Below are 144,179 nucleotides of genomic sequence, written 5' to 3'. Positions count from 1 at the left end.
AAAACCCAAGACCCAAGAAACCTCTTAGCCTCAGTACTCATGGCGTGTATAAATAACCAAGAACATGAAAATGTTGGCATCTTCTTTTCCTCCTTCCTTCCTTCTTTTTCTTGATCAGATTTTCTTTTCCGATTAGGGTTTCCATTGCAGGTCGAGTCGAAGGAGGAGATCATCATGGCACTTTGGGAGAGAAGACTGTTTGAAGGATTCCTTTCTGGGCATAATGAAACAGCCTTAGATCCGTGGCCTAAAGATTCAAAAGAAAGATGGTGATAAGAGGCAATGACGCCTCTAGGCAAGTCTAATTCTTGGCTTTGAATTACCTTCCCCTTTTTTGCTTTTCTTTTTTTTCCTTTTTTTTCCTTTTTTTCTATGTTTGGTTTCTAAGAAAATGGAAGAAAGTAAAAAATAATAAAACATATGTGGCATCTTAACTCCGGATGAGATTCCAAGGTATCATTTCTTCAAGTTGTTGTGTCTTTTGGGCGACCAAACTAATTTTCTCTTCCTCTTCTTCAGTGATTTTGTATGCTTAAACACTGTAAGAATGACCATTAATCATTTCAGAACATTAATCTTTGTTTTTGTTTCCTATCCCATCTAGTTTTACGATATTTTATTTAATAATATTGTAGACATCTCCCAGGCTCAGCTTGGTTTTTGTCCTTCAATCGCCCTCTATTACTTTGTGTGTTTGTACCTGTTTATCTTTCGTTGCTAGCATAAAAATTGTGTCCTTACAGAATTAATGGACTTTATATAAAGCTTAAAACATAAGTTATGTGAATAGGTTATGAAAATGCTAGCTAGCTAGGGTTCATCACAAAGGAACAAGGCTTCAATCAAAGAACACAGGAAGGAATAATTATAGCTCATGGTTGATTATTGTAGCTCGACATTATTGGCTTGGACCATATTGTGCTTCCATAATTTAAATTGCCAAACATTAGCTGTCCTTCATGATTGTCATCCTGGCCACCCCAAGGAGGAATTACAGTTACATTGGAAATGTCAAAGCATTAGTGACATGCCTCACACAACTGTGGAGCCTGTGTATTGAGGGAGATAATAGTCTTAATTATACTGAATGCAAAAACAGGAATAAGTAAAATAACTGCCAAAGTTTCAAGTGAAGCTATGGAACACACATGATCATGTCAAATACCTTGTTCTTTAACTTATGAGAATGTACATGTTGAGGTAGATTTCACTTACCTTAGTGTTTGGTGAGCGAGCACATGGATCCATAGACTATTTTTTATCCCACACCTACTATGAGACATTCGCCTTGTTCGGTTTCATCTAGTCGCATCTTGTCTTGTAAAGTTCGATTTACTCTCATGAATTGTTAAAAAATAATATAAATAATATTTTGGCACCTCACCTAATAGTTTAAGTTTTTAGATTGAAATAGTTCTTTAACATAGTATCAGAGTCTTGATGACCAAGCGGTTACAAGTTTGAATCTCACCACCCTATCTATTTGATAAAAATTAAACATAAAGTAGTATGAGTATTTACAAGTTTCAAGATCAAATGGCTCACTTAAAGGGACGAGTTAGAAAATAATATAAATCATATCTTGGAAACTCACATAATAACTTAAACTTTTAAGTTGAAATAGTTTTTTAACACAAACAAATCATGAAAATCACAATCTTAATAATAATCAATCTCACCCATGATCCATTCCAAAAGGAAAAAAAAAAAAAAGGAGTATGAGTGAGAGGCAATGTCTTGTGCATGCAGAACTTAGATTGAAGGAGAGGCGGAATTGGTTCCAAATACATGGGAAATAAGATAATGTATAAAAACTACTCTAGAATATGACAACTTCCAGGAACTGTAGACGTTACAATATCAAGTAAATGAAGGTATCAGAAATGCATATTCCCAAGTTTGTATAATACTAAAAAAAACAGCCTCAGATACTGTCCAGTCCATGTCCTTGTGGACTCAAACTAAGAGGAGGAAGCTAATTTCAAGATTTAATTAGCTTCCATAGTATTATCAACTTTGCTCGTGTTTAGACAAAATATTATTTTCCATCTTTTCACAACCTTAAACTCAAACAATGATTCTCTCATAGGTGGCTATGTGTCTTGATATCGAAGGTATCCATGTCCCTTCCATGAACTATATAAATTTCAACGAAAAAAGCTATGTTAGAAATAATAGAGCTTGTCGTGAAGCATACAGCCTTTTAGGATAAGGATGATGATTCACTAATGTCCCACCTTTATAATCTGCTTTTACTTTTTAATTATTAAATATTTTAGGGTTAGTCGCCATGTGTCTTGATTATTGGAAAATGACAAGCAATAACTAAAAAGAAAAAGTCAGAGTAAGTCTACATCTACTATCGAAAAAAGTAAGTCTATATCAATTAGAATTTCTCTATTGCTAATGACTCATCAAGAACTAGAGAGTAAAAGTTAATAAAATCATTGACAATGGTGGGTTAGTTCAATGACAATTCACTAAGATTGAAGAAGATCTCAATCATCAAATGAGAAAATTCAATGCTAGAAAACCTTCCAATATCAATCAACATCTTGTAATTGCCTTGTTTTAACTTTGTAATCTAGGTCTCATTTGTTTGTTAAAAATAGTTTTTTAAAAAATAAATTATTATTTGATGTTTAGCAGTATTATAAAAAATGAATTAAAAAACAGTTTTTAATGTTTGGTTATGCCATAAAAAAGAGCTGAAAAATAACTTATTAATTTTTAAAAAAAATTATTGATAGAATGAGAACCAAATCTGATAGAAGAAAAAGTTAAAGGAGTATGAAATAAAAAAAAAACAATTTCACAAATTACTTCAAATAAAACAAATAAAAATAAAAAAGTATTTAATCATTTGAACATTTTTTAAGTCTCGGAAAGTGTTTTTTGGAGAATATATTTTTCTTCTTTTAAGACCATATTTTTCTTCCAGAGAAAAATATTTTCTCTTCAACTAATTTTTTTTTAAAGTTACCAAATATTAAAAAGTGGAGAAAATTGTTTTTAAAAAAAGTGTTTTCCCGCAAAAACAAAATAAAAGGGGGTGCTAGTGGCAAAGTTGATATCATATTCATATTTCTATGATGGACAGAATCAAAAAGTTTGGTACATGTGTTGGTGGTTCAAAAGATTCAGATTTCTTTTTTTAAAAAAAAAAAGTTTCCCTTTAAATGCCTATTACTGTACAAAGCCAAGAGGCAAACAAGCACATAAAGAGGGCATCATATAACAATAGCAAGTGGTGGGTGGACCAATGACAAGTTGTGTATATGTTCACAACATAAAATAACTTATATATATATATATATATATATATATATATATATATATATATATATATATATATATATATAGTAATTAAGATAAATTATTAAAAACAACACTATCAAGAAGAAGGCAACTAGAAAAAAGTTTATAATAAAAAAAGAAAATAAAAGTTAAACATGCCTATTAAAAAACAACAAAATATTAAATACGGTGAAAAGTAAGAATGTAATTGCGAGATCAATTTATATAGCTTGTTCATCGAATAAGAGTTTGTTTCGAGTTCTTCAGATACTTTAAAAAAATACCAACACGGAGGGAAAATATAACTTATATTAATCTAATTCATGCAAGAAAATGACTCTTTCTATGGGCACGAACAGATTAAAGATCAATCTATGTGCAAATTAGGGATTCCGTACAAGAGTCAACCAAAGTTAAAACCACTGCCATAACCATCGATTATGGATGTTGCATGACCATAGCCATAATCATCAATTTTCTTTTCAAGTTTGACAAGAACTTTAATGATTAAAATATGATAATAACAAAAAGGTTGCGTGAAAAATATCAGTTTCAGTCGCCATTATCATCCTATTGCGCATCAACTTGATAGGATTTGGGCAGGTGGATCGACCTTTCTGATCTTAATTTGCTATGGAAAAGATGGATAGATAGCCATTGAGAAGATGTTTCTGACGAAGCTTAACTCCATTTAGAGTGGGTTTTACAGTGTGGTTGCGGATACTTTTCAAATAATTTTTCGTGTTAAAATGCATGCCAATGATATTTTTTTATTTTTTAAAAATCATTTTTGACATCAGCACATCAAAACGATCCAAAACGTACAAATCATATTAAATTTTAATATAAAAAAAAATTAAATTTTTTGGGAACGCAGCCACAGCCGCGTTCCCAAACGTTCTCTTAGCAATGACTATGATTCACGAGACTCGATCCTAGGTTTTTTTGCAAGTTTTTGATGAATCACTAGAAAAATAAAGACCCAATAGCATAAATAAAATAAAATAAAATAAAGAAATTTAGTTTCAAAACTTTGATTTTTTTTGCATGGATTTTAAAGATGATTAAAATTGAATTTGAAATTAGTAATTGGATTCTAAAAGTTGTGGAGATGATTTTAGATAAAAATAGTGTTGGGAAGCTGACTCTTCAACAACTATATAATCATTGTCTTGGATAATATATTTTTCAACTTGTTTTTTTATTTTTTGTTATGGATTCTTGGCTTAAGCAAGCCTTTTCTTTTAAAAGATATAAATAAAGGAAAAAACCAAAACAAACAAGCATATTAATTCAAATTCAAGAAAAGTTTCCTCAAATGAATTACAAGTATTAAAACTTGGAAGGTTTCTTTTCACCATCTCTCTTTTCAATGTATGGAACCTCTCTAGGAATGAGCTTTGTAATGGCTTCCTGGTATTCTTATTTGCCAACTTCTTTAGGGAATTTCTCTTAGTTTGGCATGCAAGCACTCGCAGATTTCTTCCCATCATAAGAGAGAAGGTACCAGAAATGTGGTTTTCTATAAATTTTACCTTATTTATTTTTATGATTTTTGCTGCCTTTTCTCGTCAAATGCTCATTATACTTTTCAATTTCATTAATAATTCAGTACACATATGAAGAATACAGGCATGGTTCCTGACGATATTTTAAACTTATACTCAATCCACATGCGATTTATGTAAAAAAAAAAAAAAAAATTCATTTAACAATGCGTTGATAATTCACCACATCATCATATTCTTTATGATATCAGTCTTACATCAAAGAAAAAAACAACATAAAAGGGAACGTAACTCAACTAATCAGGTTTTGAGTTTGTTCCCCAATGATCACGAGTTCAAGTCCTCTCAGGGCCACTAGAGACTTACATGGTCGTTAACTTCAGGGCTCGTAAGATTAATCAAGGTGCTCACAAATTGGCCCGAATACCTACATTAATAATTAAAAAAAACAGAGAAGGGAGGACACACATTGTTGTCTAGTCAATTGGTTGTGCCTTTAATTAAGGGTGTTTATTTTTGTGGTTGTTTCTGCTTTTGAAGCAAATAACAGAAAATACATGTTTGGTAAAATATGAAATGTTGTTTACTATTTATAAGTCCTAGTTAATTTTGCGTTGAAAATGCAGGTGAATTAAAAGCAACTCCAAACTGCTTCACGTGAACTGTGCAAGTGAATTAATTCACTTTACACTGTTCGCTTTTGTAAAGCGAACGGTGTAGAGTGAATTCTAATTCACTTGCACATTTCACGTGAAGCACTGTTCGCTTTACAAAAGCGAACAGTGCAGAGTGAATTACAACTCACTCTGCAGTGTTCGCTTTACAAAAGCGAACAGTGTAAAGTGAATTAATTCACTTGCACAGTTCACGTGAATAGTGGATAACATCTCCACTATTCATGGTCGGACCAGGTCCGGTCCGAACCTAAATGTATTGGACTGGGTCTGACCCAGTAAAAAAATTTTAATTTTTTTATTTTTAATTGTGTTTTATTCAAAAAACTAGTGTTTAACATTATTCAATGACACTACATAAATTAGAAGGAGATCGCATGATGGCGTAGCATTTTGCAGAATTTAATCGTAATTCCACTTTTGTTCCTGATGATATTTTATCTAAATTTTTTGCATGCTCAAAAAACCATGAAAATTGTAATCCTTGTCCGATGAATTTCGTACATGATAGAATTGTAGATAGTTAAATGGAACAATAAAAAATATTTTATATAAAGTATTATTTATTTCAAGATGTAATAGCAGTAGTTAAATATATAATATTTAAATTAAAAATCATCAATATATATATATATATATATATATATATATATATATATATATATATCTTTTTTAGTTATTTTATAATCTCAATTTGAAAAGCATTCTTAACCAAACACATTAAACTACTTTTTGTTCAACCTTAATTTCAACCACAATTTTAACTAAACATATATAAATACAAAACCAACCTCAACCAAAAGTACTTTATATAAAATAATTTTTTTCAAACCACAACCACAAAAGTTATCACAATATCAAAAAAAAAAAAAAAAAAGATTAGATGACTTCTTCTGTGCTGTCACAAGTAGGCAAGCCTAGTTCATATGCTAGACGCCAATCAATTTTTTCGTCTTTTCTCACTTCAATCCCTGATTCAACAACAATTCTCCAATTGATGGCGGAACGCAAATATCTGCACAGTAAAAATAATTATTTTTAATGATTACTCTCACACCATATATCTACATCTTCACTTTCCATGAGACAATTTCATATAATCAATGTATATAAATACCTCATGTTATAAAATAACAACAAAACAGAACACAATACAATGCCACACACAGCAATATTCACAATTACACCCTTATATGTTTTTATTTTTTTTGTTATACATTATTTTTCTTTTACTTAAATATCAAAGAATCTCCTTTAATATGGGACTTGTTTCGTTGAAGTTTGTGAACCACATGCCCGGTCTACAAAGACTATAGTTCAATTTACGTTCATTCTAACGGCTAGTCAAAAGACTTAAAATCCCATTCAAAGTCAGCTAGACCAGGCAGATTTAATTTGAACCTGTGCGTTGAACTTGTTAGATTTACAGAAATTGACAAGAGAGGAAAGGTTGAAGATATGATACTCTGTTCCAATCATTACAACAAAAGCATAAAAAAATAGCATCAACAGTTATGGAAGCAGTAAATCTTCCCTATCAGCATAAATAATAACCATCTTATTTTGTGCACAAGTAATACCTTGTTAGCAAGCGTGTAAAGACCGACATCTGCATTATATAAAGTAGAGAGTGGCTCCATATCAGGTAGAGGCCTAGTTTTCAATACTTCCTGGGGTAAATGAGGTTGGAAAACATGTGCAGTCGGAAAGTCTTCGTAATATGAATTGAGAAATCCCTGATCTCCTGTTATTGGGAAAAAATTATGACAGTGAGTGTCAGAAAGTAATAGATTAATGAAAATATCCGTATAGAATGAAAAAATAGGACAAAGAATTATGGTAAAGGTAATAAAATTAATGATATGTATTCACAGTCGCATATGTTAGGCCTCTTAAGAGGTATTGTTCCACTAGAATTACATCCTGTATTTTATCCTTTTAAAAGTCATTTCTAGAAAAAAGATGTGCATTTTATTCTTATAAGCAACCAAGATCTCCATCTCCTAGCTGTTATGAGATTGATGACATCATCATAGCCTTCTAGACAAGGGGCTTAGGTAGTCACACATCACTGATGTTCCCATAGGCAGCGTCAATGTTGATGTGTACCCACACCTACACATGGCAGGCCCTCCAAGAGATATTATCCCACTAGAACCACATAATGGTTTTGTCCTTTTAAAGGGCGCCTCATGGAAAGAGATGTATCTTTTGTACTTATAAGTGATTAAGGTTCTCGTCTCTTGACCGAAGAGAGATTGATGGGCCCATCATAGCCTCCAAGGCGAGGGATTTGGGTAGTTACTCGTGGTTAACGTATTTACAGACGACACCAATGATTATGTGTGTTCACACCCATATATGATAGGCTTCTCAAGATGTATTGTCTCACTAACATGGTGTGTTTTTTTCTTTTTAAGAAGCATCTCTTAAAGAGAAATATCTTTTGTATTTATAAACGATTAAGATACTTGTCTCCTAGTTGACGTGAGATTGGTGTTTATACTAAACAGATAACTTTCTAGGAGTAGCCAAATGTGAGGTTATGGATAATTACTTTTAAGTTAAAATTCTCTTAATTCTTTTATAAATATTTTAAATTTTAAGATTATTTTTTGTTATTTGATATTATATTTGTATTGTATAATTTAAAGTTAATTTATAATAATAATAATAATAATAATAGAGTACTACATTGGTCAAAATGGTGAAAAACAAAAGAAATGCAAGGCTCTGAAATACCAGGAACACCATCGGCTAACAGTGAACTCAGAGGACGACAACGACAACAACAGAACACAATCATTTTTCACTCTGACATGGATTATTGAATAGACAGACACGACAATTCCTCAAGGCTGAAATTGGACATAAGTGTACAGGTTATGAGAACAGCCTCTTGACACTGCTACTGCCGCTTTCCATAAGCTTTTTGCCAATCTTGTACGTTGCATAAGCATCAATGGTTGCAGACTCAATCTGTTCAGGGCAAAGAGTATGATCAAACCAATTTGACCATAAAACATTGAGAGGTTTTGAGTCAGCTTTTAGTGAAGCTATTCTGTAAGCCAATTCCCTTGCACTATAAGCAGCGAATCGAGGTTGGTCATATATTTTAGCAGCCAGTTCACTCAACTCCACCGCATTCCGAACCACCAGACCGTCAACACATCTTAGCCTTTGAAGATCTTCCTTGATATGAACTCCTACAAACATAATGTCCTTAATCGAGAGAAAGCGTTTTAGAGATGGCGAGATATGATTAGGAGAGAGCCTTATTAGGACGCAGCCAAGTTTGGTGCAGAAAGTCAACACAGCAATGTGATGTTCTACTCTCCTAGGAAGGTGCTCTGACTTGTCAGACTGAGAATGATTCTCGGTGTTTCTGCCAGAAGTGCTTCCTGATCTGCTAGCAGAAGTCCCTTTGAAGCCCCACTCGATGTCAAACCCAACAACCATGTCACCAATTTTAATCATGTCCTGCAATAATATATAGAGGCAAAGATGCGAATCATCATCCGATACCACCTCTGTCACCAGTGTAGCACCATCGTTCATTGTAAGCTGAGGTCCACGAAGTGTTTCCATTGTTGCATACACTGAGTGAACGCCGAGTGAACTTCTATCGGGTGTATGATTACACCGATTCCGATTTTAATGCTGTAACACGAAATAGAAACCGAGGTGAGGGCATGATCAGAAGATGATTAATTATGCAAGAACAGCAAATCAATGAGGATATCTACTGGCTCTTAGCAATTCAGCTTTGTCTTATCTACTGTACTCATAGCATTTCGGCATTATCATATCAATCTGCAGTTGATGCAACCATAGGATATTCAAAAAAAAATAATCAGAACAATCATGTTCGACAGTAGCAACTAGCAATGAAACACGAAATGAATCATATTCTGACCCAGAAAGCAGCCTTACACAAATTTCATTTACAGCAAAGAATTACAGAAACTTTACCAGATAAATTAGAAAAGAAACGAAAAAAAAATCATAAAGATACTTATCTATCATAGTAACGATTCGCAGGACAATCTCATGAAGAAAAAATAATGTACATTAACTGAGAAGATGTTGCAGAAACAAGTACTCCACAATTCCTGCATACTAGATTTTAAGATTTTGAAGTTTTGATATTATAGATTCTGAAAGATTAGTTGCATAAGAAATGTTGTCCTTGAACAGAATACAAGATGTAATAGTCATAACAGGTGAAAAAATAAAATCTATCTGTCGAAACACCTTCCTGGAGGCTCAAAACTTGATGTTAGGAGTGCAGATGAACGTCATCAAGCAATTTTATCAGTGCATAAAATGTATCCTAAGATAATCATACAAGACTCCAAACATAAAGACTAATGCCAAAGGAAAAGTGCAGAGGAGAAAATCCGAAACAATGTGCTATCAGGATCAAGAACAAATAACCTCATCAACCCACTTCGATTCATAAAATAAAGGCAGGGCATCATATCAGAAGGAAAGGAAAAATAATCATATATCAAATATTAAATACAAGAACTCTTAATGCCAATCTGTTTCAGAGCCAAAATTTCCTAGAAAACTTGTTTGAACGTCCATTTACGTACAGAAAAAAGTTGAAATGAAATCAAAGACACATTAAGGTGGGAGAAGGAAACAGCCAAATGTGAATTCATAAAAATTAGAGGCTTCTCTTTCATGTTCTGACGCAAAATTTCTCAGAAAATGCCCCCATTGCTACGACAAAAGACATGGAGAGGAAAAAAAAAAAACTCTCAAGCAAATCATACAAGAATTTCAAATCCAAAACAAATGGTTTTTAGATATAATAACAAAACCATAACCATATTTCCCTACCTATTCTTTAAAGCATTACTAATTTAGAGAGTCCGAAAGAGGGAGAGAGGAATAAGAACTTACATTGAAGCTATGCAGCATTTTCTACCAGTATCAACAATGACAAAGGAGAGGGTACCTTAAATTCATACCTCGAAAAAAACAGGCATGCAAACTCATGCCTTAAATTTAGGTACTACTGCTATTTTAGGATAGGATGGTCAACATGGATTGATCAAGATAACTGAGAATCTTAAGGTTTATCCCTAACCATCAATTTTTCCGAGAAACTTGTCATTTTTGCCAGACACCAAAGAATCTAGCAGAACCATGCATACCGACCATATCATAATGTACTGAAAGGATTGACTAACCACAGCTCATCAGACATGCTGATTGTTACTCCTAATAGAGAGAAAACCCATCTCTTAATCGCCGGTAAAGTTCACGATTGTTTCTCCAACCTTATATGCAAGTCTAATATTTTAATATGATCAAAGCGACATTCTTTATGTCAACATGACCATATAAAGCCATGGCTGGCTAAGAACCTTAGCTTGCCAATTCACTTAGCTCCATTGGGATCTCATCACAAGTGATCCATAGTCATTTCAAGCTTTTCAATTTTAAATGAACCACGACAAAAATAGCATCTTTGAAAGTGTAGGAAAGCACAAGGAAAAGAGTTTCACATGAGAAAGAGTTGAATATTAATCTGCAATCTTAAAAGAATACAGTGTATAAGGTTTTACAGATAGATTATCTTTAACCTTCTCCTCTACGTTAGCTATTTTAAAACTAAAGGATAACATCACAATGTTAACAACCAAATTAGTTATCCCGAAATATCAGCAAGAAATTTCATTTTTGAATTCAATCTCCAACACGCCCCCTCAACCGAATGGGTAGGTCTTGAACATGAAGGTTATCCTGCAGTAGCTGAAAACAAATGGCTGACAGTGGCTTATTTAATAAATCTGCAAACTAATCCCTAGAAGATAGAAAGGAGACCTGAAGTTGTTTTACTAAAACTTGATCCCTAACATAGTGAGAATCAATTTTACTATGTTTAGTTCTGGCATAGAAATTGGATTAAAGAACAAGTAAGTAGCTCCAATATTATCACACCATAGTTTTGGACTGGTTACTAAGGGAAGCTGCAGATCGTGGAGAATGGATTGGAGCCAACGTTTTTCAGCCGCTGTATTTGAGAGGGATTTATACTTTGATTCAGTACTGCTATAAGCAACAGTTTGTTGCTGTTTGCAGCTCCAACTGGTTAGATTGGTTCCATGAAAAATACAATAGCCCCCAACACTACTTTTATCATCTCTGTCACCAGCCCAATCAGCATCACTGAACCCCTGAAAAGAGTGATCTGATGTGCTTATAAAATGAACGCCATAGCTCACTGTGGATTTTAAGTATCAAAGGATGCATTTGACAGCTTGCCAATGATTGTCCTTGGGTTGATGCATGAATTTGCTAACACGGTGAACCACGAAAGCAATATCTGGACGAGTGAATCCTTAGTAATGTAATGCACCAATAGTGCTGCGATCGATAGAGTTGAGGATCTGAAAGTCAGAGCTATCAAACTTAGATAGAATACAAGTGGTACTCATGGGAGTTGAACAAGGCCTGGCTTCATGTATGTGAACCTATTGTAACAGGTCAGCTACATATTTTCTTTGCGTCAAAAACATATCATGTCCATCAACCAAGGCTTCTACACCAAGAAAATAGGATAGAGTTCCTAAATCCTTAACTAGAAAGACAGCACCAAGTTGTTGAATAGACTCATCAATTTCAATGGAGTTAGTCGCACCAAGTTGCTGAATAAACTTATCAATTTCAATAGAGTTAGTCCCGGAGATGATTATATCATCAACATATATAAGGATGAAATTAGAGAAAATAGCAGTGTAAAGGGTGAATAAGAAGAAATCTGCCTTTGAACCAACAAAGCCCATCTGCTGTAAAATGTCTATCAGCCTAGAAAATCAGGCTCTAGGAGCCTATTTCAGGGCCATATAAGCTCTTCTTCAATCGGCAGATATGATTGGAAAAGTCAAGAGATAAATGTATCCTTAATTAGGGCTGTTGCATGTAAACTTCCTCTTGTAGGAGACTATGTAGAAAGGCATTTTGGATGTCAATCTGCCTAATGCTTCATTGTCATGTGATGGCTAAAGATAGTAATAAATGTATAGTTCTTGTCTTAACTGACTAAAGGTTTATGTGTAGTCCACACCATGTTGCTGATGATATCCCTTAGCCACCAGTCATGCTTTAAAACGCTCAACACGACCATCTGCATGTCTCTTTATGTGAAACACCCGTTTGTTGCCTACTAGATTATAACTAGGCTTAGGAGGTACAAGATCCCATGTACCATTTTTGACAAGAACATTAAATTCAATGTCCATGGTTGCACGCCATTGGTGATGTTTAGAAGCCTCGAAGAAACAAGTAAATTGTGATATAAGAGACATGCTTAGTCAGTAAACACCGAGGTAATGGATGGCGAGCGATACCAACATATGGTGTTGTCGGGGCTCATCTGGAAACATCCTGCAGAGTAGGGGAATGTAGAGGAGCAGATGGTTGAGAAATTACAGCAGCAGTAATTGAAGATGGAATGGAATTGGTTGTGTACACTGAAGTGTCACCTAAGCATAACAAGGTAGACTGAGCATTCAAGTGCGGCTGATTTTATGGCATGATCTGATCACCTGGCAGCTGGTTCGTGGAAGGTGGGAGTTGACCTACAGTGTTAGTATGAGCAGTCTAGTTACATAAACAGGATGGTAAGGAAGAAATTTCTGGTTTATGAGGAACTTGGGGAGAGGACTCTTGTTGGCATGGAAAGATATTCAACATAACCCATTTGTTCTGATCAGCCCCCTAATTAATTTTAAAGAGCTTTAATTTTGGAAGGAACAAAGTCGTTTTTAATTTTGAAGAAAATAATCCATATGAAATTTAGTAAAGGCATGTAATTAGAAACAAACATAATAACATAATCTATAACTAGAAATAACAAAGCTTAAACATAAGAATAAATTAATTCAAGTGGTTTGAAACAAAATGAATTGAAGAATAAAAAGGTGAATCAGCTTTTAGCCATCTCACACTCAAGACAAACAATTTGTCTATTATTGGAACCAAAGGTAAATTATTATGGCCAAGCACATTTTGAACAATAATATATGAGGCATGACCAATCCAATAGCAATAGAAACCTTAGCGCTAAAAAATAGAAAATGGAAAGCAGCATTAAAAAGATGGAGAGGAGCAATAAAGGTCATCAGACATAGATCCTTTATGTAACACATTCCTAAGTAATTCTTAAGCAAAAAAAAATTATAAAATTCAAAATAAACATGATTATCTAGAGTAATTTTTTGAATAGAAAAAAGATTTTTTTATAATTTTTTAGGAAAAAAAATTAATCAGGAATAAAAGATGAAGAGGAATTAGATAAAAAAAGCAGTTACAATATGAGTGATTTTCAAACTTGTATCATCACTAATATGAATTTAATCATTGCTAGAAAAATCATCACTTCTGATGTTTAGATTACTTAAGTTGTTGGTCAGATTATGTGTGGCGTCAGTGTCACGATATCACTCTTATTCAGCTAATTGTTGTTGAGGTTGATTGAAGACAAGGTTTGCTTGAAGATTTGGAAGCGGTAGTAGAGTTTGAAAAATGGGATCAAAATGTTTCCAACAATGGGAGGTTGTATGACCAGATTTCTCACAAAGTTGACACAACAAATTATTATGTTTCCATGACCACCATCATGATTGTCACTGAATTGACCATGTACCCTGCCTTTGGGTGCTATTGAGTAGTTGCGACCTTGTCAACCTGAAAAGGGTCGAGTGATAATATTGGTAAAGGTAGTGGGCAAAGATAGAGGTTGATTATTATGTTGAATACGAGTCTCACACGTTAAGAGCATAGAATAAACCTCTTCCAAGGTGAGAGAGGTATCATGGTAAATGACCATGGAAACAAGAGAGTCATATTCTGAACCAAACCCAACAAATAAATACGTGATGATATCATCACACATTAGAGGTTGTCCAGCATTAGCCAACTCGTCTGTGAGACATGTGATTGTCATGAAGTAATCACTTGTAGATTAACTTTCTTTTCACAGAGTAGAGAGTGCTTGAGATTGAACTTGTACTGCTTTAGCACAAGACTTCAAAGAGGTGTTGTAAGGAGCAACCTATGCTAATACCTCATCTAAAATAGAGGAATTGATGCAGCTAAAGATGATATTATCTTGGGTTTCCTAATTAGCATAGGATGGGTTGGGAAGTGTAAAACCATTAAAGGCAGTGATGGTTTTAGTAAGCTTATGAATGGTGTCATCTACGTAGCCAAATACTTTCTGACCATTGAGGTGGGGTAACATGGTGGCTTCGTGTGAGTTTAATGAGGTTGAGAGGAGGGTGGGTTGAAGATAGAAAGATTGGATTCAAAAGCAGTTAACGTTATGGAATTTTAGGAGTCAAACATTTAGACGTGAGTCTTAGACAGCTTTGATACCATGTAGAAAAGCATAAAGAGAAGAATTTCAAAAGAGAAAGAGTTGTTTATTAATCTACAATCTTAAAAGAATACAACATATAAGATTTTATAGATAGATCTATCTATAACCTTTATTGGGAAAAATATGAACAACCAAACACCGATCTAGCCAAATCACAATTCATAATTGTCTAGTCTTAATCCTTTTCCCTTTTTATGTAATCAAAATTAGAATCACTCAATCAACAAAATAATACAATCAATCACACAAATCAACACCAAGAATTTTACATGGAAAACCCGATGCGTGAAAAACTACGGGACCGTAGTCCACTTAAAAAACTTTCATTATCAACAAATAATAAGTTCACAAGTGTTCTTCCTTGGATATAACTAAAGGCTACAATATACATATCATCAAGAATAATCTATTCTTGGAATACAACAAGATTAAAGAGAGAAATGTTTGAAAAAAACTCACAACACTGACAACCTCATTTTCTGCCAAAAAAAACTAGCTTCTGCGCCACCAATCTTCGATCCAACCGCCTAGAATGAAGAGTAACGTGTCTAGAAGCTGTTGTCAAAATCTCAGCCCGATGTTGGGTTACCGAGTTGGAAATCGAAAAATGAAGACAAACTATTCATCTATCTCTTCTTCCTTTCTTTCTCTTGTGTTCTCTCTTCTCTCTTTTCTCAAATTCAAATATGCTGCTACACTGGCAAATCTCTTTTTATTCAAAGAGACATCATTTCACTCTCTTAATTAATTTTGTGGCGGTCCTATTATCACACGGTGCAAGACCACACAGACCAAAATTAATTAAGAGAGGGGAAGACTGTCTCTTTGAATAAAAACCACTGTAGCAGCAAATTTGAATTTGAGAAAAGAGAGAAGAGAGAACATGAGAGAAAGAAAGGAAGAAGAGGCAACCGAACAATCTGGATTCATTCTTTGATTTTCAACTAGTCAACCGTTGGATCAGGCTGCGATTTTGATAGTAGCTTCTAGACACATTACTCTTCATTCTAAACGGTTGGATCGAAGATTGGTGATGCAAAAGTTGGTTTTTGTGTTAGAAAACGTGACTGTCAGTGTTGTGAGCTTTTGTCAAACACTTCTCTCTTTAATCTTGTTGTATTACTAGAGTAGATTGTTTTTTATGATATACATATTTATAGCCCTTAGTTATTTGTTGATAGTGAAAGTTTTTCAGGTAGACTATGGTCCCGTGGTTTTTCCCGCATCGGGTTTTCCACGTAAAAATCTTGGTGTTGATTTGTGTGATTGATTGCATTATTTTATTGATTGGGTGATCCTAATTTTGATTACACAAAGCGAGAAGAAGGTAAAGGATTGGGACTTGACAATTGTGAATTGTGATTTGGCTAGATTGGTGTCTGATTGTTCATATTTTTCCCAACAAAGTGGTATCAGAGCACTGGTTGTGTAGATTGAATTTCTTATGCAGTTAAAATGGAACAGGAAATTTTGAGCAGGATAAAGCTCACTCTCTCCAATTATTTTTTATGGAAAACAATGATGGAGGATCACTTATATTGTGCAATGATTTGGCTTTGGTGCTTAAGTGTAAATGAATAAAGCTTGATGAAAATAGATGAGACAAAATGGAATGAGCTTAATAGAAAGGCGACTGCTAATGTTAGAAAATAAGTATCTTCTAAGTCCATTAATCATATTTTTCAAGAATATGACTGTTATACAATTTGGAAGATGTTGGAAGAAACCTTTGCTAAGAAGAGTGCACAAAACAAGGTTTTTGTAATTAAAGACCTTGTGAATTTGAAGTACAAAGATGATGAAGATGCTTCAGTGCATATAAATGAATTCCAAGGGTTCCTGAATCAGCTGTCATTGATGAATCTTGAGTTAGCTGATGAGATGTAAGCACTGATCTTATCAAGTTTATTGGTGGATAGTTGAAAGACTTTGGTGGTGTCACTTAGCAATTCTACTCCGAATAGAAAGATCACTTTAAAGAAAGTGAAGGATAATATTCTCAATAAAGGGAGGAGGAAAGAGATAAAAACTTATCATGAGTCTCATGCATTTGTTACAGAAAGTCGAGGGAGAAGTCAAAGTAGGTTTTCTCACGGTAAGCAAGATAAAGAATCTAGTGATAGAGAATCTGGTAATAGAAAAGACAAATGGAAGAGGGAGATTTCAGTCAAGGAAGGGAATTAAGTGTTATTATTGTGACAAGCCTGGGCATATTCAAAAAGACTGTAGAAAGTATAAAAGAGATAAAAAGGGCAAAGACAAAGATACGAATGGAGAGAATGGTACAACTGCAGTTGTATTCGATGGTTGTGTTAATCTTGTATGTCAGGATACCACTTGGGTTGCAGATTCAACAACTTTTTACCATGTTACACCCCAACGTGATTTTTTCATATTTTACACTGCTGGTGACTTTGGTTAAGTTAGGATGAGAAATCAAGGGATGGCTAGTGTTATAGGCATTGGAGACATTTGGTTAGAAACCAATATTGGGTGCAAGTTGCTACTTAAAGATGTTAGGAATGTGCCCAATATGTGCCTACACTTGATCTCTACAAGTACTCTTGATGAAGAAGGCTATCATAATGGTAAATGAAAGCTATCCAAAATTCTTTAATTGTTGTTAAAAGAAAGAAGATGAGTCTCTACAAGTCACAGACCAAGGTGATTAAAGGGGAGGTGAATGCAATTGAAGATTGCTTTACTGATTTATTGCATTTATATTTGAGTGAGAAAGGCCTTGGCATCCTTGCCAAGAAGACCTACCTTCTATTAAAAGATATGAACTTGAGCAGATGTACTCATTGTTTAGTTGATAAACAATATAGAGTTACATTTCAAAGATCACCTTCACATTGAAGATCACATGTTCTTGATTTAGTTTATATTGATGTTTGCTCTATGATTGATAAGTCTCTTAGAGGTGCATTGTACTTTGTTAGCTTCATTGATGATCACTCTAGGAAACTTTAGGCCACTTGTTTGAAATTCAAAGATTAGGTGCTTGATGTCTTTAAGGATTTCCATGTCGGGGTTGCAAGAGAAACTACTAGAAAGCTGAAATGTATTCGAGCTGACAATGATGGTGAATACAGGGGTCCTTTTGAGAAGTACTGCAGGGAACATGGTATCAAGTTGGAGAAGACAGTTCCTAAGACTCCACAACATAATGAGGTGGATGAGAGAATGAACAAAATCATTGTTGAAAGAATTAGATGTATGCTCTCTCATACAAAGCTAGATGTATGGTCTCTCATACAAAGCTGCCTAAGTCTTTTCGGGGTGAGGCAATAAAGACTAAAGTTGTCATGATCAACTTTTCTCCATCAGTTCCTCTTGAATATGACGTTCTAGATAGAGTATGGAAAGGTTTTACATCCTATTTATAAACAAAGATATGTGAGTTACAAGGCACAACCATGATCCCTATTTTTCAGGACATAGTAGGGCACTTTCTCCCCAATATTCGTTATGAACTTAATGGCCTACTTTCCAGCAAGTAGTGGGCACTTTCTCCCCTATAATCCCACGATCTTAATGGCTTATAGAGCAACCCAGTTCTACCCCCATGTTCCTATAATATGGATGTCTATAATTGCCACCCCTAACTCATGTTCTGCCCTCATGTTCCTATGATCAGGATGCCCATAACTGCCACCACTGACCCACGTTTTGCCTGTCCACCTGGTTGTCATAACTGCCAGTATCTAATGCGTTTGATGCTAGCTTAGAAGGTCCATGATCTAAGCCCCATGTCTATGCCAAGTCAGGAGCTCAATGACTTGCACGAATCATCGCACGTTGCCTGTCGAATTCATCGCTACCTATGCAACGCTGCCGCTGTTCATCGCTGCTGAATTCTAGGCAGTGTGCTGTAACAAACCACCCCCACCAGAAGAGTCCGACGTCCTTGTCGAAATAGACGTGTGGTAGTCTTGCACCTGATCATCGCATTGGCACAAACATGAGTTTGGGGTTGTGCTCCCAAAACCAACTCAAATAGACTTGCTTCTGTTCCCGAGGATTTTTTAAGATTGTATTAAAACTGCGCACTATCCAGCAACTCCAACCAGTTTCGTTGCATCGCTGTCATGTAGTGTCTCAAATATTCCTCAAGCAAAGCATTTATCCTTTCCGTCTGTCCATCGATTTACGGATGGTTGGCAGTGGAAAACTCCAGCCTTGTTCCTATCATGTTGAACAACGCTATCCAGAATATGCACGTGAATCGCACATTGCAATCACTTACGATGTCAAAAGGTACTCCAAAATACTTCACCATGTTTCAATAGAATAACTCAACGACCACTTCCGATGTACACACTGTCGGGGAAGCCACAAACACCGCATACTTGGTGAATCTATCAACGACAACCATGATAGTGTTAATGTTATCCACCTTCAAAAACCCAACAATGAAGTCCATCGAAACCGACACCCAAGGTTTGCAAAAACTAATATTATGTTTTTAGGTCACTTAATTGGTGAGGGATAGGGGAGATGGATCCACTGAAGATTCAAACCATAGTTGAGATCATTTTTTGGGCTTGCAAACTACTACAGACGATTCATTAAGGGTTATGGCAAGAAAACAACTCCTCTCTTAGATCTTCTAAAGAAAAATCATAGATGGGAATGGTTAGTTGACTGCCAACAAGCTTTTGAGAAGCTGAAATAATTTGAGAGACTGGGGTTGACACTACCGTTGTTTTCAGCTTAAAGGGTTATGGCAAGAAAACAACTCCTCTCTTAGATCTTCTAAAGAAAAATCATAGATGGGAATGGTTAGTTGACTGCCAACAAGCTGAAAAATCAAGATGGGAATGGTTAGATCTTCTCAAAAGCTTGTTGGCAGTCAACTAACCATTCCCATCTATGATTTTTCTTTAGAAGATCTAAGAGAGGAGTTGTTTTCTTGCCATAACCCTTAATGAATCGTCTGTAGTAGTTTGCAAGCCCAAAAAATGATCTCAACTATGGTTTGAATCTTCAGTGGATCCATCTCCCCTATCCCTCACCAATTAAGTGACCTAAAAACATAATATTAGTTTTTGCAAACCTTGGGTGTCGGTTTCGATGGACTTCATTGTTGGGTTTTTGAAGGTGGATAACATTAACACTATCATGGTTGTCGTTGATAGATTCACCAAGTATGCGGTGTTTGTGGCTTCCCCGACAGTGTGTACATCGGAAGTGGTCGTTGAGTTATTCTATTGAAACATGGTGAAGTATTTTGGAGTACCTTTTGACATCGTAAGTGATTGCAATGTGCGATTCACGTGCATATTCTGGATAGCGTTGTTCAACATGATAGGAACAAGGCTGGAGTTTTCCACTGCCAACCATCCGTAAATCGATGGACAGACGGAAAGGATAAATGCTTTGCTTGAGGAATATTTGAGACACTACATGACAGCGATGCAACGAAACTGGTTGGAGTTGCTGGATAGTGCGCAGTTTTAATACAATCTTAAAAAATCCTCGGGAACAGAAGCAAGTCTATTTGAGTTGGTTTTGGGAGCACAACCCCAAACTCATGTTTGTGCCAATGCGATGATCAGGTGCAAGACTACCACACGTCTATTTCGACAAGGACGTCGGACTCTTCTGGTGGGGGTGGTTTGTTACAGCACACTGCCTAGAATTCAGCAGCGATGAACAGCGGCAGCGTTGCATAGGTAGCGATGAATTCGACAGGCAACGTGCGATGATTCGTGCAAGTCATTGAGCTCCTGACTTGGCATAGACATGGGGCTTAGATCATGGACCTTCTAAGCTAGCATCAAACGCATTAGATACTGGCAGTTATGACAACCAGGTGGACAGGCAAAACGTGGGTCAGTGGTGGCAGTTATGGGCATCCTGATCATAGGAACATGAGGGCAGAACATGAGTTAGGGGTGGCAATTATAGACATCCATATTATAGGAACATGGGGGTAGAACTGGGTTGCTCTATAAGCCATTAAGATCGTGGGATTATAGGGGAGAAAGTGCCCACTACTTGCTGGAAAGTAGGCCATTAAGTTCATAACGAATATTGGGGAGAAAGTGCCCTACTATGTCCTGAAAAATAGGGATCATGGTTGTGCCTTGTAACTCACATATCTTTGTTTATAAATAGGATGTAAAACCTTTCCATACTCTATCTAGAACGTCATATTCAAGAGGAACTGATGGAGAAAAGTTGATCATGACAACTTTAGTCTTTATTGCCTCACCCCGAAAAGACTTAGGCAGCTTTGTATGAGAGACCATACATCTAGCTTTGTATGAGAGAGCATACATCTAATTCTTTCAACAATGATTTTGTTCATTCTCTCATCCACCTCATTATGTTGTGGAGTCTTAGGAACTGTCTTCTCCAACTTGATACCATGTTCCCTGCAGTACTTCTCAAAAGGACCCCTGTATTCACCATCATTGTCAGCTCGAATACATTTCAGCTTTCTAGTAGTTTCTCTTGCAACCCCGACATGGAAATCCTTAAAGACATCAAGCACCTAATCTTTGAATTTCAAACAAGTGGCCTAAAGTTTCCTAGAGTGATCATCAATGAAGCTAACAAAGTACAATGCACCTCTAAGAGACTTATCAATCATAGAGCAAACATCAATATAAACTAAATCAAGAACATGTGATCTTCAATGTGAAGGTGATCTTTGAAATGTAACTCTATATTGTTTATCAACTAAACAATGAGTACATCTGCTCAAGTTCATATCTTTTAATAGAAGGTAGGTCTTCTTGGCAAGGATGCCAAGGCCTTTCTCACTCAAATATAAATGCAATAAATCAGTAAAGCAATCTTCAATTGCATTCACCTCCCCTTTAATCACCTTGGTCTGTGACTTGTAGAGACTCATCTTCTTTCTTTTAACAACAATTAAAGAATTTTGGATAGCTTTCATTTACCATTATGATAGCCTTCTTCATCAAGAGTACTTGTAGAGATCAAGTGTAGGCACATATTGGGCACATTCCTAACATCTTTAAGTAGCAACTTGCACCCAATATTGGTTTCTAACCAAATGTCTCCAATGCCTATAACACTAGCCATCCCTTGATTTCTCATCCTAACTTAACCAAAGTCACCAGCAGTGTAAAATATGAAAAAATCACGTTGGGGTGTAACATGGTAAAAAGTTGTTGAATCTGCAACCCAAGTGGTATCCTGACATACAAGATTAACACAACCATCGAATACAACTGCAGTTGTACCATTCTCTCCATTCGTATCTTTGTCTTTGCCCTTTTTATCTCTTTTATACTTTCTACAGTCTTTTTGAATATGCCCAGGCTTGTCACAATAATAACACTTAATTCCCTTCCTTGACTGAAATCTCCCTCTTCCATTTGTCTTTTCTATTACCAGATTCTCTATCACTAGATTCTTTATCTTGCTTACCGTGAGAAAACCTACTTTGACTTCTCCCTCGACTTTCTGTAACAAATGCATGAGACTCATGATAAGTTTTTATCTCTTTCCTCCTCCCTTTATTGAGAATATTATCCTTCACTTTCTTTAAAGTGATCTTTCTATTCGGAGTAGAATTGCTAAGTGACACCACCAAAGTCTTTCAACTATCCACCAATAAACTTGATAAGATCAGTGCTTACATCTCATCAGCTAACTCAAGATTCATCAATGACAGCTGATTCAGGAACCCTTGGAATTCATTTATATGCACTGAAGCATCTTCATCATCTTTGTACTTCAAATTCACAAGGTCTTTAATTACAAAAACCTTGTTTTGTGCACTCTTCTTAGCAAAGGTTTCTTCCAACATCTTCCAAATTGTATAACAGTCATATTCTTGAAAAATATGATTAATGGACTTAGAAGATACTTATTTTCTAACATTAGCAGTCGCCTTTCTATTAAGCTCATTCCATTTTGTCTCATCTATTTTCATCAAGCTTTATTCATTTACACTTAAGCACCAAAGCCAAATCATTGCACAATATAAGTGATCCTCCATCATTGTTTTCCATAAAAAATAATTGGAGAGAGTGAGCTTTATCCTGCTCAAAATTTCCTGTTCCATTTTAACTGCATAAGAAATTCAATCTACACAACCAGTGCTCTGATACCACTTTGTTGGGAAAAATATGAACAATCAGACACCAATCTAGCCAAATCACAATTCACAATTGTCAAGTCCCAATCCTTTACCTTCTTCTCGCTTTGTGTAATCAAAATTAGGATCACCCAATCAATAAAATAATGCAATCAATCACACAAATCAACACCAAGATTTTTACGTGGAAAACCCGATGCGGGAAAAACCACGGGACCATAGTCTACCTGAAAAACTTTCACTATCAACAAATAACTAAGGGCTATAAATATGTATATCATAAAAAACAATCTACTCTAGTAATACAACAAGATTAAAGAGAGAAGTGTTTGACAAAAGCTCACAACACTGACAGTCACGTTTTCTAACACAAAAACCAACTTTTGCATCACCAATCTTCGATCCAACCGTTTAGAATGAAGAGTAATGTGTCTAGAAGCTACTATCAAAATCGCAGCCTGATCCAACGGTTGACTAGTTGAAAATCAAAGAATGAATCCAGATTGTTCGGTTGCCTCTTCTTCCTTTCTTTCTCTCATGTTCTCTCTTCTCTCTTTTCTCAAATTCAAATTTGCTGCTACAGTGGTTTTTATTCAAAGAGACAGTCTTCCCCTCTCTTAATTAATTTTGGTCTGTGTGGTCTTGCACCGTGTGATAATAGGACCGCCACAAAATTAATTAAGAGAGTGAAATGATGTCTCTTTGAATAAAAAGAGATTTGCCAGTGTAGCAGCATATTTGAATTTGAGAAAAGAGAGAAGAGAGAACACAAGAGAAAGAAAGGAAGAAGAGATAGATGAATAGTTTGTCTTCATTTTTCGATTTCCAACTCGTTAACCCAACATCGGGCTGAGATTTTGACAACAGCTTTTAGACACGTTACTCTTCATTCTAGATGGTTGGATCGAAGATTGGTGGTGTGGAAGCTAGTTTTTTTTATCAGAAAATGAGGTTTTCAGTGTTGTGAGTTTTTTTCAAACACTTCTCTCTTTAATCTTGTTGTATTCCAAGAAGAACACTTGTGAACCTATTATTTGTTGATAATGAAAGTTTTTTAGGTGGACTATGATCTCATGATTTTTCCCGCATCAGGTTTTCCACGTAAAAATGTTGGTGTTGAATTGTATGATTGATTGCATAAAGAGGGAAAGATAATGTAAATTATGAATTGTGATTTGGCTAGATTGGTGTCCAGTTGTTCATATTTTTCCCAACAACCTTCTTCTCTACGTTGCTATTTTAAAACTAAAAGATAATGTCACAACGTTAACGACCAAATTAGTTATCCTAAAATATTAGCAAGGAATTTCAATTTTGAACTCAATCTCCAACAGAAAGCAAGGACAGATAGAGAAATATTAGCCTCACAAGACCAATTCTTTTGGAAACTGATATATGTATGCTAGAGTTTTGTCACATATTTGTAAATTATCTATTTTCATTCATTGTTTTGATTTGAAAAGTGAATACTTTATTTATTGTTATATATTTGTGGTTATTTTTTGTTTAATATATTTGTATGTTACTCTTTTCTTATGTTTATATTAATTATTCTACAAATATGCAAATATATGTGGCTAAATGATTTCCAACATTTTTTTCATCCTATTGATTATAATCTTTATCTTGGATTCTTTCTATGTTTTGTTTTTACCTAATAATCTTCTCTAGAAACATGATTTAACTCATGTTCATGTTCAATCAAGTGTCACAAATAAATAAATAAATAAATAAAGCATCAAAGGGAGAAAAAAGACAAAAATTTTACGTGGTATTGTATACACATCCAACAGAAAGCAAGAACAAATAGAGAAATATGAGCCTCACAAGACCAATTCTTTTGGAAACTAATATATATGTGGCTAAATGATTTCCAACATTTTTTTCATCCTATTGATTATAATCTTTATCTTGGATTCTTTCTATGTTTTGTTTTTACCTAATAATCTTCTCTAGGAACATGATTTAACTCATGTTCATGTTCAATCAAGTGTCACAAATAAATAAAGAAATATGAGTGTGAGTGAAGCACACTCATATTTATAAATATATATGCTTGAGTTTTGTCACATATTTATAAATTATCTATTTTCATGCCTTGTTTTGATTTGAAAAGTGAATACTTTATTTATTGTTTTATATTTCTACTTATTTTTTTGTTTAATATATTTGTATACTTACTCTTTTCTTATGTTTATATTAATTATTCTACAAATATGCAAATATATGTCGCTAAACGATTTCCAATATATTTTTTCATCCTATTGATTATAATCTTTCTCTTGGATTCTTTCTTTGTTGTTTTTTTACCTCATAATCTTCTCTAGGAATCTGATTTAACACATGTTCATGTTCAATGTAGTGTCACAAATAAATAAATAAAGCATCAAAGGAAAAAAGAATACAGAAAATTTATGTGGTATTGTATACACATCCAACAGAAAGCAAGAACAGATAGAGAAATATTAACCTCACAAGACCAATTCTTTTGGAAACTGATATATGTATGCTAGAGCTTTGTCACATATTTGTAAATTATCTATTTTCATTCATTGTTTTGATTTGATAAGTGAATACTTTATTTATTGTTATATATTTGTACTTATTTTTTGTTTAATATATTTGTATGTTACTCTTTTCTTATGTTTATATTAATTATTCTACAAATATGCAAACGTTCGTGGCTAAACGATTTCTAACTTCTTTTTTTTTCGTCCTATTGATTATAATCTTTCTCTTGGATTCTTTCTTCGCTTTTTTTTTACCTAATAATATTCTCTATGAATCTGATTTAACTCATGTTCATGTTCAATCCAGTGTCACAAATAAATAAATAAAGCATTAAAGGGAGAAAGAAGACAGAAATTTTACGTGGTATTGTATACACATAGAGAAATATTAGCCTTACAAGACCAATTCTTTTGGAAACTGATATATGTATGCTAGAGTTTTGTCACATATTTGTAAATTATCTATTTCCATGCCTTGTTTTGATTTGAAAAGTAAATACTTTATTTATTGTTTTATATTTGTACTTATTTTTTGTTTGATATATTTGTATGTTTACTCTTTTCTTATATTTATATTAATTATTCTACAAATATGCAAATATACGTGGCTAAACTATTTCCAATATTTTTTTGCATCCTATTGATTATAATTTTTCTCTTGGATTCTTTCTTTATTTTTTTAACCTGATAATCTTCTCTAGGAATCTGATTTAACTCATGTTCATGTTTAATTCAGATAGAGAAATATTAGCCTCATAAGACCAATTCTTTTGGAAACTGATATATATGTATGCTATAGTTTTGTCATATATTTGTAAATTATCTATTTTCATATCTTGTTTTGATTTGAAAAGTAAATACTTTATTTATTGTTTTATATTTGTACTTATTTTTTTGTTTGATATATTGTATGTTTATTCTTTTCTTATGTTTATATTAATTATTCTACAAATATGCAAATATGTGGCTAAATGATTTCCAATATTTTTTTTTATTCTCTTGGATTCTTTCTTTGTTTTTTTCTAAAAACTGATTTAAATCATGTTCATATTCAATTTAGTGTCACAAATAAATAAATAAAACATCAAAGAAAAAAAAGACAGAAATTTTACGTGGTATTGTGTACTTCGACGAAACCATTCTTTTATTTGTACATTAATTGGAGAGAAGGGTGTCGGATGATGAAATGTGGAGCCAAATGATTGCGCTATCCCTCCTGACAACAAGTTGTTGTTTTCCCTGTAACCTCAACAGAAGGCAGGAGTTTTGAGATATCTGTGGCTTCATTACTAATTTATATACTAAGATCAGACAAATTTCAGAAACTAGCTGGATTGAAAATGTATCTACCCTGGAAGTGGTCGGTCTGGTCAAACATATGCACACAGGAGGCAGCTTGGTTTTCTGTTTTGATTTCAGAATCAGCGAATGCGATTCAAGTGAGAAAATGGCTCTGGATTTGCTTTAGGAGCGGCCTTAGCAGCAATTTCAGGAACCCCAAAAACATTCCAGAATCTGAGTGTTTCATCCCCTGCTGCTGTTGCCACTGTGCAACCATCCGGACTCTGTAGGAAAATGGCACAAAGTTAATAAATTAAAGCTTGAAACAAAAATTATTAAGAGAATCAATTTCGGTTCTCAAATTATTACCTGAGCCATGTAAAGGACTCTAGAAGTATGGCCAGTGAGCTCTGCCATTTTCACCATTGATGGATATTTCCAAACAGTGAGTTGATTCTGAGTAAACCCATGAGAGCTAAGTAGTTCCCTTTCATTCTTGTTCCACAAAAGAGAACAAACCTGAGATCCGGTATCAATCGAGTTCAAGCAGGCACCTGTATGTGTATTCCAAAACTTAATACTCTTATCTCCTCCACCTCCTCCAGAGGCTAGCAAATTCCCTTGGAAAGGACACCATGCCAGGGCTTTCACTGCTGAAGTATGGTCCTCAAGCCTGTGAAGCCACTGTGTTGCTGAGTTTGATAATGCTGTAGATCTATCCCATATATGAATTAGATTATCATTGCCTCCACTTGCTAATTGTTGACCTGAAGCGGACCATTTAAGCCCACAAACCTCCTGTGTATGCCCTCTGTAAGTCTCAACAATGTGTGATCTAATTCTCACGTCATTGTTAATGATTTGACCATCCATTCCCCCTGTTGTCAGGATGTGATTGTTCCATGCCATTGACCCAACTCGCGATCTGTGGCCTCCTTTCAATGTTCTTAGCTGTAGGGCAATCACCAAAACAAATACTATAAGCAAACAGTAACAAGAGAAACTTTACCAAAGAAGGACAACACATCAAAAGAGGTATGGGCTTATTACCTGTCTATTGGAAGCAGAATCCCATAACTGTATATGAGAATTGTTCAAGCCTATGGCAATATGGCGTCCATCAGGAGCCCAATTGACACTGGTAACGGGTCCATCTTCATCATCAACCGTGACCAATTCTGAGGTAGAACCGTCTGAAGCATCCCACAAATAAACAGTGCTTCCAAGAGCTATGGCTAAAACATTGCTGCTGCCCCAATCCAATAAATTGAGGTAGAAATCATCCACAAGATCCGGTGCATCCAATGTCCTCTCAGAAGTCTGAGGAATATGTCGGCGAGGCTTGGCTGTTTTGGGCTGGTGGTGGTGATGAGAGTGGTCTTGAGGCATCAACTCAACAGGTGCAGGAGGCTTGTTCTTGAAAGCTAGAATTCGAGTTCTGTTCATGTTCAAGGAATCAGCAAGTTGCTTCCTGTAAGCCTCTCTTGACGGCGAGTTCACTGTTGGGTTCTCTTTTCCTTTTCTCCCTTCTGTTAGCATGAAACGGGCATAATCCATATCCATGGCTGACCTGTTTGGTATAAATCTATCCAACTGTTGCAAGAATCATATTACAATAACAACTGATAAGAACACAATTCGTTATTACATCATTATCAGATATCATCAAGAAAACCAAATCAAAATCTTACGTTTTCTTTAGAGTTCGTTCTTGGAAGAAACTGCTGTTGAAGAGGGAAACGAGATTGTGCTTTCAAGCTTGAAGAAGTGTTCATAGATCCTGCATCCATAACGAAAAACAGCCAAAAACAAATAATATACAGATAGATAGAAAAAAAACCCAAAAATAAAGAAACCCTACAAGATTGTGCCTTCTGCAAAACAGAAATGTTAGAGATGAAATTAAGAAACGCAATTAATAAGAAAGAAGGAAAAAAGACAGAAGGAGAGAAAGTCAGAGAAAGAGAAGGAGGAAGAGGGGGTCTAGGCGATGTGTTCTTGATCTTTACAGAGTATTTGATTTGATTTGATTGGGATTTTTCGGAGGAAGTTGATAGGTTTATATAGTTTTTAGAATGCGGCTTTTCAAAGATGAAGAACGAATAGAGACTAGCCCTAGGGTTTTGTTTGCAACGGCTACTTTTTCTTAAAGAGCCGTTGTAAATTTGGTTTGACCAAACTGTCCGTTCAGGAGAGTTGTAATTGGAAATATTTCAATTCATCAATTCTTGGACTAAAATGTCAAAAAGGCTTAGGTCCCGGCTACTCAAGGAAGGAAAGGCCTAAATAGAAGAGTGCTATTAAGGTTGTGTTTGGTAAATTCCTCTAAAATAAAAGGAATAGAGATTTACTTGGATGGGAGAATAAAAATAAAAACATAAAATAAATTTATCAAGTGAATTTTTCATATTTCAAAACATAAAGTACAGGAAAAAATATTTTTTATATATTGATAGTATTTATTTTTTATGTCTCGAGACAATAACTAAATAATATCTAAAAGTTAAAAAAGATGTTACAATTTATATAGTGGACTAGACCAAAAAAAATGTTTTTCTTTTTTTTATCTATTCAATGGGAGGATTATGACTTTAAATGGAATGATTTCAAAAGAAAATAAATGGGAAATTATGATAATAGCTTTTTAGATATCTTGAAATTACATAGAGCACTTAAAAGTTTGAAGATTTGATATAAATCTAATTTTATACAAAAAAAAATATCCTTGATGACAATTAAAAAAAACATAGTTAAATAAATTTATATAAAAAATAAAGAAGAAATTTAATACGAAACTCGTAACAAAATTGACCAAAATTAAATAATAAAATTACTATTATTCACATCCTAAAAAAATAATCATGCATGTCCATTATTTTATATTATTTATAGTGGTTTTTTAAATGGTCTTGTTCCTTATTTTGGATTTAAAAAAAAGGTGGGATTCGATAATATTTTTTAAAATTAAATATAGAGAGAGGTTTTTGTCAAATCTTCAAGTATTTTGATGGTTTATGTAATTTAATAATATCTCAAGAGAATTAATGTCATTTATCTAAAAAACAATTATATGATAGCCCATGAATAAATATAATTAACCATATTATTAAGAAAATACTCTTTTTAAAATTGCAATGAGAGCTATCATTAATAAAAACCGTACTGGTAAACTCTGATTTAATCTTTGACTCGTCATGAGGTCAAGATTTTTTGTCCAGCACAAAGGTATATATGGGTGCTCTCTATTCTTTCCTTTCTTTTTCCTTTTTTTTTTTTTTGTTAATAATTCGATAGAATGCATAACAAATAAGATAGTTATAGTGCCAGTAAGGTTCTAGCAAACCATAGTTTTAAGATTCGTATGCTCTAGCTGGTTTATTCGGAACTTAGTTGATCCGGAACTGAAACCAGGTCAGGTTTATAAAAAAATAAAGATAGTTAAAAACTTGGTTAACTCATCGAGTTGACTCGGTAACCCGGTTAACTTGGCAAGATTCAGTTGCAACCCGTTGATTATTTTTTATTTTTTACCAAAATAACATGGTTTTGATTTATAAAAAAATTGGAGTTGACTCGATAATCCAGTTAAAAATCGATAACTCAATCAAAACCCGAGACCCGAATCTTAAAACTATAACTAAAAGTTACATAAACTTATATGAACAAATAGAAAAGAAAGACAACAATAAAAGATAAAATACACAACCAAAAAGGAAAGTTCACGACTTATTTGACTAACTTAGCAAAGTTTCTGATCTTTGTTTTTGTGTTTCAAAAATATTTTTAAAAAAATTTGAAATTTTTTTATTTTTTTATTAACTTCAAATTAATATATTTTTAGTGTTTTCAAATCATTTTGATGTGCTGATGTCAAAAATAATTTTTAAAAAATAAAAAAACATCATTGACATATATTTTAGCACGAAAAGTTATTTAAAAAACAATCATAACTACAATGTCAAACGAGCTGTAATAATATGTAAATGAAGTTTCTTTCAGCTGTCTTCAACCATAAAGCTAGACGATGAATAATTAATTCAAATATCGAATTCTAATCTGGGATTTCATCTTGAAAAATCAAAATATGTCTAGTCAACCAAATACTCCACAAAATACTATAGGCCAAAGTGAAGAACTGAAGATAGCTTTACGTGGAAACTTCCCTCTAATTAGAACACTCCATTGAATCATGAGAGATTCTAAAGAACTTGGCATACACCATTCTAGACCTATATATTCATTTCATAAAACAGCTTCATATCTTCCAGGTTTCATGACAATGAAGGAAAAGATGCTCAACAGTTTCTCTATCAAAATCACAAAAAGAACAGCTCGCAAGTTCAATGTCTATTAAATTTCTTCTAACAAGGAAGTCTCTGGTACATATTCTGCCATGAAGTAGTAACCATATGAAAGCATCAATTTTTGGAGGAGCCATACCTTTCCATAGAAGAGGAGAAAAGGAGGACACGTCAGGATATGCAATTCTGTCATTTAAGGTGTTACATGATTTGACTGTACTGTATTTTTCATTTCTTTCAATACTCTAGTGTTTGGAGTCTCCATGGTGTTGTTCCAAGCAAGCTCCATTTAGCTTTGTAAGAAGAAGATTAAGTTGTTGAAGTTCCTGAGATCTTAGAGGCCTTTTCCAAGATAGATTCCAGGACCGACAATTCTAATTCAAGAACCCCATCTCTTCAATTCTACCTGCTGGCGTAGTAGAAAGAACAAATTGTTGAGGGAATAGTTACTTAAGAATATCAAATTTTAACCATTAATCTGTTCAAAAACAAATATCCCTCCCATTACCCATTTTATAGCGAATGTTGTCCTGAAGAGTTGCTGAAATTTGATCTGCAGTGTTGGAAATTGAGTAAATACCTTGCCAAGTATCAGATAAAAGAGTATTAAAATAAGGGAGCCCATTCTCTTGCTTCTTGGATGTTATCTCTTGCTAACCCTCGTATACTTTGATCTTCAAGCCTCCAAATCCATTTAAAAAGCAGAGCTTTGTTTTTTCCTGCCAAGGATCCCACTCTTAAACCACCTCTAATCTTTTCTCTCACGACTAAATTCCAAGAAACCTTGCAAATCTTTTTAGTGCCAGATGTTCTAGCCCAAAGAAATCTTCATTTAATAGATGTAATCACATGAGCAATGCCTATTGACATAAGAAAAATGGACATGCAGTGAAGAGGTAAGGAGTTCAACACAATTCTAATCATACAGACACGGCCTGTCATGCTTAACAGCCTCCCTTTCCACATGTAGATAGGATTCCCAGTCTTGAATGGATATGTGAAATCACTGGCGTTTCCATGGAAGGCCTAAAATTTGACTAGAAAGGAATCCTATCTGCAAAAGATTGAACCTACTACACTAGCCGTTAACTCATAATCCAAGTTTATTCCTACCAATGAGCTTTTGTGAAAGTTCACTCATAATCCTGAGGCTAACTCAAACCATCTCATAATCCCCTTAGCATGAGTCAATGAATTGTAGTCATTAGATATAAAAATCAAAGTGTCATCTATATATTGAAGATGACTAAGGTATTCACCATTTCGATATGCAATACCTTTGAAATAACCAAATGTAGATGCTCTTTGAAATATGGGTGGACTCTCTATTTGGAATTGTGATATAATTGGCAAAAAAAGGTGTATATTTTTTGGGATTATTTTTATTTATATACTTACACTTTTGAAATCCCAAATTTTCGATATTTGAGGGCAGGGTTTATGAAATAAATATTACAAGTTGCTTCTCTAAAAATAATGTTTTTTAACATTCTAATAAAAGAAAAAAAATACCAAACTAACCCTTTTTGTTTTTTTTATAGTAATTATTCACCAAAAATAATATTGCTAGAATAAAAAAAAAAAACATTGTAAACTATGAGTGAAAACACTATTTATTTGAACAATATTTTAACAGTTTTGGCTTTCCTACCAAAAAACATAAAACTGACTATTATAAGTATTGAAGTCTTTTCACAAAGATTATTAATTATTATTAAATTGATCGAGAACAAACAAGTTTTTTTCCATTTCAAAAGTAGAGTGGAGCAATCAAAATACTCTTGAAAACAAAAAAAAAAAAAAAAACTTGCATCAAGGGCTATTTTGTATTTTCAAAATGATTTTTTTGTTATTATCAAGTCAATTGAGATGAAATTTGGTATTTAAACAAATATTAAAAAACAAAAAGCACAATAAAACGATCAAAATGTCTTTAAAAACAAAAAAAAAACTTGTGTCAACGAGCTTTTTTGTCTTTTTAAAATGGTTTTTTTTCTTATTATCATGTCAACTGGGGAGCGATTTGGTATTAGACTAAATATTAAAAAAATAAAAAAAATGCAAACAAAAAATTGTTTTCGTATACGTTTGTGTGTTGGGCGCTCGTGCTATTTGGACAATGCGTGTAGCGTCTCCAAATGGATGAAATCGTCCTTCATCATGTCTTTGAAAGCTTCATGATGTCCTTCCTTTTAGGGTGGTGCCTATTGTTGGTGGTGGCATGGTTTGTTGCCGGCGATAATTTCTTTTTCTCTTCTTTTCTCTCTTCTCTCCTTGAAATTTGCGTTGCCCATGCAAAATTTTAGAGTTGTCCTTTGATTTATGAGGATTTCCAGTTTGGTCTTTGTTCTTTTGATTTTTAATTTTTGTTATTAATGCTTTTGTAAAATTTTAATTTTTTTTTAATTTCATCATTCAATCCTAATTTGGGATATGTGGTTATTTTTCAATTTGGTCTTCATTCTTTTGATTTTTTTTTATTCTTTTTGGTAAATTGATTTTTCTTTTTAATTTCATCATTCAATCAAAAACTTGTTTTTACTTTTTATTTCAATTATTATCCTTATTCTTTTGATTGTTTTTATTTTTTTGGACCCTTTTGTTAAATTGATCTTTCTTTTCAAATTCATATTTTGTATTTTCAAACTTATTTAAAAAAAACATTTTTAAAAAACACATTCTACCACAATACTAAACACATACTTTATCTCATGAAATCAGCCAAAAGTTTCATTTTTTAGGAAAGAAGAAGAAGAAAGAAAGAATTTGCTTCAAAAACCTTAATACTTTGACCTCATCAACAGAATAATCAACATCAATATCAAACAAGCCCTAAAAGTCCACCTAACTACTTTTAATATATGCACTCCTGCATAATTTGATATTCCATCAACTCCTATGACTCCTTTTCTTCTATTTTTTTTTGGGTAGGGACTAATTTTTCCTTTAATAAAGATATTGAGTGTTTAAGAATGTGGTAACTTTTATTTTTGAATGCATTTTAAAATATTTTTTATTTAAAAATATATTAAATTAATATTTTTTGTGTTTTCTAATAATTTTAATGTATTAATGTTAAAAATAAAATAAAATAATATTTTAATAAATTTTCAAAGAAAAATTACTTTTTTAAAGAAGATTGTACCAAACAATGGTGTCTTTAGCATAAAGCCATGTGGGGCACCTAATCTTTGCACCCTCTGATTGATTCTAAAATGGACACAAATATATTGATAAAGATCAATCAATATGCTTATGCTTCTAAGGTAATGTGAGAATGTCCCATGCCAATAATAATGGTGCTTGGTGTTCTTCCCGAAGGAAGCTGCCCTGAGCACATGGCCTCCAGCTTCTCCACCATGTTTTATGGGGTTTTGAGCTCTTATTACCTTTTAAATGCACAAACATCTGTGTCTTCTTACACATTGGCTGTTGTATTTTAAACCTGTAATAAATTCCAGGAGCCAGCTGAGCGCATGTGCAAACATAGAAACACAGTACTGCAGTTATGTTTTGGTAAGGACAGCATCTGGTAGGCGAAGACAATGATTGTTAAGCCTGTCACTTTTGCAACCCCATGAGATCCACCATCTTCCTCTCGCACAGATACAAAGTTCCAAGCTGTCTAGGGTTTTACTTTTTCTTTTTCTTTTTTCTCTCAACATTGTAACATGGGGGAGATTCTCCTGTACCAGATAAATCCTGATTAGGTAAACATTTAGCATTATAATATTGTTTATTTCATGCAGCAGTAACATAAGCAAAATATTTAGTTTTATTTGTGTTTATTCAGTAATGATGCATGAATAACCAACTTTACTTGTGCTTCTAGCTCGGAAAAAGTCTTCAGTTATTGGGTGATAATTTTTTTAATTATTTTTTATTAAAATAATATTGTTTTATAATTTTTTTAAAAAAGCTTTTATTAGTGATGGATCAGACTGAGTTTAAACTAAATTTACCGAGGTCAATTAATTCATGGGTTAACTTATTAAATTAGCTAAATTTAACTGATTCAATTTTTTTTTTATTGAAATTTAAACTCATCTAGGTAAAGTTTTAGTTCACAAATCTTAATTTTTTTTTTTTAGTTTAACGTGGGTGTTCGGATCAGCTTGCGCGCACCTTGACTAATCCCACGAGCCCTGAAGTTAACGACCATGTAAGCCTCCAATGACCATCATATGAGCAACCATAGGGTTCAAACCTGAGACCACAGAAGGAGAGTTCACAAATCTTAATTAATACTGAACTATATGGTTAAATCTTATTTCAAAACTCAGCACAAGGTGGGAAGTCTTGGAAAAATATCGAAGGGGAGTGGGAAATGTGGCCTGATTGTGCCTAGATATAAAAGGAGTGGACTCGTTGTACTTTGAGAGATAAACAGTGAAATGCTTACCATAATCACCTTCATTAGTCATAATCATGATAAGTAATCTAGTTCAAGATAACATAAATTACAATCTTAGTTACCATAAACTCGTAATAGAAAGTCTGACTTGATTCGGGTTTTAATTTAAATTAATTGATATTGATTTAGATAAATTCTATTAACTTTCATAAATTTAATTTAAATTTAATTTGATTAATATCAAAAATTAATTTTTTTAAAAAAAATAAAATAATATTATTTCAATAAAATAAATGATTGGTTCAGATTGATTGACCCGTTGGGCGACCCATGAGTTCACTCAATAACTTTTTTTTTCTTGTGAAACCCGTAATAAGTGTAACAATCACACTTTTAATATATCATCCTGGGATTAACAGAAGATAAAGTACAGATTCAGTTTCAATTAAATGTACACAGGAATGGAATAACAAAAAACAAATCATCATTACTAGATTATTACCAGTTGAGTTGACCATGAGATCAATCAATAATATAATTAAGTATCAGAGAATAATCATTTCCATGTTTTGGTGTCTGGTGGATTTCCAATAATTCCAAGCCTTTACAGTCATTAAGTACAGATAATTAGCTGGTTCAGATCCCAAGAACCCACGTAACACATTAAACTAATGCTCAATGTTCATTAATTATAGCATGCGAGCTAGTTAACTTCTTCTTCTCTCGTATAACATCCTCTTGCCACCCTCTTTGTCTGTTCCTCAGAGCCAGAAATGCCACACAACTAGAAGGAAACAAACTCGAAAGAACAAGAAGATGCAAACCCTTTTGCTGTTCTTCTTCTGTTGCTTTGGTCTTTCTCTTGTTTTTGTTGAGGGAGTTCAGAGTGTACAACAGCATGAAGAATTGTCAACTTTGTTGTTAATCAGATCTAGCCTGGTTGATCCTTCAAATCAACTTGAGGGTTGGAGAATGCCAAGAAATTCATCTGAGAATCAGTCACCCCATTGTAACTGGACTGGAATATGGTGCAACTCCAAAGGGTTTGTGGAGAGGCTTGACCTTTCCAATATGAATCTCACTGGCAATGTATCGGATCATATTCAAGATTTGCATAGTCTTTCTTTTCTCAACTTCTCTTGTAATGGGTTTGATTCTTCATTGCCAAGAGAACTAGGAACTCTTACATCATTGAAGACCATTGATGTAAGTCAGAACAACTTCGTTGGCAGCTTCCCCACTGGTCTTGGAATGGCCTCAGGCTTGACTTCAGTAAATGCATCTAGCAACAACTTCTCAGGTTATCTTCCTGAAGATCTTGGAAATGCAACATCTCTCGAAAGCTTAGATTTTCGAGGGAGCTTCTTTGAAGGCTCAATTCCTGGTTCTTTCAAGAATCTGCAGAAATTGAAGTTTCTTGGCCTTTCTGGTAATAATCTGACTGGAAGGATTCCAAGAGAGATAGGCCAACTTGCTTCTCTAGAGACCATCATTCTTGGGTACAATGAGTTCGAAGGTGAAATCCCAGAAGAGATTGGGAACCTCACCAATCTTCGGTATCTTGACCTTGCAGTTGGCAGCCTCAGTGGTCAGATTCCAGCTGAGTTGGGTAGGCTAAAGCAACTGACAACAGTTTATCTGTACAAGAACAATTTCACAGGACAGATTCCACCAGAACTTGGTGATGCAACGTCGCTAGTGTTCCTGGATCTTTCTGACAATCAGATTTCAGGAGAGATCCCAGTGGAGTTAGCAGAACTGAAGAATTTGCAGCTCCTGAATTTGATGCGCAATCAACTGAAGGGTACAATTCCTACCAAGCTTGGTGAGCTAACCAAACTGGAGGTGCTTGAGCTATGGAAGAATTTTCTGACAGGTCCTTTGCCTGAAAATCTTGGACAGAACTCCCCCTTGCAATGGTTAGATGTGTCATCAAATTCATTGTCAGGTGAGATTCCACCAGGTTTGTGTCATTCTGGCAATCTCACCAAACTCATCCTCTTCAACAACTCCTTCTCTGGCCCAATCCCTATGAGTCTCTCAACCTGTGAGTCATTAGTCCGTGTTCGCATGCAAAATAATCTTATTTCCGGGACAATTCCAGTTGGTCTTGGAAGTCTTCCAATGCTTCAAAGGCTGGAATTAGCTAACAACAATCTAACTGGCCAAATACCAGATGACATTGGTTTGTCTACATCACTTTCGTTCTTTGATGTCTCTGGAAACCACCTTCAATCATCTCTCCCATATAGCATTTTATCCATTCCTAGCCTTCAGATATTCATGGCCTCCAACAACAACTTGGAAGGACAAATCCCAGACCAATTCCAAGATTGCCCATCACTTACACTTCTTGACCTTTCAAGCAACCATTTATCTGGAAAAATCCCAGAGAGCATTGCTTCATGTGAAAAGCTGGTGAATCTGAACTTGCAAAACAATCAATTTACTGGGGAGATCCCAAAAGCAATCTCAACAATGCCAACATTGGCCATTCTTGACCTGTCCAACAATTCTCTGGTCGGTCGGATCCCGGAGAACTTTGGGAACTCACCAGCCTTAGAAACGTTAAACTTATCATTCAATAAGCTTGAGGGTCCGGTTCCCTCCAACGGAATGTTGACGACCATAAATCCTAATGATCTTGTTGGCAATGCTGGTCTTTGTGGTGGCATACTTCCACCCTGCTCTCCTGCTTCTTCTGCATCAAAACAACAGCAGAATTTGCGCGTCAAGCACGCTATTATTGGATTCATCGTCGGAATCTCAATCGTCTTATCTCTGGGAATCGCATTTTTTACTGGGAGATTGATATATAAAAGATGGTATTTGTACAACAGTTTCTTTTATGATTGGTTTAACAATAGCAACAAGGCATGGCCTTGGACATTAGTAGCTTTCCAGCGAATCAGTTTCACTAGTAGTGATATTATAGCTTGCATTATGGAATCAAATATCATCGGCATGGGAGGGACTGGCATTGTGTACAAGGCCGAGGCTTACCGGCCACATGCGACTGTAGCAGTGAAGAAGCTTTGGAGAACAGAAAGAGACATTGAGAACGGTGATGATCTATTCAGAGAAGTGAATCTCTTAGGGAGGCTTCGGCATAGAAACATTGTTCGGCTTTTAGGGTATATTCATAATGAAACAGATGTGCTGATGGTTTATGAGTACATGCCTAATGGAAACCTTGGAACAGCTTTACACGGTAAAGAAGCTGGAAATTTGTTGGTGGACTGGGTCTCGCGGTACAACGTAGCAGTTGGAGTTGCACAGGGGCTAAACTACCTCCACCACGATTGTCACCCACCAGTCATCCACCGCGATATCAAGTCCAACAACATACTGCTTGATTCAAACCTCGAGGCAAGGATAGCAGATTTCGGCTTGGCCAGGATGATGAGTTATAAGAATGAGACAGTATCAATGGTGGCTGGTTCTTATGGATATATTGCACCTGGTAAGTTGCTTGTTTATTCTTCAGATAGATTGTTCTATATCAGTGCATGAACCATAAATTATGGATAGATTGTTCTTTCATCAAAGTAGCTTGCTATACAAATCATCTCATATCCATTCATTCACATGCTACTTTACAAAGGTTGCAAGACCAAGAGTTGGAAAAACTCTCAAATTGCGTGTTGATAATCTAGACTGCTACTGATGTTTTTATTTCTCGTGACAGAATATGGATACACTCTGAAGGTTGGTGAGAAGAGTGACATATATAGTTTTGGGGTTGTGCTTTTGGAGCTACTGACAGGAAAAATGCCATTAGACCCTGCATTTGGCGAGTCCGTTGATATTGTTGAATGGGTTCGAAGAAAGATCAGAAACAACAGAGCTTTAGAAGAAGCACTAGACCACAGCATAGCTGGACATTGCAAAGATGTGCAGGAAGAGATGCTTCTTGTTCTCCGCATTGCGATTCTCTGCACTGCAAAGCTGCCTAAGGACAGACCATCTATGAGGGATGTCATTACAATGCTTGGAGAGGCAAAGCCTCGAAGGAAAAGCATTTGTCACAATGGGGTGCAAAATCCTAGCAAAGAGAGGCCAATCTTTAGCAACTCACCTGTAATAGGCCTTCTGTAGGAGGAATTTCCCCAGGCTGCTGTTCTTGTGCCCCTCTTTTCTTTCTCTCTTTCTTTTTTCCTTTTATGTAAATCTTTTGACTCTCACTACAAAATTTGTTCCATTGAGTCTAGTTACAGATATAAACTATTTAAATGCTCATACTTTCATTTAGTCTTTCAAGGAATAAAATAAGCAGATGTCAAACTGCACTGCAAATTGATATGAACTAAGCTTCTACTTAAGAACATGGTCCATTCCAGTGTACATGTCAAGAATTAAAATCCCATCATAAGCTTATTCTGCAGTCCTTGTTATTTGCATCAGAAAGCCTTCAAACATGTTGCCCTTTCGTTGCTGAAAAATCAGAATTACAATCCAAGGAAAGAGAGGAGCCACAATGTCCTCCAACCTAAAAGATTGAGATCACTAAAGTTGAGAAGGAAAAAAATTGGGGCCTCTTGTCAAGCCTAGCTCCTTCCTGTACAACTAATTTCATGATATTTCAATGGTCAAAAAGACTGCTAAATTAAGCTATTAATAAGAACAGAAACCTACATTTCATACATGAACAAGCAAACTAAGTTGGTTATAGAATCGGCCTTCGTCTCAGTAGCACAACCACACGTTCCCTTCATCCTAGGTAGGTACACCTAAAAGAGCAGGTCCTGCTCCATTTCCCTGATCTAGAAAGGTGCTAGACAATGGCTGAAAAAGATCAAGGATAGAACAGAGCCAAGACCAGTCCATATACACACAAATGAAGGCAGTAAGTTGAATCACAGACAATTAGGAAAATCATTTGGTGCACCTCTAATGTTGAAAAAAAAAAGATTAGGAAAGAAAAAACAGTTTCTTTCGGTCAGTGATTCGAGGACAGCAAGTTCATTGTTTTTCCTTCCAACTCATGCTGCCTAATGTGAGATTTTGCCAGAGATATCTTTAGATTGATCAAGGGTAACTGCTAAAGCATAATAATACTGCTCAACAAATTTCCAGGAAAACAGATCATCCGCAAAGTAAATAAGTTTGGTCACAAATTCTTGCAGAAAGCAACATTTGCAATCCTCCTGTCCCCTCCCCTCAAGGGAGGTTACGGGGGAGACAGAAAGAAGATTGAAACCTACCTTTGTATAATTAGCTCTGGTGAGAGAAAAGGGCTCTTTCTCTCGCATGCCACCATTATCTTCAAACATTCTCTCTAAATCCTAAAAGAAAATGAAGTTTTATCATAATTAACATTAATATTACAGCGATAACAACAAACAGAATCAACTTTTATATTAATAGGCTCAAGTGAAATCAGCAAAACCTACACTGTTAAGCAGTAAAATACCAAAGGTTTGTTGAGATAATACAATTCATTATTTATCAGAATGGTTTGAAAAATTAACAGAGAAAAATTGGGTCAAGATCTTAGCTGAACAAATTAGCAAAAATGGAAGCCTGGTATAAGTGCTTCAGAAGTAGCATTCACCAGTTTTTCCAAAGCTGCTCAGGAAGCGTAAAACAGATTTAAATGCCTGATAACTGGAGACTGAACAAGGTGTCTTCAAGGTAGAGCAGCTTAAATGGTTTTAGTGTAACAGCTTTTACCTTGCCAGTTAAGATCTCAAATTCGAGCAATTCTTCGGCAATCTTTTCAAGAATTCGATGATTTGAGCCACAACGTAAATTTCTGTCCTCCAATATATTTAAGGTTGTAAAGAATAGGGAATAATACCCCTTTGTTACTATAGTAAATTGCAGCAATTAGCATACAGACAAATAAACAACAACAAAAAAAAGTTACAATGACTATAGAAAAGAATGAATGCTTACAAATTCTATGAAAAGAATATTTTTATAAAAATCTTAATGATTTTATTTAATAATAAAATAAAAATTAAATAAGAAATGAATAACTTCATAAAGGAAAAATAAAAAAGTCTCAAGCTCAATTACCACCAAATCAAATGTTAAAAGACAAATTAAAAAAAAATAATTTTAAAAAAGAATACAAAAACCTTACTTTAGTTCACAAGTCAAACTCGCGGATCGATTGTGAGGTCGGGATAACCCTATACAAAATAAATTAAATAAAATGATGGAAGTCAACTCTCAATCAAACTAAATGATAAAAGATGAAACAAGAAAAAAAAAGGTTAACTCGCTACCCGGGATATAAGTCGAGATAACCTCATATAAAAAAAAGCAATAAAAATCATGAAGTTAAAGGTCCAAAACCTAATGTCAAATGATAAAAAAAAATTTTAAAAATCAATTTAAAAAAAACTTAAAAAAATTGAAGTCAAATTAGATTAATTTTCAAAACTTGTGATCTAAGTAATGAGATTGGATTATCCAATTGAAGCTCCGTAAACCCGAAAAAAATCATGAAAAAAAATTCAAATCATCCAAAATTAACAAACAAAAAAAATAGCAATCAAAAGATAATGACCAAATCTGGTATAAAAATTAAATGAAATAAAATAAAGAGGGATGAAATTTGAAATATAAAATAAATCAAGAAAATGATTAAAAAATAACAATTAAAAGAATGGAAACGAATATGATTAATGAAAAAAATTAAAGGATGATAAAATTGAAAAAAAAATCTAATTTTATAAATTATTTCAAATAAAACAAATAGTAATTAAAAAACAGAGATCATATCTAATTGAAAAATAAATTGAATGGCTGCTTTGAAAAACTTAAGGTTCGTACACAAAAATCAAGGATGAGAGAGAAAGAAGAGAGAAAGAAGGCTACCGATACCAAACAAGAGGTTTGTTGACAACATGCACCGTTTAGGCATCCACCGAAAAGATTCCAACATTTCCTAGTAAGCCAGGGTTTGGTCGTTGTACGACTCCACACGCGTCTCTTAAAGATCGTTTGCACCACCCACACATTGACGAGTGCAATGCACGTATTAACCTTTTTTTTAATAAAATTTATATTTATTAAATTACTAAAACACACCTTAGTAAACTTGATAATAACTAAAAAAAATCATGCTAAAAAGACAAAAAACCTCATACACCCCAGTTAAAGAAATTTGGCATTTGAGGGTATAGTAGTAATTTTATTCTACTTTAGAAAGTAAAAATACAAAAACACCTCATAACTCCAATTATTAAAATGTTGCTTTCTAGGGTAATTTAATAGTTTTATTGTGCTAAAATATAAAAAATACCTAATCCTCCAATCAATTTAATAATGATCACTAGGTCTTGTGAAATGATTATTTTATCTCTAATAGCTAGTGTAACAATTTTTTGATAGGAATGGCAAGACAATAATTTTACTTTAGCAATCTACTATGATTTTGTGTCTCTGCTCTTTAATTTTTTTTAAATTCCCTTTTAATTTATTTAACATTATGTAAAAGAAAATAATATCATCCCTATAATGTTATAGAAACAATTTGTCAATTGCTACAAAAAATCTAGACTCATGGTAGCTGGTAAGTTTTTTTTTTTCTTCTTCTTTATATCCTACTAGATGATAGCATCTTAGTTGAAAACCTAATGGATTGTTTATATGGGCCTTATAATCACTTGTAATCATGTATCCCTAACATTTTTATATGTGAACACCTATGATTTTTTATACCTCAAGAGAAAGAGGATGCATCTGTATGATTCAACCATGGATACCTTATGCGTTTTAGATTATTACTTAATACTTGAAACTTGGATTCCTAGATCTCATTAAAAACACAAGCTAAAATGAGAGGGGAAAACACTATACTCACATAAATTACTATTCACTACAATAGTTAAACGATGTTTTTGCCCTTCCAAGAAAAAAATAAGATGACTTAAGTTTATGGGTAATTTTATATTTTCACACAACTCATCAGTCATTTAATAATTGTATAGGGGTATATACATCCTTTTTATATTTTTAAATAGTTAAATGACTTAATTATCCCCAAGTTAAAAAAAAATTAATTTGTTAACCGAGGATATTTATCTCTTTTAACATTTTTTTAAATAAGGTGAAAAGCCATCTTAACCCTTGGAATGAAGAAAGAATGAATCATAAGCCCAGGGGCCTTCTAGTCTTTTCACTTAGTGTTTTTGTAAATTCCAGAAACATGGAGTGTAAGTTGGTCTTTCCATGTTGATTTGTTGATTTTTTAACTAAAATAAGTTGATAGTGCGTGCTTGCGCGTGGAAGGTGCAAATGCTTTTTGGATGGTGCATACATAGCCTTCTAGTAACCAAATTCATCATTCCTTCGTGTTGTTCAAAGCACCCCGTATCCTCCCCCTCTTGGTGTGGCATGTGTTAGTGGCAGGATGGTTTGTCACTGGTAAGCTTTTTTTTTTCCTCTTATTTTCTCTCTTCTCCCATAAAAAAACAAGTTTGTTCCTTTTGTTTTTGATATTTTAATTTTAGTCCTTATTCTTTTGATTTTTAATTTTTGATTTTGGTCCTTTTATATAAGTTTTAATTGTCTTCAATTTAGTCTTTTAATTCCAATTTGTTATATATTTGTTTTTTCCAATTCAGTACTTATTGTTTTGGTTTTTAGTTTTTTTCCTTGGTTATTTTGTAAAAGTTTTAATTTCACCATTCAATCCAAGTTTATGATGCATTTTTTTTTTAAAAATTTGGTCCTTATCATTTTGATTTTTTTCTTTAGTTAAAGTTATTTAACCTTCTAATCGAAAATATTGAGTTGCCCTCAAATTTATTTTTTGTTTTGATTTTAACCTTTTAATTATCATACTTTTTTATTAGATCTTTTTTAGTAATTTTTTTTCAATTTTATCTTTTAGCATTTAATATGCTGAGAATTGAGTTTCATAGTTTTTCTATGTATAGTGCTTTTGGTTTAATGACTCGGGTCACAAGTTTAAAAAGTTAATGCGAGTCAACATCCTTTTTTTTTTATTTCTTGATTTCATAGTTTAAAATTATTTTTTAAAAAAATTAGCTTTGTGGTTTTCTTTAATCACTTTTCTTTCGGGCTATTCTGATCTTATGACTTAGACCACGAGTTTTGTATGTTAACTCATGTTGATTCGTTCTTTATTATCTAGGTTACATGTCCATCTCACTATTTTAGGTTTTTTTTGTTATTTTTATTTAATTTCATATTTTTAGAGTTTTTTTTTAAGGTATCGTGATTTTTTTAATAGAATTTTATCTACTTGCTATCATTTTCTACTTGTTTATCATCTAATAAAAATAAAATTAACTTAGTAAACCTGAATGAGGTTATAATTCAAGTCGTTGATTTCTACTATTTTTTTAAAATGCATTTGCGGCGCATAAATATTATTTTTTATGAAAAAAAAAAACCCACAAAGCAGCAAGTGTCATGTCTAGTCCAAAACTACTTTCCTAGTCTTAATTTTTATGAATTAAATATTAATTAGGGTTTGTTTGTTTGCAAGGTCCTGCACGACGTACCTTGCAAAAAGCATATATTTCATGCTTTTATATTAATGGATGATTCTGTGATTACAATGTAATTGGGGACTACTTTGTAACATAGTAAAAGTACAAGGACAACTTTTGTTCTTCTTAAACATTACGATCCATTTGCACCTTAAAACATAAATTATAATTAAGTTAAATTCAAAACAACCCCACACCAAAATTCAAAATCATAAAAACCCTACTCAAACACATTACCAATTAATTAAAAGCCCCAAATCCTCTTCTCCGTACATCAGAAGTCACATTCAATCCTCGAGGCTAATTCTCTAAAGTAAATTACTTTCCTGCAAAAATTCTCTTGTGTTTTTGTTATTCATCGATTTCGATTCAGTTTCGAATTAAAAATTCTTATTTTTTATTGAAAAAACAACGAACATTACTGGGTTTTGTAGTAATACATTAAATTTGAAATTTTGAAGGAATAATCGGCATTATAAGCATGATTCCTCTCTGGTTTTTGTTTCTTTTAAGATTTGTTGCTGTTCCTGTTCCTGGGTTTTGCTTGAGTTCCACATAAAGCCAATTCCTTTTTCCATTTTTTTTTTGGAGGGGCTATATTGATAGCCAATGTGAGTGAAAATGGAGGAAAAAAATGAGGAAGTTCAGGACATTGACAGTGCTTCAAGTGATTCATTTATTGATGATGATGAGAATGATGAGCCTTCTACATCTGGACAAGATGATGGGACCCGTATTCAGGTTTTTTTCGTTGCTTTATGTTTTCTTCTTGTTACTGTTAAGTGTTATTTATCATCGTTGTTGATAGGTAAGTATACTATTTTTTTTTATGTGAATGTTATTATTTTTGGATATTGGTATTATAGCTTTGAACCCAGCAGTTTAAACTTGTGAAATAAGAACCTGGTTTGATGCGGATTTTCCAATGACCAATCTTGAGTTAATGAATATTTCATCAAGTGGAAGCTTAAAGAGACATGCTTGATAAAAGGGCAGAAAGAAGAGGAACAAACGGTTTTAGGTTAACAATAGGACTAGCGAGAGTAACAATAGTTGTTTTCCATGGTAGGATATGGTACCATGTGAAAGTTATAGGTGAATTATGTCCACAATAAGAGATCATTTTAAACTTTGTGTAAGTTTAAAACTTGTCAATCTTGTACAAACAGCTCCATTTTTACTTTCATTGTGCAGGTGCCTTTGACCGATCAAGAAGTAGAGGAATTGGTTGCCGAGTTCTTGGAAGTTGAGAGTAAGGTATCTTTTTTTTGGCTTAATATCAGCATTCTGCTTCTTTTTTTTTTTTCTTCTATTATTTGAAAAGATTCACTGAAACTTACTTTAGGCTGCAGAGGCTCAAGAAGCACTGGAAAAAGAGTCTCTTGCAAAAGTTGAGAGTGATGTGAGAGAGGAGTTGGCACAAAGTCTTCAGGGTGATGATGTTAGTTTCTTGTGCTGCTTTTTAACTTTTTTTGGAGTTCTCATTATATCAACCTTGCCTATCATTTATGCTTTTCTTTCTTATCCATGTCTATAGCTGGAGGCGGCTGTTGAAGATGAGATGACAACTTTCAGGGAAGAGTGGGAAAATGTGCTTGATGAGCTTGAGACTGAGAGCTACCATTTGTTGGTCTGCTTCTTTCCTCAGTTTGAGTAAATTCTTCTGTTCTTAATGCATTTTACAGTGCACACATCCTTTTTTTTCCTGAAATACAGTGCATGTATCTTGAGACATTAACCAGGCAAGGTCCAAATTTGATACATCTCCCATGTCATTTTCGCAGCAAAAAGCTTCTTTGATTCATGAGCCATTGCTGTATTTTTTTGCTGTTGTCTTGCCCTTCAATATCCACGATGCAATTCCATTGTATATGAAGCTTACACAGGAGGGACTTAAATGCATTCTCTTGTTGTTGCTCCTATTCTATTTTGAACTTCTTGCATCAGGATATTGCTGCTACTGTTGTTTATATGATTCTAGCATATTCAATTTGGCTAGTGGCTGCATGGGCATCGTACAACTCATGTTTTTTACCATTTTTCCATGGTTTTGAGTTCATGCATACAAGCTATCAATTTGTCAAACAGACTGACTGAAATGGAACAACTGAGCATTGTAGTTAGCAGCAAGCAGGTCTGAGTCTCTTGTTTTGTGATGTGATGCGATGTGAGACAGAATGGTTTTAAGAATAGGATATATAGGGTAGTAGGGCGTGCAAATTAGTTGTGATTGCACATTTACCAAGAAGTGCTGTTTTAGGAGTGTTAGAATGAAGGAGGAGGACCAAAGATGTATAAATAGTTTGAAGAAAGTAACTACAGATCAAAAAGCAGCTTCCAGATGTCTTCAAACGCACTTGAATTCTGAAATCAGCTGTTTTAGGGCTTTTACATGGACATGGAGACAGCTCAACCCCTGCACACCCTGTATTTAAAGCAGTTTTGAAGCATCATTAGGATTAGAATCTTGGGAAGTAGATAGTTAAATACTTGACCAAAAGACATATTAAAGGATCACAAAAAACTCGGTGAAGCCTTATTAGGATATAACTAAGGCCTGTTCCAAGAAATCAGATTTAAACTCTTTGATTTTGAAAGGGGTGTTCCATATTAAGCTAGCCAGAGATGCAACATCATATATTGTATTCTTATGGAGTTGGATTGGCTGAATCATTTGCAGTCAATTTTGCAAAGGAAAGTGAAGTGGTAGAATCTTAAGACTCTTATCTGTCGATTCTGGAGTGTGGATTCTCAGAATTGTTTTGAATGGTTTGGGGTGTGGTTGTTGACTACATTCCTTTTTTAATGATTCCAGCTGTAGAAGAGCTACTAGATCACAATCATTAAATCTAACTGATCCATTAATCCATGAAGTATGAGCAATTCTTCAGAATTCACATATTATGGAACTGTTAGATTTTGGATTGTTAAGGAAGTATTATGATTTTGTGTCAATGTTTATGGTGACTGTAACTGTTAAGGTAACATGGTTGCTAGCATGGACTGAGCCATTTTCTTTTTATTTTTTATTTTTGTGAAGTGACCATCTTTGATCATTGCCTATAGGAAATGAAGTTGTCATGTTATATTTCCTTTCACTTCCCCTAATTCACATGCTTTGCCTAACAGGAACAACTTGATGGATCTGGTATTGAGCTACCAAGCCTTTATAAGTGGATTGAAAGTCAGGCTCCTAATGGTTGCTGCACTGAAGCTTGGAAAAGGAGGGCACACTGGGTGGGATCTCAGGTGACCAAGGAAACTATTGATTCAGTTGCTGATGCTGAGAAATATCTTCAAATCCATAGGCCTGCTAGACGGTAAGGTTTTCATTTTTCAGCAAGGTGAATTGTGCAAGGTTTGAAATCCATTTAAATGATATACTTTCTGGGCTTAGACGTCATGGTAAATTATTGGAGGAGGGTGCAAGTGGATTTCTGCAGAAAAAACTTTCCATGGATGGAAGTGAGGCAATTGTAGAAAATGGAGAAGTAGATTGGGTCTCTATGAAGAAACTATTCTCAACTAGCAGTGGGGAGGATGTTGCTTCATTTGGTAGTAAGCATTGGGCTTCTGTTTACCTGGCCAATACTCCCCAGGAAGCTGCACTTATGGGACTTAAATTTCCCGGAGTCAATGAGGTGACAAATTAAATTTGAGTGTATAATTAGCCACATTATGACATTTCTGCTTAATGCCTTCTGTCTTAAGCATTTTTCAACCCTTCAGCAGCTTGATGTTGTATCATTTGAAATGAAAATTGATTCAAAATATTACTGGGTGACAAGTGCAAAATGTTTTTATCTGATTCTGGTTGATCTGATCTATTGGTTCATTATGTTTTGTCTTCATGCTTAGTATAAGCCATCTGTACTTTCAGGACTTGTCTTTTTATTAAATGGGGTTTTCTTTTCCAATTCTGTTTTTCTGCCCTTGTAATTCAAAGCAAAACAATCTAAACATTGAATCAGGTTTGAAGAAGCGTATCCCCTCACCCATTCATGGGAAAATGTTTTTAGCTGAGTTTAGTAATAGACTCTGGCTGTTTTAAGTTTCTAATTGACTGACAATTACTGTCAGGATTGGTTGGACATATGTTTTGTGGTTTTGGTCTCTCTGTTACAGTTCCTTTTGTCACCATTATTCTAAAGTTCCAACTCGACAATGTTCTTTTTGATTGAATCTTCCAATGGTTTTGAGATTTTCTTTTTGTCAGGTTGAGGAGATTGAAGACATTGATGAGGATTCCATTGATCCATTTGTTGCAGAGGCCGTGGCAAATGAAAAGGAACTTGTTCTTTCAGAGGAACAGAGAAAAAGTTATAGAAAGGTTGGTCAATAATCTTATGTTGAATATTATGATTTTCCTTTCCTGAAAATTTAAGATTAAGATTCTGGACATTGAATTACTTGCCTTTTGGAGCCTTATTCCTGTTAATAAGGCTAGTACTAAAATGATTAGCTATTTCATTAGAATAACTAGCACAGCCATTGAAGAACTTAATCCATCAATAATCAGATGGGTCAAAATGCTGCTTTCCTTGAACTATCTTTGCTCCGAAGAGGTGATCTGAGTGTCTCTGGATTCTTACAATTAAAGTTCCTATTGATTCTCATTCCCATTGGTGGTCAAGCAACAGTGTTTCTACTGGTGCTTTAGGGATTCCTTGAATTTTTTTTGTTAGTGATTGAGATTTGTTTTGATATTTGGAACTTTGTGATTGTAATTTTTATTTCTTAATCCAGAAAATGCAAACCTTCGTAGTACCTTGGGATTATTGTATGATAATTTTCCTAGCTTCATTGTGATGTCATTCTTCTGTTGTTTCATGGGAGTTTTCTTAGCTGAGGTTCAGTGGGATTGGGCTGGCCTTCTATGATATTCCTTTTGCTTTCATCTCTTGGAGGATGACTTTTGTCCAACATGCTTTTGCTTTTCTTTTCAGTCAGTTAATATATTTTTCTTGTTTCTAGAAATGTATTGGTATTTCATCTTGCAATTTGTGTCCGGTAGATTATAGTGATTGCCAAGCTTCTTTGATTGTATGCTCTGTTGATATTTAAGTTGTATATTTCTTGTAATTGTACACTGAAAGGTTCTTGTTTTTGTACATTGAAAGGTCAAAGAGGAAGATGATGCAAAGATTGATCAGAAACTTCAACTTCATTTGAAACAGAGGAGACAGCGTAAGAGATGTAAACAGGTGAGACTTCCACTCATTGTTTTCTTCGTTTGCCATTTCCTGTTATCTAAGCCATGAATTCTATCTTCTGGTGGTGAATGATGGGACTCTTGACATGATCTCATAATAGCAGAAGGCTATAAAATTTTGGTTGTTCTGAGTTTGAAATTGTTCCATATTAAACTAGGTCTTGGAAACTCAATTGATTGCATATGCTGATTCTGTCATGTTTTTAAAGTCCAACTGTTTCTAATTAAACTATTATAGTTTGAATTAGGTGTAGGAAATTTAATTCATTGTGTAGTGTATGCTTCAGCTATTATGTCTTCAATAGTTGAACTGTTCTTTTTTATTTTTATTTTTGGTGGGGATGCTACAGAGCATATAATGTCAAGACAATCCTTCAATATTGAATTCCTAGTAATTAGTGCAAAACTATATGTTCTCTTGAAATGGACTGGTCATGTTCCTTTTTCTTGAACTCTTCTTGAATTAGGGTGTTAGCTCAGTCATCCAGGAAATGGGAAGGAACATGGATGAGCCACTGCCTCTGGATGACGATTACAATGAAGTCACATGCCAAGATTTGAAGAAAGACAAGCTTTCTGTAGACCTTGTAATGGAACATTCTACAGGTAAGAGCAATTCAGTTTTCCCAGAGTCTGCGCTGCCTGATGCCACTGAACCTAGAAGGTCCAAGCGTCCAAATGAGAGTGAGGATCTAAGCATCAATGATAAGAAGATTCGGACTGTTATCATAGACAGTGATGATGAAGCGGGCATTCTGGAGGATAAATCAGTACACAACATTAAAGTTGAGGATCAATCAACTTTGCAAGAGAACACTGGGGACCCTACAACTGATTGCAATCCTTCACAGGGTTCAAATGAGAAGTTTCTGTGCACTGCCTGTGATAAAGTGGCTGTTGAAGCGCACTCACATCCACTTTTGAAAGTAATAGTTTGCAAAGACTGTAAATTCTTAATGGAGGAAAAGATGCATGCGAAGGTATGAACATTAATTTTTGCCTGTGCATTTAACCAAGTTGCTTCAAATAAGTTATAAAATGCTAAAGTATCACGCTTCATAGATACACATGTAAGCAGTTACCTAAGATTATTGTCATAACTAGGTGGTTTTCTGGTCAGCCATCATAATAATTCTAATGAGTGGATCAGCTTACTAGGATTCTTGTTTTACTTAAACAACCTTAGAAAGATTCTCTCTTTTGTTGCGTTTATGATGTGATATATTGATGAAATGTAAAATAGTTTTACATTTCATCAGAGAACAATGGAAGCACAATAATTTTAACCTTCATGGAATTATCAGTGTTACTGTTATCCCTAGTCAGTAGCTAATAAAAACTCAAGATGTAACAAGAACATTTACCTCCATTTTTACAAGCCATAGAAGTCTGATGATTATAAGACTGCTGGTTCTTACAATTGGCTATGACAAATCCAACCAGTTGTCTCTCTTTCTTTTAGCATGCGTAGCAAAAACAACAAATTAGAACTCTGATTGCTTGGAGTCTGAAACATTTTTAAATCTTTGAATTTCTCCCTGCAGACTGTTACATCTTGCTAGGATCATGGAGTTTGCAAAAAGTGAAAGATTACTAGCTTATTGTTTTTTTTAAATGTTTTTTATCCTATTATATTTTCCACAATTCCATTCCTGAGCTTAACTTGTTGCAGGATCCTGACTGTTCTGAGTGTTACTGTGGATGGTGTGGACGGAACATTGAATTGGTAAGTTGTAAGTCATGCAGAACATTATTCTGCACTGCTTGTATAAAACGGAACATTGGTGAAGAGTACTTGCCTAAGGTTCCAGCTTCTGGTTGGCAATGTTGTTGTTGCTCTCCAAGTCTGCTACAAATGTTTACATTACAGTTAGAGAAAGCCGTGGGGTCTGGCGATACAATGATTACGAGCTCTGATAGTGATTCAGAGTCCTCAGATACAGATGGTGGTGTTACAATCAGGTATACTGTTGTTCCTTATGAGACAGACCTTTGTCTGTAGTTTTATGAATTATTCCCTACCGTATCTAAAATTTGTTATGAGATTGTATCCCAAACATAATTCTCAAATTATGCTATTTTGTATCAGATCTAAGAGAAAGAAGAAAAAGAAGATTAGAAGGATCATTGACGATGCTGAATTAGGAGAAGAGACCAAGAGAAAAATTGCTATTGAAAAGGTGCTCTTTTTTTTTTTAATGATTGATTTGGTTAAATCAGGCATGTCAGTACTGATTATGCATTGTGTTGTGATCTTATGCAGGAACGTCAAGAACGCTTGAAATCCCTGAAAGTACAGTTTTCTGACAAATCCAAGATGATCAATCCTGCAAGCTGCAGTGGAAACTTAACTGAAGGTGCTAGTGTTGAAGTGCTTGGTGATGCCACAACAGGTTATATTGTGAATGTCGTGAGGGAAAAAGGTGAAGAAGCTGTGAGGATTCCTCCAAGCATTTCGTCTAAATTGAAAGCCCATCAGGTTTCATTCTATCCTTATGTAGGTTTCCATACTTAGTCTAGTGGTCTCATTAGTTGGTTGCGTCATTCTGTTTCTTGTATCCAAACTGTAATTACAGTGCTTGAAAACTTAGTGCACTACCCTTTGGGGTTCTTATCCCACCACCTTGCTCAAAATTAATGTTTGGTTCTCAACTTGCTTTCTTATTATTCCAGCAATTAAGATTTCAGCACATTTTACATCAGCAGGCATTAAATATGGGCATTTAAAGTGTAGGAAGCGAGGGCCTGAATGGGGGTCCATTTGATGTGCTTCCTTATCAAATGTTACAGCTCTTCACTGATACTGATTTTTTGTTCTTATTTCTATTTTATTATAAATGTTTCTTTTTATTGCTTACCCAAGTTGATTTGAGATTGCAGGTGACAGGGATAAGATTTTTGTGGGAAAATATTATACAGTCAATTGGAAAAGCAAGGTCTGGTGATAAAGGTCTTGGTTGCATTTTAGCGCATATGATGGGCCTTGGTAAAACTTTTCAGGTACTCTGTTCGGTTCCTCTTTTGAACCCACTTCCCATGGGTAATATATGAGGGGATATAATGTGAGTGGTGTTGAGAATGTTTGCCACTAAATCTGATAAAGTGGTAACTGGTGAGTTTTTGCCAATTTATTTCAACCTTCTAGATAAGTTATTCTCTCTACCCCTGATGTCCGCAATTAAATGTTAACTCCAAATATTCTAAATAATTATGTACTTAATTATAGCATGGTGAACAATCAGTTTAATGGTTGTAGTTTTAGTGGCAGTGCTAGTAATAGCAGGAACCCTTGAATGCTGACCGCCATGCCATAATTTAATTGTGCAGCATAGCATTATAGTTGTTTAATTTGGTTGGATAGTTAGCTAGATTTAATGAATTGCATCTACAGGTCATAGCTTTTCTGTACACTGCCATGAGAAGTGTTGATCTGGGTTTGAGAACAGTGCTCCTTGTGACTCCTGTGAATGTGCTGCATAACTGGCGCAAGGAGTTCATGAAGTGGACACCTTCAGAAGTAAAACCACTCCGTGTTTTCATGCTGGAGGATGTGTCGAGGTTTTATTACATTACTTTCCCCTTTCCTTCTTTTGACCGAATGACGAAGGAAATTGTCAAATTAATTTTACTCGTGAAGTTTCAAGTGTAGTATTATCTGAATACATGCTCTTAACTAAGCTAGATTGCAAGTTCTTTTATATGAATTGTTAATGATAACAGCAATTCGGCATTTATCCCTTGAAAATATTGTGGAAATTATTGTCAATGAGTTTTGGGTATTTTACTAAAAGAATAGCAAATGTACCTGATGTATAAAAAGAAAAGCTAAGATTGCTAATATTTTTACAGCATCCACCAACTGATCAGGCAATGTCATGTATTCTTTTCCCGTGTTCTAATCTGTGAGCTCACTTTAATTTTTACACTTGTCTTATAAGGTTTAACATATCGAGATCCATTTTATTTTCTTAGAGTTTGAGCGCAATTGGGGGGAAATCAATTTTGGTGTTTCTTTTGTTGGAAAAGATACGAAAATGGAAAGACTGACATCTAATTAGTCTAGGTCTGGCTCTTGTGAACTATTGATAGTTTAGGTATCCGACAGAATATCTTGAATATTTTACATAGAAAGGTTTAGTCAAGGCAGTGTCATTATATCCAGTATAAGATTAGATAATAAGTCCACCCCACTCCCTCACCCCCCTCTTTCTCTCTCTCTTTCTGTTTGGATCTTCCATTCTGAACCTTTTTAATTTACTGTTGGGGTTTCTGGCATTAGGGAGAGAAGAGCGGAATTGCTTGCAAAGTGGAGAGCTAAAGGTGGTGTATTCTTGATTGGCTACTCTGCCTTTCGGAACTTAACCCTTGGAAAGAATGTGAAGGAACCAAAATTGGCTAGAGAAATTTGTAATGCCTTGCAGGTAATTTGTGTCTTAACCTTCCCACTCAGTCTATGCTTTGAATCACTCAAGACCAATCATTGATCTTGATACGCTCATTTAAACATTGCATTGATGAAAATTGCTTTTCTAATATCAGGATGGACCTGATATACTTGTTTGTGATGAAGCTCATATAATCAAGAATACCAGGGCTGATACAACCCAAGCACTGAAACTCGTGAAATGCCAGAGAAGGATAGCATTAACTGGATCACCTCTTCAGAACAATCTAATGGAGTATTATTGTGTAAGTTGGTCAAGATGATTAAAGATTCTGATTTTCTATTCAAGGGTATGCTTCTTATAGGATTTATTATCCGAAACAGATGGTTGATTTTGTAAGAGAAGGTTTTCTTGGCAGCAGCCACGAGTTCAGGAATCGGTAAACTTTATATCTGACATTTTTCTGGCTGCTTTCTCCTTTCACCAGCTCCAGTACATCTTAATTAGGTGTTCTCATGCTTGCAGTTTCCAAAATCCTATAGAAAATGGACAACATACTAATTCAATGGTTGACGATGTAAAGATCATGAACCAAAGATCTCATATTCTCTATGAACAATTGAAAGGGTTTGTTCAAAGAATGGACATGAGTGTGGTGAAGAAAGACCTGCCACCCAAAACAGTATTTGTAGTGGCTGTAAAGCTTTCTCCATTACAGAGGAAATTGTACAAGAGATTCCTTGATGTGCATGGGTTCACAAATGGCAGGGTTTCGAATGAAAAGATGAGGAAGAGCTTTTTTGCTGGTTACCAGGCATTGGCTCAGGTTTGTTGTTGATTATTATGTCCGTCATGCCTGTAGTAAGCTCTTCCTTTATGATAGATGGGCACACACTTACACATGATATCATGTCTTTTATGCTCCATTTACCCATTTTGGTAGTACAATGTGAAACATGACCATGTGTATGTATATGTAACACCCATCAATACAACTTAAAAGTAATACCCTTGTCTTAAAGTCTTGTAAAATTGATTTGGTTTATCTGGACATTCAATTGCTTAAACTTTAAAGTTATATGTCCATTATTTCACAGTTTTCTTTCATGCAGTCAAAACCAAATTACCGAGGTTTCCTCCCTGACTATTTTTGTTGAAGAATATTGCTAAAGTTGACATAGTAAATAGTTTGGCATTATGAAAGAAAACTTAGAAAACCAAAATTGGCTATAACTTTTGCTCAATTTTAATGTGCAAACTTGTGTCAACTACTAGGAAAGAATATGATCATTTTACTGTAGGTATTGTTACCAAATTCATGGGACATTTGGGTCGTGGTACAGGGTTTGGGAATTACATTTGCACACATGTGAATTCACGATATTTAGGGGGTATTTAGTACACTGATTTGTGGTTAGTAGTAGGCCATTGGTTATATTTTGATCATTACCTTGTTAAATTTACGTGACTTTAGAAAAACTCTTCCTTAATTAGTTCTTTTTTTTTCCTTAAAACAATAGGATATTCTTTTACTTTTGTTGGAATGATTCGGGCCTCTATTAAAAGTTGGAAAATGAGTAAACAAGTTACAAGTAAATAAAATATAGGAGTAATGACACCAAAAAAGGATATTATATCACTGCCCCTGGAAAGGATTAGGATTTTTTTCTGTTTTTATACACATCCTTGATCCCACTATCTCTACAATTTCCCCATCCCCTTCAGTTCTCTTTCTTCTAATGTACAAAATTCAAAACAGACTCCTTATCTTCTCAAAGGGACTCCAATCCAGTGCTAGAAAAAAAGAAAAAATAATTCTCCTCTACTGCCTTCTCACCCCCATTTCCATGAATTTGAACAAATTTGAGAATAGAGGAGAGAAAGCAGAATAGGATGAAATTTTTCTTCTTTTCCTAAGCGTTGGGTTAGAGTCTTTGAAAAGATAAAGGGTTGTTTTTTAATTTTGTACATTAGAAGACAAAGAATAGAAGGGGAAGGGGTAGAGATAGTGGGATTGCAAATTGTGTAAAAATCAGCTAAAAACCTATTCATTCCTTCGGCACATCAATATTAAATCCTTTTCTTTTTGGTATCAGTTACTTCTATATTTTATTTACTAGCAACTTGTCTTTGCATTTTTCAATTTTATTTAAGGTCAGAATCTTTTCCAAAAGAATAAAATAAAGTAATTATAATAATTTATTGTTTTTAGGGAAAAAAACTAATTGAGGAAGAGTTTTCTTAAGACAAGTAAATTTAATACTGTAATTGGTCAAAGTATAACAACTAATTGCCTACTACTAACCACAAATTACCATAATAACTACCCCGTACGTATCATAAAGGCACAGATCTGCAGATTACGTTCCTGAACCCTGTAACATCTCGTGAATCTGGTTGGTGGGCGTAACTGTATTTCCTTGAAGATCTTAACTCACTGCACATCATGAACCCTCTATATATCCATGCTTTTACATTTTCTACAAAAATAGACAAAGATTCAGGTTAGTTTCTCATATGGAAGATTTTCTATGAAAAATGGATCACCAAACATACAATCCTGATCATGCACCAGCACGATCTAGTATGTGATTCACTATGTTCTGGATCGTTCATTCTGAAACGAAAAATGTGAGTGATTTCATGAATTGGTAGCACCGTGTAGAAGTTGCAGTGAGCATTTAGAAAACTACAGGGTACAACAGATTATTTGTGCCAGAGAGTTTGTGGAAGGTTTAAGTGAATAGGATTCGTTGTGATGGGAGTAAAATGTTGTGAAGATGGTTGTTGTGAGTTCATTTTGATTTGTGAAAGATTTCATGCATAGTTGGTTCTTCGACTTGGAAAAAATTATCTAATGATTCCTGCAACAAAATATATTTGTAATTGGATTGCTAGTATCTGGCACCTTGTGTCTTTATATTTGTTTGTATTTTCAATTTTCTGTGGCCTCAATTTTAGATGACTTTGGTAGGTGATATGTTGAGGCTTCTAGCCATTGTTTTTACAATATCAAGTGGAAGCAAACATCTGAAATGGTTACTACAGTTTCTCTGAGAGTCTAGTTACAGAGAATAAGGGAGTTTGTTCAAATTTTATTGATGTTGTCTTTAACTGTTCACTAAATTGTTGAAGGAATGGAGTGGGTTCCATATATCTTAGGCAAATCTTACTGAGCAAGATGGAATGCTGTCATTATGTTCATTCCAATTCTCAGTCTTATTTGCAATTAAGATATAATGTTAAAAAGGCTGGCTGAATCAGCTTTCAATGATGCATGTTTAAATTAATTTATCCTTTTGTTCTCTTGTTTTAATGAGCTTTTCATTGTTCATTGTAGATATGGAACCATCCTGGAATATTGCAATTGAGGAAAGGTAGAGATTACATTGGCCGTGAGGACAATGTTGAGAATGTTCTTGCAGATGACTGCTCTAGTGATGAAAATGTAGATTACAATACAATTGTTGGAGGTACTCTATTTCACAATTATATCATATTGCTTAGCAGTTCATGCTTGTGTTTAGAATTCATGGATATCATTCTTCTACAACCAGATCCACCTAAGTTCTCCATGTGTGGTGATGTGTCTATTTTTTATTGCCTTTTGTGCTTGCAGAGAAGTCAAGGAATCAAAATGATTTCGTTCAAGGGAAAAGTGATGATGGATTTTTTCAAAAGGTGTGAGCATAAACAAACACCAATCAATCACTATTCTTTACTCAAGTTTTCTGAAATTGCTGAATTCTCTCCCTCTTGTTGATTTAATAAATGTTTTCCTTTGTTTTTTTTCCTTTCCAGGATTGGTGGAATGATCTTCTGCATGAAAATAATTATAAAGTGATTGATTATAGTGGCAAAATGGTATTGCTGCTTGACATTTTAGTCATGTCTTCTAATGTGGGTGATAAGACATTGGTTTTTAGCCAGAGCATACCCACTTTAGATCTTATAGAGCTTTATCTTTCAAGATTAACTCGACATGGGAAAAAGGGAAAATTCTGGAGAAAAGGAAAAGACTGGTATAGGTGCGCATATACAGCTGTGAACTGCTTTCACTCACGGTTTCTCTGCTTTTTCATGATATAGATTTGAAGTTCTTTATATGGACTTCATATGTCTTCATAATTGCAATAAGAGAATAATAGTTTACTTCCTCTCCTGTACCGAACAGGCTAGATGGAAGAACAGAGAGCTCTGAAAGGCAAAGGTTGGTTGAGAGGTTCAATGATCCCGAGAATAAGCGGGTCAAATGTACTTTGATTTCTACTAGGGCTGGTTCTCTCGGGATTAATCTCTATGCTGCTAACCGGGTGATTATTGTTGATGGTTCTTGGAATCCGACATATGATCTTCAGGCCATATATCGGGCTTGGAGGTGGGTTCCATCTATTGTTTTCATTCAACTGGAACATGCCTTCTTTTGTCATGATTGAACCTAAAATTACCATTTTTCAGGTATGGCCAGACTAAGCCAGTGTTTGCTTACAGATTAATGGCACATGGAACCATGGAGGAAAAAATCTATAAGCGTCAGGTGATAGAATTACTACTTGTAGCATTAAATTAGCCTGTATTCTGAGTACTTTTAATGAAGAGAATGATTTAATCAGGTCACAAAGGAAGGACTTGCTGCAAGGGTGGTTGATAGACAACAAGTATATAGGACTATGTCCAGAGAAGAAATGTTGCATCTTTTTGAATTTGGTGATGATGAGAAATCTGACACACTAAATGACATTGGCCAAGAATATAGACATGCAGATACCAGGAATGTTACCTGCCAAACCGTAAATTCTTTGAAAGAGAACATTCCTTGTTCTCAAGGAAGCTGCTCATCTGATAAGTTAATGGAAAGCTTGCTTGACAAGCACCGTCAGAGGTAGTGTGTTTTTTCTTTTGCTAGAAAAGAAAAATAGTTTCTTAGCTTCAGTCCATTTTGGATGCTTACATTCAACCCTGTCATTTGAAACAAGGTTGGGACGTAGGAATATCTGATTGAGAGTATATTCATAACTGATTTCTGAGCCACAATCTTTTTTTTTAACATGTCATAGACTGAATTATACTTTCTTCCAGCAGTTGGAGTAGGTTTTTGAATCACTCAATACAGTAATAACTTCGACTGCCTATTGGTACTTTCTTTCATGTATTTATTTCACTTCATAAAAGCTTAGCTTCTGATGTTCTTCCTTGTCTTTAGGTGGATTTTTGATTACCATGAACATGAGACCCTTTTGCAAGAGAATGAAGAGGAAAAACTAACAAAGGAGGAGCAAGACATGGCTTGGGAAGTATACAAGAGATCATTGGAATGGGAAGAAGTGCAGCGAGTTTCCGTTGATGACTCTACATTTGAGCGAAAGCCACAAATGTCAAACGGGGCATCTTCTGCCCTAGACACTAGCAGCATACCTGTGCCAAGCATGGCCCCTCCTGCATCTGAGGCTTCCAATGTAGCACCATCCAAGAGCATTTTAAGGAGTCGTGTGGTGCAGCGGAAATGCACTAATCTCTCTCATTTGCTAACCCTAAGAAGTCAGGGCACAAAAGCTGGGTGCACTACCGTCTGCGGGGAATGTGCCCAGGAGATAAGCTGGGAAGATCTGAATCGGGAGGGTAAGGCAGCACGGTAAAGGCATCATCCCTTATTGTTTTTTTTTTATTTTTCATATACGCTATATATCTAGTGTAATTTATTTTGATTGTAAAGGGAAGCAGCTGTAAGTTCAAATTCATTTGTTTTGGTAGATAATATTGGCAGGCACATTCTAGCTCATCTTTTTGGCCCCTTTTTGTTCTTTGAGGGTACAGAGAAACAGGGATTTTGGGATGGTTGTAGATAAATTGGAGGGAATGAGCCTGTGTGAATCTCAGCTCATAGATCCTTTTTGATGTAGGAATTGTTGTGGAGGCAGTTATAGTCAAGAAAGTAGTTCCACTAATTTCCAACACTAATCCTTTCAAAATATGTTAATAAATGTTCTTGTATGTTCTTCCATCGTTTCACTGGATGTTCCCTAGTCTATTTCCAATGCGCAAATTAGATTCCTGTGGTAGGTTCTTGGTAGAGTTGGAGCAACTACACGCTGCTTACATTTCAGCATCAAGATTAGCTTTTTTCTGTCATTGTAATTAAAAACTTGCTTGTCTGATGAAAAGCATCTATCACCGTTTTAGCAACACATTTATAGCAAGTACGTAGCATTTTCTGCACACTTTTCCATTAGGGTTTTCGCCAATTCTTCTCATGTGGAGGACGTTGGTACTTGATGAACAAGCATCAATCTTGATATAGGATTGTTACACGCAGGTCAATGATGGTACTCGCTAGCAGCCAGCCTCACTTGTGTAATGGTTGGCCGCCTTTCTCATAGATCGATCTCTCTCTTTCTTTACATATACACACATAAAAGTATATTGGCCGTGATTCATAATGGGTTAATATTAATTTTTTTAAAATATAAAAAAATATTAAACGTATAGAATATGTTTTAATTGTTTTAAGGCTAGATCCAAGTAAATAGGATTTGATAGGTTTTACAGACCATGTCATCAGATTCAATGTATTCGGAATGTTATGAATAATAACAATAATAACACCACCATCAACAACAATGCCAACCCAAGCAATAACAAATAAAAGAAAGAAAAAATGCAATTAATCAATTACCGGTGGCAATCCAACAATGATATGTCCACACGTGCCGCTCCATATTAAAGAGGGCATGACTGTATATCTAGTTATATGACGGATGACTAGATTTGATTTTTAGGAAGCGTCTCACGCGTTTCTTTAATGATGCGGGCGCTGCCCATAACTTTTTTTTATTTATTAAAATGATGTCATTTGAGATTTTTTTTAATTATAAAATTGAAACAATGTCATTTTATTATTTTATTAAAATAAAGTTGTTTTGATATTTTTAATATCGTTCTGATTTGAAAAAAAAACATTTGGAAAAAAAAAAACACTGAAATAATATTGTTTTGGTAAAACAAATGATTAAACATGAAATCCGGTTCGAGCAAAGTTTTAGATAAACAAGTTAAACCGCTAGGTCTATGGGATTTTGTAACTAATGATCCCAAACAAAACAAGAATTCCATACAATCTGCTCAACATCTTTTGGCAAATGCATGATTATTTAACGAAATTATAGTGAAGTCTTCATTAGAGAGACTTATGACCTTCCAATATGTGGGGTAACATTACGACCTTTGAAGCTGACCAGAGAAGTCTAATTTATTGTGGTGGGTGAAGAAAATGGCCTCACCTCATTTCTTGTTGCGCATTGCGGTGCCTCTCTTAGGCCTTTTTCTTGCCTTCATTTTCTTCTCAGAGCTGCTTCCATTATACAGGGACTCTTCATCGCTGACAGAGGTGTATGGAGCTCCATATAGTTCATATGGAGGAGGAGGTGAATGATGAGTATCAAGAAGAATGGTACCATCCCTCATGATCACCTGTTTTCTATGAAAGTTTCTATGGCAACCACAAGCTTCACAGATGAAAGCTTCTTTAGTCCCTTGATCTCCATTTGGAGTGAACTCTCCACAACCATCAACAGCATGGCCACCAGTCAAGATGGCATGGTTCCGCCAACACTCTCTATACTCGGCGATTATTCTTGATTCTTCATTCAGAGGCTTGGATTTTGAATCACTATTAGCCATGGGAGAGGGGCTGGAAGGGTATCTGTGCTAATATGTCTGACTTTTCTCTACATTTCTTGCAAGTGTCATAACTTATTATAGTTGTAGAATACACTTGCTTTTACTGTCGACAGTATATGTGGTTGGTGCTATTCGCTGCATGATTTAGAAAAGGCGAAGGTTTGCTGAGGGCCAAAGGAATCAAGATGCATCTGTCGAGATCACTGAGAGATAGCTTTTGCCGATTTCTTCGGTTTACTTTGCAAGTTGTTAGAAAGTTTTGTCAGCTTATGGCACTACCTAGAATTGGTGCATTTATTTCCCTCCCATTGACTCTTTCTTTGAAAATGCAGGATTCTGTCATTGTAAATTAATTTATACTCAAGCATGCAAGGATTCTTAGGGGAAGAAAAACTAGCCAAAAAAGGAGTAGTGGAAATGATGTCGAAAAACAGGCTTGAAAAATCATCTATCCTGTCCACACCAATAATGATGTCAGAGTGTTTTGGTTTCAGGGTTTGACAGCAGACCGTTGTCATTTAGCAGGTGGACTATTTCATCAAGTGATGAGGCCTGTATGCCCTGAAGAGAAGGCAGATTTACAGTCATATTGTACAAACCTTACCTGGCTGCCCCTGCCATTATCATTGACAAGTGAAAATGTAACTCAACAGAAGGGAAATTGAGGGCTTGTGCCTCTAAAGTTTCCTTGTATCCCCAGAAGAAATAGCAAATTAACAAGAGAAATGATAGAAAAATGAGCCCGAGTAGCAAAAAAGAAAAACAGATATCTATTATCCTTTGATATTATAGTGCAAATCCTCCTTCACCAGCCTTGGCCATTAGGATTATGCACAAAAATCCCCGACAAACAATAAGTACGTCATTCATCATGTACAAAGAAACAACCTTTTCTCTCACAGTATACAGAAGCAAAATGTCTACTAGCAACCAGGGACCATTAAAGAAAAAGACGTACAAGCACCATGACTTATTTCTAGTCATTTCCAACTTTCGTTTTGTGCTAAAAAGAGACGGGACAAAAAATCTCGTCGTCATCTTATAAATATGATTGACTGTCCACAGAGCTAAGATGACAGACTTTGTGATTTCCACACCTTTTCTTGTTATTGCGCCCACCACAAGTAATGGAAATTTCACACCCGAAGGCATTGCCAAAACATGAAAACAACCGCCCACCTTCTGACCTGCGCCTGTGCTTCTTGTTTCTGCTTCTCGATTGCATCTTCCGAAGATCATTATCATAAACTGGAGGAAGTTCTGTTCTCCATCTCTCAAGCTTTGTTCTTAGGCCTTCGGCACTATCATTTTCTGTCCAATCCTCAAGAATAGAGCTCCCTGCACCATCTGTATCTTGCTGACCAGCATTTGCTGGTGTTTTAATCAATCCTTTAGCAATTGCTGCTGCCACAACAGACGCAGAAGGCCCCACATCAGAGCAAAGAGATCCATTGACCATGCTGCCATTGCCATTGCCATTGTCTTTAACACTAGGTTTAGCCACCGAAGAGTTAATCAACGAGCCACCAAGTGACCTGACACCACCCTCTTTCAGTCCAGATTCATCAGTGGTGGTGTGGTCAGTTCGGTCACTCTGTGTGCGTCGCAATTTTGCACCCTTTTCTTCTAGGTCTTTCCCGTTGGTTTTGGCATTAATGAGGTCATTGAAGCCAACTGCAGACGCACTAAGTTCTGTATATAAAGGCATGCTGCGCATTGTGCTGTCCAGCACCTGCACCCCCATGTTAAGGATCCCTTGAGGTCTTCCTGATGGGCGGCGAACCTGAAGTGCAACAAAGCGCATTTTGTTGTTGTTGTTGTTAGAAGGAAATAAGTTGCTTATCAGAACTCTTACAGACCCAATCTGAACATCGCGTAGCCATGCCGCAGCATAGATTTCAATCATGATAGAAGAGTTCTCAGCATTTATGAACGTGTCATCAACGCGGAACACAAACTTCTCGTTCCATTGAGGATTGATGTGGCCATTTTGGTCAACCTTGGTAGACAGTTTCCTTCCTGGATGCACCCAAGCTACTGCATAAGTACGCATAGATTTGGACACAGGAGCCAGGTCTTGGCCTGATATAACATTGATTTCTAAGAGCTGAAAAGGGTGCGCATTAAAAGTCATGCTGATTGTTCCTATGGTCGTGGGGCTAGCGCTGGCTGGAGGGCGAGAATGGTAGCCTCTTCGCTAGTCTTGCCCCGCGCCAGCATAGAAGGGACACAATGATCATAGATGAAAATGAAGAAACACTTGAAGGAGTTTTGTTGGGTTATAGTTCATGGGGTGCAGCGAAATGAAAGGGGAAAAATAGTCATATAAAGTCTATTTTTAGACCTTGATTGTGTTACACTTTGACAGAGAATTTTCTGCGAGTTTGTCTCCTTCTCCATTAAATTCAGATGACAAGCACCTGAGACTTGGAAGATTCGACCTACAATTTATCGGTCAATGAAGAATATAGCTAAAAACAGTAAGGTAGAACAACCTGAAGAACAAAATCGAGAAGACATCCAAACCCTCCACATTTAACGAAATGTTCAAACAACAAGGTCCCATATTTGACACCAAAGAAGACTATTTAGCAGAGCCTTTTCCTTGGTGCCAACATCGCTCTTCTCTGATGGAAATGACAGAGGAGCAAGACACGGCTCGGGAAGGATATAGAGATCTGAGTTAAAACCAACCATTTTGCTCTAGATACCGGCAGCCTAGCTACTACCTGTGTCAAGCATCCCTCTCCTACTCCTGAAACTTCTTCCTCCATTGCTCCTTCAATTCCAAAGCCATTGCAAGGAGTCGAAGGGTGCAACCAAAACGAGCTAATCTTTCTCACCTGCTAACCTTTAGATGTTAGGACACAAAACCTTAATAGAGATTAGGGAGGGTAGGGCGAAGACTAAAGAACATTGCCCCACACTTTTGCTCAACAAATTCTTTTCCTTTCGGTAGCTCACTAGACAGGCGGGCCAGGTAGAAAATATGTTGAAGGCGCGCTGGTTTTCTGGAGAAGCAAGAAACATACAAGATCTGGGTTTCATAATCCTGTTTAATTTAAATATATGATTTAAAAAAAACATTGTAAATAATGTTTACAAAAAAAAGCAATAATTAACCCAAAATAAACTGTTAGTATCATGCATGGGAGGAAAAAAAACAAAAACCCATTAGAGACATAAAAATAAATCATTTTATAATTTAAAAAAAAATAAAAAATTAATATGTTTTTAGAAACACCTTTTATAACGTATTATGGACCTGACCTGATTGTGTCAGCATTTCCTTTGACAGGTAAATCCAGCCGTCCACGTCCCCAGGCATGATCCCAACCGTTCATCCCCACTAATTATCTTCCCCAAGCTTCTGCATTCCTTGTCAGAGAGAGAGAGAGAGAGAGAGAGAGAGAGAGAGTCTCTGTCGTTTTGGGCAGTAAAAATACCAAAACCCTTTCTTCAATCTTCCAGATTTGTTGCAAAGTGTACATGTCGTTTTGGTCAATAAAAAACCAGACAACAAGGAGAAGGAAGAACACAGCGGAAGGTCGATGTCGGCGGCGGCGAGACGTCGAGGTTCAGAAGCCTTTTTTATTCAGCGATGCCAAATGAAAATAATGGGTATGATTCTTCTATCTCCAATCACTTCATCACTCTCGTCTACCAACCACTACAACTCCATTTCTTCTTTTACCAGTAGCAGTAGCAGTAGAAGTAGATATAAACACAAAAATGATGATGCTTCTTCTTCTTTTAGAAACATTGATGATGCCCTTGCTTCTTTCAATCACATGCTTCATAGGAAACCCCTGCCTTGTATCATCCAATTCAACAAATTATTGTCTGCAATTGTCAGAATGAGACAGTACTACGATGCTGTGATTTCCCTTTCCAAACAAATGGAATTAGCTGGGCTCTCTCCTAATACTTGTACGCTTAATATCCTGATCAATTGCTTCTGCCTGATGCAACATGTTGATCTGGGGTTCTCTGTCTTGGCCAAAGTCATTAAACTTGGTCTTCAACCCACTATTATCACCTTTACCACCTTAATCAATGGGCTCTGTAAAGCGGGTGAATTTGCCCAAGCCCTGGAATTATTTGATGACATGGTAGCAAGAGGGTGTCAACCTGATGTCTACACTTATACTACGATTATAAATGGCTTATGTAAGATGGGGGAAACTGCGGCGGCTGCTGGATTGATTAAGAAAATGGGAGAGGTAGGCTGCCAGCCGGATGTGGTGACATATAGTACACTCATTGACAGTCTTTGCAAAGATAGGCTGGTGAATGAGGCTTTGGATATCTTCTCTTACATGAAGGCTAAAGGCATTTCCCCAACAGTTGTCAGTTACACCTCTTTAATCCAGGGCTTATGCAGTTTCAGCAGATGGAAGGAGGCTTCGACAATGCTAAATGAAATGACGAGTTTGAATATCATGCCAGATATTGTCACCTTCAGCCTATTGATTGATATATTCTGTAAAGAAGGCAATGTTTTAGAGGCTCAAGGTGTGTTAAAAACAATGACTGAAATGGGCGTGGAGCCTAACGTTATTACTTACAATTCATTGATGCATGGATATTCCTTGCAGATGGAAGTTGTTGAAGCTAGAAAGCTGTTTGATGTCATGATAACCAGGGGTTGTAAACCAGATGTTTTTAGTTATAGCATCTTAATTAATGGATATTGTATGGTCAAAAGGATAGATGAGGCCAAGCAGCTTTTTAATGAAATGATTCATCAAGGCTTAACTCCGAACACTGTTAGTTACACTACTCTTATTCATGCCTTTTGCCAATTAGGCAAGCTTAGGGAAGCACGAGAGCTTTTCAAGGATATGCACACTAATGGATACCTCCCAGATTTATGTACTTACTCAGTATTGCTCGAAGGCTTTTGCAAACAAGGGTATCTTGGTAAGGCATTCAGACTATTTCGAGCAATGCAAGGTACGTACTTGAAGCCTAATCTGGTGATGTATACCATCTTGATTGATTCCATGTGCAAATCTGGGAATCTTAACCATGCAAGGAAACTATTTTCAGAACTCTTTGTCCATGGGTTGCAGCCTGATGTTCAGATATACACAACAATAATAAATGGACTTTGTAAAGAAGGATTGTTAGATGAAGCATTGGAAGCTTTCCGAAAGATGGAGGAGGATGGCTGCCCTCCAAATGAATTTTCTTATAATGTTATTATCAGAGGATTTCTCCAGCACAAGGATGAATCAAGGGCAGTGCAACTTATTGGTGAAATGAGAGACAAAGGTTTCGTTGCAGATGAGGGAACCACAGCTTGGTAGAAGATCTGTTATCGAATGAAGACAATCTTGTTCTGAAGAAGTATCTAGGCTTTACATGAAGTTCGTCAAGGTGAAAAGGTGATGTAAATTTTTATTTCTCCATGCTGCGAATTCATGTGGCAAATATCAAGTATTTTTTTGTCAATGTGGAAGTTATTTTTAGTTCAATTTTTTCAACATCTTAACAATGACACCGGTTATTTGCCACTAAATCATTGGAATTGCTAAACTAATAGTTCATCTTGATGAATGGTTCTGGCCTTACATTGAATCAGATTTCTATATTATGTTTTCAGTAGCCAGCAAAAAGTTGTTGTTATGCAATTCGCCTACAAGATGTTTGCCAAGCAAGTCTTGTTATGTGCTGGAGGCTCCCTCTGACATCTGGGATCTTGGATGCATAGTTTTTGCGATGTTTGTAGGGAAGCCAGTTTGGGATTTCAATCCTGAAACCACCACAGAAGAACTTTTGAGAAAGATTGCTCATGAATTGATGAAAATTCCTCCTGATGTTTCCAAGGACGTGAGAGATGTCTAGTGAGGAAGCCTATGTTCAGATTGTCTGCTGAGATGTTAATTCGATCATCCTCTTGTGTCAGGATTTGATAGCAGAGAATTGGCAGACTTTTCAGATGCGGAAGGGGCAGCAGACTCCACTGACAATGAATTCAGTGCCTCATCTTCATTCTGAAGAATGGAGTTTCACCTAAGAAGAGGTCTTTTATTCCTCTTCTTGATCAGATGATGCTGAAGAGTTGATGCAAATTCTTAAATTCTTGTCATCAAGATGGCAGTATTCAAAACAAAGACAAGCAGAAGGGGGTGATAGAATTTGACAAAGATCAAGCTAGTTCCAGTAAAGGGAAGCACTCTATGCAGGCCAAACTTCCGACCTTACACTTTGGCAATAAGGAAAAATTGGCATCCAATAAATGAAGACAATCTTGTATCGTCCAAGTGGCAGTAGAAGTTAACTATAACTGCCATTGCTCTTATGATTCAAGCCTATATGACTCTAATACCAAGGCTTACCTCCCTTCTAAGAGAATTTTGCCTTTGCAGGAAAATGGAAATGGAATTACGGGCTAGGTTCTTTCCTCAATGGCCTATTGTCAGATAATTAGCTTATGTGGCTCACACACTGCCATCAAGGCAGACAGACAAGTAGTAGCTTAAGCTGTTAATAAGATTCTATTTGACTTTTTTATATCCCAATAGGTTGCTGCATTTTCTGTGACGCGGTCATAACACATGATAGGTAATCATTATGTAACAACTTTGGCTGTGATGTCTATCAGTAATAGCCTCAATTGATATTATACTTTGGGATAGGGTTTTCAAAGTATCTGGATATTCTTGAGTGTTCTATACCTTATAAGAGCTGCTTTTAACAAAGGTTTGAGGGTGTTGGGAATTTATAAGGAGGAAGTCTTGTGGTACTGTGCTTTGTCATTGATTTGGAATCTTTGGCAGGAGGGAAACTTTAGAATTTTTTAGGTTGGAAGCTCTTATTTTTTTGTCCTGCTTTAGGATAAGCTAGTTCTACTAGCTTAAAATTGGTGCTATCACTCTCTAGAGATTTTCTTCAGCAGGTTTGCAGTGAAATTGGAGAGTTTTGATGTCTTTCTTCTGTTGTTTTTGGTTGGTTCTTTTCTGCTTTTGTTTCTTGGTGAAGTCTCTTTTCTCCTGTATTGTAATCTTTCCCCTGTTCTCTGATACTATAGGGTACTTTTCTATCAATATACATATTTGCTTCTGTCAAGTCTAAGATGGTCAGAAGCACAACGGTGTTTTTGTGCCGGTGTATTTCATTTTATTGAGGCCCCTGAAGTTACTGCCTTTGAGATGCAATGCCTGATGAGAGATGTTGAGCTGTTTCTGATTGGCAATGTTCTGCTTTTCATTAGGGCCCGTAACCTCATAGCCTTATGGCTGGGGCGACATTTTTGTATCTTCCTTTTCTTCCTCATATAAACACCCCTGCTCTCCAATCCCAAAATAAGCCCAAATTGGAAGTATATGATGGCCATTTCCTTCTCAAACTTCATTGTTGTCAGCTGGTTATATACTTGTTATTGTGCCAGGTACTGGAAGAAATAAGGCCATACCTTGTTGGGGGCAGCAGGAGGATCTCTTGAACTAGTGGCAATTGAGGAACCAATAGTTAAAGTCCGATTAACAGGGCCAGCAGCTGGGGTCATGACTGTACGAGTGGCTGTCACCCAGAAATTACGCGAGAAAATTCCAGCCATTGCTGCAGTTCAACTCCTATGATACACTTCCAGATTTCTAGTCCAGAGCATGAGATTATCAAATAAAAGGAGTCATTGAACTCTTAATAACTGTATATATACCACATTAGATTGTGTACAGTGTAGAAGGATGCAGTCGTTGGATACTGATATTTTGAAAATCGAATTTGAGGAAATTGAAATTGCAAATCATTTTGTATTCACACAACCATCTTCACCATGCTCTTCGAAATATAGCTGCTGATACTAACTAATTTAGAGTAGGATCCTCGTTATACTTTCTTATCTGCTGATCATCGTTTTTGCCCAGCTCCAAGAAGTTTGAATATCACTTAGGCTGCGTTTGATTCCCGGAAACTAATTTTGAAAATCAATTTCCAAACTTTCTTGTGTTTGTTTGCCATTAGAAAAGTTGGTCAACGCAAAACACTTTCCGATCAACGGAAAACACTTTCTAGTCAAAGAAAAATTTAGCTTGGTTTCCAGGACGTATTTTCCTTTCATTTTGGATGGAAAATACTTTCCGGAAGTTGTGAAAAATTTAGAAATGTCATATTATTTGCTGATTATATCAAATTTGGTTCTCAAACTTTTAATTACTATATATATTTTGTTTTGAATATTTGTTTTGAATATTTCATCCCTTAGAATTTAATTTTTATATTAATTTTGGTTTTTATTTTTATAATTGTTATTTGCTTTTCCCTTATCATTTTTTAATTGAAATTTTTTATCTATCAAATTTGGCCCTCATTCTTTTGATTATTACTTATTTTATTTGAAATAATTTATGAAATGTAAATTATTATTATTTTAATTTCTTCATCTTTTAATTTTTTTTTATTTTTAGATTTGATCTCTAGTATTTTGATTATTATTTATTTTATTTAATATAATTTATGAAATTATATATTTTTTTAATTTCATTCTCATTCAACTTTTTAATTTATAAGATTTGTTTCTCACTATTTTAATAAACTTGAAAAAAATAAAACATTAATAAATTATTTTCCAGCTTATTTTCCATGACATAACCAAACACTGGAAAGTGTTTTCTAATTTATTTTTCATTACACTACCAAATATCAAAAAATAATTCAATTTTAAAAAAAATTACTTTCCAGTAAACAAACGGGTGTTAACCCTCTAAATAAGATATCAGAAATGGACTGCATGGGAAAAGGTTTGCTAGTCCCTCTGGGATAACAGTAAAAACGGAAGGCGAGTTGCACAGCTCATCCATCCTTTGTTACAGGCCTGCAGATTTTGCCAAAAATCGATGCATTTGATTATGTTTAATGAGTCTAGAAGTTCCTGTGTTATCGATTTTTAATAAATATATCTTGGTAGTTTTATTTGAAAAACAAAATTTGATTATTAATTTTTTTTTTTTTGTTGAAAAAGGACTGTATATATATAAAAAATGGATGAAAAATAGAAGGATCCATGTTGTAGTGGTAGTTTTCTAGTCTGTCTTCCTAATACAAACTTACAGCCTCCATCTCCCATAGCTTCTCCTTCTTATACTCTGTAATATTTTGAAGTAAAAGCAAAGAAAACCTGGACCAAACCAATCCCGTCATCAAATATTCCCTCTCACCCCTCCAAAACACCACCAATGTCTAGTCATTCTTCAACAATATGGAAACCCCTACTCTTTCTCCAAAACCAGCAAAGGACTACAGCTCCTCGGTTGACACTTCTCGCCCATTTCGATCAGTCAAAGAAGCTGTTGCCATCATCGGCAAGCGGTTTCTCGTAGGAGAAATATACTCTTCGAAGCCTTATTATAATCCTCCTGGAGAAGAAAACATTTCATGGAGGTTCTTATCACCAAATCCTAGCTACAGAAGCCCTAAAGAAGATCATCATCATGAACAAAATGAGGTCTTTGGTGCTCTAATGAAACTTGAGGCTGAACTGAATTTACTAAAGGAGAGAGAGTCCGAGACTGAAATTGCACTTGCTTCTTTGAATGCCGAGCTTCACAAGAATATGTCTAAAGTTGGCTAGGGCAGAGGCAGCTGCAGCTAAAGAGGCGGTAGAGATGAGAGAGGTGAGTTTTGAGAGGGAAAAGAAGGAAGATCTTCTTCTTAAAGAGGAAGAAAGGATGAGAGAATTGATGATAAGAATGGAGAATTCTCCAACCTTGGCTCAAATATTGAGTCTTGGGGAGGAGAAAGGGTGCTCCCGAGGAAAGGAGGAGAGGAAGGCAATGAAGAAGAAGCCCATAGTCCCTCTTGTGGGAGACTTGTTTTTCAAGAAAAAAGGATCATCTAATACTCATAATAACCCTTTATATGCATCTCCTGAAGTGTATTTTTATTGAGAAAACTGGGTTTGGTTTTTATTTTGAATTGAATTGACACTCTTTCATCAATTTTTTGACGCATTTCTAGTGCTGGTTCAGGTTGTTTTAGGCGAGGCATGAACTTATAAGTGATCAACTGAGAGCAGGCCAATTCCCGCAGAGAGAGAGAGAGAGTTCAGAATCAGTCACTTCTCATCATCAAGGTTCATTACTGGATATCAATTCAAACTATATGGACAAAGAATTCAGAATCTCAACCAAGAATTACAATTGAAAATCAAGATTGTTTTTTGGAGATAAGCCCATAACAGCAGTTGTTGACACATTCCTAACCAGCTGACCTGATTATCGGCAGGGTAGGGGAAGAAATACCACTTAAAACCCAACATTAAATCAAGGCAGGTAGCATTTACTGAACCAAGAAACCACGTTCTATCAACCCTGAGAGATATAGTTCAACTGGTTAGATTTTAAATTTGTTTCCTAGAAATCACCAGTTCGAGTCTCACAAATTTCAGGGTCACTGGAGACTTACATGGTCATCAACTTCAGGGCTCGTGGGATTAGTCGAGGTGAACGCAAGCTGACCCGTACACCCACGTTAATAATAATAAAAAAAAAACCACATCCTATAAATCTATATGCATTCTGTCCATGTAACATGTACACATTAAGTTGTGCACACCTATAAATCTATATGCCAACCTCTATCTCAAAAGAATCATACCTTAAAAAGAATTCCACGACAAGCAGCCTAGCCACGAGCACAACAAAATCCTTCCCTGCACACTGTTTATTTCCCAAAAATCTGCAATGATAAAAATCAAAAGGCAAGACCAAAAACTTATTTATCTGATTCAAATGACAGTTTATTAGTGCTAATCAAGAGAATTAACAGAGTAATTATTTCTCTAATTCAATAATAATTGACATCTCAATTATTTTTTATTCTCTCCAATCTCCACCATTAACAAAATATTATCAACAATTGAACACATTTTTTTTACTGAATTTACCATCAATAAAACAAACGAGAGAGAGGCAGAGACTCGAAGAGCACAAAATAGGAGAGAGTATATAAAATGAGAACATGATTTTTTGAATAAAAATTCATTACCAAATCGGCAAATCACTTCAAAATTTCTACTGCCTATTCATTACCCAATCACTTCAAAATCATCATACTAATCATTCCATCAAACAAAACATTATAAAAGAAATAATTTTTATTCAAAATCATGGGCAATTAGAACCGGAAAAATACAAGGGAATGGAGAATATCACATTATAAATAGAACAACTTGTGGTGAAGACCAAAGAGTAAACCGACGAGCCGTTGATGATGGAAAAACATAAAGGAGAGTGTTGTTAATGAAGATTGAAGACTTGATATTTGTTTTATTTAAAATAAATTCTCATAAAATTAAAAATCAATTAAATATCGAGGTGTTTAATTAAAATCATGATAAATTGAAACTGAAACAGAAACAAATTATATTTTCCAATTAAAAATCAATAAGATATAAAAAGCCAACAAGAAAAATCAATAAAGATCCAATTCATGGCCGTGCTCCAAATGAATTTTCTTATAATGTTATTATCAGAGGATTTCTCCAGCACAAGGATGAATATTCAAGGGCAGTGCAGCTTATTGGTGAAATGAGAGAAAAGGGTTTCGTTGCAGATGCGAAACCACAGCTTGTTAGAAAACCTTTTATCCGTGTTCTTAAAAGATTTAATTTTTTTTTACTAAAATTTAATATGATTTATACGTTTTGGATCGTTTTGATATGCTGATGTTAAAAATAATTTTTAAAAAATAAAAAAATTCATTGGCATGTATTTCGGTGCAAAAAGTTATTTGAAAAACAACCGCTACCACACTACCAAGCACCCTCGAAGACAATGTTGCTCTGAAGAAGTAAGCATGGAAATCATTGTGTAGAAAATTTGGTGTGTTTTCTCTACAGAATTGATTATTAATTAGATCATTGATTACAGTGAGAGCAAAGAACACAAAATTGATCTTTGAACTCTCACAGTACTGTATTTATGCCTTCCCCCTTAACAATTTAATCTGATTTGTTCTAAATAAACTGTGTTTTACCTGTGGGGCATTTAGATTAAGTCATAAGTAAATAATCCTAGCTGCTTTCAATTTCATGTAGGGGATGTAGCTCAAATGGTAGAGCGCTCGCTTTGCATGCGAGAGGTACAGGGTTCGATCCCCTGCATCTCCAATTGTTTTTATTTTATATTTTTATTATTATTTTCCAACAATTTCTGCATATTCTCTCCTTACAGATGCCAGAATTCTGTGGACCTCATTTCCCCCTCCTTGTAATTTTTTTTATTATGTTAGATTTTTTTTTGATGATCATGATGATTTGATTATGACCTGAAGTTAGAATTTTCTTATTATGCTGTTACTCCTGTAAGATCAATTGATAATTCTGATGATTGATTTCCTCCTAAATGCAATGCTGTTTATGATATAATTGATGGTTAAATATTATTAAGAAGATTTATGAGCATGATTGATGGTTTTTTGTTTTTGTTTTTTTAATGTGGGTATCTGGGTTAATTTGCGCGTACCTTGACTAATCTCACGGATCCTAAAGTTAATGATCATGTAAGCCTTCAATGGCTTTGAGGGGACTTGAACTCGTGACTATTAAATGCAAATCTAAAATCTGACCAGTTGAGTTTCCTCTCATAGTTATATTTAATTGTTTTTGGTTTATTGAGGTGTTATTTCATGTACAATATCAATTAATAGGTAATGAATCATGGACCAAAAAGGGTTTTTAATCTCATTATTTCATTCCATTACAAAATCGTCATAGATGTTTTAATTTGACTATAACAATATTTTAAATTATAATATGTATAACTAGTGTATTACACTAGTACAATTAAATTTTTATATGATAACCTATGTTAATTAATGTAATTAACTTTATCAATATATAGTTTTTTTAGTTTAACGTTGGTGTCCGGGTCAGCTTGTGCGCACTTCGACTAATCCCACGGGTCCTGAAGTTAACGACCATGTAAGCCTCCAGTGGCCATCATATGAGCAACCACAGGACTCGAACCTGAGACCACAAAGAGAGCAAATCTCTTGGTCTCAAGCTCTTACCATTGGCCCACCACTTAGATGATTTAACTTTATTAATATTGTTATTAGTGTATGGGTGTATGTGAAAAAAAAAAAAACAATCAACTGGAATTTATGTGAAAAAATTCCATTTTTTTTTATGTGAAAAAAATGGAATTAGGTCAAACACCAAGAATTTACTCAAATCTTAATATAATTAACACTCAACTCTAACAAACCTATTTATAATTTAAATTGTTTTGTTAATTTTTCTTTTCACTCAAAATATCAATGCATTTAACACCCAATTTGTGTAATTCTATTTATAATTTGAATTACTTTGTTATTTTTATTAAATCCATTTTAAATTGTATCAAAGAAATCAATTGTATTTTCATTTATATTATAACATAACTTAATCTTTATATTATAACAAGTTTTTAAACAACTCAAAAAGCCTTAAAATGGATTGATATATTTTTTAAACTTTACGTTAAATAAAAACTTATAATAAACAAAATTCAACAATAAATATATTATGCAAATAATTCATTCAATTTTTTTTTTTGCAAGACTTGTTATTAATTTCTCTTTCTTATCACTTTTTAATTACATTAAATTAACTATAAGAGTCTATATTTTATGATGTAGAAACCTTGAATTAAATACCAACGAAAAATAAAGATAAAGTGGCACTAAAAAAGAAAAACATGTAAATTTATACTGATACATAAGAGCTTTCTAATTTTCCAATAATTATTTTTGTGTTTCATAAATTTTGTTAATTTCAAATATATATTATTTTTGTATTTATGTTTCCGATGAGATTTTATTAATTCCCAATGAAATCATTTTGTAATTAATCTTTTTAAATAAATTAAAAAAGAAAAAATTCTGACTGAAATTCCCCTAGAAAATTATGTTGGAAAAAATTTACCAAAAACGAAAAATTAGTGTTAGTAATTAACTTTCTACAAAACTCAAATATTCCATCATATAATATTTTTGATAGTGTTATTTATAATTTTTTGGAAGATTTAGTTTCACTATGCAAAAATGAATCTAATATACCCTAATAGTTATAAAATAAAATAAAAAAACACGTAGAAATAAAAAATCTTGTGTTTTTGTACTTCAATTATGATATAAAATATTTTTTAAAAGTATTATTTTTATTTAAAAATATATTAAAATAATTTTTTTAATTTTAATATCAATACATCAAAACTATAAAAACAATACTAAAAAATATTAATTTAATAATTTATTAAATTAAATATATTTTTAAATGACAAATAAACACATCATGCAAAAACAAAAGGTTAATGTTGAACAAGGTCTGCCATGGTCAAACATCATGATGTCGTCGTTGTCTTTGACTGATTCTGTGACAAAGCAGAACGATTGGTAAATATGAAGAAATCATCATCTCTGTCTTGTAATAATTGACTACGTTGTTTGTTACCTTCATAAATGCCGGGTTACTAATTCGTAATATAAATAATAAAATAAAATTATTTGGGGTTTGTAAAATCTTATTCCACATATTTAAAATTATTAGGGAATTTATTACTTAAAAATTAAATCTTTTTTGAGATTGAATAATTTTTTAAAAGTTGGATTATCGCAAATTACAAACTGTCTAATTATCCGACCCCCAACAATAATCCACACGAACAACTAGTGAGAAATCTTCTAAATCTTTATTTAGAAGATGTGGATTGCTATGCGTAAAGTGCTAGCTCTTTATTATGTGACTGCCGTAGTTTTTCTACTTAACTTTTCAATAACCAGTTTCTCAATGTGATTAATATCCTTTTATCAATATGTATCAGTCTCTATGCATCGTTTAGGTATCTTTTATACCTCAATTTATGAGAATAATCGCTTCCTTTTATAAAGAAAAGAAAATAATATATATTAGTCTCTATGACTCTAATAAATATCTAATATTTAAGAGAACATCGATCAAGAACATTTTAGAAACAATGCTTTGATGCAATTGAAATTCTATAATTATAACAACTTTATAATTTTCTTTGCAAAATATTTTTGTCTCATGGACTTAATTTATCTTTACTCTAGATTCATAAATTAAATATTAGATTTATTAATATAATATTTTATGAATATTAAAGATAAATTAATCTTTTATTAATAATAAATATGTATTTACATGAATATAATAATGTCACATGTAACTAACCAATTGGTTATATAGCATATTAAACTAACAATATTTTCTTTTAAAAATGTGAAAGTTTAAAACAACACAAATTCACAAAAAAAATGAGATATCGTCTCAACTGACAACAATGTTTTTTTCTATTGTTGCAAAATATTGTTTGATGCTATCCATCCAAGTTATGTTTATTGAACTAATTTAAGAATAAAAATAAAAGTCTATTATATAAAGTTTCATTCAAGCCTCAAATATTATTATTAAACTTGGTTTGGCAGGTTGATCTAAGACCTGATCAACTTATTTATTGACTCGAGTAAGATTTCAAAAAAATTCAACTCAAAATTAATCTGATTGACTTGTGACCAATTTAAAACTTTTTAATTTTTTTTTCTTAACAATGTTGTTTTGATTATTTTTTTTTATACTTTAGTTAACTTCAAGACCAAGTCGATGCCTTCATCAAGTTCAATGAATATAGTTTCAAGTAAATAGAAGGTACTTTTGAGTTAAAGGCTATAAAGTAAAATAAAATAGAGAAAAGCACAATCATTTGAGATTTGTATTGGGTTTTTTAGAACTTGTTTTTGATGAATCAATAAATTTACTTGTAGATTAAAAAATTAGTCTGCATGAACATGATTTTTAAATAAAAGAATTTCTCATGTAATGTCTAAATCAAACTTAGATTTTAATTCAAGTACCATTGAGGCAGGGGCAGAGCAAGGAAAAAAAATTAACAGGGTTAAATTAAAAAAATTATTTTAAAAGAACTAAAATTTCATTTATTTTACTACTAACATTATAAACATTGACAAGGAAGGGCTGAAAAAAACAATTCTTTACATGGCCGAAGCCCCTACCAGCCCCCGCCTCCGCCACTAGATTGAGATGATAGCAAAGTAATTTTCTCAATTAATTAAAAACAATCCAAATTTTGTAACAAATTTCAAGTGACAAAAATCGTCTAAATTTAAAACCAACAAACTAAGCAAGGAATGTTTGTGAGTTTGCAACCTAAATTATAATTAGAAAAGAATTTTGTGAGTACCTATAAGACTTTGCTAGCCACATTAATTCTCTTCCGATTAATTATCTTTTTGTCATAGAAAGGTAAACAATGTATTTTCTTTTCCGTTTCAAGATGGAAATGCTATAATTTAATTTGGATCAAATTCTAGTTAAATTAATTAAGACATTAACTTAGTTAAATTTAGTTGATTTTGCTAAGTTTTTAATAATTTAATTAAGCTAGCCAAGTCACTGCTTTGTAAGAAAATAAATAAATAAATATTATTTTAATATAAATAATCAATCCAATAATTTCATGAATTAATGTATATTTATTAAGACATATAGTGTTTTTACAAAAGAAAAAAATGAATGATGTTTGTTTTTTATAATTTTAATTTTAGTATATTAAAACTATTAAAAAATATTAATTTAATAATTTTTTAGATTAAGGATAGTTTGAAAACAGGTTAAACCTTACAAACAAACACATCCATAGCAATCCTAACTTTTTTGTTTTTGAAGTGAAGATTGTTTGTTTTTGTTTTTGTTTTTATTTTTTAAATTTGAGTTTATTTGATTTGAAAAAATAAAATTAATATTTTTTATAATATTTTTAATAATTTTAATATGCTGATATCAAAAATAAAAAAAATCTAAAAAATATATTTAAATATATTTTTAAATAAAAAATACTTTTAAAAAATATTCTTCACCATAATAATAAATACACAAACTTACATCAAATTATACATATCACTTTTGAAATTAAAAATAAAAATAGTAATAAAAGTTTAACTTGACATAGTGTCTGTTTAGTATTGTGACAACAATTGTTTTTAAAATATTATTTACTTCAAATAGATTAAAATATTATTTTTTTAATTTTTAATATTAATATTTCAAAATAATATAAAAATATTAATTTAAAATTTAAAATAAAAAAAATAATTGTTTTAAAATATTTTAAAAATACCAAGAGCAGACAGCTGCCGGCGTACAGAGAGGTACAGAAGAAACAAACAATTGAGCTAGGCCCCACCATGTTTTTTTTAGCAGCCGTCAAATTCCCACAAACCACCACACAGTTTTCCTCTCTGCGTCCTCCAAACATGACCCTCCAAACTGACCCGAAAATCCATCAAACCATCTCAAATCAAAATCAACGGTTGAAAAGTAATGAGACAAAACCTGAAGACATACATTTGTATTACCTAACACACACTAGAAAACTAAATTACACTCTCATGATTGAAAGACAACAAGAGAGAGTTTTGTCTTGTGAGTTTCCTGAAATTTAGAAGACAAAAGTTTGCGTCTTTTTTCAATATTCTTCTTCTTCCAGAATATTGAGTTCTTATCCAATAGTAGAGAAAGCTTCAATCTTTGCTTTCATTCAGTTTTTGGTGAGTTTTTATGAGCCTATTTAGAGCTTTTTTTGGGTTTGAAGTTCTATACTTTATGTGAATCATCATGAAATCTTGATGATATTGTTTGTTTTAGCTAATAAAGATTGATGCCCAGATTTTGTTTTTGTTTCTTTTAGTCAATTTCATTGTGTTTTTTTATGAGGTTTTGGCTGATTGTGAGTTGGATTGCTAGCTCATTTATTGCCCTTTTGTGTTGTGGGTTTACTTCGAATTTTTTTGGTCATGGTGTTTTAATCTGATTTGATTCATCTTTAGTCGAATTCAGTGATGGGAGTTGTTTTGGGATGGTTGGTATTGGTTTTGTGTGTGTGTGGAAATTGTGGTTTTGATGTGTTGAACTTGATGATCATCTCTACCCGCGATGGAGTTTTTGATGGTTTATGCTAGTGACTGCTGCAGATTTTAGTTTCTAGGGTGTCTGTATGGATGTTATTTGGTTTTGAGCTAATTGTAACTGATTGAATTGGATTGTGTAGTGTGATTGATTTATAAGATCGTGTCTTTGTTTTTGTTGCTTTTTTTTCCCCAGTTTTTGTTGCTAATTCTTTCTCAAGTGTTTATGTAACGATTATCATCTCATCTGAACAATTTTGCTTTCTTAATTCCTTATGATATTTCATGTTTCCAACACATGTTGAATTAAATTGATGAGATGTTGAGACTGACTGTTTCCATTCCAGTCTTATCTCACTGAACTAACTTGCTTTTCGATGTCCTTTAGTAATTTATTTAGCTGCATACACTTTACAGCTCCTGGAAAGTAGGCTGTATAATTTTTGAAATGCCGTAGGCTAACAGCTTTGGTGACCAGAATGAATGTCACCATTTTGGATTTGGTCTTTTTCTTCTCACAGGTGCCAGAATCAAATTTCAGTCCTGGTGTGTCTTCTATTGGTTCCATAATGGGAAACATTTAAATTTGTGTCTGGTGTTTGTGTTGCCGGCGCTGGTTTCATTCTCTGCGTTTGTCACTCGGTGATAAGGTGTGAGCCAACTTTCATTCGCTGCCTTAGTTACTCGTGTTTAGGTGTAAATCAGCTGGGAAACTTCAGTGTTTCTGAGTTGATGTCGTCATCTTTTCTAGTTCTTCCTAGTACTGTTGAAGAAAAGTATGCCAAATTGATTGATTCTTTTCAGGTTTCTTCAGTAAGGGAAATGATTAGAAATCCAGCATCTCAGCAGGCATCACCATTGAGTTCTGGTAATGGGAGTGTTGGGCACTTGGTTTCATCATCGTCTAGATTTACAAATGATACGAGTGTTTCAGCAGTTTCACCACAAGGAAAGCAGTCTCATAATTCTCCATTCATTTCTCAGTCACTAAGGGATGGAGGAAATTTTCCACCAACCCATTATTCTCATTCAGAAGGGCAATCCACAGCATTCATTAACCACTCTGATGACAACAAGGGTCTCTCCTGGCCTATAGATCCACTTCAGGAATTCATTAATTTCGTTGAAAATGTCCCTGTCCAAAATGGTCAGGTGGAAAGCACTGCTGGTGTCATTGCATCGGAGGATCATGCTAAGAGAACAGACTGGCAAGAGTGGGCAGATCAGTTGATCTCTGTTGATGATGAACTGGAACCAAATTGGAGTGAAATTCTGAATGATGTCAACATGAAAGATTCCAAACAGAAGGTTTATTCCTCTTATTGTTATGGTTTTTGTTACTATACAGTAATTAGCAGCATACACAGCATAAAGATGCCTCCTTGGTGTCCAACATTTTTAATGTAAAATTTCTCCATCTGATGTTTATTCTTGTTTTTTTCACATTCTCTTGTTACTTTCATTTACTTAAAACTGTATATAATATACCAGATGTTGTCTCCTAATAACTCAGTCCAACAACCCCTAATTCATCAGCATCAAACTGCTCATAGTGGAGAAGTATGTGCTGTTACTAATCCACTGTTGGCTGCACCACCAACAAAATCTCGAATGCGCTGGACACCAGAACTTCATGAAGCTTTTGTGGAAGCTGTCAATCAGCTTGGGGGTAGTGAAAGTGCGTAGTCTTCCTTGTTATATTGTACCTTATGTCAGAAAAAAACTAGAGTGCATCTTGTCATGCTCACTTTGATTTTTGAATTACAGGGGCTACTCCCAAGGGTGTCTTAAAGCAGATGAATGTTGAAGGCTTGACTATCTATCACGTCAAAAGCCACCTCCAGGTATGTAAATCCCCTGCCTTATACTGTTTCCTCAAAAAATCTAGTTTTATATTTTACTTATTTAGCTTGTATCATCTTTGAATTTCAGAAGTACAGAACAGCCAGATATAAACCAGAGTCATCTGAAGGTAACCCCTAACTGCCTTGTCTTTTCTCACATTATGCACAAGTTTTGCTAACCTCTCGCACATACTTTATCCAAAAGCCTTTTGTAGTTGTATGTATCTTTGTCGCCCTATATTTCTTATTGTTGGATTAAAGTATAGCATGGAAAAAAAATGGAGTACCCTTTCCCCCCTTTTCTATGTGGTTTACGAACATGATTGTGCTATTGTCAGGAACTTCAGAAAAAAAGTTGAGTCCCATTGAAGAAATGAAATCTCTAGACTTGAAGACGTAAGTTATTCTCTATCATGGTTTCAATGTGACATCAACCTTTCTTGGTATCAAATCCTTTGTAGTTATTGAAGTTATCCAATATATATATCGCTTAGTTTGGTTATAGAAGTTCATCTATTTCAAGTTCTGACTTTAGTTTCTAATATTTCTCCTTCAACGGTGGCTGGCGGAATCTCCACGTGGTTTTACAAATATACAATGTACAACAACTAGATTTCCTCTGAGATGAAAGCTGATTAAATAGTGGGGTTATGACTAATGTACAGACAATGATTAGAATTTTTTTTTGTTTTTTGTGTTTAAGTTCCCTGTATTAAAAAATTATTACATAACAAAGCAAAACAGACCAAACAGATGGTCCAAATGCCCTTTTTCTCTCATCATTAATTTTTCTCGTAGGAGGGGACAGTATAGATAGGCAGAGGTGAGGAAGGAGTTGGGTGGAAAGGGAATGCGCATTTTTTTGTCCGGCTGACATTAGAGAAAATGACTTTCTCAGTTCTGGTTTTAAGGAGATTTCCTAAAAACTATGGTGTTTGTGTAGCTACAAAGGTTTAGATTAGAAAGTAATAAAAACCACCTTTGGACTCCTTTTTCTCTAGCCTGACAACTTTTGAGTCGATTGGTTTTTGTGAATCCTTGAAGGAAAGTAATATTCTTCTCCTTTAGGTGCATTAGTATCTCACCAGATAAAATATGAATACATCATTTTTCCTTCACTCATAAACCAGAGTGCTTTTTATAACAATGGACTATCAAGCTGAATTTAGGCTGGCCTATTGTTCTAAAACAGGAGCATGGAGATCTCAGAAGCTTTGCGATTGCAAATGGAAGTCCAGAAGCAACTCCACGAACAACTTGAGGTATGCTATTGGTATTTGAGCTTCTATGTCCGTGTTTTACAATTTAAATGCCAATTTCTTTTACCTTTTATGGAACAGTCTAGGTGTAATGCTCACCATTAGTTAAGTTGGTAACCATTAATATTAGTTTCATGGAGTGGAAATTGCACAAATGCGTGCATGGTTTTTGTAACTACTGTTGCGTGGTATGTTCTGATAATGATGTTTTATCCCCAATAGATCCAGAGAAATTTACAATTGAGGATTGAGGAACAGGGGAGGTATCTTCAAGAGATGTTTGAGAAACAAAAAAAGATGGAGGGTGACAGGTCAAAGGCTCCTCCCCCCTCCCAAAACGACCCTTCCCTTCTACAATCAAAGTTAGAGCAGTCACCTGCAAATGACAAATTAGAAACCTCAGATCTGGACTGTGTCAAAACAAGGTTTGACACATGTAATGCGAGTGCTTTACTAGAAGAAAGCTCCCAGAGTATAAACAGAAAGCAAAAGGCACCAGAGGACCGAAACTGTCAGGTTGTAGACAAAAATGAAGAGAAGACCAGTTTAGCACCAGTGAAACGACCAAGAACAGATGAAGCAACAGCATTGTCAGCCGAGCCTGCATCCAATTGAACATGTTTACTGCAATAGACAGTTTGCTGCTCCCGGAGATGATGCAGTAAGCCTTAATAGAAGTTACATGTCCCATGAGATGATGCACAGTCACTGAAGACTAGGAAAGTTTGGAGCTCAAGTTATGTTTTCTTTGGGGTAAACATTTATGGTCATGGCATATGTTAACACTGTCCGTCTAGCAAAGAATCAAACTCTCCACAGCGAATTTCCTAACTAGTGACATTTTTCAGTTTAGGGGATAACAGTATATGCTAGTGTTGTGGACCTTTTACTTCTGTTCTCATGCAATCTTAGTTATTGAAAGAATTTGTAGCGTACAATGAAACAGTAATTCAAATGAACTGGTGTTGTATCAATTCAGTTCAGGGGATTACGGTAAATGCAATTGTTTCAACATGCCAATCACCACTCCACACATAGGTAATTTTAAACATCATCACAGAGGTCTACAGGTATGTAACTCTTGTGGCCATTTCCCCTTACGAATTGCTTCTAACAGTTGGGACCTCTTAACTTATTGTTACTTCTTCAATCTCTAACTGAAGATCTTCACCAGCTTCTTCAACTAGTTCAGCAATTACAGGCTGTTCTACGTTTGCATCATGCTCCTGTTCATAATCACTTGGATAAAAATTCCCACAATTCACCAGATTTTCAACTCCCTCGTTAAGCCCAGTGCTAAATCGATCCTCTTGCATTCAAGTATCTCTAGTGAAGTGTCTCCCTGATAGATCAAACTTTGTATAATGTTCATTTAGAAAAAGGATATTAGGATATTAGACGGCGTCGAGATATTTGATACACAGCATGCTGTTGGCAAATAGTTCTAAATCTCTTTCCTTCTCACAAACTACACGCCGGAGAGTCATCCTCAACATATGAATGGACATGGAAGGGCGCATGGAAATGGTGTTCATGCTCAACATTAGGTGGTAGTGGAATTCATTGTGGATGAAAATAACAAAAGTTTCACTCCCAGCAGACGTAGAAGGAGTCTTCGCAAACACCTTTGCAGATCTTGCATGGAGAGATTCGATGGAGAGGACCGATACTTGGCACAAATCAATAGAGATCAATCCAGTGACACTTGATGTTTTACCAGTAGATAATTTCTTATGGCAGTTCTGTACAGGATTTGTGAAGGAAGAATCTGCAGTCTATGCAACCGTAGGCAGGACCTGAGAGCTACAGCTTGCATCCACTACAATTCTTCTTGTTGATGTTTGGCTACTTTCATCAGTTGAAAGAGCACTTTGCCATCCAGGTTGAAGCGACTTTCTTTGCAATGGTAGACAGAAAAGCCCGAGGAAATAACTCTTCACCGATCACAAATGACATTGTAGCTCGAAAAGTTACCGAAGTTGGTTTTAACTCATTTAGATAGATTAAGATTTTAAAAAACTAAATATGAAAATAAATCATACTAGTTTCAAGATCAAGTAAAGCTTTTTTAATTTTGTGTTCTTCAATAAGGCATGAAATTATTGAACAACCAGAATCTTTATATTTCAAAGCATTATTGTTTTGAAGAATGATACTTATTTGTTTGGCTATAAAGACTTTTTCTTTCACATTTAGTTTTCTTTTTACAATGCACAAGTCTTTCAAAAATTTAGCATAAAAAAAGGTATCTATTTAATAGCATCCAACAAATGTATATTGATCTTTACCTATTTGAAAATTTTAAAAAACTAAGAATTGTGATTCACTTTCCATTGATTAGTCATGACATGAGAAAATGAAAGTACTGGTGAGGAATCGGTCTTTTCTTTGCAATGTTCAGGTTCAACCCTTTTCTTATCCTCAAAGATTGATTTATCATATTTTTTCTCACTAGGTTTAAGAATATGTTTTTCTATAGCCTTACCACTGCGAAGAATCATAACTGATTTGACTTGATTCATGTGTTGGTTCCCTAAGTTACCCATACTTAAGTTGTATTTTTTCTTTTGGATTTTGCTGTGGTTGAAAAGAAAACTTACATTTCTCTTGAAAACTGAAAGCATATGAGAATTTTGTAAGAATGTTGTTTTGGAATCTGCCATAGTTTGACCATTTTAAGTATTGATTGATTTTGCTTTTTAATGAATGCATATAGTGGTTCCTTAAAATTTCTTCTAAGAGGAAGAACATAAGAAAGTGCATATCTTTGAGAATTTTGAAAGTTATAGTATGTTTAAAGTTTATGCATTATTGTTATTACTTTTCCAACCAAAATTTGGATGGTTTCTCCAACCAAAATTGTATATTTACAAGTATGGATTATGATTTAGTCTTTGAAAACTATTTAGAAAATTAACTTGTTTATGAAGACATTCCATGAAAAATGGCAAGTTGGATAATCATTGGTCAAGTGTTCATTAGTTACATAAATTTAACACATAATTTCTTGAATAAATTTTAATTGACCGCTTTTTTTTCAATTCTAATCCCTTGACTTTTCTAACTAAAGACAGAAATTTGGTTTGAAGGTCATGATCTTCCCTAAGGTTATACATGACTCCACTTGATGTATAGGGGTGAGTTTTACTCGGTGCTTCACAAGTTCTTGCAATGTCCTAATTTTAGGCATTTTCAACTAACAAGTATATGTACTCAATTGCTTCATCAGGATCTTTATCTTTAAAAGTCCCCTTGCATATCAATTCCATCATTTGCCTATCTTTAGGTGTTAAAACCTTCATAGAAGTGTGAAACTAATCTCTATGTTTTAAAACCATGGTGGGGGTAAGTATTAAACAAGTCTTTATACCTATTTCAATACTGGTAAAATGTTTCTCCTGGTTTTTTAGTGAAGATGATAATTTGTTTTTTGAAAATTTTGTTCAATGAGAAGGAAAAAACTTTTTTAAAAATTGTTATTGCATTTCATCCCAAGTACAAATAGATCCTGACCTAAGATTTTGTATCTATATTTTAACTTTATCTTTTAAGAAAAAAAAGGAAAAAAAACTTTAATCTAATGGTATTCATGCTACAATTTAAGTCATTATAAGTGCTAAAAACCTTTTCAAGTTTCTCAAATGCAAGTATGAATTTTCTGAATCTAAGCCATGAAAATTTGGTAAAAGTTGAATGATACTTGACTTAAAAATAAAGTGAGATGCATCATGAGAAAAAAAAATACATGATGGTGCACTTATTTTTATTAGATTCATGTGGTCTCTAAGTGTTTGAGGACAATTATTATCATTGTAAAGTGACTGGTTATTTTTTTCAGTCATGTTTTCTAAAGAATATGAAGATTTTCTAGAAAGTCTATCACTTAATGTGCATAACCAAACTTTCATGCAAGTTTAGAAAAAAGAAAAAGAAAAAGAAAAAGAAGAAAATAAAAAATAAAAGTGAAAAGAAAAAAAAATTATAGTATGCATACTAACCTCCTGGGAAACAACAACCAAAACTTGACATAATTAAATAATTGATGTTTTCTTCAAGGTGCATAAGTGTTAAAGTAATAAATAACCTGATAACATCAAGGTTGATCCACAGGAAGATTAAGGATATAGAACCACAAATAATAAAAGAAACAAAATTAAATAGATCTAAAAGATGTGTTGTTAATGTAAAGATTTAACATAGATAAAACGATTGCTAAGATTAAATGATCCATTAATGATATTTCAAATAAGTATAGTCCAAACTATTTATATTACTCAACTAGAAATCATACACAAATGAAATTTCAATCCGATGATTTATAATTAATGACTCATTTTAAGTTATTAATATGATCATATTAATTATCTTTAATTATATTATTTGAGTAACATCAACACTTGTAAATGTTGTAAAGTATTCACGATGCTAACTTATATCAATACAAATTAAGATCCTTTTATAGCAAAAGTGCTGGTTTTCCATGCGGTAGTCTATGGAAGAATCAAGTATTTGTTGTGCTAAGGATTGTATTTCACGAATCAAGACACACCACTTAACAAGGAGGGTATTAAGATTGATTAAGATAACAATTATAACACATGTTAATAGAAAACTTTCTTGAATTTAAACAATAAAGTTCATATTGAGTTTGTACTATACTTATTCGTACACCATTAGTGTAACATTTTCACATTGAAAAAAATAAACTTATAAACATAATTAAGAAAAAAAACATAAATAAATAAAATAAGAACATAGTTATGATATAAATTAACGAAGTAAAATAAAATAAATGATAAACATAAACAAGAGATTAATGAGAATATAACATGAAATAAAACTTGAATATTATAAAAATAACAAAGAAAACAAAAGCATGGATCTTGATATGAAAACCAAGATGTCTAAATATATGACAAATACTTCCTTCTATAGGCTAAAATTTAAAACTATTGATATGGTGGTTAACTATTGATTTGGTAGCTAGAGAAAACATCATTGATAATATTATAACCTGAATAGATGGCTTGTATAAAAGTTGTAGATATTTGTCTTATATTTCAAACCAAAAAAGAATGGGCTTATTTGGGTTTCTATAACTCTATATTTGGGCTGAACACCAAATAATATCTGGGTTGTAGGGACAAATTCAGTCTTCTCTTTTGTTGTTAAGATTTAAACATAAAAGCAGTAATATTAAGTCTTGAGCTCTTCATGAATGTTTTAGGCATACATCTTAGCTTTACATCAAGATAAATCACACTTGAATCCAAGGTCGATAGCTTCAGTTATAACTTGAAAACCAAATGGTGTTCTAGTTAAATAGAGTTAGCCTAAATAAGATTTCTTCTTCAAGCTCAGCTATCTCTTTGTCTCTTCATATAAACCTCAATTTTATTAATTAAACATATAAATTAGTATTTTGAATTGTGAGATATGTCTATTTTACAAACCTACATTTAAAATCGAGCATTCACTATAAATTAAAGATATCTTACATTATCAAACTTGTCATTATAAAACATGCTTAAGTTAGAGAATTTAATGATACGTGCAATGTGATGATATAAATCCTTAATAAAAATTCACTTTTAAGTATTTATCACCTTTATTTTAACTAGCATAAGACCCGATTTTTTTATATAGGAGACAATAGTCGCTTGCTTGGATAAATGACACATTGTTTCTTGTTGACTTTTGACCATCTCTAATGGTAGGAAAGTTATAATCCTTCTTTTTAGATCTCCCAAACCTAATTTTCAACCTGTTTTCAGTTGAAAATAAACACAAAAAACCTTATGAACCTCAACCCATTTCAAACCCTCAAAAAACATATATTCACTCTAAAAATTAAAATCCATCTGAATAAAAAACAAATTTATGGTTCCCAATCTATATTTTATGACATGTTCAAAGAGAAACACAATCTCAATTGAACCCTTCTCTCTAAAACAAACTTTCTAAGGGTCTGTTTGAGATTGTGGTAGCGGTAGCAGTTCAAAGTGCTTTTCGCTTAAAAATGCATCAAAATAATATTTTTTTTATTTTAAAAAAATCATTTTTAATATCAGCACATCAAAATAATCTGAAATCATAAAAAAATAATTTTTAGCAAAAAAAAAATTCAAAATTTGAGGGATTCCAAACAAGCTATAACACTAAGATCAACATTTTTATGTTTGAAATGTGGCTGACCAAACACTTTCTATATCATTTTTTATTTTTCAATGACTTTCTCTTTCCTCTCTCAAATCCTATAAACCAAAACATAAAACAAATAAATTTTAAGACTAAAATGTGAAATCCTTAAAAGATTAGGAGAAGAAAATAAAAGACCAATAATAGTAGGGAGTGCACTATAGCTTTTTATGCCCCTCATGAATAGTAAAAATGGTTGTGATGTGTTAGCTTTGATCCTTATTATTTTAAATTTTTATTTGATTAAATTAAATTCTATTTTATAATATTAAACTTTAATATAATGTTGATATTTTTTTTTATTCTTATGAATATGTAATATAAATTAAACTGAAATAAATTAAACTGAAATAAATTAAATAAAGGATGAAATTAAAAAAATTAATTCGACTGTAACTGTAAGGAAAAAAAAGGGGACTAACTTTTACTATATTGTGGTAAACCATAGGGCAGCTCGGTCTTGATCCGTATGAGATATCTTCAAGATAACGTTATGGGTCAAGTAATGACGTGGCTCCATACAAATGAAGCAGAGAAAAGATTAACAATAGAAAGTCTTGCCTTCAAACTTGATGGTTGCTTGTTTTCAAACTTGACGATTGATTAATTTTCTTGTTTCAAAATTAAATATTTAATTTAATTTTTTTATTTTTAAATCTAATTATGCTTGTTCTCTCTCTCTCTTTTTTTTTTTTATAACTTCTTTATTTCTTGTTTCAAGAGTTGAAGAGGAAAGATAGTTGGGAATAGATTATATTTTTCTTTAATAAAAGGCTATTAATTTTTTTTTGATTAACATCGGTGTCTGGGTCAACTTGAGCGCACATTGACTAATTTCACGGGCCCTGAAATTAATGACTATAGAAGCCTCCAGTAGCTCTAAAGTTATATTTTTTTCATGTAGTAAATGGTTTTCATACCAATGTAGTAAATGGATATTTTTTTTCATCCTGATAAAATTATAGCCTGGGTAATTAAAGTAAATGGATAATTAACATGTAGTAAGTTAAAGACTAATTAATATAAAAAAATATTTATAATATCTCATCTAATTATAATTTAAGATTTTGAATTAAAGTGTTTTATTTGCAAGGTAAATTATTAAAAAAATACACTTTTAAAATAATTTAAAAAATAGTTAATTTTAATTAGTACATAAACTAATTTAAAAATATTATATATCATGAAATTAAACTCTAGTCGTGCTTTTTTTTTTTGGTTTAATAAATAAAATATTTAACCTTAAGGGTCCAGAGACTGCATATATAAAATTGTGAACGTGATGAAAGAGGAGCCAGTACTGCGATGGAAAGTATTTTAAAAAAAAATTAATTTTTTTTAAATTAATATTATTTTGATATTTTTAGATCTGTTAATATTAAAAATAATTTTTAAAAAATAATAAAAATATTATTTTAATATATTTTAAAATAAAAAATATTTTAAAAAATATCAATTACTACCCTCGCAGACAGAGACATCCGTGGAAAAAAAAACACCCGTAGAAAAGAGGAAGAGTGTGTTTGGTATTGCGGTAGCTGTTATGATTGTGGTTTGAAAAAAGTTGTTTTATAAAAAGTACTTTTAGTTGAGGTTGGTTTGAAAAAATTGGTGTTTGGTTAAAACTGTGTTTGAAATTGAGGTTGAAGAAAAAGTAGTTTAATGTGTTTGGTTAAGAATGCTTTTGAAATTGAGGTTATAAAATAATTTAAAAATATATATTAATATTAATGGTTTTAAATTTAAATATTGTAGAATTAATTACTCCTCCTACTACATCATGAAATAAAAAATATTTTATAAAAAATACTTTTTATTATTCTATTAAACTATTTAATAATGTCATTACATACAAAATTCAATCCGATAAGAACTACAATTTTCATAATTTTTTGAACGTAAATAAAATATTATCAGGTTAATTTACTTTATACTAGTGTTTTTTTTTAAATATTAAAAAAATTAACACACTAAAAAAAACAATTTCACGTGAACAGTGCAATTCTTGCACTGTTCACATGCTCCCTCCACTGTTCACTCGGCATGATACACTGTTCAGTGAACAGTGTATCATTCTTGAATTCAAAGAGCCGTGCAAGAAAGCAGCATTCGCAACTATGTAGAACTAAGTTTTGGGAGAAAAAGTTAACGACCAAGAAATCAATGCTAAGCAATTGAAAATTTTCCAACATAGTTCCCTTTCATGGAAAACGTTGAGAAATTTTATTTTATGTTCGTTTGGGAATAAGATGTAAATCACGTTTTAAAAAATTTTAATTTTTTTATTTAAAATAAAATATTTTTTATGTTTTCAAATCGTTTTGATGTGCTGATGTTAAAAGTATTTTTTAAAAAATATATTTTTTTATTTTGATGTATTTCTAAGCAAAAAACACTTTGAACCGCCACCATTACCACAATCCCAAACAAGCCAGTTTAGGTTAAAATTATTTTTTATTTAAAAATATATAAAATAATTCTTTCAGATTAAAAAAAATAAAAATAAAAACATATAAAAAAATTAATTTAATATTATTTTCAAGTAAAATACATTTAAAAAAACACTAAAAAACAAAAATTATAGCCAGGACAAAGAAATCAAGGCTAAGCAATTCAATATAACTAATTATAATATATAATAAATTCATTGTAAAAATATATAAAGCTATAAAAGAAAAACGATACACATCATGTCATTTACGTTTTCTTCAAAATTAAATGAATTTGAATATCTTAAAACAAATTATCTACCATGATTATTAATTAATTATAAGATCCATAATATTTTTTTAATCTTTCAAGTCAAATTTGATTAGATTGTAATTTGTGTTAAATAATATTTATGTTATTTTATTTATTAAAAGTATTATAGTATTTTCAGTTTAACCTCTATATATATATATATATATTATATTTAGATTAATATTAAACACTCATAATAAACAGATCATTAATAATTTTAATTAATTATTGAAAAATAAATGTTTACATTATACTATTAAAATTAACATCCTTGAAAAAAAAAACATAAATAATTAATTAAGAAATTATTGAAGTAAAATTATTGCTTATTTTGAGGGGGTTACAAAACTGGTCCTTTTCGTGCTTTTTATTACAATTTTCACCTTATAGTGTTGACTAACCATCTAGTTAGCCACTAATAACTCAACTATTAACGAATTATGATATAATAAAAATAATTATGTAATGTTGGTTATATTAATTTTAAAAAGTTAATTTAATGGTTAATTAACTTGATTAAATTTCAATCAAGTTTAGCTAGGTTAATTAAATTTTTTAAATTAAAAAGATTTCACTGAATTAATGTATTTTCCATTTAAACTTAAAACATAAATTTTGAATCACAAATTTCATGAGAGACATGGCTTTTGGTTGAGCAGTAATGGACACCACCGTCCAAACTGAATCGGAAAAGACAAAACCACGGAACCAGAAGTCCTCTGGCATCAGCTTCCTTGTAGGACCTATCTGGGAAAATACGAAGTTGACTATACATGTCTGCCAGGAAAGCCATTATTCATGCCGTATTGCAAGACAAGCATGCATGCGTCACTTGTGACACTGCAAACTTGGCCAATAAGATTAGCTATCTTAGCTTGCCGGGCTATAAAATTCTTGCACAAAACACACAAATGGAGAGGAAAGAGGAGGAGGAGGAGAATCGAATAGACAAAAGAAATGAACCCAGCAGATATGTTTACTCAAGTAGGTTCTGTGATTGCAAGTGTTATGTTTGCTTGGGCCATGTTCAAACAATATTGTCCGTATAGTGTACAAGAATATTTTGATAAATACTCCAAAAGGGCCTTCACTTTCGTTTACCCTTACATTCAAATTAGCTTCAATGAATTCACCGGCGATCGCTTCATGCGTAGTGAAGCTTACTCTGCCATTGAGAATTATCTTGGTTCTCGTTCATCTACGCAGGCAAAGCGGCTCAAGGCTGATGTTGTCAAGAACAGCCAGTCGGTTGTTCTTAGCATGGATGATTATGAAGAGGTTGCTGATGAATTCCAGGGAGTCAAACTTAGGTGGGCTTCAGGAAAACATATTTCCAAGACGCAATCTGTTTCTTTCTATCCTGTAACGGATGAGAAGAAGTACTACAAGCTCACTTTCCATAAGAGACACCGGCAACTCATCCTCGGGGATTACTTGAAACATGTCTTGAAAGAGGGTAATGAAATCAAGGTGAGGAATCGTCAGAGGAAGCTTTACACTAACAGTGGATCATACTGGAGGCATGTGGTGTTTCAGCATCCGGCTAGTTTCGAGACGCTTGCCATGGAGGCAGAGAGGAAGCAGGAAATCGTTGATGATCTTGTCATTTTCAGCACGGCTGAAGACTTCTATGCAAGAATTGGAAGGGCTTGGAAGCGAGGGTATCTGCTTTTCGGTCCACCAGGGACTGGTAAATCAACTATGATTGCAGCCATGGCCAATCTTTTAAACTACGATATATATGATCTTGAACTGACTGCTGTGAAGGATAACACTGAGTTGAGAAAGCTACTGATCGAGACAACAACCAGGTCCATTATTGTGATTGAGGATATTGATTGTTCTCTTGACCTAACTGGTCAAAGGAAGAAGAAGAAGGAGGAAGAGGGGCAGAGAGATGAGAAGGATCCAAAGCCGAAGCTGCCCAAGGAAGAAGATAGCAAACAGAGTCAGGTCACTCTTTCTGGGATTTTGAATTTTGTTGATGGACTTTGGTCAGCTTGCAGAGGAGAAAGACTGATTGTTTTCACGACTAATTTTGTGGAGAAACTTGATCCAGCTCTCATTAGGAAAGGAAGGATGGACAAGCACATAGAATTGTCCTATTGTAGCTTTGAAGCATTCCAGGTTTTGGCGAAGAACTACCTTCGGCTTGATTCACACCACTTGTTTGCCAGAATCCAGGAGTTGTTGGGGGAAACCAAAATGACCCCTGCTGAAGTAGCAGAGCATTTGATGCCGAAGACTATTACTGGAGACGCCAAGGTTTGCTTGGAGAGCCTAATAGGAGCACTCGAGAAGGCGAAAGAGGACGCTATATTGAAAGCAGAAGAAGAAGCAAAAGAAAAGGAGGAGAGCGCTAGATTGAAAGCTGAAGAAGAGGCAAAAGAGAAAGAGAAAACAAAAGCTGAAGAAGAAGCAAAAGAGAAAGCAAAAGCTGAAGAAGAAGCAAAAGAGAAGGATTCGTCAGCTGCAGAGAATGCTAAGAAGCAAGCAAAAGAAAATGGTTTCTGTGATAATGGAAATGGAGAACTGAATAACAAAGAAAATAAGCAGGAGGGCTTCAGCCACTAATGGTCAGCTCTGCAGTATTTGGGATTGAAGAAGCTTGGTCTCTTGAGACCGAATAATCACATTTCTATGATTTTAATGACTCTAAAGATTATCCCATCAATGGTGATATCCAAATCAACAGTCTAGCATGATTAAACCACTTCAAGTTTGATTAAAGATGTAGTAGTTTTACCTTAATGCTATGTTTTTATGGTTATTTCTTCATTAGTCACTTTCCCCTTGTTAAAATCTTCAACTTCTGCGAGTCCAGAAAATCAGAATCACTTACAAGGGCATCTCCAAAATACTCCTTGCCAGTTATTTATCCGAGGCTTATCTAAAGAAAACTCGGGACCAAAAGAGATGGATAAATGAGGAAAATAAATACTAATATGGTATGTGATGGAGGGAATGAACCCTTTAAATAAATTTAAAGGTAATGTTGTTGAAGTTGAAACCAAGATTATGATTATTAGTTAAAAAAAAAATTCATGACATCAATTAAACTAACAACAAGTTTTGATGGATAAAAAGATTAGAAAAAATTAAAATAAATGTTTTTTTTGAGAATGAGAAATAATTTTGAGGAATTACAATGGACATGAAGAATTAAAGTTAAGAAAGAATTGCATGTAAAAATATTGATGTAAACCTGAATAAAAATCGATAAAGTTATCGCGAACTACTAACAAGTCTGTAAATAAGATAATTAGTAAAAAAGAAAAATAAATATACTTGTGATAAGAAAATGGTCCCAAGAATTTAGTAAAATAATTGGTACAATTTATGCAAGGATAGAATAAAAAAAATCAGATTTTTGATAAAAAAATCATAAATAGTTTAATTTTATATTATCGGGCATAACTCTCAATCTAATTATTAAATCGACTTAATATTTCACGAGTAATCTCATGACATGTTTCTCTATCTTGGATTAGAATTTCATAACAATCAGAACTTGAAAAGAATGTAGACAAAAAAATACCATGTAGACTTACTAATGGTAATTTCATAAATAGGTGGAAAAAATGGAAAAAATCAGTTTTTACTCTCTTTATAACCGACGGGCCTGCTGGAAAAATTAGAGGGGGAGAGTTCTTCATCTTTACTTGAGTTTTAATTAGAAAACCTAGGAGAAACCATTGTTTAGGGCATGAGAGATGAAAGGATGGGAGTTTAAACACAATCAAACATTCCTTTGTAACATTGCCTTGAAATTTTAAATTTCACACTAAAATTTTCAAAAAACCCTCCAGAATTTTAATACTCCGTCGATAATTTCCTCGTTACGTTAAAATAGTACACACTATCAGAGATGCATTAATTATCCGCGCTTTGCTTCATGCAAATGCACCAATGGACTAGTAATTAATATTATTATTAACTAGTCTGTTAGTAATTCTCTCGGTACGTGAACAATTCCCTTCGCTTCTAAAATACGTTAACAGACTCAAAACCGTAAGTGTTTCCATTTGGTGATGTGTGAACAATTCTTTTTGCCTCTAGAATACATCGATGGACTCAAACCTGTCAGTATTTCCATCAGTGATGTGTGAACAGTTCCTTTCACCTCTAGAATACGCCGACAAGATCAAATCCATCGATAATGTGCAAAGTGAATGACAGATTGTATTCCTTGTCCATCCTCCCTGCAAAAAAGTTCAATTGAGAGCTGCATGCACTGATAAGGAATGGAGTACACCACGTCACTCTCCATAATTGTAGGAGATAATATAGCCAGATGGATTTGAACAGTTGTTTAAATTGTTGTTTCCTACCATAACCATACCTGCACATTGTCTATATATATAACTCTCTCACCACAGAACAAGTGTGGCTTTACAATTCCGTCCCGATGAAATTATAGCCCGGGTAATTAAAGTAGATGGATAATTAACATGTAGTAAGTTAAAGACTAATTAATATAAAAAATATTTATAAATCTCATCAAATTATAATTTAAGATTTTGAATTAAAGTCTTTTATTTGCAAGGAAAATTATTTAAGATTTAAAATTAATTTCTTCACAAGTACTATTATGTTCATGACCAACACCAACATTGGCCTTGCTGATCTATTAAGAGTTTATGATATAAGAAAAATAATAATGTGATTTTAGTTATGCTAATTTTATGAAAGGTTAGTCTATGTTAAGAATATATACTCAATTTTTTGATTTTTTTAAGTTTAAATCTTATTGTCAATATACCATATTATTAAAAAAAATACACTTTTAAAATCATTTAAGAAATAAACACTTAATTAACACGTAAACTGATTAAAAAATATTCTTTATCATGAAATTAAACTCTGGTCGTGCTAGCTTTTTGTATTTTGGTTTAATAAATAAAATATGTAGCCTTAATGGTCCAGAGACTGCATATATAAAATTGTGAACGTGATGAAAGAGGAAGTAGCAAAGAAGGAGACACCATATCCATCGTTCATGGAAGCTAGCAGCTGCTGGTTGCCTCTTTCATGGAAAAAAAGTAGAGAAATCAAGGTTAAGACGACGAAGAAATCAAGGCTAAGCAATTGAAAATTTTCCTAGCTAGTTCCTCTTTCATGGAAAAAGTTGAGAAATTTTGTCTTATCGAAGAGTGTTTTTTAAAATTATTTTTATTTAAAAATATATTAAAATTCAAACCGGAAAAAAAAATCGATTAAATCGATTAAAATTTTTAAAAAATCGACCGGTTTGGTAAGGTTTCAGTTTTAATTATAAGCCTGAAACCGAAAAAAATTGAGCTTAACCGGAAAAACCGATCCAAACCGGAAAAAAACCGAGTCAAACAAAAAAACCGATTTTTGTTCTAAAATAACCGAACCGAAATCGGTCGGTTTGAACCGGTTTTGATTTAAAAAAAAAAACAATTTAGTTATTTTTTTAATAAAAATCGAATCGAACCGAAAATGATTATTCATAATAATTTGTACATATCTCCACTGTAATTTTGGAACTTGTGATAAAACTAGAAGGTTTTTCCATAATCTAGGAATGATAATACCATGCTTCTTGTAATAAAAATAATTTTACTATCTTTTGTTTAATATATATATATATATATATATATATATATATATATATATATATATGAAAAATGAATGTTTACATTATATTATTGAAATTAACATCCTTGAAAAAAAGAACCATAAATAATTAATTAAGAAATTATTGAAGTAAAATGATTGCTTAAATGAGGGGGTTACAAAACTCGTCCTTTTGATGCTTTTTATTACAATTTTAAATTTTTATAATAATTTTTATTTTTTTAAATTAATCTGATCTAACCTGTATTGTACTGCTGGCCACCCATCTAGTTAGCCACTAATAGATGAATTATTAACAGATTTTGATATAAAAATAATAATAATGTAATGTTGGTTATATTAATTTTAAAAAGTTAATTTAATGGTTAAAAATGTATATTCAATCATATTAAATTTATTTGAATGCACGAGAAAATTTAATTTTAATTAATGTATAAGTTGAACCAAAAATATTCTTTATAATAAAATAAAAAATGCCCTAGTTGTGTTTTTTAATAAATAAAATAACCAATCCAAGGGTCCAGAGGCTGCTTAGTAGCGCAGGAGAAGACAACGTATCTATTGTTCATAGAATCTAGCAGCTGGTTGCCTCGTTGCTACTAATAAATTCCCAGCTGCCCCAAATTAAATAAATATTCAACTCCTGCTGAGAAATTTCCACCTGCCCTAGGAACGTGCTAGGAAAAAAATAATATAAGCCTATCAAAGGAAAAAGATACACATCTAAGTCATTTTATATTTGCTTCACAATTAAATGAATTTAGATTTCTTAAAATAAATTATTTTCTATGATTACTGTGATGATTATTAAAAATATTAAAATAATTCAATTAACACAAAAATAAATATGAACATGAAATAAAAGGAGGCCAGAATTCTCCTCAATTGATTTGTATTCTTCTTCATACTTTAATCTAAATACAAAGAATTTATATATAGATTAAGTTGAAAATATTATTTTACTCTTAATAAATAAATATATTATTTAACAAAAAGAACAATGATAATTTCATTTTTTATATATATTTTGAATTTGATTGTAGTTAGTACATATTTCCACTGTAATTTGAAACTTGGGTTAAAATTATATTGTTTTCTCTTAATCTAGAAATTATAATATCGTGCTTCTTGTAAAAAATATAATTTTATTATTTTTTGCTTAAAATATTTTTTTAATATCAAACAATAAACAATAAGAATTACTCTAAACTTAATACATACAACAACTAGAAAGTAAATTAAAATTTATTAAAAGTCACGGAGGAAACTTATTTCCATCTTGACCAGAGTAGGATTAAACAAATGTTAAGGTTATAATTGTAATAAAAGAGAGACAAATATAAAAAAGAGGATCCAAATTAACCTAAATTAATTATTTTTATTAAAATAATATATATTTTTTAAAATAACTTGATAGTTAATTAAATTTTTTAAATTAAAAAGATTTCACTTAAACTTAAAACATGAAATTCATGAAAGACATGGCCTTTTAAAGTAATGTTTTTTTTTTAATTTAAAAATATCAACCCATTATAATTTAAAAATATTAAAAAAATATTAATTTAAAATAGAAAAATAAAAAAATTTATTATTTTTTAAAAACACATTTTTTTTAAAAAAAAAATAAACAGCCTGCAATATCTGTCAAATATCTATGGTTGAGCAGTAATGTACACCACCGTCCAAACTGTATCGGAAACGACAAAACCATGGTCCCAGAAGTCCTCTGGCGTCAGCTTCCTTGTAGGAACTATCTAGGAAAATACCAAGTTGACATTTGTTTGCCAGGAAAGCCATTATACACGCCATCTTGCAAGACAAGCATGCATGCGTCACTTGTGACACTGCTGACTTAGCCAATAAGATTAGCTATCTCCGCTTGCCGGGCTATAAAATTCTTGCACAAAACACACAAGTGGAGAGGAAAGAAGAGGAGGAGAATCGAATAGACAAAAGAAATGAACCCAGCAGATATGTTTACTCAAGTAGGTTCTGTGATTGCAAGTGTTATGTTTGCTTGGGCCATGTTCAAGCAATATTGTCCGTATAGTGTACAAGAATATTTTGATAAATACTCCAAAAGGGCCTTCACTTTCGTTTACCCTTACATTCAAATTAGCTTCAATGAATTCACCGGCGATCGCTTCATGCGTAGTGAAGCTTACTCTGCCATTGAGAATTATCTTGGTTCTCGTTCATCTACGCAGGCAAAGCGGCTCAAGGCTGATGTTGTCAAGAACAGCCAGTCGGTTGTTCTTAGCATGGATGATTATGAAGAGGTTGGTGATGAATTCCAGGGAGTCAAACTTAGGTGGGCTTCAGGGAAACATATTTCCAAGACGCAATCTGTTTCTTTCTATCCCGTAACGGATGAGAAGAAGTACTACAAGCTCACTTTCCATAAGAGACACCGGCAACTCATCCTCGGGGATTACTTGAATCATGTCTTGAAAGAGGGTAATGAAATCAAGGTGAGGAATCGTCAGAGGAAGCTTTACACTAACAGTGGATCATACTGGAGGCATGTGGTGTTTCAGCATCCGGCTAGTTTCGAGACGCTTGCAATGGAGGCAGAGAGGAAGCAGGAAATCGTTGATGATCTTGTCATATTCAGCACGGCTGAAGACTTCTATGCAAGAATTGGAAGGGCTTGGAAGCGAGGGTATCTGCTTTTCGGTCCACCAGGGACTGGTAAATCAACTATGATTGCAGCCATGGCCAATCTCTTAAACTACGATATATATGATCTTGAATTGACTGCTGTGAAGGATAACACTGAGTTGAGAAAGCTACTGATGGAGACAACAACCAGGTCCATTATTGTGATTGAGGATATTGATTGTTCTCTTGACCTAACTGGTCAAAGGAAGAAGAAGAAGGAGGAAGAGGGGGAGAGAGATGAGAAGGATCCAAAGCCGAAGCTGCCCAAGGAAGAAGATAGCAAACAGAGTCAGGTCACTCTTTCTGGGATTTTGAATTTTGTTGATGGACTTTGGTCAGCTTGCAGAGGAGAAAGACTGATTGTTTTCACGACTAATTTTGTGGAGAAACTTGATCCAGCTCTCATTAGGAAAGGAAGGATGGACAAGCACATAGAATTGTCCTATTGTAGCTTTGAAGCATTCCAGGTTTTGGCGAAGAACTACCTTCGGCTTGAATCACACCACTTGTTTGCCAGAATCCAGGAGTTGTTGGGGGAAACCAAAATGACCCCTGCTGAAGTAGCAGAGCATTTGATGCCGAAGACTATTACTGGAGACGCCAAGGTTTGCTTGGAGAGCCTAATAGGAGCACTCGAGAAGGCGAAAGAGGACGCTATACTGAAAGCAGAAGAAGAAGCAAAAGAAAAGGAGAAGGAGAGTGCTAGATTGAAAGCAGAAGAAGAGGCAAAAGAGAAAGAGAAAGAGAAAGCAAAAGCTGAAGAAGAGGCAAAAGAGAAGGATTCGTCAGCTGCAGAGAATGCAAAGAAGCAAGTAAAAGAAAATGGTTTCTGTGATAATGGAAATGGAGAACTGAATAACAAAGAAAATAAGCAGGAGGGCTTCAGCCACTAATGGTCAGCTCTGCAGTATTTGGGATTGAAGAAGCTTGGTCTCTTGAGACCGAATAATCACATTTCTATAATTTTAATGACTGTAAAGATTATCCCATCAATAATGATATCCAAATCAACAGTCTAGCATGATTAAACCACTTCAAGCTTGATTAAAGATGTAGTAGTTTACCTTAATGCTATCTTTTTATGGTTATTTCTTCATTAGTCACTTCCCCTGATTAAAATCTTCAACTTCTGCGAGTCCAGAAAATCAGAATCACTTACAAGGGCATCTCTAAAATACTCCTTGCCAGTTATATCTCCAAGGCTGATCTCAAATCATTAGTTCTCCGATTAAAGTACCTCTAGGAAGCATCTCTGTAAACCCCGCGTAAAAGTATGATCGAAAATAATAAGACCCCGGTTAGTAATGGAAGCTCGGAACTAAAAGAGATAGATAAATGAGGAAAATAAAATAATGCAGGGAATGATCTCTCCTAAATAAATTTAAAGGTACTGTTGAAGTTGAAACAAGCATTATGACTTCTAGTTTAAAAAAAATTCATGATGTCTGCGAAAATGAAGACGAGTTTTGATGGATAGAAGAATTAGGAAAATTTAAAGTAAATTTTTTGTTAAGAATGAGAAATAATTCTGAGGAATTATAATGAAAATGAAGAATGAAATTTAAGAAAGAATTGCAATTAAAAATGTTGATGTAAACCTGAATAAAAATCGGTAAAGTTATCGCGAACCGGTAACAAGTTTGTAAATAAGATCATTAGTAAAAAGGAAAAATAAATATACTTGGGATAAGAAAATGGTCCCAAGGATTTAGTGAAATAATTGGTACAATTAATGCAAGGATAGAATAAGAAAAATCAGATTTCTAACGAAAAATCACAAATAGTCGAGTTTTACGCTATTAGGCTGACCTCTCAATCCGACCGTTGGATCAAGTTTAAATTTTACACGTAGTCTCATGACACATTTATCTACCTTGGGTTATAATTTGATAGTGATCAGAATTTTTAAAAACCATATAAGATTGGTAGTAGACGAACAAAAAATACCATGTAGACTTATTAATGGCAATTTCATAAATAGGTGGAATAAATGGAAAAAAATCAGTTTCGTTTGTATTGCAATTGAATGTTGATTTGCGTGTTGGGAAGGTTAGTATAATTAAAGTATGGTCAAAGGGATGGTTATTTGAAATGCTCCCTAAGTGTTGATAAATGGTAATTTAATGTTTGGAAAAAAAGGGTTGCTTGTGTGTGTAAGATGATTTCAAATGGATTAAGTAAATTTATCAAAATGATAATGAAGTTTTTAGATTGATGAGAATAATATTTTTTGAAGAAATAATTTTGTTGAGCTAAACAGTGAGCTAGTGAAATAATTTTGGGTTATATGGAATGAGAACTAAATGGTTGATATGAAATCCTTGCAAGAAATTAGAAAGAGATACCAAATAGTGATGAGTATATTACATTATAGAATTCTACACCAACCGTTCAACCAGTTGGCTTGACCAAGTTGAATCAGTTGACCATTTTATCTGAAAGTGAGACTACAACATCTATAAATGAATAGTTTCTTAGAAATAATGAATTGTGTGAAATCAGGGGTCAAATTAAAGAAAATTAAAAGTTTGATGGTCAATTAGGGGTCCAATTGAACAAATAAGAAACCAAGGACCAAATTTTAAAAGGCGCTCAATTTTAGGGTTGGCAATTGAGTTTGACAATGATGAAATTGCATGAAATTAAGAGTTCAAGAGGCAATTATGAGTGAACTTAAAAGAAATTGGAAGATTATAGATTAAATTAAAGTTTGCTAAATCTCAAATTAAAAACCCTAATTTGTAGGGTTTAGCTTAGACGACGCATCGTTCGGTCACTGTGTATCTTCTTCTTTGATAGTTTTTGCTAATCGAGTAAGCACTTTAAGGCAAATGAATGTGACATTTTTTACCACTCTGATGTTGTAACCACCACCATTTAACTAAGAAACACCCCATCTACAACCTTATTTCCATGAAATCAAACGTTTATATCCCATTTTCTCCAGTGATCTCAACAACATCTTGTCCCCGATCACTCATCACTGCATTTTTAGATCTTATGTTGATTGGATTAACACTTTCAAACGAATGAATATGGAGCTACAGACCTCTAAATTAAGCAAGAATGGATCCAATAAAAAAGTATGCACTCCCTCTACCAACTTTAGGTGGTCTCAGGCAACATTGACGTTCGAGTTTTTCTGGCGAAGCCATGAAAGTGACCAGCTTAGTTAGTGTTAACTAACATACCCATTCGCACAAAACCACATAATTTTTTCGTGTGTTCACACTTAGAAACTCCCAGAAAGGTTCTAATCAAAGGCTAAGAACACTCCTCTCAAGATCAAAAGGGTAAAACACTTTACCTTAGCCTTCAAGTTTGTTACAAAACCACCTAAATCCAAAACCATTTATCTTATGATAAAACCAGCTTAGTTTTGGTTTGTTAGAACCCTAACAAACTCATCTAGAAGCTCTTAATCAGCCTGTAAAAGGAGAGGTAATCAGAGGAGTAAAGTGGAGGAAAAAGAAGGAGAAAAGAAGAGGAAAGAAATTTGGTTAAGGTTCAAAGGATAAAAAATCAAGCTCATAAGCTCAAAAAGATCCAATTTGTTCTTGCTGGGTTTAGAGATAAGAAGAAAGAAAGGCAGAAGCATAAATATATTCCTTTTGAAGATTTCAAGCTTGAAAGGTATATTCTTGCAAGCTTTGAAAGTGGAGTCCATAAGGCCTGTTGGATTGTTTTTTATTGTTTAAATGCAATGTTTTTTTAATGTGTTGATATGATGATTATTGTCTAAATATGTTAAGTTTACACTTTATTTCGATTTGAAATATGCCAAATATAGTAACAAGGTTATGATGTTTTTTGTGTTGGCTAATACATGTTTCTGGGTTTCTAAGTTTTGTTTGGTTCTTATTGAAGGTTTAAAAGAACATTTTAAATCCAAAATGCATAAATATAGAGGCTGTTTTAAGTTGGCAGTTTTGAAGTTTGGAATCTCTTGCATGATTTTTTATAATTTATTGTTTTTGTTAGTTTCTTTTGTTTCAACTATGCTTGGCATGATAATGTGGTTTGTTAGAATAAAAAAGAGCATGCTTTAGAGGCCTAAAATGACTATTCTGGGTTGGACAATGACTAGCTTTTTCTAGGTAGTTTTTGGGTTTCCAAGGTAGTAGTCTTCATATTCTTGAGAAAAACATTGCTAACTTTATGATTTGGACCAATTTTTGTCTATTTATTTGCATAGAACCCTTCAAACAACTTGATTAGCAAATAATCTAGGTCTAAAAAGCATCAATAACACGGATTCATGCATTTAGATTTTAGGTTTCTTTTGACTGTCCAAAATACACTTTGATCAAATCATGGCGTCTGAGTGATAATTGATGATTTTTTTGCTTAATTCTTGATCTATACATGCTTGCAAATAAAACCATGCCTTTGTTTGCTTGAAATTTAGTCTGGTTTGGGTTGCACGTTGCCAGGTTTAAGCTTGAATGTTTTTTGTGTTCTTCATTTGTTTTGTGTTTGATCCGTTTTATCCAAGAAATCTTGAGTTTTTATGTTTTTTTTCATGTTTAATTTGTTTTGATTTTGTTTTTTTATTTTTGGTTTGTTTTCGGGTCAACTTAGTCAGGTCAAAACCGGGCCAAACAAATTAAGGCCCTGTTTGGTTTGTCATATTTTTGTTAAAAAAGGATCTTTGGCCTAAGAAGGTGTTTGACAAACACATCCTTAAGCCTTGACAGTTTTTCTAAAGAAAAAAATAAGTCTCGCCAAACATGGCCTTATAAAACTATAAAAATAAAAATAACTCAAAAAATAATAATATAAAAATTTATTTTTCTTGGGGATGTTTTTTAATACATCGTTCATCAACGTAGAAGCTGCAGTCAAGACAACAATATATTGAGCCCAAGATGGGCAAATTACTTGCCCTGCACAGGTCTGCACCAACTTGTTTTTCAAAATTGGCTGAAATGTTCGATCATAACTTCACTTATCAATTCTGAATAGACACTCACCGAAATATTCAAAACTCTCAATTTGAAGATTCCATTTTCAAACCTCACTTTCACTCACAACCATTCAAAGAACAAAGAACCAGGAGCAGAACAAGAACTTAGAGGTTACTGCCATCCCTCCAATTTTATTTATAGATAAAATCAAAGATTACAAGATCTTTATCATAAAGAAAAATAATCATAATAGCTTAATCCTGACAGGGCTATAAATCCTGATCTCAAAAGAATGAGAAGCAACCAAGCTCTTTGCAGAAAAACATTGCTCAACAGTAAAATTAAGAACTTTGGATCAAAGGCAGCGAATCCGGAATAGGCAACATGCCTTCTTTTCAATCCTTGTTGAATAAGAGGCTTGTCTTCCTTCACCATTTGCCTATAAAAAAAGATCACCAAATAGTTAAAAGCCATGAAAAGATGAAGAACCATCCAATTCCACATTAAAAAAATAGTAAATAAACAGAGGAATCAGTGAGAAAAACTAGTTTTAAGATTAAGAGAGGGAGGGAGAGAGAGAATTACAACACGATGGTTACCTGTAATTCAATATTATATTTATATTAAGAGAAGAATCGTCATCCAGCTCGAAAACACACAAAGGGTAGAAGGACATCCTTAGCGTTAGGATGCTCCCACTCCGCTAATGACTCCCACCATTCTTTTGGATATATCGCAATACTTCTAAGAGAAGGGAGAGGAGATGGCTGGCCATTTTCAAGCAACGGAAGACAAATTGGAAACCTCTCCAGCTTCTCACATGTGTCTACTTCAATATATTCAAGAGAATCGCAAATCACTTTTGCACCACAAATGCTTTTCAATTCTGGTAAATATTTCAATCTCAGAATTCTTAACTTTGGGAGTATGAATTTTGTGATCGGATTGGAGCTGCTGCTGCTGATTTCTTCATCTGGTGTTCCTATTATCTCCTCCATTTTCTCACATTCTTCAACTGCAAGCTTTTCCAAGTTTTTGAGGTTTGGCAGCAAGAGAAGAGGGAGCAGCTTCTTCATACTCTTACAATTACAGAAATAAAACTCTTTAAGACCAGAAAATGTACTGTTAGAAGATGGCAATGGAAGTGGAGCAGAGCAGAACCTTGAAGATAAAACCAAGCTCTCCATGTTACTGCACTTCCGAATGTCGAGGATCTCTAGTTTAGTTGCATACACTATCACGGATGAAATGTCGCATAAAGTTGTTGCATCATTACAATTAATAATGTCCAGTTCTTGAATGTCATTCGGGAACATGACCTGAAAATCTCCATCTCCGTTGATACTCAAGTTACTCAAAACAACTATTTTCCTTCTGCTGGAAGTTCCCCACATTACAGAATAAGCTTCATCATCTAAAAGCCCTACATGGATTCTGTATTTGCTTAGTGATTTGGTTTGATCCCGAGATCTAAGAAACTCCACAAAGTCAGAGTGACCTTCAAAATGGCATTCCAAAGTTTCTAACTTCCTTAAGCATCCTAGTTCCTTTCCTTTAACCTTTATCGAAGCACTAGATACAAACACTTGCAAGTGAGAGAGTTCAGGTAATATCCCACTGAGAAACTCCTTTTTTCCATTTGAATCGAGTCTAAGATACCAGAGGTTGGATAGACATTCCATTCCTTGAGGCATCTTTCCAAGTTCAGTATTAAAGAGATCTAACCTCTTTAGTGCCGTGAGCTTTCTTAATGATGGTACACCCCTTAAGTTCAGACAACTATTCAGCAATAATGCAGTAAGAGTCACCAAATCAGAGATAGAATCAGGCAATTTTTTAATGCTTGTGCTAGACAGATTGAGTACCTTGAGTCCATGTAATTGCATGAAAAATGAATCTGAAATGAATCGCAACCTTGTATTATAACATAGAAATAGAGTTGACAGATTGGGACACCTTGGTGAATGGCTCCAGGGAATTTTTTCAATTTGATTACACATTAGTGAAACTCTCACAAGATTCTCTGTCCACTCCTCTGCATCTGGCAATTCTTTTAATTGCACACCTGCTTTAACCATGATTTGAGAGTTCTCTTGCTGTATTTGAATGGCCATGTCCCTAATCAAGTCATGCATCTTGATAAATATACCGCCACCAAGCCTTTCCAATAGGCAGACATTTTCAAGTTTATTAAGCATTGTGTGGCCCTCGTCAAATGCTGCTTGACTGCTCCTCATTCCTTTCATTATTCCCTCATCGATCAAATAATTTATGAGGTCATCCCTTCTAATTATATGATCTTCAGGAAATAATGCACAATATAAGAGACAATGCTGTAGTGTTAAATCATCTAACTGATCATAACTAAACCTCAGTAACCGGAATACCTCATCTTCCATGTCATTAAATTTTGATTCTCTCAATTTATTCAATGTATTCCTCCACTCATATAGGTCATCCACTCCCCTTAAACTTCTTGCCACTGTAATAATTCCCAATGGCAAACCAGCACATTCCCTTGCAACATCTACTGCAATTTGCTCCACTTCTGGAGAAAGTGCTTTGTCATCTCCAAGTTTCTCCATGAACAAAGTCCAAGCTTCGCTCTCAGAAAGTGGCTTCAATTTGATTTTGTGTTGGCTATCCATCTGTTTACAAACGTTTTCTGATCGAGTTGTCATAATCAGCTTGCATCCTTCCAAATTTACTGGAATTCCCACTACGTGTAGCTCAAAAGAGTTCCATAAATCATCTAAGATGAGAATCCATTTTTGTTTCTTCACTAGTTCTTTTGACAATTTGACAGCTCTACGCAGATTATCATCTTCTCTAGAAAGATCTAAATCAAGGCATATAGCAACAAGATTCTGCAATCTATTAATGCTGAAATCTCGAGACACAGTCACCCAATATACACGATGAGAAATGTCTCTTCTTTCTAGAAGCTCATTATGGATATGTTGTAACATTGTCGTTTTACCAACTCCTCCCATTCCATAAATGCCAATGGTTGAGAATTTATCATCCATTAACAGAGACCATATCACATTCTTGTTCTCTTCAAATGCTCGACCCACTAACTTTGTTGAGCTAGGAGGAATTGGATCTCCTCTAGTCTCACTTGTGTTGTATTTAAGGCCTATAGAAGAGCTAGTTCCTGCGCCAGGCGGCACTAACCTTCCGATATTGTCCTCCACATCCTCCTCCTCCTCCTCCATTGAAAAACCAGCTGATTGATTCACTAGATCTATTCTTTGTGTTTCTTCTCCTCTATTCTCATGTGCATCAACTGTGTGTCTCTGAGGAGAGAAACTTCTGTCAACATGCTGAATAGATCCTTCACCAGTGTTTCCCATGCCATTTTCCGCTTCTAAATGTGAACAAATTCTGTCTTCCGCCGCACCTTGTTCCATGCCCTGAACTCCCACTGGTATCCTTCCAGCATCCCCTGCCAAACAGTCATGTACTGCATTGCTTTGTTCCAACAAGCGTAACACTGGTGCTGTCCTCACTTTAACCATGTTCTGCACTTCATTCATCATGGCATCATTGTTTACTGTTGAACAGAGTTGATCGTAACATCTTCCAAGGCCAAGACACAATAGATCTGTTGGCTCGGATGAATCTCCTTGAGGCTCATCAGCTTGATTAATTGATGTCCTCTCATGAGAGCTACCTCTCTCCAGATGCTGCACCTTTTCTGTTCTCGGTACAGTCTCCACTGCATCATGCAGAAGCTCTTCAGGAGAACTACGTCCCAACATAGACTCGATATCTTTATCAGTGATGCTATCCATCCAACGTTCGAGCGCTCCAGGGGAAAAAGCTTCTTCTTGTTGTGCCATTTCTAAATGTATCACTTCATTGTTCTGATCTTTTGCTGGAGCTGAAATTGCATTAGTGACCTCATTATTGCTCGATCCTGCTTCATATTTATTTCTTTTTTCTGGAGGGCCATCAATAGCTGCACGGGCTGCATCTTGAACTTCTTCAGGAACTTTCTCACATATTTTAACACCACGCCCTCTCACTCCTGACAAATGCCATTTGATCCTCGAAATGGAAGTAGCAGCAGCAAATTCACACCCACAAAATGTACACTTGAAAGAACCAGCATCCAACTTCTCAACATGATTCCAAAATGGATCATTCTGTCTAACCATTTTCATACACTTTCTCCTTTGACCCTGCAGATACAAATAAATATTGTATAAAAACGGATTTTGAAGTCATTGTCAGAAAAGAAATCCTCCCAAGTGATCTAAAATAAGAACATGAAGAAATTAACCTTGTTTTTAAGATAAGCAGTTGAAGTTGATAGCAAAACGAACATGTAATAACAAAGCTATAATATCAGTTGAGTTCAATTATTGATTAAGTTCTACCTGATCAATCAATCTAGAATACTAACAAATTCTACAACTTGATCATTGATTTTTACATAGCTAAATGGGCACTTTTATTTGGAAGAATCAAAACAAACACGTGTAGAAACAAAATGAGTAAAAAAAAGAAACCAAAGTAAAATTTACGCATAATATAAAATCATAATTTAGGGTCCTAACTAAAAACTTAAATTTTTGAGTTAAGATGATTCTTTAATATAATATTAGTGTTTTAATGACCAAATAATCATGAGTTCAAATCTTATCATGATTATTCTATTTGATAAAAATTAAATACAAGATATGTATTAAAGAAGATATGTATTAAAGAATAATATAAAATTATATCTTGAAATATTATCTAAAAACTTAAGTTTTTAAATTTAAATGATTATTTGATATATTGATAGAGGCAAGATGTTGAACTCCAGATTATTAAATTCAATCGGAAGGAGAAGCACAGATCATCCGAAAGGTTTAAGAAGTTTGGCGAGGGAAATTAATGGTATACTGAGGGAGAGAGCAAGTGGAAGAGAAAGTTAATGTTAAGAGTAGCTAACTATTAAGGTCATAGCAATTTGCTAGCAACTTAACCAAAGAAACTCATGCGAGGAAAGGAAAAAAGAGACTAATATAATGAGAAGAGATTGTTTGATAAGAGGGAAGTTGCTAGGAATGAAGCAACAACTTTATCTAGGGATGACAATGATTCAGATTTATTTATATCTATATCCAAGAAATTTAGATATATATACCTTATTTATTAGGTTTCGGTTATCTATATAGATATTAATTCTATGATTATTATTCAATAAAATATTTAAATAGTAATATACACACACAAATATTTATTAGGTTTAGGTTCAATTTAATTTGAACTCCATAAGGCATGGATTATAAAAACAGTAAAGATCAATAATTTTTTTTTTTTTTTGAAACATTTGATGATCCCAACTCCCAAGTTTATCAATAAAATCTCTACAACTTGTGTTTTACCTGAAAGATTCAAACATCAACAAAATGCAGTATAAATACTTTACCTGGATTCTAGATGTTCTTCAAATGCTGGTTTGCTTAAGCAGTGTTCAGAAAAAAGAGAGCAGAAAACACAGACCAGAGAAGAATATATAATGAGATCTGGTACGTACAGAGGGGATGGTATAATGAGATGAGAAGTGGAAGATGTTGAACTCCAGATGATTCGATTCAATCAGAAATGGAAGCACAGATCATCAGAAAAGATTAAGAAATCGTACAGGAATATTTAATTATTGTTTGTTTGATTGATAAGAAGGAAGTTGCCAGGAAGGAAGCCACTGCTTTCCCTAGTAAACATTTTATTATAAGATATAGCAAGTTGCATCTAATTAAATGTTGGAGAATAATATAAATTATATCTTAGGATCTTATTTAATAGTTTAAGCTATTGAGTTAAGATGATTTTTTGACATGATATTAGAGTCTTGATAACAAAGTAGTTACAGGTTCAAATCTCACCATCCCCATTTATTTAATAAAAGCTAAGCAGTGAGTCTATGCAAGTTTTAAGCTTAACAGGTTTTCACTTGAGGGGATGTGTTAGAGAATAATATAAATTATATTCTTGGACTTCACCTAATAACTTAAACTATTGAGTTGGGATAATTATTTCACATTAACAACTTCAACAAAAGAATCATAAGCTAATTGTTTAGTGAGTTAACGTGTGGACTCACGCCAATGTTCAAACTTTGAAAAAACTACTTAAAAATAAGAATGGAAGTTTAATAATGCAAGTGGAACTAAAGAGATTCGAGGATCATTTTTGCTACATATTGCATCTTACCTCTATTTGTGTCTTTGTAACACTAATTTGCTCACTTTCATTGTGCTCTGAACTACATGAGAAGCAGAGAAGAATATTACCTCTTGAGGATCCTCTTTCAGACAATGAACAAATGGGAATCGAATTTTTGAATGGCTATTGATGAAGTCAAGAAAAAACTTCAGCTTAAGCTTGGGACTTTTCATGGCTGCTACTAAGCTTTAGAGATTTTTTTTTTTTTTTTTGCTTTCTTCTACAAAACAAGTCCTCTATTAGGACAGGGGATCATGTTTAAGTTAGTAAACTATAAGTGAAAAATAATGTATAACAAAGGGAACAAAGTGTGTTATGATGATTGTATGTGATATTATATCATGACTCATGTGTTGTTACCTGGGTGACCTAATTTGCTCACTTTCATACAACTCAGGTCACATGATCTCAGACATGTTATGCGAGAATATAGGAGATGTACTAGCTATTGGTGTGGAAGGTAGGCACCAACACTGATAATTATAAGTCCATACTAACAAAGTGTAAAATGGAGATCATGGTGGGTGTTGTGTAAAATGGTAATGCTTAAGACGGTGTGAGCATGAGATATGCTTAAGAGTGTGTTTGGTATTGTGGTAGCTGTTGTGGTTGTGATTTGAAAAAAAGTTATTTTATAAAAAGTACTTTTAGTTGATGTTGGTTTGGAAAAATATATGTTTGGCTAAAGTTGTGGTTGAAATTGAGATTAAACAAAAAGTAGTTTAAAGTGTTTGGTTAAAAAATACTTTTCAAATTGAGGTTATAAAATAATTAAAAAAGACATATATTAATATTGATGGTTTTTAATTGAAATATTAGCGATTTAACTAATGCTATTACATCATAAAATAAACAATACTTTATATAAAGTATTTTTTATTGTTGCATTAAACTATGTTCAATTTTATCACGCATGAAATCTATTCAACAAGGATTACAGTTTTCATGGTTTCCTGAGCGTGCAACAACATCATGTAAAATATCATCAGGAATAAAATTGAGATTGCGATTAAATTCTACAAATGCTACGCCATTATACGATCTCCTTCAAATGTAATTATGTAGTGCCATTGAATCATGTTAAACATTAGTTTTTCAAATAAAACACAATATCTAAGAAATTTTTCTGGATTTTTTTATTTTACTGGGTCACACCCGGTTCAATACATTTAGGTTTGGGTCGGACTCAGTCCGGCCCATTAACAATGTAGCTGCTCTCCACTATTCACGTAGCAAAACAGTGGAGACATGGTCTTCTCCTTCTCCTTCTCCTTCTGTTTCTCCATCTCCTTCTTCTTCTTCTTCTTCTCCAGTGGAGACATGGTGCAGAAGAAGAAGGAGAAGAAGAAGAAGAAAGAGAAGGAGAAGGAGAAGGAGAAGGAGAAGACCATGTCTCCACTGTTTTTCAACGTGAACAGTAGAGTCTCCACTGTTCATGTTGCAGAACAGTGGAGACATGGTGCAAAAAGAGAAGGATCACGTTGAAGAACAATGGAGACATGGTGCAAAAGGAGAAGGAGAAGGAGCATGTCTCCACTGTTCTTCAACGTGAACAGTGGAGTCTCTACTGTTCACGTTGCAAAACAGTGGAGACATGGTGCAGGAGAAGAAAGAGGAGGGGAAGGAGGAGGAGAAGGGGAAGGAGAAGAAGAAGGAGAAGGGGAAGGGGAAGACCATGTCTCCACTGTTCTTCAACGTGAACAGTGGAGTCTCCACTGTTCACGTTGTAGAACAGTGGACATGGTGCAGAAGCAGAAGAAGGGGAAGGGGAAGGGGAAGGAGAAGGAGAAGGAGAAGAGTTGAGAATCCTTTTTCTGTGTTTCTGCAAGGCGCGCCATTGTTTACTGTGTTCTAACACAGTTGAAACAAAAGCAGTAGGAAGCTGCTTCGTGAGACCTTGCGTTCCAAACGCAATAAAAGGTGGGGTCCATGAACAGTAAAACCTGTTTTTTTCGTAACCAAACATGCAGGAGCTGCGTTTTGTTTAAAACACAGCCGCAACCACGTAAACAAACAGCACCTAAGACTGTCCAGATCAGTTGTGCACAGTTTTCTAACCTATTTGCAATAACAATAAGTTTCCTCTCATCGCAGAACTTAATCAGTGCAGTAGAATCCTCCAAGGAATCTCTTTGTGCGTAATAATATATATCTTGGCTTGTTGGGGGGCGGATGTTAGCCATTCCTGTGGTATTTGAAGACGATTCAGTAGGGTTTTCTTGATGAGAAGTTATGAAATAGCAATGAATTGGAAAATAAAAAAGATTTTAACTGGTAGCTTAATTAAAGAATTGTTTTGGATAAAAATATTATAAAGAATTATTATTATTACTATTATTATTATTAATTACCATTACTATTACTATGTTTAATTAATTAATAACTAAAGGGACTTTTATTGAATTGAATCCCATTGTCTAACAAAGGGCATTCTTGCAATTTACCCCTGTATACACCAACAAAGCTAAGAAAGTACAGTGGTGTCACGCAATAGAGAGAGAGAGAAATTTGCCCGAGACAAGTGCAATCCTTTTGCGTCCAGTGTGCTCTTGGTTAATGTTTTTCATATATTAGTTCAAATTGTATTTTTTCAAATTATATTTTTTTATTTTTTAAAATTATTTTAATGTATGGATCTTAAAAATAATTTTTTAAAAATAAAAAATTATTATTTTAACAATTTCTAAATAAAAAAACATTTTAAATTCTAAATAGAACATTTTCTCCTGCTTGATATGTCCACAACCATCTCTCTCTCGTATCCCACTACTTTTTTTATTTTATTTTTCTCAATTACTTTATTTTTTAATCCTGTATATACCCCCCACCCATGCAACATCTCGGCTTGTCTCTCTCTTTGTTAATTTCTCTAAGCAAGTCTCTCTCACTTTGCTTGCCTATCTAAAAATGGCAGAGCTAGACTACGAAACAAAACATAACTCAATTTTTATTTTTTGATTTATGTGGGTGTTCGGATTAGCTTGCGTGCACCACGACTAATCTCACGGCCCACTAAACATCCTGCAAGCCCAGTAAACATGTAAGACATCGCGGGGGTGACAGACATGCACAGTAAAGCTCGAATCCGGGTACGAAAAAAGAGAACAAGTCTCTATCACCTCTAGGCCAACACCTCAAGTGAAACATAACTAATTTTTAAATGAGAAGGATGGTGTTCCTGCTCTTTTAAATGTTTGCCTTGTTCTTCGGTACGGCATCTCCGTCAACTCTCAGGCGACGTTCGGTAAGCGCGCGCGCGCTCGGTGTGTTGCAGCTATAAATAAAGATAGATATAATTTTAATTTTTTCTTTAAATGTTTTTAAAATACAAAAATAAATGAGTTTTTAAATGTTAATGGATTAAATATTATTTTCTCTCCAGTCATGTTTGATGTGTTTTTTTTAAAGGCGGGGAGAAAAATTCAAGGGAGGATGGGACCATTTGGCTAAACTTTTTGGAAAAACGTGCGAACGTGTTGTTTTATTTATTTATTAACTATTTCAGGAATTTGACTCCTTTTTCTCTTTTCTTTTTAAACCAATCAACTGTATGTATTATTTATTAACTTTATTTAATTTTATTTTTAATTTAAAGTCCATTGGACTCTATCCTTGCGTATAATTTTTATATTTCAACTAAACATATCTAATATTTCATATTCCAAATCTTTTTACACTCTTAACAATTATCCTCCAATGAAGTTCATGTATTTTTTTCTCTCTCTCGTTGGGTTCCGCTTGGCCATTTTTATCTTTATTTTCCCTTTCCCTTTTCTCTCAGTGGTTGGGCTTTTATCTGGGCTGAGTTAGGTTGAAATCTAAAACTAATTTGAAAAGTTAGTAGAAAATCAGCACTAAACTAAAAATCAAAGAAAAAAACTTGGCATATAACACACCGCTGTTGAAATCTCGTTGTTGCATAACTACTACAACTTTGATGAACACTTTTATTTGATGGATGATTTGCTGTAAATCTAAAGTAGTTGATGTAATTATTGTGGGTGTGGTTCAATTAATTTCCAATGCCCTGGTTTTTCTAAATCATCAGTCAAAATAACTTTTGGATGAGATGGAAATGAGCTACCTTTTGCTAAGGTTCCCATGGATGGTGCCATTTATAAAGTAGAGAAAAAACTTCAAAGTTGAGCTAGGTTGTGGCACTATTGGTATAAGCTTTGAAGAAATGCTTTTTTAGAGATGGGCAGAGATGGGCTCATGACTCGTAAACTCCTGCAAAATAAGTCTTTTATTAGGATAAGAAGCCTTTTGATGCCTAAATTAATAAAATGCAAGTGAAAAATAATGGACAACAAAGGAAACATATAATATGTATTGTTTTGATTGTTGTGTATGATTAAAGGCGGAGCCAGGAATTTTTTTATCCTGCACTATGAACAAATAAACATAAATTGTTTTTCAATATCCATCATTGAATAGACGTTCTGGTTTCAGGCCTTTTGTTTTCCATCACTTCACTAATAATGCATGGAAATTTTCGCAATATGAATCGAAGGATGAGCTAAGAAACCATACTCCATACCGATGGGAGTTAAGCAGGTGGCAAAAGATGAAGTAAGTGTGTGAAATATCATGAAGTTCGATTGAGTATTTATTTATTTATTTTTATTAATGTGGATATCCGGGTCAGCTCACGTATATCTCGACTAATCCCACGAGTCCTGAAGTTAACGACTATGTAAACATTCAGTGATCTTGAGGTTTGTGGGATTCGAACTAGTGATCTTTAGGGAGCAAACCTAGAGCCTGACCAATTAGGCTACACTCCTCATGGTTGATTGAGTATTTATTTGCTGCTATGAGATGGGCTAAAGAGTAGAGAGCGTTTGGGAACGCGGTGCAAACCACGTTCCCCTAAAATTCAATTTTTTTGCTAAAAATTAATTTTTTTGATATGTTTTGGATCGTTTTGATGCGTTGATTTCAAAAATAATTTTTTAAAAATAAAACACATCATTTTGATATATTTCAGCACGAAAAATACTTTAAAAAGCAACCGCAACCACGCTCCCAAACTTATTTTTTTTTAATTTTATTTTTTTAAAAAATTAAATTTTTTAGTGTTCTTCTATGAATCAAATACATATAAATTGGGATATATAAAATGGGTTCTTTTCTCCGGAATAGAAAATCCTAGAGATTTATTCAATGAGTAAGAAGAGAAATTAATGGGATGCCAAAGGCTAAGAAGCCCAATGAAAAGGTACGAGGCTAATAAGAAATAATGCAGAGGGAATATTTACATATACGGATTTGGAAAAAAGTAAATAAAAAGGCTATACTTTTAAGATGGGATATTATGTTTTTTAAGATCTATTTTTCTATTTGGACTACAACCCACCTCAGTTTTCTATGCTCCTCCTCCGCCCCTGTGTGTGATATTATATTGTCACATATGTGTTCTTCTCCGATGACCTAGGGTATTTATACATCCCACATTACAGAAATTGACTTATTGAGAGTGAAGTCTTAAGCATGCCAAACAACAATGTGGGCATTACTCTATAAGATATAGGCAGCATACTAATATTTAGTGAGGAACTTAGTGGCCTGTACTAGCCATTAGTGAGGAAGGCAGGTGCCTTCCTCACAATTACGAGCCCATGCTAACAAAGTGTAAAGTAGAGCGATAGGTGGGTGCGGCGTAAAATGGTGAGTGGTTAGGGTGGTGCGAGAATAGACTATGATAATATTTTTCTTTTCTTTATTGGGCTTGGTTAGGATATATTTGAGGCATGATGGGCCAACTCTTTCTCTTTATTTTCTCTTCCCTTCTTTTATTCTATATTATGCCTTTATTGAGCTTAGTTAAATTAAAATTCAGGGATGAATTAAGAAGTTACTAAACTAAAAAAAAAAAGAAAAATACATGGCGCATGCAACACACGTGCCAGCAAGTAAAGAAAACCACCTTATGCAAAGCATGCAATTTCCTTCAAGCTGTGAAGGTTACTTTTCTTGGTATTGATGGTATAGTGCGTGTATATGATAGAGTAGCGATAACGCTTCAGTGACTTGGTTTTTTTTTTTTTCTCTTTTTTTTTCTTTATTCTTCCCTTAGTTTTCATGTCTGAATTCACTTCTCCCTTCTTGTGCACCATCTTGTCTTGTACTCTTGTTCTTTTTTGTTTTTAGCTTGGTTAGACAAAACAAAAATGGCTTTGATTAGGCCTATTTGTTAGGCTCGACTGGGCCAAGAGGGTGGGACTTGGTTGGGCCAAGGGGGCAGGTATAATTTGGGTCGAGGGGGTAGGTCTTAGTTGGACCCTTTTTTAGGTCAATTTTGGCATGCTTTTTTTATCTTTCTTTTTTCCCTTCTATCCTCTCTCTTTCTCTCCTCACTTGTTCCCCTCCCTTTCTTCATTCAGGCTCAATTGGGCGATGTCTTCTTCTTTTTTTCTTCACTGTTTCTTCTTTTAGGCTCGGTTAGGCCTTCAATTTTTTTTTTCTCTTCCTTTTGGGCTTGATTAGGCCGAGGGGTTAGGATTTAATTGGGCTTTGGCTACTTTTTCTTCTTCTTCTTTTCTATATATATATATATATAAAAAAAAAAGTTCCTCGGCATTTCACAAACATCAATTCTCCAGAGTCATCTTCACTTATTGAATCCGTAAGTGTATTATGCTTCACCTTTCGTGATATTGGAAAGCATTCGAGATGAATATAAAAAGCACACTCCAAATAGTCGTAGAAGGAATAATTCACATTGCTCTTGCATTCAAAGCACTGCAAGGAGACTTTGCAACATAGCTCTTACATTTTGAAGCAAAAAAAGACTGCTCACAGGACTTAAGTTTGAGAATAGATGTCAAGTAATTAAAGTATGTGACGTGGAGGAGAAAATCACATTCCTCATGTTGATATTTATTTATTTTTGGCATCTCACATAAAAAAAATATAAAAACAATTGAAAGAAATGTTGGAAGAATATATATATATATATATATATATATATATATATATATATATATATATATATAAAAGTTGATAATAATTAGGAGGCTTAACCTAATGGTTAGCCAACCCTTTCTATATATATATGTGTAGGGCAATATACAATAGCAATGGTGGAGGTTACCACACAAGAGTATGTCTATAATATTTCCTGTATACAATATTTTCTATATAAGTTACATTCTATAATAATATATATAAAAGAGAACATATAAGAACGCCTAAAAAATAGCAAAGATTGTTTGAAGAAGATCAAAATTGGATTTGACAATATATTTTTTTACTAATGAAAATCCTATTAACAAAGAAACTCCAATTTAAGGAGGACAATTCAAGTTTGGATGTTTAAGAACTTAATTCAAGTTTTTCCAATGCTTAATCAAATTTATAGAGGTTTAATTGCAAGAAAATTGACTTTTTAAAGTCGATATAGGCTTTAATTAGAAAAAAAAAATAAAGTTTGGGAGTCAGATTGCAATTTTTAAAAGTTAATTTGGTAAAATCAATGGTTTAATTGTATAAATTTCAAAATTTGATGAGCAATTAAGGACCTAATTGAACAAATAAAAAATCAAAAACCAATTTGTAAGACGCGCAAGACTTCAAGGTTTGAAATTGGTGAAATCAAGGGTCAAATTGAAGAAAATTAAAAGTTTGATGGTCAATTGGGGGTCCAATTGAACAAATCAGAAACCAATGATCAAATTGTAAAAGATGTTCAATTTTAGGGTTGGTAATTGAGTTCGACATGGGTGAAATTGCATGAAATTAAGAGTCCAAGAGACAATTATGAGTAAACTTAAAAGAAATGGGAAGATTAGGGATTTAATGGAAGTTTGCTAAATCTCAAATTAAAAACCCTAATTTGTATGGTTTAGCTTAGACGACGCGTCGTTCAGTCTTGTTATCTTATTCTTCAACAGTTTTTGTTGATCGAGTAGGCATTTTTAGGAGAATGAATGTGGTGTTTTCAATTACTTTAAGGTTGTAACCACCATAATTTAACTAAGAAACACCCCCTCTACAACATTATTTCCATGAAATCAAACGTTTATATCTCATTTTCTCCAATGATCTCAACAACATCTTATCCTGGATCAGTCATCATTGCATTTTCAGATTCTATGCTTATTGGGTTGGCACTTTCAAATGAATGAATGTGTAGCTACAGACCTCTAAATTAAATAATAATAGATCAAGTCAAAAAGTATGCACCCCCTTTACCAAGTTCAGGTAGTCTCAGGCAACATTAAAGTTGAAGTTTCTCCAACAAAACCAAGAAAGTGGCCAACCTAGTCAGTCTTAATTGAAATACTCATTCGCACAAAACCACCCAATTTTTTCATGTATTCACACTTAAAAACTCCCATAATCAAGGCTGGGAACACTTCTCTCAAGATCAAATGAGTTAAACACTTCACCTTGGCCTCAAAGTTTGTTATAAAACTACTTAAATCCAAAAAAATTTATTCTATGATAAAACTAACTTAGTTTTGGTTTATTAGAACTCTAACAAGCTCATCTAGAAGCTCTGAATTTACTATAAAAGAAGAGGTAATCAGAGGAGTAAAGAGGAGGGAAAAAAAGGAGAAAGAAAGAGGAAAGAAATTTGGTTAATGTTTAAGGATGCAAAATTAAGCTCACGAGCTCAAAAGGATCCAATTTGTTTTTACTGGGTTTAGAGATAAAGAAGAAAGGAAAGTAGTAGTAAAAATCTATTCCTTTTAAAGATTTCAAGCTCAGAAGATATATTCTTACAAGCTTTGAAAGTGGAGTCCATGAGGTATGCTGAAATGGTTTTTATTGTTTAAATGCAATGTTTCTTTATATGTTGACATGATGATTATTGCCTTAATATGTTAAGTTTACACTTTATTTTGATTTAAATCTGCCAAATATGGCAACAAGGTTATGGTGTTTTTTTGTGTTGGTTGATGCATGTTTCTAGGTTTCTAAGTTTTGTTTGATTCTTATTGAAGGTTTAGAAGAACATTTTGAATTAAATTATATATATATGTTGTTTTAAGTTGACACTTTTGAAGTTTGGAATCTCTTGAATGATTTTTTTATGATTTATTGTTTTTATTAGTTTCTTTTGTTTCAACTATGCTTGGTATTGATGACGTGGTTTGTTAGAATGAAAAAAACATGTTTTAGAGGCAAAAAATAACTATTCTAGGTTGGATAGTGGCTCGCTTTTTCTAGGCAGTTTCTGGATTTCTAATGTCACGACCTGATTCTCGGATCTATGACCGGTACATAGGCAAGGTTCCCCTCCAAGGTTCCATACCTTTGCGAACCCAAACTTACATACAAGCTTATCTTTCAAATAACTCAATCAAAGTTCAACGCAGCAGTAACAACAAAAATAACTTCATAATATAATTTAATTGTCTTAATACAAGAGTTAATATAAATTCATAGTTTTGGAGCACTAACTAAACAAAAAAAGAAGGTACAAATTACAACAAAAAAGCAGGTTCGGAAGATTTAACAAAAATAATCCGCTAACAAGTTATAAGCCTGAAAAGATAAATAATGAGAGGGTGAGTTCATCAACTCAATGAGTAGATAATGTTCAATAACAATGATGAATATATACACAATTATGGCTCTAGGTTCTTATAGAAAGGTTTCTCAAATAGGCCATAACAAGAATATTATAAGGTAAAGCTCATCAGAAAATCAAAATGCAATGAGCATGAGACTCCGTACTGTGGGATGATCAGTCCATACAGGTTGGTGACTCCCCGGACCAACTAGGATTCAGATACGATGTGCACAAATAATAACACTACCCTGTTAGCATGGATATTCTAACTAACATACCATAGATTCATAATCATAATCAAACAGAGATATTCATATCTCAAGGCTCAACTCATGACATCAATCAAATGAGGAGCTATCAATTCAGAAGTCAATTCAAAATATATATTGGTTCATATCAAGAATTCAGATTCAACAATTGATCATGCTTTATCATAACAAGGATAATAATCAACATATATTGTAACACCCCACCTCACTAGCAAGATATTGTCCGCTTTGAGCCTCCCAGTCCACCCAAATCCAGGGCTTCCACCCAGGTCCCCATCACGGTTTTGTTCGTGGCAGCCACGCATGGCCCCAAAACGCGTCTTACTAGTCAAGGTGAGCATGCACTTATAAGGCCCTGGCTCTGGACGCTCGCTTCCGATGTGGGATCTTACAATCCCCCCACCTTAAGACGAGCCGTCCTCAGCTCTGATACCAAATGTAACACCCCACCTCACTAGCAAGATATTGTCCGCTTTGGGCCTTCCAGTCCACCCAAATCCAGGGCTTCCACCCAGGTCCCCCTCACGGTTTTGTTCGTGGCAGCCACGCATGGCCCCAAAACGCGTCTTACTAGTCAAGGTGAGCATGCACTTATAAGGCCCTGGCTCTGGACGCTCGCTTCCGATGTGGGATCTTACATATATATTATCAAGAAGCATGACCCAATTCATATTAACAAATCAAATATTTATAATATTTCTCATGTATATGGAAAATTATCCACTCACCTGACTCAAAAGCAAACAACACTCAAAAGCAGATACCGAAGAAAATCTTACTGATGACCCATAGGTAGAATATCAGGATTATCTGAATACAAAGGAGACATATTCAAGAATGACTCGAAAGAACATTTAACCTATTTAATACACTTAACTAAGGGTGTATTCCATAACCCTATATGTTTTTAGACTAAACTAGTTATTTTTTCAAAAACCCAAAATTAAACGATTTTTCCCCGAAATCTAACCCATAATAAAACAAATAATAAAATTGGTAATAATTCACTAAATAACCCTCAATTATTCATCAAAACAATATGAAAAAGCTAATATTACAACTAGGGACCAATCTGAATTTTATCATATTTTTAAGGGTCAAATTGTAACTTTGTCAAATTGGAGGACCAAACTAAAATTGTCATAAATCCATGACTATACTGAAATTATGACCATAATTAATCCTCAATTCTGTCCAGAATATCTCATTATGCTCCAGGGTTCTGGAATTTTACCAATTTTTAGGGTCAAATGGTAATTTTTGTCAAATTGGAGGACCAAATTGAAAGTGTTAAAAATTCATAAGTATACTGGAATTCTGCCCATAATTCATATTTTATTCTGTTCAGAATCTCGGAATATGCTCCAGGGACCAATCTGTAATTTTTCCAAAGTTTGGGGACTAAACTGTAATTTTCACAAATTGAGGGACCAAACCGAAATTTTGTCATCTTCAACCTCAAACCCAGAATTTCAACAAGAAACCTACTGTTCTTTCCAGATTTCTAACTCCCAAATTCACCAATTACACAAATCATAACTCAAAATCATAATATTTGCCTACAATCTCTCAAAATCAACTAATTAATCCATTACCCATAACAATCAAACCATAACATTAAAATTAATTCATCAATCAAACCCAAAACAAAATCTTCAAAACCCTAACATTCAACCAAAACAGAAATTTAAAGCTTAAAGAACACACATTTATACATTTAACAACCTAAATCTTACCTTTAAACTTATTTTCTCCAACTCTCTTCTCCTTCCGTTATCTTTCCCTCTTTTCTCTTCTTCTTCTTTCTCCCTTCTCTCCTGCCGGTTCTCTCCTTCAATTTTCAGATCCCTCTTTTTTATATATATATTTATTAAGTTTGTTGAATTACTACAATACCCCTTATTCATTTATACCCACTTTTAAGCCTTCAAGGGGTTTATTGCCTTTTCCTACCATTTATTTCAAAACATCACATCTAAGGCAGTGTTCTTCATATTCTTGAGAAGAACATTGCCTTAACTTTATGATTTGGATTATTTTTTGTCCATTTGTTTGCACAGAACCCTTCAAACAACTTGATTAACAAATAATCTAGGTCTTAAACGCATCAATAACAAGGATTCATGCATTTAGATTTTTGGTTTCTTTCGACTTTTCAAAATACACTTTCATCAAATCATGACTTTTGAGTAATAATCGATGATCTTTTTATGCTTGATTCTTGATTTATACATGCTTGCGAATAAAACCATGCCTTTGTTTGCTTGAAATTTGATCTGGTTTGGGTTGCACGTTGCTGGCTTTAAGCTGAAATGTTATTCGTGTTCTTCATTTGTTTTGTGTTTGATCCTTTTTATCTAAGAACTCTTGAGTTTTTTATGTTTTTTTCATGTTTAATTTGTTTTGGTTTTTTTTTGTTTTTGTTTTTGTTTTTGATTTATTTTCAAGTCAACCTAGTTGGGTCAAAACTAGGTTAGACATTTAACATTTTGTTTGGTTTGCCACCTTTTTTATAAAAGGATTTTTGGCCGAAAGGCCTATCTTGACAATTTTTCTAAAAAAAAATAGGTCTTGCCAAACATGACCTTATAAAAAAATAAAAATAACCCAAAAAATAATAATATAAAAATTTATTTTTCTTTAGGATGTTTTTTAATACATCGTTCATGAACGTAGAAGCAGGAATCAATACAACAATATATTGAGCCCAAGATGGGCAAATTGCATGCCCCGCACAGGTCTGCACCAAGTTGTTTTTCAAAATTGGCTGAAATGTTCGATCATAACTTCACTTATCCAAAAATATCAATTCTGAACAGACACTCTGACACCATTCGAAATATCCAAAAATCTCATTTTGAAGATTCCATTTTCAAACCTCACTTCCACTCACAACCCTTCGAAGAACAAAGAACCAGGAGCAGAACAAGAACTTAGAGGTTACTGCCATCCCTCGAATTTTATTTATAGATAAAATCAAAGATTACAAGATCTTTATCATAAAGAAAAAGAATCGTAATAGCCTAATCCTGTCAGGGCTATAAATCTCGATCTCAAAAGAATGAGAAGCAACCAAGCTCTTTGCAGAAAAGCATTGCTCAACAGTAAAATTAAGAACTTTGGATCAATGTTTGATGGCAGCGAATCCGGAAGAGGCAACATGCCTTCTTTTCAATCCTTGTTGAATAAAAGGCTTGTCTTCCTTCACCGTTTGCCTATAAAAAAGATTACCAAATAGTTAAAAGCCATGAAAAGATGAAGAGCCATCCAATTTCACATTAAATAAATAATTAACAAACAGAGGAATCAATGAGAAAAACAAGTTTTAAGATTAAGAGAGGGAGGGAGGGAGAGGAATTAAAACATGATGGTTACCTGTAATTCAATATTATATTTATATTAAGAGAAGAATCGTCTTATAACTCGAAAACGTACAAAGGGTAGAAGCACGTCCTTAGCGTTAGGATGCTCCCACTCCACTACTGAATCCCACCATTCTTCTGGATATGCAACGATATTTTGAAGAGAAAGGGGAGGAGATGGCTGGCCATTTTCAAGCAACGGAAGACAAATTGGAATCCTCTTCAGCTTCTCACATGTGTCTACTTTAATTTCTTCAAGAGAATCGCAAATCACTTTTGCACCACAAATGCTTTTCAGTTCTGGTAAATATTTCAATGTCAGACTTTTTAACTTTGGGAGTATGAATTTTGTGATCGGATTGGAGCTGCTGCTGCTGATTTCTTCATCTGTTGTTCCTATTATCTCCTCCATTTTCTCACATTCTTCAACTACAAGCTTTTCCAAGTTTTTGAGGTTTGGCAGCAAGACAAGAGGGAGCAGCTTCTTCATACTCATACAATTACAGAAATAAAACTCTTTAAGACCAGAAAATGTACAGTTAGAAGATGGCAATGGAAGTGGAGCAGAGTAGAACCTAGAAGATAAAACCAAGCTCTCCATGTTACTGCACTTCCGAATGTTGAGGATCTCTAGTTTAGTTGCATACATTATCACGGATGAAATGTCGCATAAAGTTGTTGCATCATTACACTTAATAATGTCCAGTTCTTGAATGTCATTTGGGAACATGACCTGAAAATCTCCATCTCCGTTGATACTCAAGTTACTCAAAACAACTATTTTCCTTCTGCTGGAAGTTCCCCACATTACAGAATAATCTTCATCATCCAAAAGCCCTACAAAAATTCTGTATATGCTTAGTGATTTGGTTAGATCCCGAGATCTGAGAAACTCCACAAAGTCAGAGTGACCTTCAAAATGGCATTTCAAAGTTTCCAACTTCCTTAAGCATCCTAGTTCCTTTCCTTTAACCTTTATCGAAGCACTAGATACAAACACTTGCAAGTGAGAGAGTTCAGGTAATATCCCACTGGGAAACTCCATTTTTCCATTTGAACCGAATCTAAGATACCAGAGGTTGGAAAGACATTCCATTCCTTGAGGCATATTTTCAAGTTCAGTTTTAAAGAGATCTAACCTCTTTAGTGCCCTGAGCTCTCTTAATGATGGTACATCTCTTAAGCTATAACAATGACTGAGCAATAATGTAGTGAGAGTCACCAAATCAGAGATAGAATCAGGCAATTTTTGAATACTTGTGCGAGACAGATTGAGTAACTTGAGCCCATGTAATTGCATGAAAAATGAATCTGAAATAAATCGCAACAATCTATTATCACATAGAAATAGAGTTGACAGATTGGGACACCTTGGTGAATGGCTCGAGGGAATTTTTTCAATTTGGTTACACATTAGTGAAACTCTCACAAGATTCTCTGTCCACTCCTCTGCATCCGGCAATTCTTTTAATTGCACACCTGCTTTAACCATGATTTGACAGTTCTCTTGCTGTATTTGGATGGCCATGTCCCTAATCAGGTCATGCATCTTGACATATCTACCACCATCAAACATTTTCTTAGCACTTTCCAATAGGCAAACATTTTCAAGCTTATTAAGCATTGTATGGCCCTCGTCAAATGCTGCTTGACTGCTCCTCATTCCTTTCATTATTCCCTCATCGATCAAATAATTTATGAGGTCATCCCTTTCAATTATATGGTCTTCAGGAAATAGTGCACAGTATAAGAGACACTGTTGTAGCGTTAAATCATCTAACTGATCATAACTAAACCTTAATAACCGGAATACCTCATCTTCCATGTCCTTAAATTTGGATTCTCTCAATTTCTTCAATGTATTCCTCCACTCATGTAGGTCATGTACTCCCCTTAAGCTTCTTGCCACTGTAATAATTCCTAATGGCAAACCAGCACATTCCCTTGCAACATCTACTGCAAGTTGCTCCACTTCTGGAGAAAGTGCTTTGTCATCTCCAAATTTCTCCATGAACAAAGTCCAAGATTCCCTCTCAGAAAGTGGCTTCAATTTGATTTTGTGTTGGCTATTCATCTGTTTACAAACCTTTTCTAATCGAGTTGTCATAATTAACTTGCATCCTTTCAAATTGACAGGAATTCCCACTATATATAGCTCAAAAGAGTTCCATAAATCATCTAAGATGAGAATCCATTTTTCTTTCTTCACTAGTTTTTTTGACAGTTTGACAGCTCTACGCAGATTATCATCTTCTCTAGAAAGATCTAAATCAAGGCATGTAGCAACAAGATTCTGCAATCTATTAATGCTGAAATCTCGAGACACAGTCACCCAGTATACACTATGAGAAACGTCTCTTCTTTCTAGAAGCTCATTATGGATATGTTGTAGTATTGTCGTTTTACCGACTCCCCCCATTCCATAAATGGCAATGATTGAGGATTTATCATCCATTAACAGAGAACATATCACATTCTTATTCTCTTCAAATGCTCGACCCACTAACTTTGTAGAGCTAGGAGGAATTGGATCTCCTCTAGTCTCACTTGTGTTGCATTTAAGGCCTCTAGAAGAGCTAGTTCCTGCGCCAGGCTGCACTAACCTTCCGTTATTGTCCTCCACATCCTCCTCCTCCTCCATTGAAAAAGCAGAGATTGCATTCATCTGACGCACAGTTTCACCAGCTGATTGATTCACTAGATCTATTCTTTGTGTTGCTTCTCCTCTGTTCTCATGGGCATCAACTGTGTGTCTCCGAGGAGAGAAACTTCTGTCAACATGCTGAATAGATCCTTCACCAGTGTTTCCCATGCCATTTGCCGCTTCTAAATGTGAGCAAATTATGTCTTCCCCCGCACCTTGTTCCGTGCCCTGAACTCCCACTAGTATCCTTCCAGCATCCCCTGCCAAACAGTGATGTACTGCATTGCTTTGTTCCAACAGTTGTAACACTGGTGCTGTCCTCACTGTAACCATGTTCTGCACTTCATTCATCATGACATCATTGCTTACTGTTGAACATAGTTGATCATAACATCTTCCAAGGCCAAGACACAATACATCTGTTGGTTCGGATGAATCTCCTTGAGACTCATCAGGCTGATTAATTGATGGCACTTCATCCATCATGCCATCATTGTTTACTGGTGGAGAACAGAGTTGATCATAACATCTTCCAAGGCCAAGACACAATAGATCCGATGGTTCGGATGAATCTCCTTGATGCTCATCAGCTTGATTAATTGATGTCCTCTCATGAGAGCTACCTCTCTCCAGATGCTGCACCATTTCTGTTCTCGGTACAGTCTCCAATGCATCATGCAGAAGCTCTTCAGGAGAACTACGTCCCAACATAGACTCGATCTCTTGATCAGTGATGCTATCCATCCAACGTTCGAGCGCTCCAGGGGAAAAGGCTTCTTCTTGTTGTTCCATGTCTAAATGCATCACTTCATTGTTCTGTTCTTTTGCAGGAGCTGAAATTGCATTAGTGACCTCATTATTGCTCGATCCAGCTTCATTTTTATTTCTTTTTTCTGGAGGGCCATCAATAGCTGCACGGGCAGCATCTTGAACTTCTTCAGGAACGTTCTCACATATTTTTACACCACGCCCTTTCACTCCTGACAAATGCCATTTGATCCTCGAAATGGAAGTACTCTGGGAAAATAAATGCCCACAAAACTTACAACTCATGCGACCATTATTCATATCTTCAACATCATTCCAAAATGGATCGTTTGATCGAACCATTTTTTCCTATAGAAAAACAAAAGTCACAGTATTGAATAAAAATTAATGGAAGTTACATTAATTGGAAAAAAAAAGGTTAAAACAGAAAATAATTACATATATATTTATATATATAAAAAGCTCAAGGTTAAGGGTCAATTTAGTGTGAACTCCGTAAGACATGTACTATAAAAACCGAGAAAGATCAATTGATTTATTTTTGGAAACTACTGGTGATACTTGTCCTTTACTTAAAAAGATTCAAACAATAGTTGCATGTGAAAAACAAAAACACCGACAAGATGAAGTATAAATACTTTACCTGGATTCAAGATGTTCTGCAAGAGCTGCTTTGCCTGAGCAGTATTCAGAAAAAAAGAGCAGAAAGCACAGGCAAGGGAAGAGTATATGGTTTTAAGAAATGATTTACTGGGAGCAGAGAATGGTATAATGAGATGAGATGTGGAAGAGATTGTTTACAGTAATAGCGTAGAGAGAAGAGTATAAGGATCAAGCATGGACCCAGTTGTAGTGGAAACTTTGAAAACAGAGGGAGTTTCATGCACCTCAATTTCCATACCGTTCTCCTCGTATTATTTTAAAATATAAAATAGTTCCCAATAAATTTTATAAAAATTTAAATTTCGATCCTTTAGCAAGTATGTTTCAAAAACAAAAATGAAATTTTTTTACTTTTAAATTGATTTTTTTTAATATTTTTAAATTATTTTGACGTATTAATATTAAAAATTAATTTTATAAAAAATATATATACTATTTTAATAAATTTATAAATAAAATATACTTTAAAAAATATCATCTACATCATTTTCCAAACACTACCGTAGTATTAGTAATGGTCAGGTCAATCATAACGATTAATTAATGTATTATTTGGTAAGAAGGAAGTTGCTAGGAAGTCACCAATTACTTAACCTACCAAACATTATATACCAAGTTGCTTTTACCTCCCATATTAGCAACTTTAATATTTAATATTTGAAGATAGTTCAATGGATAATATTTTGAGTTTATTTTTTAATAGATATATGTTTCAATTCTTTTAAAATTATTAGAAATTCTAAAGTGTAAGTGTGAACACAAGAATTTGGAAGTGAATAGTATAATTTTGTTCGTTTTAAGTAAAATATTTTAGATTTTTTGTGCTTTTTCTCTAAAATATTTTAAAAAAATGTTTTTGTTAGGTTTATTTCTTGTAAAATATTTTATAGAAAAACTAATTAATAAAAAATATTTTACAATTAATCTTCAAACTTAATATATTTACTAGAAAATATTTTCAACGATAAATCATTTTATCTTGAAGTAATAGAATGTGATTTGAAGTAATAGAATAATAAAGAAAGTAAAATGTTCATCTTGTCAAAGATGAACTAATGTTTTTTCATTTTGATTATCCAATAACTTTAATTTTTCTTAGTTTAAAATTGCCATTAAAAAGACATACCTTAACTTTGAAAATCATATATATATAAAAAAGATATAATATGTTCTCTAAAATCAAAAACAAGTTCAATTTTTTAATTTTATAAATTTTATCAAAGAACCATCTCAACCCAAGAACTTAAATTATTAGATGAGGTCCCAAGATATGATTTATATTATTCTATAACATACCCTCTCAAGTAAAAAATGGGCTTGAAACTTACAGATATAGCCTGGACCAAAAATTTTGCCATCGCACCAAGAACAGTAACTTCTCCTTGCATCTGATTCCTCATTGTTAGGGACCAGGATATGTTCATGCCTGAAACCTTTAAGCTGCATCTTAGAGAAAGAAGAGAATTAGCAAACAAAACTTACACGTCTATTCAATATAATTGGAGGGTAAAACATTGTGAGCAGCTTTGAATGCATCAGTGCCTTCTCTTTCTATGTTGATTCAAGTAAATTGCTGTAGTATTCAAGTAAACGCTACAAAAATAGACTTTATAAATTTAGAGCAAGCATGTCAATCAGCCTAATGGCTGTAGAAATATTTTGGAACCTTATTTAATATCTTAAGCTTTTGGATTGAATTAGTTTTTTGATATGGTATCAGAGCCTCGATTACCAAGCGATTACGAGTTCGAATATCATCATTCTCATTTATTTGATAAAAATTAAACACAAAGTAGTAAAGGCCTATGCAAGAGAATAATATAAATCATATCTTGGAACCTCCCTAATAACTTAAGTTTTTGGTGATTCTTTCACAATAACATGTAGAAAATGACATTTTGAAACCTTAATTTGATTCTAAGATCAAGAGAACAGAAGCAGAAGTTGAAATAACAAAAACAAACTAAGATCACTCAAATGGCCTATCCTTAATTTGATTCTCAGGTGGGATAGTTGTGTACTTGACAAGAGCAAGGCACTTCGTATCACCCTTTACATCTCCATCATCAACCATCTTGGCAGAGGTCCTCGCAGAGTTGAGCTCTGCTTCCATTAACTATAGAACAACCCATGTTATCGCCTCTAGTGAAGTTTCTTCCACACGAAGAAAGTTCACCATGTCCAACAAATAAAACATGAGAATCATTATACCACAAACAAATGCAACTCAAAGCATGTAAGGACTGTTAGCACAACACAATCTGACAACAAGCTTTGTGAGAGTTCAGTGGAGAGATAAGTGTTAGGATATTGTCATTTGGTAGCAATACCCCACCACTAAGCAAGTGGTTGCTCCATTAATACCACAAATGGTGGCATGCTTTAAGGCTTTATTAGCCTCTCAATGTTGACCATATTTGCCTATAAAAGAGGCATGTTTGTGAGAGCAAAATGAGAGGGTTGAGAGAGAGAGAACGTGAGAATAGAGAAAAAGAGAGAGCTGCAATGGCAGTAGCCTTGCTGCCATTGCAGCAGCTGCAACAGCTGTGTGTGAGAGCTGGGAGTAGAGTAGAGTGGATGTAATCCTCCTCCTCCATGTATTTATTGTATCATTTCTCTATCTCTAATAAAATGAACCTCTCCCGTGGATGTAGGCGATTTGCCGAACCACGTAAAATATTGTGTCAGTGTGCTTAGCCTTCCAATGGGCAACTATCAGAACACCACCGGTCCGCGCATGGGGGAGCCAGAATCCCCAACAATAAGGGTGTCCATACTAGTGGAGTAATAAGGCAGAATTCTCTCACAATGCCCCCTACGATGCTGCCCACATTGTTCTACAAAACTGCCGAGTTTAATGGAGAAAAGTCAGGAGATAAAGATGCCTTCAAGGGTAACAAATTCAAGTCAGAATGATAGTCTAACAAGATAAGGAGACTGCTGTGATTCATCCGAAAGTAAAAGGGACTCTGTGATTCCAAGTCAGAACTGACAATGCATGGAAGCCGCCTCATGTCCTTGTTCATGCTTAGCAAGATAAACACTCAAGATAATCCTTAGTTGGCTAGCTCTTTGAATCCTTGTATATGTCATCTTCAGTAAGCTTTAAATACTCTGCTTATGGTAATGTAATGTATTGAACAACATTGTATGTTCACGTTTCAGTAAACAAACCATTAGAACAAATTGTTCTACTCACGTCTTCAGTTTTTCTTTATGGTATCAGAGCTTGTGTGAGCATACAAGTAAAAATAATGTCTTCACTGTCTCTAAATGTTGGAAATTTCATTACTCTCAAACTCAGTCCAAATAATTATCCCATATGGCAAGAGCAAGCTTTGGCTCTTGCAGAAAGCCAAGACTTAGTTGGCCATCTCACCAATGAAGACCCTGCACCCATCCAATACATCACACCAGATGGCAGTAACATCACACCCGGAGAAAAACTTGAACCCAAACTAACAGAAGCCTTTATTGCTTGGAGGAAAGCAGACCGCCTTCTGCGAGGGTGGATCATTGGAACACTTTCTGAGGAAACATTAAGTCTTGTTGTAGGACTTGACACAGCCTAAGCTGTTTGGGAAGCATTCAAAAATGCATATGCACAAGATTCACAAGAACGTGAATTCACACTGCGTCAACAGGTAACATATTTTCGTAAAGAGGATGACAAAATCATAGGTGAGCATATTCAAAAATTCAAAGGATTGTGTGATAGCCTTGCTGTCATTGGAAAACCTGTCCCTGATAAAGAAAAAGTCTTCTGCCTTCTCACGAGTCTTGGACCGCAATACGAAAATTTTACAACTACCATGCTAAAGCCTCCAAGACCATCATATACAGAATTGGTCTCACAACTCCAAAATCTTGATCAAATACGTAGCTGGTTTTCCAGTCAGTCAGATGCAGCAGCGTCACCATTCATCCCTCAGTTAGCATTCTATGGACAACAACAACAACATCACCAAAAATTTTCATCTAATGAAAGAGGTTTTCAGGCACAACAAACCAGAGATGAAGGTCAAAACCGGCATGTTGATGCTCCACAACAACGACGTCCTCCTCCATTAGGAGAGCGTCGTATGACTCTAGTGGAAAGAAATCTCTACTGAAATGAAAAATGTCAGTATTGTGGCACCATAGGACATGTTGCCAAAATCTGTTGGTGGGTGCCCAAGAAGACTACAAAACATGATGATATCCCGCATGCTCTTGCTGCACTTACTCTTGATAACACAGTAGCAGAAACTGAATGGACATCAGATACAGGAGCATCAAACCACATGACAGGCCAGCCAGGTATGTTGTATAATATTCGTGAATATTATGGTACAGATTGTGTTATTATAGGCAACGGATCTTCCCTACCAATTCTTGGTATTGGTGATACTCTTGTTAAACAAAAGAATACTGCTTTACCTCTCAAGAACGTTCTGTTTGTCCCTGAATTGAAAAAGAATCTACTCTCAGTAAGTCAACTAACTACTCAATTTCCAGTTAATTGTGAATTTTCTGATGATTTCTGTGTCAAAGAACGAGCAACTGGACAACCAGTGATCACAGGACGACGCAAGGGTGATCTTTATGTTCTTCATAACTCACCAGAACTTTATTTTTCTCATCGTTTTAAATCCGGATTAGCAGATATTTGGCATCAACGTTTAGGACACCCTCAAGTTTCAGCTTTGCAATTATTAAAAAATAAAGGATTGATTGATGTCATAGGAGCAATAAAAATTGAACATCTATGTGATAGCTGTCAATTAGGAAAACTCAGTAGACTTCCTTTCTCTAGCTCTGAACACTCAAGTACTGATATTTTTGAAAAAATTCATTGTGATTTGTGGGGACCTGCCCCAACTTTATCTATTGGAAAATTCAGATACTATGCTTGTTTTGTTGATGACTTATCTAAATATACTTGGATAATCCCACTCAAACATAAATCTGATTTTACGAATACATATTTTGTCACGACCCGAATCCCGGGTCCATGACCGGCAACGCAGGAGCGGTGCCGGAAGGACACCCCACCCGCGCTAAGCCTCAAAACGGACATATCAAAAGAATAATTTATTCAAAAATACGCAGCATTTCATAATCTTCAGAAATCTTATATTATTCAAAACTGATGAAACCAAAAGATAGTTTAAAACTCCTCATCAGTAATTAAAACAAAAATAATAATCCATAATACTCATTACATTGTCAAAATCCAAACTTAATTAAAACAAGGTAATAGTGGAGCGCCTAAGACATCGAATCAAACAGCCTTGAAAGATAAGCAAGGCATACTGACCCAAAACTGAAGAAGCAGGAACACTCAACAAAGTTCACCTGCTATCAGAAACTAAGAACCTGAAATAATATTAAGAATGAGGGGTGAGTTCAACCAACTCAGTGAGGGAATAATAATTAATATACATTTTAGATATTCTTGATATTAATAGTTCGCAAGATCATTTATCTTGATATACATATACATATACATATACATACTGAACATATCATACATACTAAACATATCATCATAACGTAATGGACTATATGTCAGAGATCAGATGACACCCGAAGGTGACCAGATGACACCCGAAGGTGACCAGACCAGATGACACCCGAAGGTGACCACTGTGGGATGATCAGTCGCCACAGGCTGATGCCTCTCTCACCAGCTAGGTATACATACAGAATACTATGTGCACACAGGCTAACTACTCTCCGTTAGCATGGAGTTACTGACAAGTCCCATATCAAGGCATAATAGATATTCACATAGTCATCAAAGAAACATATATCATATCAAATAGAATTTACTTTGACAGATTGCAAGTGCAAATTCAAGAATAAATGAGTACTCGGAAAATAAGCAACATATATAATTATTCAAGAAATTAACGAGTTGTACTCATTGTATAATCAACATACATATTTACTTATCATATATGCATATTAAAGATTATTCCACTCACCCGGAAAATATAGAACTAAAAGGAATGTCAGACGAAAGACCCGAAAATCCTATTGAGGATCGTTAGGAGAACCTACAACAATATGAAAATATACTCAAAAGCAACTCAAACAAGAGATCCCAATGCATAAAATAAAACCAGGTTTAGTCTCCTAAGTTTATGGACTAAAACGATAATTTTCCAAAACAGGGACCAAAACGTAATTTTACCAAAATTGGACCAATCTGGAAAATACATAACTATACTGAATTTTCACCCATAAACCATCCTTAATTCTGTCTAGAACGAACCAGGGACCGAACTGTAATTTTCATAAAGTTCAGGGACTAAAATGTAAATTCCCAAAATTGAGGGACCAAACTGAAAATATTCCAAATCAATTATCAAACTCAGATTCATCATCCTTAACCTCATAATAACACTGCCCATAATCTTAAAATACAATTAGGGGTCAAATTATAATTTTCCCAAAGTTTAGGGACTAAACTGTAATTTCACAAATTGAGGGACCAAATTGAATTTTCGTCATCTTCAACCTCAAACCCAGAATTTCACAGATTACCTACTGTCATCTTCTGATTTCTAACACAATTTCACCATTCAAATAAAATCATAACTCAAAATCATCATCTTTACCTCCAATCTCTCACAATCAACTAATTAACCAATTACCCACAACAATCAACCCATAACCTTCCAATTAATTCATCAATCAAACTCAAAACACAATATTCAAAACCCTAACATTTATCAAAACAGAAATTAAGGCTTAAAGAACACATATTTATACATAATCTTACCTTTAAACTTATTTCCTCCAATTCTCTTCTCTTTTACTTATCTTTCCCTCTTTTCTCTTCTTCTTCCTCCCCTTTTTCTTCTCTTCTCCCGTCAGTTTTCACTCTTAAAACACAGCTCTCTTCTTCTATTTTCTCTTCTATTTATATTTATCAACTCTTTGTTCAATTACTACAATACCCCTTATTCATTTATACTCATTTTTAGCCTTCAAGGGCTTTATTGCCTTTTACCAACTCATTAAATTTCAAAACATCACAATCTCCCCACCTTATAAAAGTTTCGTCCTCGAAACTTAAACTTTAAGAAAAAGTCTTACCATCAAGTTCAAACAAGAATGGATATTTGTTGAGCATTTCCTCCTCAAGCTCCCACGTCGCTTCTTCACGTGGGTGTCCGCTCCACACAACCTTAACCGATGCGATATCTTTCGACCGAAGTTTTCTAACTTGTCGATCCACTATTTTTATTGGTTGAACTTCATATGTCATATCTTTCCTCAGCTCAACCGGTTGAACTTCCAGCACATGAGATGGATCAGACAAATACTTTCTCAACATCGAAACATGGAACACCGGATGTATAGAGGATAAATTAGGTGGCAAGGCAAGCCGATATGCCACTACCCCTACTCTTTCCAAGATCTCAAAGGGCCCTATAAACCTAGGACTCAACTTTCCTTTCTTCCCAAATCTGAATATCCCTTTAGTCGGAGAGACTTTTAGGAACACGTTGTCACCCACTGAAAATTCTAGATTACGCCTTCTCTTATCTGCATAATTCTTTTGCCTACTCTGAGCTGTTAGAAGCTTATCTCGGATCACCTTAATCTTATCCGAAGTAATCTGTATTAACTCGGGACCCATTAATCTCCTCTCACCAACCTCATACCAACATACAGGTGATCTGCACTTCCGGCCATACAAAGCCTCATATGGAGCCATATCAATGCTCGCTTGATAACTATTATTATACGCAAACTCCACCAAAGACAAGTACTTGCTCCATCCGATACCAAAGTCAATCACACAAGCTCTTAACATATCCTCCAAAATTTGTATAGTCCTCTCAGATTGTCCATCTGTTTGAGGATGAAAGGCAGTACTTAACTGAATGTTAGTCCCCAAAGCTTCCTGAAACTTCACCCAAAATCGAGAAGTGAATTGTGGACCTCTGTCGGACACAATTGAGATCGGCACACCATGCAACCTTACGATCTCGTTAACATAGATTTCTGCCAGTTTTGCAAACCCATATGTCACCTTTACTGGCAAGAAATGAGCTGACTTGGTCAAACGATCAACTATTACCCAAACCGAATCATAACCCTCCTGACTCCGAGGCAAACCTGACACAAAATCCATAGTGATCCTCTCCCATTTCCATTAAGGAATTAACAATGGCTGCAAAAGCCCTGGTGGTTTCTGATGCTCACCTTTAACCCTTTGACAGGTCAAGCATCGAGATACAAATTCAGCAATGTCCCTCTTCATGCCATTCCACCAGTAACACTCTCTCAAGTCTCTATACATCTTGTTAGAACCAGGATGTATAGTATAGGCAGTTTGATGTGCTTCCGTCATCACATCTCTTTTCAAATCATCCACCTCAGGCACACATAACCTGGAACCAAATCTCAACACACCATCTTCATGGATAACAAAACCCGGAGCTCTCCCTAACTCCAACTCATCTCGAATCTTGCAAAGTCGCTCATCCTTCATTTGAGCTCCTTTAATCCGGTCTACTAAGTCTGACTTAGCCTGAAAGTGAGCCAACAATGCTCCCGATTCACAAATCTCAAAACTGACCCTCTCATCTAACAATCCATGTAACTCTTTAATCAAGGGTCTCCTCACCTCCTGAATATGAGCCAAACTACCCATAGATTTTCTGCTTAAGGCATCGGCAACAACATTTGCCTTGCCCGGGTGATATTGAATCGTGCAATCATAATCACTTAACAATTCCATCCACCTTCTCTGTCTCAAATTCAGATCCTTCTGCTGGAAGATATATTGAAGACTCTTATGATCTGAAAATATCTCACATGTCTCCCCATACAAATAGTGTCTCCAAATCTTAAGGGCAAACACTACCGCAGCCATCTCCAAATCGTGTGTGGGGTAATTTTGCTCGTGCTTCTTCAACTTTCTCGAGGCATAAGCAATCACATTACCATTCTGCATCAAAACACAACCCAAACCAATCCTGGATGCATCACAGTACACGGTAAAACCACCAGACCCTGAAGGTACTGTCAAAATTGGAGCCGTAATTAACCTTTCCTTCAACTCCAGGAAACTCTTCTCACATTCTTCTGACCATTGAAACTTGACACTTTTCTGTGTCAACTTCGTCAACGGAGCAGCGATTCGGGAAAAATTCTCCACGAATCTCCTGTAGTATCCTGCTAAACCCAGGAAACTCCTAATCTCAGATACCGTAACTGGTCTAGGCCACTGCTTAACTGCCTCCACTTTCTGTGGATCAACCTCTATCCCATTTTTAGACACCACATGTCCCAAAAACCCAACACTCTCTAACCAAAACTCACTCTTCGAGAACTTTCCATACAACTGATGATCTCTTAGAGTTTGAAGCACCAATCTCAAATGCTCTGCATGGTCCTCTTTACTTCTTGAATACACCAAGATGTCATCAATGAACACAATAACAAACTTATCAATAAACGGCCTAAAAACCCTGTTCATCATGTCCATAAAAGCTGCAGGTGCATTCGTTAACCCAAAAGACAACACTAGGAACTCGTAATGCCCATAACGAGTCCTAAAGGCAGTTTTAGGAATATCCTCATTCCTAATCCTCAACTGGTGATACCCCGATCGCAAATCAATCTTTGAGAAACATTGAGCTCCTTGTAATTGATCAAAAAGATCATCAATGCGAGGAAGTGGGTATCTATTCTTAACAGTGACCTTGTTCAACTGTCTATAGTCTATACACATCCTCATTGATCCATCCTTCTTCTTTGCAAATAAAACAGGTGCTCCCCACGGAGACACACTTGGACGAATAAACCCCTTATCTAACAAATCTTGAATCTGCTCCTTCAACTCTTTTAATTCTGCTGGCGCCATCCTGTAAGGTGCCATAGAGATTGGTTTTGTTCCTGAAACTAGATCAATACAGAACTCGATTTCCCTATTGGGAGGTAGTCCAGGTAAGTCATTGGGAAAAACATCGATGAATTCCTTAACTATCGAAACTTGTTCCATCCTCGGGACCTTCATGTTCACATCATGCACATAAGCCAAAAACCCTTGCATACCCTTTCGTACCATCCTTCTCGTGATGGCCGAGAGAATACTAGATGGAGATGATAACCCATCTCCATGAAAAGCAAACTCCGTCTCCTCATCAGGCTTGAAAATCACTGTCTTATTCCAACAATCAACTGAGGCATGGTGCCTTGATAACCAATCCATACCTAGTATCACATCAAAACCTACTATTTCTAAAATTACCAAATTGCCTAATAGGTTTCTACCTTGCACTTGAACCTCACAATCAACATAAACATATTCCCCAAACATAACGTCATCCGAAGGGATAGCTACACACAAAGGACTCTCTAACAACATGGGTTGTTTAGTAAACCTTAAAGCAAAATATGACGACACGAAAGAATGAGTTGCCCCCGTGTCAAATAACACTCTAGCCTCGAAGGAACATATTAAGAGTGTACCTGAGACAACAGTATTGGATGTCTGGGCATCATGCTGAGTAATGGCAAAAACTCGTGCCTGGCTCTGACTTGTTGGCGCAAAACCTCTACCGCCTACTTCACGGCCCCGCTGGCCACGCCCACCAGCTCCACGACCACCCTGAAACACAGAATGGCTAGCTGACTGAGTCTGAGTGGAAGATGTAATCAGTACAGAAGCACCAGGCTTGGACCACCGCTTGTTCGGACAATCCCTTAACAAGTGATCAGTCTGCCCGCAACCGAAACAAGCTCCTGTCTGCCTATAACAGACTGTGCCATAATGCCTAGACCCACAAGACTGACATTGAGGCCTCCCATCTGAACCTTGTGGTGTTAACTGAACAGTACCTCGGCTCTGAGTCGGACCAGCTCCACTCATGCTATGTCTATTGTTTCCTCTGATAATGGACCTCGACAAGAAATTCCTTGACTGACTTAATTGGCCCTGCCGGCCCCCATGTCCCCTGCTAGGACCTGTATCAGACCGCTGCTGAAAAGAGAACTGATTTGCCACTTTGGGCCTCTTAACCGAACCCACTGATAATTCATCCTCTAACTCTCGTGCCTCAATAGCTCGGGCACGATCCACTATGGCTGAGTACGTCTTAAACTCATGAGCCCCAATAGCTTTGAATAAGTAGCTATTAAGACCTCGAACAAACCTCTTAATCTTCCTCTCCTCAGTCGGTACCAAATACCCAGCAAATCTGGACAACCGTGTGAATTCCACTTCATACTCTGTCACACTCAAGTCACCCTGAACCAACTTTTCAAACTCATATGATCTGGCTTCCCTTACACTTTCAGGTAGAAAACGTTCCAAAAACATCTCAGAAAATTCCTTCCACTCCATCGGTGGCGAACTAACTGCCCTTTCACCCCTCTTGGACTCATACCAGTTCACAGCCACCTCTCCTTCTAGCCTGAAAGATGCCAAAGTCACTGCACGATGATCCGTGCACCCCATGGCCTCACACCTACGCCACACTGCATCCAAAAACTGTTGTGGGTCCTCAGAGTTATCAACACCCTTAAAAGTAGGAGGTGCCAGCTTAAGGAACTCTGACAATGGTACTTTCACCCCATGCACGGTATGGGAAGTCGAAGATGCATTCTTATCCTTCTCCTTCTCTCTCTCAGTTAAAAGGTCAGCCAGGGTCTGCATGGCCTGTCCAATCTTATCCAAAGCACTGTCAGTATAAGACACCCTATCATGGGATTCCTGCTCCTGATTCTTACCAACATCCAGACCATAGTCTCCCTCAAACTCCACCTCATCCTGAACTTCTGCTTCCATTGGTTAAGGCGAAGGGGTTCTAACCCTCTTTTTGCGCCTCTCCTTCCTAAGCTGAGCGATAGGAATGTCCTCTTGATCATTACCGACATATTCGGCATTAACTACATGCTTAGCTCTCGGCATATTTCCTAAAAGAATGCATTTACATATATGTATCAACATAACTATAAAGGAGTTTTAAGGAGGACACACCAAACACTAGATTGGAGAATTATAAGAGGACTGACATCAAGACAAGATAGATCCTAAGCTCCACATATTACGAGGGTTTTGAAAAAAATAAAAATGAATAAAATAGATTACGAGGTTTTAATAAAAACCGGGCTCTGATACCACCTTTGTCACGACCCGAATCCCGGGTCCATGACCGGCAACGCAGGAGCGGTGCCGGAAGGACACCCCGCCCGCGCTAAGCCTCAAAACGGACATATCAAAAGAATAATTTATTCAAAAATACGCAGCATTTCATAATCTTCAGAAATCTTATATTATTCAAAACTGATGAAACCAAAAGATAGTTTAAAACTCCTCATCAGTAATTAAAACAAAAATAATAATCCATAATACTCATTACATTGTCAAAATCCAAACTTAATTAAAACAAGGTAATAGTGGAGCGCCTAAGACATCGAATCAAACAGCCTTGAAAGATAAGCAAGGCATACTGACCCAAAACTGAAGAAGCAGGAACACTCAACAAAGTTCACCTGCTATCAGAAACTAAGAACCTGAAATAATATTAAGAATGAGGGGTGAGTTCAACCAACTCAGTGAGGGAATAATAATTAATATACATTTTAGATATTCTTGATATTAATAGTTCGCAAGATCATTTATCTTGATATACATATACATATACATATACATACTGAACATATCATACATACTAAACATATCATCATAACGTAATGGACTATATGTCAGAGATCAGATGACACCCGAAGGTGACCAGATGACACCCGAAGGTGACCAGACCAGATGACACCCGAAGGTGACCACTGTGGGATGATCAGTCGCCACAGGCTGATGCCTCTCTCACCAGCTAGGTATACATACAGAATACTATGTGCACACAGGCTAACTACTCTCCGTTAGCATGGAGTTACTGACAAGTCCCATATCAAGGCATAATAGATATTCACATAGTCATCAAAGAAACATATATCATATCAAATAGAATTTACTTTGACAGATTGCAAGTGCAAATTCAAGAATAAATGAGTACTCGGAAAATAAGCAACATATATAATTATTCAAGAAATTAACGAGTTGTACTCATTGTATAATCAACATACATATTTACTTATCATATATGCATATTAAAGATTATTCCACTCACCCGGAAAATATAGAACTAAAAGGAATGTCAGACGAAAGACCCGAAAATCCTATTGAGGATCGTTAGGAGAACCTACAACAATATGAAAATATACTCAAAAGCAACTCAAACAAGAGATCCCAATGCATAAAATAAAACCAGGTTTAGTCTCCTAAGTTTATGGACTAAAACGATAATTTTCCAAAACAGGGACCAAAACGTAATTTTACCAAAATTGGACCAATCTGGAAAATACATAACTATACTGAATTTTCACCCATAAACCATCCTTAATTCTGTCTAGAACGAACCAGGGACCGAACTGTAATTTTCATAAAGTTCAGGGACTAAAATGTAAATTCCCAAAATTGAGGGACCAAACTGAAAATATTCCAAATCAATTATCAAACTCAGATTCATCATCCTTAACCTCATAATAACACTGCCCATAATCTTAAAATACAATTAGGGGTCAAATTATAATTTTCCCAAAGTTTAGGGACTAAACTGTAATTTCACAAATTGAGGGACCAAATTGAATTTTCGTCTTCTTCAACCTCAAACCCAGAATTTCACAGATTACCTACTGTCATCTTCTGATTTCTAACACAATTTCACCATTCAAATAAAATCATAACTCAAAATCATCATCTTTACCTCCAATCTCTCACAATCAACTAATTAACCAATTACCCACAACAATCAACCCATAACCTTCCAATTAATTCATCAATCAAACTCAAAACACAATATTCAAAACCCTAACATTTATCAAAACAGAAATTAAGGCTTAAAGAACACATATTTATACATAATCTTACCTTTAAACTTATTTCCCCCAATTCTCTTCTCTTTTACTTATCTTTCCCTCTTTTCTCTTCTTCTTCCTCCCCTTTTTCTTCTCTTCTCCCGTCAGTTTTCACTCTTAAAACACAGCTCTCTTCTTCTATTTTCTCTTCTATTTATATTTATCAACTCTTTGTTCAATTACTACAATACCCCTTATTCATATATACTCATTTTTAGCCTTCAAGGGCTTTATTGCCTTTTACCAACTCATTAAATTTCAAAACATCACATATTTTGCCTTTGAACAATATGCCAAAAGACAATTCAACAGACAAATCAAAATTTTTCATTTTGATGGAGGTGGAGAGTTCATCAACTCAAAACTCTCAAGTCATTTTCTTTCCACGGGAATTATTCATCAGATATCATATCCGTATACTCCAGAACAAATAGGTATGGTTGAACGACGCCACCACGTCATACGAGAGTTAGGTATGAGTATGACCATGTTATTTCATAGTTGTGCACCATTATTTCTATGGGCAGAAGCATTCACTACTGCTGTTTATCTCATCAATCGCTTGCCCTCATCATCCATTAATTTTGAAACTCCATACTTTAAGCTACATCATACTCATCCGGATTACTCTTCACTGCGTACTTTTGGCTCAAAATGCTTTCCTTATACTTGGGACACACGACTTAACAAATTTGATCCCAAAACTGTTCCCTGCATCTTTGTAGGATACAGCAGTACTCATAAAGGATATAAATGTTTCCATCCAAAAAGCAAAAAAAATTTCATTTCACGGCATGTGGTCTTTGATGAATTGCTCTTTCCATATAAACCTGTAAACAATCTTGCTTCTACTCCTTCTCCACAACTTTCCCTTAGCATTTATGATGCTTGGCTACCTTGTACTAATATTCTTGCAGAGTCCTCTGAGATAGCAGCAACATCATCATTGCCTACAGCTAACACTCCTTCATCAACCCCGCTTGGTGAATTATCTTTGTCTCCTGCCCCACTCCCCCAAATATTTAGAGACTCAGAGTCACTTGCTTCGATGATGCTTCCTACTGATAGTATCACCCATCACTGTGTGCGGGAAGAAGATAGTTCTTCTCCTAGAACTGGCCCCACATCCTCTACTCCTTTAGCCCCTGCTGCTGCGTTTCATGAGGAAAACTAACTTATTATGCCTGAATTAGATGAATCAACACCATCTCTGCATATGGTTCAACCAGATGATGCTGATAGTTTACTTTCTCCCCAATCAGCTCTAACAGATGATCCACCTAGTTCGAATCAGTCTCCCCAGGTATCTTTCCCTCATTCCATGACTACACGGTCACACCATGGGATTGTTAAGCCAAATCCTAAGTATGCTTTATCAACAACATACTCCTCTTCTGTCCCACGAGAGCCAAGGAGTGTTCAGGCAGCACTAGCTCATCCAGGTTGGCGAGCAGCAATGAATGAAGAATTAACTGCCCTGCATCAAAACCAAACCTGGATACTGGTTCCTCGC

General features: G+C 34.5%; 13 protein-coding genes and 1 non-coding gene across 27 annotated transcripts; 6 read left to right on the top strand and 8 right to left on the bottom strand.

Moving 5' to 3' along the window:
- Positions 1-8,187: 8,187 nt before the first annotated feature.
- Positions 8,188-10,547, bottom strand: LOC7453543 (protein RISC-INTERACTING CLEARING 3'-5' EXORIBONUCLEASE 2). 2 transcript variants are annotated; one of them, XM_024591363.2, is made up of 2 exons: positions 10,391-10,547; positions 8,188-9,139 (listed from the first exon to the last, which is right to left on the bottom strand). In XM_024591363.2, the coding sequence occupies exon 2, from the start codon at positions 9,065-9,067 to the stop codon at positions 8,363-8,365; it is 705 nt and encodes a 234-aa protein (XP_024447131.1). In that variant the 5' UTR covers positions 9,068-9,139; positions 10,391-10,547; the 3' UTR covers positions 8,188-8,362. The 2 variants fall into 2 exon arrangements, with proteins under 2 accessions (XP_024447131.1, XP_024447132.1); XM_024591364.2 differs by lacking the exon at positions 10,391-10,547 and adding an exon at positions 10,328-10,381.
- A 16,016-nt stretch (positions 10,548-26,563) lies between these two features.
- LOC7453542 (cell division cycle 20.2, cofactor of APC complex) lies at positions 26,564-28,799 on the bottom strand. The gene is given in 6 exon segments (XM_052449284.1): positions 26,564-26,705; positions 26,817-26,923; positions 26,926-27,031; positions 27,117-27,698; positions 27,798-28,340; positions 28,439-28,799. Coding segments are annotated over 6 exon segments (1,521 nt in total). The 5' UTR covers positions 28,538-28,799; the 3' UTR covers positions 26,564-26,621.
- A 7,298-nt stretch (positions 28,800-36,097) lies between these two features.
- Positions 36,098-39,649, top strand: LOC7487195 (leucine-rich repeat receptor-like protein kinase PXL1). The gene is made up of 2 exons (XM_002325746.4): positions 36,098-38,865; positions 39,091-39,649. The coding sequence occupies exons 1-2, from the start codon at positions 36,219-36,221 to the stop codon at positions 39,498-39,500; spliced, it is 3,057 nt and encodes a 1,018-aa protein (XP_002325782.4). The 5' UTR covers positions 36,098-36,218; the 3' UTR covers positions 39,501-39,649.
- A 5,412-nt stretch (positions 39,650-45,061) lies between these two features.
- Positions 45,062-60,478, top strand: LOC7453540 (protein CHROMATIN REMODELING 20). 2 transcript variants are annotated; one of them, XM_024591478.2, is made up of 26 exons: positions 45,062-45,188; positions 45,467-45,616; positions 46,070-46,132; positions 46,221-46,316; positions 46,413-46,505; positions 48,005-48,195; positions 48,273-48,516; positions 49,092-49,205; positions 49,996-50,079; positions 50,555-51,067; positions 51,760-52,049; positions 52,177-52,267; positions 52,351-52,566; positions 52,968-53,087; positions 53,479-53,645; positions 54,367-54,508; positions 54,627-54,776; positions 54,856-54,911; positions 54,998-55,298; positions 57,813-57,945; positions 58,092-58,153; positions 58,274-58,500; positions 58,647-58,850; positions 58,931-59,009; positions 59,086-59,354; positions 59,676-60,478. In XM_024591478.2, the coding sequence occupies exons 2-26, from the start codon at positions 45,497-45,499 to the stop codon at positions 60,106-60,108; spliced, it is 4,458 nt and encodes a 1,485-aa protein (XP_024447246.2). In that variant the 5' UTR covers positions 45,062-45,188; positions 45,467-45,496; the 3' UTR covers positions 60,109-60,478. The 2 variants fall into 2 exon arrangements, with proteins under 2 accessions (XP_024447246.2, XP_024447247.2); XM_024591479.2 differs by having other exon boundaries at positions 45,068-45,188; positions 45,389-45,616.
- Positions 60,479-61,567: 1,089 nt separating this feature from the next.
- LOC7487193 (zinc-finger homeodomain protein 2) lies at positions 61,568-62,491 on the bottom strand. The gene has a single exon (XM_002325310.4). It carries the CDS (start codon positions 62,147-62,149, stop codon positions 61,751-61,753), a length of 399 nt encoding a protein of 132 aa, XP_002325346.1. The 5' UTR covers positions 62,150-62,491; the 3' UTR covers positions 61,568-61,750.
- Positions 62,492-62,896: 405 nt separating this feature from the next.
- LOC7453539 (uncharacterized) lies at positions 62,897-64,418 on the bottom strand. The gene has a single exon (XM_002325309.3). It carries the CDS (start codon positions 64,281-64,283, stop codon positions 63,189-63,191), a length of 1,095 nt encoding a protein of 364 aa, XP_002325345.1. The 5' UTR covers positions 64,284-64,418; the 3' UTR covers positions 62,897-63,188.
- A 369-nt stretch (positions 64,419-64,787) lies between these two features.
- LOC7465949 (putative pentatricopeptide repeat-containing protein At1g12700, mitochondrial) lies at positions 64,788-69,921 on the top strand. Of its 6 annotated transcripts, XM_052449535.1 has the most exons (5): positions 64,788-65,129; positions 65,448-67,105; positions 67,202-67,539; positions 67,758-68,719; positions 69,546-69,921. In XM_052449535.1, exons 2-3 carry the CDS (start codon positions 65,701-65,703, stop codon positions 67,459-67,461), a joined length of 1,665 nt encoding a protein of 554 aa, XP_052305495.1. In that variant the 5' UTR covers positions 64,788-65,129; positions 65,448-65,700; the 3' UTR covers positions 67,462-67,539; positions 67,758-68,719; positions 69,546-69,921. The 6 variants fall into 6 exon arrangements, with proteins under 6 accessions (XP_052305495.1, XP_024447349.1, XP_024447348.1 ...); XM_024591581.2 differs by having other exon boundaries at positions 65,448-65,770; positions 65,952-67,539; positions 67,758-69,921; XM_024591580.2 differs by having other exon boundaries at positions 65,448-65,770; positions 65,907-67,539; positions 67,758-69,921.
- A 4,270-nt stretch (positions 69,922-74,191) lies between these two features.
- TRNAA-UGC (transfer RNA alanine (anticodon UGC)) lies at positions 74,192-74,264 on the top strand. The gene has a single exon. It is a non-coding gene; the product is annotated as a tRNA-Ala (tRNA).
- A 5,254-nt stretch (positions 74,265-79,518) lies between these two features.
- Positions 79,519-84,203, top strand: LOC7465946 (protein PHR1-LIKE 1). Of its 6 annotated transcripts, none has more exons than XM_024591584.2 (9): positions 79,519-79,723; positions 80,602-80,730; positions 80,885-81,388; positions 81,572-81,758; positions 81,848-81,924; positions 82,013-82,052; positions 82,272-82,320; positions 83,117-83,186; positions 83,406-84,203. In XM_024591584.2, the coding sequence occupies exons 3-9, from the start codon at positions 80,903-80,905 to the stop codon at positions 83,796-83,798; spliced, it is 1,302 nt and encodes a 433-aa protein (XP_024447352.2). In that variant the 5' UTR covers positions 79,519-79,723; positions 80,602-80,730; positions 80,885-80,902; the 3' UTR covers positions 83,799-84,203. The 6 variants fall into 6 exon arrangements, with proteins under 6 accessions (XP_024447352.2, XP_024447353.2, XP_002325776.4 ...); XM_024591585.2 differs by having other exon boundaries at positions 79,522-79,723; positions 81,617-81,758; positions 82,263-82,320; XM_002325740.4 differs by having other exon boundaries at positions 79,526-79,723; positions 82,263-82,320.
- Positions 84,204-92,953: 8,750 nt separating this feature from the next.
- Positions 92,954-101,484, top strand: LOC7487192 (AAA-ATPase ASD, mitochondrial). 2 transcript variants are annotated; one of them, XM_052449444.1, is made up of 2 exons: positions 92,954-93,111; positions 99,717-101,484. In XM_052449444.1, the coding sequence occupies exons 1-2, from the start codon at positions 93,081-93,083 to the stop codon at positions 101,279-101,281; spliced, it is 1,596 nt and encodes a 531-aa protein (XP_052305404.1). In that variant the 5' UTR covers positions 92,954-93,080; the 3' UTR covers positions 101,282-101,484. The 2 variants fall into 2 exon arrangements, with proteins under 2 accessions (XP_052305404.1, XP_002325775.2); XM_002325739.4 differs by lacking the exon at positions 92,954-93,111 and having other exon boundaries at positions 99,617-101,484.
- A 3,958-nt stretch (positions 101,485-105,442) lies between these two features.
- Positions 105,443-110,995, bottom strand: LOC7487191 (probable disease resistance protein At4g27220). Its single transcript, XM_002325308.3, has 3 exons — positions 110,721-110,995; positions 105,895-109,482; positions 105,443-105,734 (listed from the first exon to the last, which is right to left on the bottom strand). The coding sequence occupies exon 2, from the start codon at positions 109,462-109,464 to the stop codon at positions 105,934-105,936; it is 3,531 nt and encodes a 1,176-aa protein (XP_002325344.2). The 5' UTR covers positions 109,465-109,482; positions 110,721-110,995; the 3' UTR covers positions 105,443-105,734; positions 105,895-105,933.
- A 13,694-nt stretch (positions 110,996-124,689) lies between these two features.
- Positions 124,690-128,915, bottom strand: LOC18108180 (probable disease resistance protein At4g27220). Its single transcript, XM_024591344.2, has 2 exons — positions 128,727-128,915; positions 124,690-128,431 (listed from the first exon to the last, which is right to left on the bottom strand). Exon 2 carries the CDS (start codon positions 128,423-128,425, stop codon positions 124,709-124,711), a length of 3,717 nt encoding a protein of 1,238 aa, XP_024447112.2. The 5' UTR covers positions 128,426-128,431; positions 128,727-128,915; the 3' UTR covers positions 124,690-124,708.
- A 4,924-nt stretch (positions 128,916-133,839) lies between these two features.
- On the bottom strand, positions 133,840-139,230 carry LOC18110754 (transposon Ty3-G Gag-Pol polyprotein). Its single transcript, XM_052449524.1, is given in 3 exon segments — positions 133,840-134,104; positions 134,716-134,787; positions 135,516-139,230. A coding segment is annotated over 1 exon segment (3,303 nt). The 5' UTR covers positions 139,119-139,230; the 3' UTR covers positions 133,840-134,104; positions 134,716-134,787; positions 135,516-135,815.
- On the bottom strand, positions 139,126-142,853 carry LOC127903942 (uncharacterized). Its single transcript, XM_052449672.1, has 4 exons — positions 142,680-142,853; positions 141,880-141,951; positions 139,233-141,268; positions 139,126-139,134 (listed from the first exon to the last, which is right to left on the bottom strand). The coding sequence occupies exons 3-4, from the start codon at positions 140,538-140,540 to the stop codon at positions 139,126-139,128; spliced, it is 1,317 nt and encodes a 438-aa protein (XP_052305632.1). The 5' UTR covers positions 140,541-141,268; positions 141,880-141,951; positions 142,680-142,853.
- Between the last annotated feature and the right edge of the window lie 1,326 nt (positions 142,854-144,179).

This window comes from Populus trichocarpa, chromosome 19 (genome assembly GCF_000002775.5).
Source record: "Populus trichocarpa isolate Nisqually-1 chromosome 19, P.trichocarpa_v4.1, whole genome shotgun sequence".
In the NCBI taxonomy this organism is placed as follows: domain Eukaryota; kingdom Viridiplantae; phylum Streptophyta; class Magnoliopsida; order Malpighiales; family Salicaceae; genus Populus; species Populus trichocarpa.
The sequence above is the reverse complement of the archived record's forward strand: the minus strand, read 5'-3'. Positions and strand labels throughout refer to the sequence as shown.

Excerpts from the sequence above, each read along its gene's own strand:
- LOC7465949 (XM_052449534.1), top strand. The coding sequence starts at position 65,701 with ATGTCGGCGGCGGCGAGACGTCGAGGTTCAGAAGCCTTTTTTATTCAG.
- LOC18108180 (XM_024591344.2), bottom strand. The coding sequence starts at position 128,425 with ATGGTTCGATCAAACGATCCATTTTGGAATGATGTTGAAGATATGAAT.
- LOC7487192 (XM_052449444.1), top strand. The coding sequence starts at position 93,081 with ATGAACCCAGCAGATATGTTTACTCAAGTAG. Across the intron at positions 93,112-99,716 it reads AGATATGTTTACTCAAGTAG|GTTCTGTGATTGCAAGTGTT; the intron begins GTTCTGTGATTG and ends TTACTCAAGTAG.
- LOC7487191 (XM_002325308.3), bottom strand. The coding sequence starts at position 109,464 with ATGAAAATGGTTAGACAGAATGATCCATTTTGGAATCATGTTGAGAAG.
- LOC7453543 (XM_024591363.2), bottom strand. The coding sequence starts at position 9,067 with ATGGAAACACTTCGTGGACCTCAGCTTACAATGAACGATGGTGCTACA.
- LOC7453539 (XM_002325309.3), bottom strand. The coding sequence starts at position 64,283 with ATGACTTTTAATGCGCACCCTTTTCAGCTCTTAGAAATCAATGTTATA.
- LOC127903942 (XM_052449672.1), bottom strand. The coding sequence starts at position 140,540 with ATGGAAGCAGAAGTTCAGGATGAGGTGGAGTTTGAGGGAGACTATGGT.
- LOC7487195 (XM_002325746.4), top strand. The coding sequence starts at position 36,219 with ATGCAAACCCTTTTGCTGTTCTTCTTCTGTTGCTTTGGTCTTTCTCTT. Across the intron at positions 38,866-39,090 it reads TTATGGATATATTGCACCTG|AATATGGATACACTCTGAAG; the intron begins GTAAGTTGCTTG and ends TTCTCGTGACAG.
- LOC7487193 (XM_002325310.4), bottom strand. The coding sequence starts at position 62,149 with ATGGCTAATAGTGATTCAAAATCCAAGCCTCTGAATGAAGAATCAAGA.
- LOC7453540 (XM_024591478.2), top strand. The coding sequence starts at position 45,497 with ATGGAGGAAAAAAATGAGGAAGTTCAGGACATTGACAGTGCTTCAAGT. Across the intron at positions 46,506-48,004 it reads CTGAGAGCTACCATTTGTTG|GAACAACTTGATGGATCTGG; the intron begins GTCTGCTTCTTT and ends TTTGCCTAACAG. Across the intron at positions 55,299-57,812 it reads GTTACCAGGCATTGGCTCAG|ATATGGAACCATCCTGGAAT; the intron begins GTTTGTTGTTGA and ends TGTTCATTGTAG.
- LOC7465946 (XM_024591582.2), top strand. The coding sequence starts at position 80,813 with ATGTCGTCATCTTTTCTAGTTCTTCCTAGTACTGTTGAAGAAAAGTAT. Across the intron at positions 81,759-81,847 it reads TCAGCTTGGGGGTAGTGAAA|GGGCTACTCCCAAGGGTGTC; the intron begins GTGCGTAGTCTT and ends TTTGAATTACAG. Across the intron at positions 82,321-83,116 it reads AAATCTCTAGACTTGAAGAC|GAGCATGGAGATCTCAGAAG; the intron begins GTAAGTTATTCT and ends GTTCTAAAACAG.